Source organism: Pyricularia grisea, assembly GCF_004355905.1.
Source record: "Pyricularia grisea strain NI907 chromosome Unknown Pyricularia_grisea_NI907_Scaffold_4, whole genome shotgun sequence".
Classification (NCBI taxonomy): Eukaryota; Fungi; Ascomycota; class Sordariomycetes; order Magnaporthales; family Pyriculariaceae; genus Pyricularia; species Pyricularia grisea.
This window is the reverse complement of record NW_022156718.1, coordinates 1016225-1152350: the sequence shown is the minus strand read 5'-3', so window position 1 is coordinate 1152350 and position 136126 is coordinate 1016225. Positions and strand designations below refer to the sequence as shown.

The window sequence follows — 136126 nt, the reverse complement described above, 5'->3', positions numbered from 1 at the left end:
AAATGGGGTTATTTTGGTATTTTCGTTCTTTAAACTATTATAGGCGAATTATACTGTAGGTAACAATCGTACCCAATTATTTTGCTTATGGTTTATATAACACCTTAAATACTATTCTAATATCTAATTGGCTCGTTCTATTTATCCGTCTATCTGGGGATAAAACGCTGTTAATAGCTTATAATTTATTCCAAATTATTCCATTAGAAATTTCCAGAATTTTAATATAAAAAGCTTATCTCTATCCGTAACGATGTTTTCTGAAAATCCGTAATTATTAACAATTACTCGTAGGAATATATAGGCGATTTCCTCGGCGTTACTACTTTCTTTATATAGTAGGAAATAGGCGTATTTAATAAATTTATCCACTATAACTAATATACTGTTATACTTTATTTTTATAAATGGTTCTTCCGAAAATGGTAATTTAACGATAAAATCCATTGTAATAATCTGCCAGGCCTTACTGGGGGCTGGTAAAGGTTACAATAATCCGTAGGATTTATATCTTACGGACTTGCTCTTGGCACAAAATTCGCAATCCTTAATGGCTTTTCGTACTTTTTATCGTATTCCTTGGAAATTATAATATTATTTTAGCCGTTTCCATATCTTGGAAATTCCTTGGTATCCGTGGGCTTTATTTCCGTAAATCTTCCGTATTTTTTCTAGCGTAATTACCGTATTTGTTATTATTAAACTTCGGTACGCTGGTAAAAGGTTTCCGTTTTCGTCTATCGTAAGGATAACCCGTATTTCTTCTGGTATTATGTTTTCGTGGTCTGGTTTTCGGTTAAAAGCGTCGGCCTTGCCGTTTTTTGTTCCTTTTCGGTAAATAATCCTAAAATGAAATTTTAAAAGGAATTTTAACCATTTGATTTGTCGTTTATTTAATATTTTACTGGTAGTAAAATGGGTCAGGTTTTTATGGTCCGTATAAATTAACACTTCGTATTTAATTCCGGATAATTATGGTTTCCATTCTTCGAATACTCGAATAATAGCCATAAATTTTTTGTCGTAGATCTGGTAATTAAGTTTTAGTTTATATAATTTCTGGGAAAAAAAGGCGCAAGGGTACAATCTTCCTTTTTTATCTCGTTGGTTAAATTATCCTCCGATTGCGTAATCGGATACGTCGGTTTCGATTTCGAAAGGTTTCGTTAGGTCTGGTATTTTGAAAATCGGTTTTCGCGTTACTACGTTTTGTAACTGTTCGAAGGCCTATTATATTCGTTTTGTCCATTGGAATTCCAGGTCCTTTTTGGTTATATTGGTCAATAGGGTGGCAATCGCGCCGTATCCTTTAATAAATTTTTTATAAAAATTTACAAATCCGAAAAAGGCTCGAACGTCCTTTACGTTTTGTGGTTAAGGCCATTCTTTTACTGTTTGGATTTTCGATTTTTCCATCCTAATCTTTCCAAAAACGATGGTATATTTTAGGAAATTAACTTGTTTACTGTAAAAAATACACTTATCGGGCTCAACTAAAAGTTTGACGTTTTATAGCTTTTGTAAAATTGTATGGACGTATTTTTTATATTTTTCCAACGTTTTGGAAAAAATAAAGATATTGTCCAGGTAAATAACGACGAAAATATTTAGACATTCCCGGAAAACGTGGTTAATTATAGTCTGAAAGGTTACCGGGGCGTTGGTAAGGCCGAAGGGTATTATTAGGTATTCGTAATGTCCTCGCCTGGTGCGAAACGCGGTTTTCCATTCTTCGCCTTCCTTTATACGGATCAAATTATATACTCCTTTAAAGTCTAATATCGTAAACCATTTCGTTTGGTAAAACATATTTCGAAATTCTCCTATTAACGGGAGCGGGTAGCAATTTTTTATGGTAATATCGTTTAATTGTCTGTAATCCACGCATAATCGTAATTTTCCGTTTTTTTTTGGTACGAAAAGGATTGGGTATCCTACTGGTAACGTCGATAGTCTAATATACCCTTTTTTAAGATTTTTTGCGAAATATTCGTCTAATACCTCCATCTGTATTGGATTTAAACCGTATATCTTATAAAACTTCGGTTGGATTCCTTTTTTTAATGGTATCTCGTAATCGAATAGGCTATACTCGGGTAATCCTATTTCGAACTTTGGGCTAAATAGTCGGGTATAAATCTGGTATTTTTTTAGGATTTTGCCGTTTCCGGTCTGTCCGTCTGCGTTTGGTATTGTGCGATTAAATCGGTTTTAATCTGTAGATAGTCGTTTTTTTTCCGATATTAGCTCCGGGGTTGGTCGTCTTTCCTGTAAATACGCCATTTGTTTCGTTTAATTCCTCCGTACCCTACGCTTCCTGTATAAACCTTTCCAGGCTAAAGGTCGTTTAATAATTAGGTGCTCTTCCTATTGGATTTGGCCGATTATCCAATCTATCCTGGGATTGCTTTTCCTAAACCAAAAAATTTTTAAAATCATATTTTTGTCCCCTATTTCCGTAATATTCAAAATAATTCGTTTTTTTCGTCCGTAGCTTTCCATCCAAAAATATACGGTCTTTATTTCGATGGTACCGTTCCCGTATAAAACTGCCTTTTTTTCCACGGTTTACAATTGGTATAGTTCTTTCTTTTATTACCAAAATATCCGTCGTTCTTTCACGATTTTTGGGGATATGTAATTACCTTATGCTCCACTGTCGAGGAATGCTCGTATGGGTTTGCTATTAAATCGTATATTAAAAAATATATATTCGTATTCTGCTACCGTATTTTACGTAACGTTTAGGGTTCTTATTTCCGTTCCTTTTTTCGCCGTCCGATACCCTATACCGTCTGGCTATCCTAATTTTTTGATTTATTGGATTCGCGCTGTAAATCCTTAGTTTTCTTATTTCGGGGCGTATGGTTGCTTTTCATCTTAACCTGGTCAAATGGATATTTCGCGGGCACTGGTATCCTACGTACGTTCGTAAATGCCTATTTGTCTTTTATTTGCGGATCCCATACGATCTTAATTATGGATACAGGTACCTGGTATCGTTATTTTCGTTTATACCAATTTTGGGCTTTGGCTAGTATATGGACTTTACATATACTGCGAATATATTTGTACCATGGGAAATTGGGTTAATAGCAGCACGCCATAGGGTACTCGTCGCTAAATGTAAAAATAACCGCTGGTTTTTTTCGGAATTTAATTTTAATTTCCCAATTGGGCAATTCCTAAATTATATAAATTTCGTAAATTCCGGTTACTAATCGTCGTCGTGGGAAAAAGTTATAATAAATCTTTTTACTCAAATAAATTCCGCAATTGTCTCGGAAACACTCAGCCCAAAAAACGTAGGTATATTCCGGGTATACGGTACTTAATTTGGGGTAATTTCCAAATATCGGTACTACATATCCTATAAAATCCCGTTTTTACTGGACTAAGGTATAACCTGGGAATTATACTAATTAATCATCTCGGTATAAATCGATTTGTTTTTTTTCGTATTTATACGGGTCGTTGGCCCCTACTACACCATACATACTTGGGGTCACGTCTTTTTCATCGTTAAAATCTTCTTTTGTATCGTCATTCGATTTTTCGGTTGGTAATTAATTTATCATTCTAATACGGTAGGTCTATCCCAATAATTCCGCATCCGATTCTCCTAAAACGTCCGAATCTATAAACTCGGGTAATCTGGCGTTTTATCGGTATAAATTAATTGGTTACCTTATCCCAATAGGTACTCGATTTCCTACCGCTAGGGTTCGAATACCTCGGGGCTTTTGCGGGTACCAACCTGCGTCGATTTTAAAACTATTATAGGTCATACAATTATCGTTATAACAAATGGTCCAACTCATCATACTATATTAATTAGGCTATATTTAGTTGTAATTAATGGCATTAAATCCTCGTAGTTTCTCGGCTTTACCCCTAAAATCAATGGTAAATCCCGGGGTACTATTATATACCTCAGGACAATTTCGCGCAATATATCCTGGCTTATTACACTTAAAACACTTACCATTTTTGGGGTTTTTGCGAGGCTATCGGTACTAAATTGCGTTTAAATCCATAGGTCCGCTATATATGCCGTACGCGGTATTATATTGGCGAAACGGCTTGGGGTATTGGTATTTGCGTCCTATATTGGCTTATCGCAAGGCCGGGCCCCATACGCTACGTCCTTCGCGTCGCTCCAATTTCCGTTCGTACAATCGGTTGTCGATTTTAACTATTAATTCCATATACTTTACTAATATATCGGGTCGCTTTTTTTTAACCAATTCGTTTTTAACCTTTTTTTTAAATCCCGCATAAAAACGTGCCATTAGGGCCTCTTTACCCCATAATAACTTGGCGGTAATTTGTCGAAATTTACTGGTATATTTGAATACCGACTTAATTTGGGTAAGGCGCACCAACTTACGTTTAACCGTACGTTCCTCGTCTAAATTACCGAATACTCCCCTAAGGCATTCTTCGAAATTATCGTAATCGTCGAAAATGCGATTAATCTCAATTTTACGGTTCTTTTCTTTATTATAGTCCAAATAATTTCGCAAAATTAGCTCGAACCAGGCGAACGCGTCGCTTTTTAAAAACGAAGCTGCGTAAATAACCTTATTTGCATCGTTATCGAAATTGTCTTCGTTAAAATAAAAATATACCCGGGTTCCCGTAAAAAATCCCTGCAAGGTACCTGTGGTACCATCGTATAATAATGGTAAAAAGGTATTTAATATAATTCCTATTAGCTCGATTAGCTTATTCGGTCACTCGTTCCTAAAATTGTCGATTTTCGGCTTAAAACGTCGCGACCATTTGACGTAAAACGTTAGCGCTGGCCGGAACGTTGGTAGTAAAAGGGGTCTAAGGGGTGGTTTTGTTAAAAGATATTATTTCGGCGGTACTATTCGGTATACTTTAAGGCAAAGTATTAAACAGGAGCAATCAAAATATTACGATTAAAATATCGGGGTAACCTGTTCTTATAGTAAAATATAGTGGGTTAAAGCAATTAAGCGTTTAATTGGGTAATTGGGGTTCTCAATAACTGGGGGTAAAATTATAATCGTTTACAAATAAATATTAAGGTTAATTAAAGTTTAATTGCTGCTAAACAATCCTAAAATCGAATCTATTTACATGGTAATAAACGTAATTTATATAAACTATATTCCAAATATAATCTCTTTTAATTTGTTTAATTTATAATTCTCAACTAAGATTCTACAGATTATAAAAATCCATTCCCTTGGCCGTTACGTAAGGTTACGTGAGATTTCGTGGCCTTGCCTTTAGGTAATCGTTATTCTGCCGGTCGGTATTTTTTTTGGGCGAGTGTCGTTAGGAGGGGTGTGACCCCACCTGGCCTCTCTGGTACCGGCCCAACTATCTGGTCGTAACATAACCGCTATTATTTCGTACGCTAAAAATTGTTTTACAATAAAAAAAACGATAATTTCCGGTAAATATATACGCGTAATATATTTTAATAATATTTAATATATATTAGTAAAATCCGTAAAAAAAAGGTTCGGGGATTAATTTTTCGGAATATCCGGTTTTTTACCCAATCGAAAAAAGTATTCCGTATTTCGAAAATTTTCCAAATAATAGGTTTAAATTAATTTAAACGAATTAACCGATTATAAATTTGCAATTAAATATTGGCGTTTTATATTAAAAGGATAATAATACCGGTATAATAATTGTGGTATAAATTAAAACCGGCGTTTAAAATATTAATATTTAAAACGTAAACGTTAAAAATAAAATTTAATTCGGTAAAATCGGTAATTATTTTATTACGTTCGGTTTAAAATAAACCAAACCGGATGGTAATTACGCCGAAATTAATTTTTTCCAAAATAATAGCGATTAAATTAGAAAAATTAACAATAAAATTTAAAATTATAATAATCGTTATATAAAAAACCAAAATTGGGATTTGTAATAATTATTATAAATAAATAAAAAATAAAAAGGCGATTATAATTATTATTATAATAAAAATAATTTACGATTAAATTTATAAATTCGGCGTTATAATTAAAACGCGTTAACCCTTTTTTTTTTTATATAAATTTCCATTACGCGGGCGATAAAGGGAAATTCGTTTAATATAAAATAAACCATTTCGGCCCTGCTATAAAGGGGTAGACCAACGGCCCAATAATTATTGGGTTCCCAAATGGAGTTATTATTAAAATTAAAGGGTAAAGGTATAAGACCGTTATTTGTTCGTATTAAAAGGGTATTTATATAAGGGAAAGTTACATATATCCCCGTCGTTTTAACACGTTATATAATACGTATATTTAATACGAATCCGTTATATAGTTTTTTTGGGCGCCCTTTTTAATCGGGGCGGGTCGGCCCGGGTTTAAAATATCGCGTTCCGTAATCCGTATTGCCTTTTTTTTTATTTCGATATTATATTAACCGGTTTCGCCCAATTATTTGGGCTATTATTTTTATAATATTAGTTAGGACCGTGGTCCGTATTTTCCACCCGTTTTTTTTTCGTATGCTTTTCTTTTTTATAAACCTTTTTTATCCCTTTTTCGTTCCGTTTTTATTTTGTTTTTATTTCGTTTTTATTTTATTTTTAATCCGCGGTTATATTTGAACGCGTTTTGGGTTAATCCGGGGCGCGGATTTCCTTTTATCGCCCCGTTTACGGTTTAATAATAAGCAGGTTTTTTTATTTATCCGCCCGTTATTTATTTTTTTTTGTATTTTTTATTTATTATTATAATTGCGAATAAATTTTTTACCCTATTTATTTTTTCCGCGTTTTCGTTTTTTTTTCGGTTAATTTTTTTTTTACCATTTTCTTTTTTTTTAAATTACGATTTTTTATTTTCGCGTAATTTCGCCGTTACGTTTTGTTTTTCGCAATTTATTTTTTAATTCGTCGTTAATTTTTTTTTCGGTTTCGATTTTATTTTTACCCATTTTTGATACGTTTTTCGTTTATACTTATTATTATACCGCCGTTTATTTTTATCGCGTTATATTTATTATTAAATTAAATAATATAATAACCGGTATTTTTAAAAAAAAGGGTAAATTTTTTTAACGTTTTTTCGGTTTATCGGATAATTATAATAACCCTAATATTCCCGTAATAAATTCGTACCGGTATTTTTTTTCCGTTTATTTTTTTCCGTTAATATATTATATAAAAACCCCGTTACGTTATAAACGTAAATCGTTAAAAATAATTTTAATAACGAATTGTTTATTACGTTTAAATAATAATTTCCGCTTTATTTCCCATATATTAATACGGCGAAAATTATTGGTATTTTCGATTACGTCCCCCGTTTTAACGGTACGGTTTGTAATAAATACCGTAAAAATAAAAAATCGGTTTACGATTATAAAAAATCCCTATACGTTAAAAACCCGTTTTTCCGCCGTAAATTTTGTAAATTATAAAAAATTATATATTATAATTAATATATTACCGCCGTTATTATATTTTGCGAAAAAAAAGGAGGCCGTATTATAAAATTGGGCCGTCGCGTCCGTATAACGGACGAATTTTACGTCGTTTACGCGGCGTATTTAAAGGAATATTATCGTTTATATAATACCGAAAACGTAACCGTTTCGGGCGGTAACCGTAATAATAATAATATAATTATTATTTATAATAATAATAATAATAATAAAATTACGTAATAATTTATCCGTGGGTTTATTTAGGGTATAAATTATTTTAAAATAAATCCCGCTTTTTTTTAATTTTTATTCCGCCGCGTTAACGTATTAACGTTTAAAAACGTAATTAATAACGTTATTTTGAAATTTTTAAAATATACGCGCGTTACGCGCGTAAAATTATTACCGTTTAACGCGAAATTAACGTAATTATTTTTATTTTCGCCGTTATTTAATAATAAAATTAAACGCCGATTTTTATCCGGTAATTATAACCCGTTTTGCGTTCGTTAATTCGTTTCCGCGAATTTTTTTAACGTTACCGTTATATTAAAATTTCCAAATCCGTTAGGGGCGATTTTAGCCGTACCCCTTTCCGTCGCCCTAATACCGGCGCGTCCGATAATCTTCGTTATCGCGGTTTTTATAACCGATTTAACGTTTTCCGTAACCGTTTTACCGCGGTTTTTTTTTATTTTTGGCAAATTTCCGCCCCGGAAACGGGTTTTTTTTAAAACGATTTTTTGGATAATTTTAAATTCGATTCGCCCCCGAATTATTATTTAAACGACCGGAAATTGGACCAAAAAATAAACGAATATGGCCGTCGTTAATATATACCCGTAATAGGGTTTTTATAATAATTTAATTACCGGGTAAATAAATGGGCTTTTTTCCGTTCCGTAAATAAATAAATAAATGGAATTTATTTTTTTATTACGCCTTGTACGCCTTTATATTATCGCCAATTTTTAATAGGGGATTTTTCCCGGTTTTCGGACCAATATAATATATATTCGCCCCGCCAAAAGTTTAAAATTTTTTTTATTTTTTTTTAATATTTATATTATAAAACGTATAATCCGCGTAACTTTAATATTATAAATGTATTTTTAAATTTTTTGGCCTTTTATGGTAATTTATTGGGATTATTTACCCCCCGGACCGTTATTTATATATATATCGCCCTATTATATTTCGAATCGGTTAATAGTTTATACGTTTTTAAGATATTTTAGGGGTTTTTATATAAAACTATCGTAATTTATTTATTTAATTAATATTATACGGCCGTAACCTTTTTTTTTGCGGTTTTTTACGGATAAAATTTCCTTTATTTCCTATTTGTTTTTTTTAATTTTTTTTTTTATCCGCCGTTATTACCGGCCCCGGTTTAATATCGGTACGTAATTAAAAAAAAATGGGTCGGTAATTGCGTATTCGACCAATTTTACGTAAAAGGTCGGGTAAATACCCCCCGGTACGTTTAACGTAATTATTAATAACGTAAATACCGCGGTTATTATATATTTTTTATAAACGTAATCGAATTTGCGGTACGGGCGGTTATTACGGATATTGCGGAAATTAAAATATATTTCGTCGTTTATTTTAAATATTTTTATTGGGTATCGAAACGAATTCGTTTTAATTTTTTATTATTATTATATATATATTATAATAATTTGGGCGATATTTGTACCCTGGCGTAGGTATTTAATAAAATGGGTCGCGCGTTTTTTTGGGTTTGTGGAAAAGACGGGCGACGGGGGTTACCGGAACAGGGTAGCTTTAATGTTAAATTTTAATAATAATTTATTCGGGTTAATACCCGTAATTAAAAGATTTTTATTATTAAAGGCCAATTAGGCTATATTTAAATATTCGGGCCTATTCCTCTGGTCGAACGCTACGTAGGTTTATAAATAATATTATATTTTTTAATTTGTTCGTTTTATACCGTTATCGGTTTCGGGGTAATATATTATAAAAAGCAATTGTTGGATTTTTATTTGTTTATATAATTTCGTCCAAAATCCGTCCATTTAATTTAATTTTTTATTTAAAATAATTTGGTCGGAAAAGCCCCGGAATTGCTATTATACCGTTTTAAATTTAATTGCGCAATTTTTTATTTTTATTAAATATATAATTTTTAATTGTACGTATTTGGATAATTTGTCGGTTATAACTATTAAATACCGGGGGGCGGTTTTATCGTATCCGGATAAATCCGTTATAAAATTTATGGAAATTTGTTTCCAATATTTATCCGGCGTTGGTAAGGATTATAATAATTTTTATCGAAGGCGTTAAAAAGGTTTTAATTTTCGGTATATATCATAATTGCGGACGAATTGTTTTACGTATTTTACTATTCCGTTCCAATAATAATTTTTTACCAAAACGGCGAAAATATTATTCCGGTTTATATAATTTATAATGGGGGATTTATAGGTTTTTTGGAAAATAACGGTAATTAAAAATTTCCAATTTGGTAATTATAAATATCCCCGGTATAAAAATATATTTAACGCGTTAACCGCGTAATTTATAATTTGCGTTTTCGTTTCGGTTTTTAGGGAAAAACGTCGCGCGTCGTTATTAACCGTTTTTAAACGTACGTAATATATATAATTTTTCCGTAACGTTTTTTGTTAAAAGGCGGCCAAATACGGTTATAAAAACGGGGTAATGGGTAATATATTAGTTTGGATCCGGAAATTGGTTTGATTCGGTATTAATATTATTACCGGGTAAAAAGGGCGTAATACGGTAATTAATTTTAATTTATAATATTTATTTTATTTTTTTCTGGTAAACGCGTTGGAAATTATTATTAATTGCCTAAAACGGAAACGGAGGTAATAATGAAATTTGGCGAATATTTTTATTTACCGTATTTGTTTTTCGAATATTTTTTTTAATTTAAAAAAATATTCCAATATTTTATAATCCGTTAAAATTAAAAACGGTTAACGGATATTTTATAATTCCGTATTCCAAGTTTTTAAATATATTATTACCGTTAAAAATTTTTTATTATAAATCGTATAATTTATTTATATTAGAAATAATTTTGCCGAATAAAAGGTTATTAGTTTTTATAACCCGTTCGCTTTTTTTTTAGAATAAATAACCGTTTAAAACCGAGCCGGAATAATTTGTTTCGATTTTAATTTTTATTACGTCGTTTTATTAAACGAAAATTAAAGTTTGGAAAAAAACTTTTTTTAATTTTTCGAATATATTATTAATTTTTGGGATTTAACGGAAAAATATTTTTTTTTTTATTAACGATAATAATAATTTGGTTAAAACGGAATAATTTTGGATAAAATTTTGGTAAAAATTAGCGAATTTTAAAAATTTTCGTAGGTTTTTTAACCGGGTGGATATTTCCTATTTCCGTATCGTTCGAATTTTTTCCGGATCCGTTTAGGTTTTTTTTTTATTTTAATAATAAATTCCAAATATTTTACCTTTTTTACCGCGAATACGTTTTTTTTTAAATTTAAATTTAATCCGGTATCGTTTAATTTTTAAAAAATTAGGCGGATTTTCCGCCAATAGTCGTTTAAATATACCGACGTAAAATTACCCAAAATAGTTTTTAATACCCCGTTAACGTAATGTTAAAAGGTTACAAATACCCCGACTAGGTTAAAAGGGTATATTAATTATTCGAAAAACCCGAACCGTATTCGGAACGCCGTTAAATATTTATCGTTTTTTACTATTTTTATTTTATAAAAGGCGGCGCGTACGTCCATTTTTATAAATTATTTAATTTTTATTAGGGAACGGATGGTTTTTTTAATTAACGGTAACGGGTAACGGTTTTATATTATAATATTATTAAATATCCGGTAATTAACGCAAAAACGTTATTTTCCCGACGTTTTGCGGATTATTAATATTAATACCGCCGCCGAAAAAAAGTTTGTTCGGATTTAATTTTTATTTATTATATTTACCAATTATTTCCGTAATTTTAATAATTAGTTTTTAAATATATAATATAACCGTTTTTAAGGTAATACCGGGGTACGTTTTTGGTTATTTTTTCGTAATTGGATATAATAATTAAATTACCCTTTATATAAAAGGAATTTGGACGTTTTAATTTGGTCGAATAGGTTTTCGAAACCGGCCAATTTTTTAAATAATTTGGTCGGTCCGGAATTACCCGTAATAATAATATTTATTTTTAAAATTTGGGCTATTTTACGTAAAAAAATTATTATAAATTTTATTTGTCCGGGGGTATTCCGTTTTGCCTTTTTACAGGCCGTTAAAAATATATTGCCGATAATTACGGTAAATTTATTTTAAATCCGTTACGCCAATAATTTCCGGATCAATATTCCTTTTATTACCCCGATACGGAATTTATTATAATTAATTTCGAGAAAAATCCTTTTATATATTATTTAAAAAAGGCTTAATATTACGTTCCGGATTAAACCCGGAATAATATAAAATAATATCGGCGTTATTTATTTATTTATATCCATTTCGTATTTTGTAATTTTCCGTATTATTAAGGATGTACGACCTAATACGGTACCCAATTAACGCGGGGTAAATAACGGAAATTTATTAACCCGTAACCGAACCGCGGATTTTTCGTTTATTACCGCGTAATATTTGTAACCTAAATTTATTTATATATTAACGAATTGTAAATTATTTAAAAAAACGGGGATAAAAAAAAGTAAATTATTTATAATTTGGTAAATTTTTTTTTTACCGCCGTCGATTATTATTTTTACCGTTTTTACGGCTTTTATTTTTTTTATATTATCCGGTTTAAACCTTTAATTAAATTTTATATTAAAGGTTATTCGTTTTTTTGTTAAAAGTTTTTAAATAATATTACGGTAACCGTTATATTCGGGCGTAATACCGTTACGAATTTGCAATTTACTATTTGGTAAATGGCGTTTCCGTAACGGAAATACGTTTTTAATTCGCGCCGCCGTTAATATTTTTTCTGTAAAATTTAAAAAACGCGTTATTTTATTTCGTCCCCCGTTATTATTAAAGCCGGAAAACGTCCGTACCGGCGTTTATTTTTAGGTAAATTATACCTATTTATTTTTAAAACCTTAACGCCCGTTATTAAAATATTTCCGTCGTTTGTAAATTTTGGAATTATAATTATTTAAATACGGTATTGGTTATACCGTTTTTCCAAATTAAAAATTTCCAAATTTTGGGCCATTTGGCGATAAATTACTATTACGTTAAAATACGAATTATTTACGGTATTCCGTTTTACGTATATTTTTTTAATTTGGGCCAAAACCTTAAAACGTAAAAAATTTATCCGTATTTTATTCGATTAAAAAAACCCGCCCGCCGTTATTAAAATTTTTTCGAAAATTATAATAAATTGGGCGAAAAATTAATTTGGTTTTATTTTTAGCGATTCGGATTCGGCGAAAATTTGGGTACGTTTATAAAAATTACTATATATACGTTCCAAATATTTTAAAAAATTAACGTAATTATAGGTTTTATTTTTACCGCCGATTTTATAATAAAAACGGACGATTTTTTAAACGGTAAATTTTAAATTTGCCTAAAAATATTCGTATTAATTTCGGTAATTACCGATAAAATCCGCGTTTCGCCGTAATTTATATTTTATAACGTAACGTTAAACCGTAAATAACGTTAATAAATTATTATACGATAGGGGGTTCCGAAAGGGTTTCCGTCGAAACGGTAACGCGGTTTGGAAGGTTTCGGCCGCGGTTAACGCTATTGGAACGCCTAATTAAAAAAATTGGATTTTTTTTTGTAATTTGTTAATTATCCGTTATATTTTTTGGAAGGCAATTCCCGTTATTGGGGCGGTATTTTTAATTATTGGTAATAAATTTATAAATAATCGAAAAAAGGAAACGAATTTTAATAAATGTAAAAGGGTAAATTAACGGCCTAATAATTGTTAGGTTTTTAAATGGAATTATTATTAAAACTAAAGGGTAAAGGTATAAAACCGTTATTTATTCGTATTGGGAGGGTATTTATATAAGGGAGGGTTACGTGTGTTCCCGTCGTTTTAATACGTTATATAATACGTGTATTTAGTACGAATCCGTTATACCTGCCAAAAAAAAATAACGTTCGAAAATTAATACAAATTTTCGAATAAATCCAATTAAAGGGACCGTCGCCGTTATATTAAATTAAAACGTTAATAATAACCGATTCGAAACGGTTTTTTTTTTTTACAGGTTTTTTTTAAAATTTTATCGGATATTACGATATTTGGTTTTAAATTCCATATTTTTTAACGCCAAAATTTTGTTTAATTCGGCCAAATTTATATTCCGGATATTATTTTCGGTATAAATTATAAATTAAAAAAGGTAATTTATCGTTAAAAATTGTAATAATCGGATTAGCCCCATATTTAAAAAAAACGAAATTTTTCCCTTTAAATTCGCGCCATTTCCGTTTATATCGTTCCCAAATAAAGCGGTATTAATATTATTTATATTTTCGTTTACGAAAAAAGTGGAAATATTTTTTAAAATAATTTCCGTATTTATTATTATATTTTCAAATCGGTAGCCAAATTGTAATTTTTCCGTAATAATATAATAAGAAGGGATTTTTTCGCGGAAATAAATAATAATACCGTTCGGTAACGTTAATTTAATATTTATACCGCGATATATAATAAAAATACCGGTATAATAAATAATAAACGTCGATTTAACGTTAAACGTTATTATAAATATAATAAATTCCAAAATACGAAAATAAAAAAGCCATTATTTTTAACCTATCGATTCGAATTTTATTAACGAAGCTTTAATATTAAAATCAATATACAAAACGACGAAATAACTATTACCGTCCCAAATATACGTCGTTAAAAATATATTTTCCTAAAATAAACCTTTAAAACGGGCGAAAAAAATTTAAATTTTATTTTATATTAACGTACCGGGCCTAATAACGTTTTTAATTTTATTAATAGTCGGGGCTACGGTAATTAAATCCCAATTAATATAAAATACGAAATAAAATACGCGGTATATTATAAATTCCCGGTAACGGAAATATTGGGCCTTATTTCCGATTACCCGTTAAAATAAAATTTTAAAAAGAAAATATATAATTAAACGTCGGATTTATTTGGTATTTTCGCCAATAAAAAAATCGTTTTTACGGCCGTTTTTACATTAACGGAATTTAACGAAATTATCGAATTTAAATAAAATATTATTAAAAAATGGAATTATAATAATTATTACGAAAAAAAAATTTATTAGAAATTATTAACTACGTCGAAATTATCGTTAATTTTTTTAATATCGGCGGCGCGTAATTAAAAAATAATATTAATAATTTCGTTTATATATTATAAATTAAATATTTTATTTACGTTATAAATTTTATCCAATTATTTGGTTTCGCGGATAAAAAAAATCGAATAAAACGTAATAATTACGGTACCGGCGGATTTAAAATCGGATTTACTAATAACGAATTTCGTTAATATTTTATAAAATTGTAATTGGATTAAAATAATAGCCGCCCGCGCCGGATCGGTAACGCACGTTTTTACCAAACCGTAATAATATTTAACGTCGAAAATAGGGAAATTCGTTACGGCCTTTTTAAAGGTTTGCGAAACGAAATTAACGGGGACGATAATTAGGGTAGGAAAATAGCCGTTAAAATTTTAAATGGTTTTATTATATAAATAACGAAAATATTATATATAAATAACCGTAAAATAAATGGTCGTTTTACCTATATTTATTTTATTTGCAAATAACCAATTTTTAAAAACCGATTATTCGAATTTAAAAAAGGTATAAACGTTTGTAAATAAATAAAATTAATTCCCTAAAATTAAAAATTGTAATAATAATTATAAAAAAAAAAGAAAAAATAAAATTAAAAAAATTAATAATTGTAATTATAATTATAATTTTTATAAATAATATATAAAAAATTTATTAATAAATTAATAAAAAAGCTAATAACGACCGGAAAAGGTATTGGGAAAATTTTAATTCGACCAAAAATATTTATTTTTAATTTTTAGGTAATTAAAGCCTATTTTATTATTAACGTCCAACCCGTTAATAAAAAGGTCGTTTTTGGAAAATTGCAAATTTTAAACGGTAATTTAAATCGCGTCCGAATTAAATATCCGACCAAATTAGGGGTAATTTTTAATTAAAATGGAAAATTGGGTATAATAGGCTAATAATATTTTAAAAATCCTTACGCGGGCCTTTTCGAAAATTTCCTCGTTACCGCGGTTAATTTCGGCCAAACGATCGGCGATAATCGATTGGGTTTATATAAAATTGAAAAAATCGGCCTATTAATTATTATTAAAAAATTTAAAATAAAATTTAATAATATTAATTTTGGGTTTAATAACGATAGGATAATAAGAACGATTTTCGTAATATAAATTATTAATAATATTTTTAAACGTTAATAAATCCAACGGGTATATTTAAACCTGGTTCGCACGTTTTTTTTTTTTTTAACCGTCCAATTTCGGTAAATTTAAAACGGGACCAAATATTTATAACTAATATTATTATCGTCCTATTATAATAGGTATAATTTAGGGCCGATAAATTTATAACGTTAATAATTTGGTTTATTTGCGAACGAATATTTAAACGATATTGGGATTTTATTAAATGGAAATTATTTAAAATAATAATATTATTAGCGATTATTAAATGGTTAACCGCGGTAAATAGGGTAAATAATTATTCGATATTAAATTTAAATAAATTCCGGTAATTCCCGCCGAAATTATTGGGATTTTCTTTATTACCAACGATAATTTTACCCTACCGGTAAAATACGAAATAAAAAAAATAATAATAGGCTTTAAACCAATTATTAATATAAAAACCGCCGTATATATAAAATTTTAAATTTGCGGGTTTAAATTTTAAAATTCCGGATCGGAAATTAAAGCCAATTATTATTTTTCGCAAATAACATAATATTGTAACGAAAATAGTAAAAATTATAACCGGTTTAAATTTTTCCGCGAATATTTTTAAACCGGGGGCGTTAATATCGCCCTAACGTATAAAAAAGGAAATGGCGGGTAAATGTCGTTAAATGGCCAAATCGTTAAAAATAAATTTAATACCCCTATTACGGAATATATTTGGAATAAAAACCAAGGTTTTTTACCAAACGGGCATTTTATTATTTTTAATAAATTTGTCGGAATTACCGGTTTTAAAATAGGCCAAATAACCAAATACGTCCGCCACTAAATAAAAATTAATTAAAAAATGTAAATTATAATTATTATTATAAAAAAAAAAAGCTAAAAAATTTAAATTATAATAATAATTACAAAAATTTGAAAAATTAAAAAATTCAAATTATAATAATTATTATAATAAAAAAAAATTATAATTTATAAAATATAATAATTATTACAATTTCCAAAAAATATAAAAAAATTTTATTTAAAATATTTATATATTATATTAAAATATTAATTATTTCGTAATTAAAAACGATTATAATTTCGTTTATATTCGATAAATTATTATTAAAATAATATACCAAAATTTGGCCGTTAACGCGCGTTTTCGCCGCGGAAATTCCAACGTTCGATTAAATACGTTCGGATATTTGGGCGATCGGGATTTTTTAAATATTATAAAAAATATTATTTCCGGTTCCAAACCAAACCGGAAATTGGATATTATTATCGACGTTAAAATAATTAACGTAATCCAAATAAAAATAAATATAAATTATTTTAACGATATTAATATTTCCGGTTTTACGCTAAACCGTAATTGTTATCGCCGTCGGTATTATATTTTTTTCGATTTGGAATTTTTTCCAAAACGGGGCGGATAAATAATTTAATAAACCGGTATTTTTATACGACGGAAAATAATATTTCGGTTAAACGTAATTTACCGGTCCATTATCGGAATTACCGTCGGATTTGGAATATAATTTTATTATTTTCGTAAAAACGGTTTTAACGGGTAAAATAATATTATTGGATCGTTATTAGGATAACGGCGGTTTTTAACCAGTACCGTTCGCGTTAATAAAATCGGACGCGTTAATTAAATTAATACCGGAATTAATACCGTTTTCGTTAATAAAATCGGGCGCGTTAATTAAACCCGTACCGGAATTAATACCGTTTTCGGTAATAGGATTGGCCGGTTTATTAATGGTGGGATTAACCGGTATATTAATGGTGGAATTAGCCGGTTTATTATTAGTGGGATCGATTTATATTTTAATAATGGAATTAACCGGCTCGTTAATAATGGGATTAACCTATATATTAATAATATAATCGGCCGGTTTATTAATAATGGAATAATTAGCCGGTTTATTATTAATGGGTTCGATTTATATATTATTAGTTTATTAAAACGTATTGGAAAAGCCCGTACCGTTATCGTTAAAACTACCGGCCCTTTTATTAATAATATTATCGTTTTTAAAACTAGGGATAAAAGGTAAATTTAACGTTACGTTTATCGTATTAAAATAATTTTGTAATAAAACGCGGTTTTTACGCGTAATTTAAAATTTTATATTTATCCGGTAAATCGGTTCGTATTACCCCAAATTTTTTATATTTTAATTTAATATTTTCGTTCGGGCTATTTTTTACGGTATAATTATAAAACCGGTCGGTAAATCCGTATTTAAAAAATATGCCCGGATATAAATTATACGGGCGCGTTAATTTTTTTGCCCTTTTTACCGCTTTTTTTCGGAAATATCGCAATTTGCAATCGTAATTGTAACTATTATTACAATTTTTTGGGATTTAATGCAAAAATTATAATTATTATTATAATAAAATTAATTAAATTATTCCGGATTTAACCGAATAAAATTATAATTATATTACGTTTACGTTAGTAAAAACCTATTTTCGTTATAATAGGATTAATCCTTTAATAATTGGGTAAATACGGATAATTTTATCCAATTAAAATATATTTAAATAATATCTAATAATTTTAATTCGGCCAATATAAAATACTTTTACGATTATAATAATTATTACGTTTAACGACGAATTTAAATATTGGTCTAATCGTTATAATTTTAAATTAATAATTATAAAATCGAATTGGTAATAATTAGCAGATTAATGGTAAAAAAAAAAGAAAAAAATTGGAAAAAAAAAAAAAATATTTATAATTGTGGTAGGGTATAAAGCCCTTAATTATTTAAATAATATTTCCGGTAAAACGGTAAACCCGATTAAATTTAGGCGTAATAACCGTTATAATTTGTAAAAATAAAATTTTCCATTAATATAAAAATTTATTCCGAAAACGGGTTTTTTCCAATTAAATTTATTTACGGTCGCCTAAATATTTAAAACGTAAAATATTAAATTAACGTTATTTCGTTAAATAATTTTAATATTACCGTAATTTTTTTTGCGAACGGTAAATTTATTTACGACGGTTATAACGATACGGGCCGCGGTTACGTAAAATTTATATAATATTCTAATTATTCGTAATATCCGCCCAAAAAAAATAGGGCCGCGGTTACGTTAAACCCATATAATATTCCAAATTTTCGAAATATATGTTTAAAATCGAAACGATTGGACGGTTAATTTCGGCGGAAATAAAACCCAATTTATTTAATATAATATTAATAATATAGTAATATTTATTCGCGTAAGGGATTCCGTAACCGTACCTAATTTTTTTACCCCCGTAATAATAAAAACGGTAAAAAAATTATTTTTATCCAGAAAATTGGATTTTTTTAAATAATATATAAAAGGTTTAGCCTTTTTACCCCCGTAATAATAAAAACGGTAAATAAATTATTTTTACCCAAAACGTTAAGTTTTTTTATATAAAATGTAAAAAACGGATTATAAACGAAATACGGGATAATTTCGCGTTATTATAAAATTATATATATAAAATTTATATAATCGATTGGCCATTTTCCCGTAATTTTTATATTATTACAAATACCGTAACGATTATTATAATCGGGTTATATTTTATTTTTTTATTAAACCGTTAAAAAAATACCTTCGCCGTTATATAAAAATAACGTTTTAACGTTTTCGTATATATTTATATAAAAAATATAAAAAATATATATTAATTTTTATAAATATTTTTTCGTAATATTAATATTAAAAAAACCGCTGGAAAATTTTTAAAAATTCGCCGTATTACCCGTAAATATAATGGTAAATTAAATTATTAATAAAAAAAAATCGGGATTTTACACCCGTATTTTTACGAAATTATACTTAATTCGATAATTCCGTTATTAATTTCGTATTATTAACAAATTCGTATATAATTATAATATTTATCGTTTGGTCCGTTATCGTTTACGCCGTTTTTTTCCGTTTTAATTATTTAATTAATTGGCCGGTTGTAAAAATCCTATAATATTTATATTTCCGCGTTTTTTCGCCCGTTTTTATTAAATATAAAATTTGTAATTTTTTACATTATATTCGTAAATTTTAGGGAATTTAATTAAAAAATAATCGCCGTATTATTTAAATTATAAATATAATTATATAATTGGGAAATATTCCAGTAAATTTTTTTTCGTTTAAACCTTATTATAAAAATAAACGAATATTTTGGCGAAAATGCCGGTTTTTAATTATAATAATGCTAATTACGAAAATAAATCGTATAAACGTCGCGGGTTTGGAAATAACGTAATTATTATAAAATAAATACCCCATTTTTCCAATTATTAAAATATATAAACTTTTTTAAAAAAAATTTTAAATAATTTATACGGTTATTTTTTTATAGGCAAAATTAATAAAACCCTAATATTATATTGGTAAACGTTATAATAATTTTTAAAATAATTTATTATATCGGGTAATATTATTTTTTATATAAAATTTAAAATGGCGCGCCGAAAATAAAAAACGTTTGCAAAAACGTATATATTTGGTATTTATTATTTTAATTTTTTTTTATTAATTATATTTTATAACGATTAATAAAAAGAAATTTGTAATTTAAATATACCGAAAAGGCCGGTTTAGGGGGGTTTTACCGGTTATAAATTATTATTTTCGTTTAAATTTAATTTAAATATATTTTAAAAATTTATAAGGAAAAATTATATTTATAAATACGTCGAAAAATCCGATTATATAATTTATAAATTATTACCATTTTTTCGTAATACCGCGGGCGTTTTAATTGGTTTGGCGGTAAATTTTAACCTGGTTAATTTATATTTCGCGGTTAAACTTTGGGTATTAAAATATTAATAAAACGTAAAAAAATATACGGTTTTTTTAAAATTGGGCCCGCGTACGGTTTTTCCAAGCTTTTATTATAGGTCCGCGGGGTCGTTTAATATTAACGTTTTATATTATATTACGCATTTTATATTTTATATATTTATATTTATATTTAGGAATAAAATTGCAAATATAATTCGGGTTTTAAATTCCGGTTTAAAAAAATTTTTATAAATTTTGGTTTTATTAATTTTTAATATAAATAAATAATACCGAATAATAATATCGATAACGTTTCGTTTATTAAAACCCCGGGAAATAAGGTTTTTTATTAAGAATTGGCGTATTTAAATAATACGGTTTTTATTATTTATATATACGATAATTTTGGGAATTTAAAAGGCGGTTAATAAAATAATATCCGCGGTTAGGAAAAAAAAACGCCTATAATTATTGGCAAATAATTTACGTTCCAAACATTATATTATAATTTTTATATCGGGCCTATTAAAGGGAATACGGATAAATTATATTATTTTTTTATAATAAAATTAATCGAAAATATAAATTTTAACCTTTATTATAATAATTACGGTATATCCAAATATAGGTATAATTTTTGGTATAATTATACGAATTATACGTAATATAAAAAACGTTTTTTTAAAGTTTTTCCATTGTAAAATTATATAAAATTCGTTAATAATAAATAACGCGATACGTTAATAAAAAATAGAATTTCGTAAAAATTTAAAAAATCGGTAATTGGTAATTTGTTTTGGACCTAATAAAATATATATATATTCGTAAACAATATACGGATTTTAAAAATTATCGTATTATAAACGGTTAATTTTAATAATTGGCCCGGGGCATTTATATTTACGTTTATTATAAATTGGTCGATTAATTTGGGGTTGGCGGCGGAATACCGTTATATATTACGGAATTATTTTTTCCCTAATTTATTTAATAGGATTATTTGGATAATAATCGCGCTATTCCGAATAACGGATATGGTTTATAATATTAAATTTTTACCGTAACCCATTTTCGCGAATAATATAACGTTTATTATATAATAAAAAACGCGGTATATATAATTAATTTAATTGTAATAAAAGATTCGCGGGGGAATATTGGGTAATATTTATATATTTAAAAGGCGTATAACAATTAAAAAAATAAATTTATATTGGAATATTGGATTACCTAATATTTTGGTTTGTTTATATAATTCCGGAAAAATATTAATAATAGTTAAACCGTAATTCGAACCGGTGGCGAAATTGGGGTTATTTAAAATTACGTTAATTTGGTTTAAAAAAAAAGTATATACGGAAAAATATTTAGGTATAATATATATATAATTTCGTCGATATAACGAAAGGTTTGGGGGAATAATAATTTTTTTTTGGGGATTATACCGTAAATACGCTATTATATCGTTTTACAAATTAAAAATAATAAATCCCTTTATTTATTAATAAATATATTTATATATAAATATTAGTTTCGTTTTTACGATCTTTTATATATTAATTTTAAAGGGTTTTAAACGGTTAAGGCAAAATAGGGGGTTAATATCGATATTATTTAAGGTTTGGAAAAGGCCAACCTTTATTTGCGAATTAAAGGAAACCTATATTAAACTTTTAATTAAACGGGGGTATAGTAATTTTTTAAATTTTGGATAAAAGCCCTGCTAATTTTTATTTTTAACGATATATTTAATTATTTATATTATACGCCGTTGCGATATTATTACGGAGTAAAATTATTTAAAATACCGAAATTATTTCCATTTGCGACGAAAATAAACAAATTATCCTTAAATTTAAACCAAAATAATTTTTAATTAAATCTATAGGTATAAGCAAAACCACGAATTAAACCACGGTTTAATTAATGGAATTCGCGTTTAGGAATAAACCCTAAAATTAACGATAATCGACAAACTATCCTCAAATAATTTCAGGGTTTATCCCTAAACGCGAATTCCATTAATTAAGCTGTAGTTTAATTCGTGGCTTTGCTTGTACCTGTAAATCCAACCAAAAATTATTTTGGTTTAGGTTTAAGGATAATTTGTTTATTTTCGTCGCAAATAAAGGTAATTTCGCCAATTCGGCGACCGACATTCCGTTATAATTAATTAAATAAAAATCGTAAAAATAAACGGTTTGTACGTTGGATATAACAATTAACGAAATAATTAATAACGATTTAATTTATATTTTTAATCGTTATATTGGTCGAATTGGGATATGGGTGGCCTTAATTCGCAAATAAAGGTTGGGTTTTTAAAAAAAATTGGAATTTTTTAATTTTTTTTAATTATAATTTTATTTTTAAATATAATTTAAAAGTTTTTGCACGTGGGGGGTGGTATATACGTATATATTATATATATAAATTTTTATTAATATATTATATAATATAAAGTATTTAATATTCGAATAGGTAAAATATTAAATATTTTTAATATATTTTATAATTGAAACGGGTTTATAATTTTACCAATTTTAACGATATTAACACCAAAATTTCTACGATTAAATAACCGGTATAAACAAATGGCCGCGTTGAAATAATTTATAAATATTATTAAAATTACATATTTTATATATAAATTTAATAAAATTACATATTTTTACATTTTATTTTATATTTATTTTAATTTAAATAAAAAAATAAACGTTATTTTATTATTATATATAATTAAAATAAAAGTTTATTATATCGAATTTTCGTTTTATAAAACCTTTTATTTACAAATATATTAATTATTAAATATTTATATAAAATATTAAATTTAACGTATATTTATATAAATAATAAATTAACGAACGATAATTTGGAAAAATAAACTATATATAAGTGTTAATATAATTATAATTATTATTATATAAAAATAAAAGGTTTATATATATTATTATATATATATATATAAATTTTTAAATAAGGCGTTAAAAATAATAATATTATTATTTAATTTTATTTTTATTTGTATATAGTGTATATAAATATAAACTTTTTACTATTAAAAAGCCCCGACTTTAAGCTTTATACTGATATTTTTACTATATTTATACTATTTTTATTTAATTAAATATTCGTTAATAAAAAATACACAGTTAAAAAACTGTATCGCCGTTACGCATACAGTGCTTGCACAGTGCATATACTGTGCGATAACCTCCACTTGCGGCGATAATCGACAACATATCCTCAGACTAAAACGGGCGCGATCTTTTTGGCCAATTTGATTGGCCGAAAAGCCGTGTGGCTAAAAGGTACATGGAGCGCCCGGTCCACCCTGCAACGCAGGGGGGTCTAGTCTGAGCATTGAGACTAGTCCTCAAACTAGAACGGGCGCGATCTTTTCGGCCAATTTGATTGGTCGAAAAGCCGTGTGGCTGAAAGGTACATGGAGCGTCCGGTCCACCCTGCAACGCAGGGGGGTCTAGTCTGAGCATTGAGACTACCCTTGGGACGAACGAGGGCGGATGAAGCATAACAATCTTTAAAAGCTTGTTAGAAATAGATTGATACGACGAAGAACCTTTGAGTCGTGTTGCAAGTGCTGGCATCATCCATTGAACATGTACCACACTAAACAATACTACTATTTCTGTTTCGATCTCCTTACAATCAGCCCTATATGACTAACTTTGGACGTTGATGGCCATTTTTATTAGTAAAGACACACCACCTCGACTCGCAGTTATCCTTCCCACCATTTATTCAATCCCAGTTCTTGTACTCGACACTCCAATTGTCCTTGACAAGGCTTCCTTCAGAGGCAGGGTCAAGAAGTATCGCCCTGGCCTTTTCGTCGCCACGCATCTGCCACTGAAGATAGTTGATGGCTGCCTTGCCAAATTTACCACCATTGGTGGCCACATAAGTGCCACCGTGACCAGTGTCGAGGTTGGCCTTGTATGCCGGCAAGCCTGCGTTGAGTAGTTTGTAGTCTTTCTCGGACTGCAACAATCCAAGGGGGACAAGTCAGCTTTTCATCTTGCTCAGTCTTGGATGTGAGAGTCAGAGAATGGAAACGAAAAAGAAAAGAAAACAAAATGACACTAACCCCAGGATGGCCCATATCCTTTGGACCTCCAATGAACCACGCGACGGGGACTTTGATCTCCTGCAGGAGGTATCTCCTATTGTCCTGAAAGATGGCAATGTTGAACAACATGACCCGGTGGATGCGCGGGTCGTGATACGCCGTCGACATGGCCGACAGGCCGCCGCAGCTGTGCCCGGCCGTGATGATCTTGTCCCGATCGATCTTGGCATACTTGTCTGCTCCCCCTTTGAGCGCCCAGTCCACCGACGCCCGCAGGTCGCTGACGAGGCTCTGGCGTTGCTGCGCAACCGGTCCGTCAGCCGATATGACGTAGCCGTGGCTCGCAATCATGAGAAGCATGCTGCGGTACGTAGCGCCGCCGTCCATGGCGCAGCCGCCGTTGCCCCACGCGATGAAGGGCACCGAAACGTTGGCGGGCGGCGGCGTCGACAGCACGTACAGCGTGTGGCCAGGAAGCGAGGGGTCCGTAACCACCTTGGCCGGGTATGGGCCGTTGGCGGGGCCTGGGGCGCCGGCTCGGGGTACCTCGGTGCCTACGCCGCCGGGGAGGTTGAGGTTGGCCACGGCACTGCCGAGCTCGTTGAGCGGGATGCAGAATATGCCGCCGGATATGGTGTCGTCGCCCGTCGCGGGGAAGTAGCCTGGGCGTGGGGTGAATGGCGCCTGGCGAGATTCGAGCTTGGCGTTGGGGGAGGCGGTTGCGCTGCCTGCAATAGCGGCGGCGGCGGCGAGTATGCGCATGATGGAAGCCATTGCTGATACAAATATGGACAGACGGACGCAGTTGCTGGCTGGTGGCAGTTGGGGACCTGCCTTGGGTTGAACTCCATTTGTCAAGGGGACATGCCCGTCCTATTTATCACAGTCTTGGCCTCGAGATGGGTTTTCCTTGATATTCAATCATCCTTCATGGGCTCAGGGTACGGTTCCTCCGTGAATATTGAAGCCGGCACTCTTGGTCGGCATTGCATCAAGATCCGGTTGCCATTTTGGGATCGGGATGGGCGGTATCCCAAGGCACCATTTATGGGAATTTTATCATCAATGGCCGGGATAATCAGTACGGGTGTAATCTGGGAGTTGAAATAGCCGTGAGAGCTTTGATAGGTAGATGACCCTGGGTGGAAATATCAAAAGAAAATCTATTATTCTCTTTGGCTCGCCCTCATTACAGTAGATCAGATTGAAATCTCATCGTGCGTCTCTTGATTAACAAAGGGCTTGATTGTCATTGGTCGATCTTAGCCTATATAGTACTAGTAGCAACACATTTGGTCAGGATGTACCGCCGGCAGAGTGGGATGGCAGTTGAGTGCCGAGATCGGTGGGGTTTGAAGCGTTACAATGATGGACTTAGATAACCTGGTCTTATTTCATATACGAACTCGCCCAAATTGTCGTTTGTCATGAGTCTGTATAAGGTGTTTTGTGTCTACCCGGTGTTCAATCCTCTCAACTGAATTCTATAGATAACTAGGTTGGTTAATTAGCTCTATCTAGAACCCATGAGTACGGCTCACCGCCTTGAAAGAGCTTAGCTCATTTCACACCTTTAGCTTCGGCTGACTTTTTTGACCAACGACTTGCACTGTTCTGAAACAATCCCAGCTTTGCTTTCTCATGACTTGCCGATCGATTTCTTGCTTCCATGGTGAGGTGTTGAGCAGCTGCTGTCACAAAGATCGATTCGCCAAGCGTTTTGCTACCATCAACCAACACCACGCAAACGACAAACCTCAAGGGCCCTCACGATGGCATTTGATACAACGCTGTCAAAGCCAGTGCTTTGATGGAAGGTGGACTTGAAATTCAATTTCAAGCTTGCAAGTTGGCTCGCATCTCAACACCAACCAACCAACAAGTAATTCGCAAGCTGCAACCTTCCCCTCATTTTCCTCATGCTTTAGGATGAACAGTCACCTCAGCTAAGCAAGCTCCAACCCCACCTTCCAACCTGCGTCAAGCCCGTTTACGTTATCAAACACCATCGAAGCTCTCTCATCACTCCGCAGCCCAGCTTCTGCAATCCATCCAAGCCACCTGCCCATCTCTTCCCTGATCAGCACCGACGTCAGCCATTTTGAATCTTTATTTTCCTTTGTTTCTCTCGCGCCCCGCCCTGCCCCCGGCCACACCCGTCTCACTTTCACTCATTCACACAACTAGCTCAGTCACCGCGAGAGTGCACTCACTTTGCCGTAAAACTACCACAGCGACCCGCTCCCAGCCCCAAACCAGAAGCCATGGCAACCACCGAACACTGTGTTTTTTGCTTCGAGGCTCTCACGGCGCACTTTGAAGACCGCGAACCCCTCCCGCTCGCCAAGGTCGAAAAGTCGTGGGCCGCATACCTGGCCGCCTCCAACACCGCCGCAACCAAGCAGCCCCCCGCTGTGCGCCGCGTCGCGGATCTCTCCGCAGACCACTCTTCGGGTTCCTCGGCCGCCAGCAGCACCACGTCTCTGGCCGTGGACACGGCGGCCACCACGCCCGCCGGCCCCAGCGAGCTCTCGCTGACCTCGTCCTCGGCCGCCTCGGCGCCGCCGAAAGAATCCCCACTGTTTGTGACGTTGAACACGCTGCACCCGCGGCGCGGGTCCCAGCTGCGCGGATGCATTGGCACGTTCGAGCCGCAGCCGCTCGAGGAGGGCTTGGCGTCGTACGCGCTGACGTCGGCGCTTCACGACACGCGCTTCGACCCCGTGCGGGCTGCCGAGCTGCCCTCGCTCGAGGTCGCCGTCACGCTGCTGACTGACTTTGAGGACGCCGAAGACGCCGACGACTGGGTCCTCGGAACCCACGGCCTGCGCATCAGCTTCTACAACGCCGGCCGCCGCTACGGCGCAACCTACCTCCCAGACGTCGCCCCCGAGCAGGGCTGGACCAAGGAGGAGACCATCGTCAGCCTCATGCGCAAGGCCGGCTGGATGGGCCGCAAGGACAAATGGCGCGACGTCGACCTCAAGGTCGTCAGGTACCAGGGCAGGAAGGTCAGCTTGGAGTACACCGCCTACAAGGCCTGGAGGGACTGGGCGGATGAGAACCCCTCGGCGGCAACTGTTGCGTGAGTATCTCTGGCGATTTTTGTTGTCAAAGTTCTGCTTGTTCTGGGCTGGGAGCTGTTTGTGATATTTTATGGGCGCGCTGTAATTTGGGTTTCGATTTCGTTTTTATTTTCTTTTCTTTTCTTTCTCTACTGGTTTGGTTATCAGACATTAGGGAGTAGTGGAGTTCACGGTTTAATGGGCTAGACCATCTAGACAGAGCTGTTATTTCTGACGAAAGTAGCTTGGTCAGTTATAGGTGAGTATTTTTGTGAATTTGACTCGTACGAAATCTGTGCTGCGATCGAAATAGAACAAGTCTAGGATTTTTATACGTTGCCATCTAAAGTCTAATCCAGCAATGAGATTTGATTTGCACACCATCACAGCTTGCCAACGTCTCGATAGTAGGTACTGATCATGTCCAGAGACTTTGATTGACGCCATGCTGAACAAAACGCCCAGCCGTACAAACACGTGAAGTATTGCTCTTCTGGCTCCATGTACATTTGTGTATACCGACCATGCCGACTTTGAGAATAAATAAAGTAAAAAGAATTCAGCCCAAACCCCAAAACGCCCGACGTGGTAATAGTCCCGAGAATCTTATCAGATAGGAGTATTAGATGAAAAGACAAGAAAAAAAATAGACAAGAGACAAGAGACCACAGCAAATGAATCATGCTGAAAACATAACGGGGAAAAGAAAAAGTCGTCAAGCAAAGAACGCTCGCTGCACATGTAGAGACGACGAGTGCGAAATATGCACTATGAAGTCTGGATATCCTTTTGCCAAAAAAAAAAAAAAAACGCGACAAAGTGACCCGATCGCCAAGATCGGGTGAAAAATAAAAATAAAATAGAAAAGCCATGTGTCGTGATTCTCATCTCAGAGGGTCTCTCGGAGCCCGCCCATGTTGTTCCCCCCTGGGTCACCAACATCTCAACATCCTCCAAAATCCCTTGCCGCGCGCCCCAATCCTGGTGCCGTTGATATTGGGGCCTCTAACCCCGGGGCCCCGATGACCATGCCGCTCCTCTGCTATCGACTTCTCCGTGTCGCGCGACGGCAGCGGGCTCAGGGGCTTCGTCATGCCACGCTTGTCCATCCTGCCGCCGTCGTGATCCATGACGCCCATCTCGGCCAGGCGGCGGCTCTCGACAACGCGGCGAACGATGAGCGCAAAAGTCTCCTCAATGTTGACCTCGAGCCGGGCCGACGTCTCCATGAAGCCGCAGCCGCGGCGGCGCGCCCACTCGAGGCCCTGCGCCGCCGGCACCTGCCTGCTCTCCTGCAGATCGCACTTGTTGCCCGCCACGATCTTGACCGGCGGCACCGTCTTGGCGCCGCTCATGCCCATGCCTCCTGGCGAGCCGGGTAAGCTGATGCCGTCGTAGGCCAGGCTGCTGGGGCTGACGCCGGCGCGGGCGGCCCGCGCGGCGTTGTCTATCCTCGTCTCGGCCTCCATGTCGATCAGGTCGTTAAAGTAGCCGAGCGCATCGAGCGAGTCGACGGATGTGATGTCGTAGACCATGAGGAAGGCATCGGCGCCAAGGTTGCTGCTTGCCCACATGCCGCGGTACTCCTCCTGTCCCGCCGTGTCCGTGAGGGACAGGTGGTACGTGACGCCGTCTATGCGGCGCGTCACGCTGTAGCTGTCCTCTATCGTGGGGTCATATTCCGAGGTCCATTGGGAGCGGACTAGACGCAGCGTTATCGATGATTTGCCGCAGCCGCCGTCGCCGCATATGGTTATTGATATCGGAATCGGGGGCTGGTCGGTGGATGACATGGAGCGTGGATTTCGTTGTCGGGGCATCTTGCGAGGAGGGTTGTTGTTTTGGGTGTGGGTGTTTTTTTTTTTTTTCTTCTCCTTTTTTCTACCGTCTTCCTCCTGCAAGTGAGCCGCTACGTTGCCCCGACCGTACGTCTTCGCGTGCCCGTCCTACGCCTCCTGTTCGTGCTCCTCGTCGATCGGTTCGCACTCGGGAGTTTCAAAAGAAGGCGTTTGGGAGAGATGAAGACCACGCGTAGATAGGGTCTTGCTGGATTGTTATGGCAAAGAATTTCACGTCGGTATATGCCTTCTTTCTGCTAGGGCCAAGTGTGTTGCTCTGGTTTCAATATTCGATCACCCCGATATGCGTATGCGCCTCGACTTCGGGGCGAAAAATAATGGGCAAAAGACGCGTCGTCCGATGATGGTGTGCTTAATAGTGCGGAGGCTTATCGTGTTCGCGCAGTTTGGATGTTTTGATCGTGATGGTTGCTATATTTGGTGTCAAGTTGGAGAAGTTGCGCTGTGGGATAGTGTCTACGTTGTAGATTCCCAATTGCTTTTCCTTGGCTTCGGGATTTGATGAATGCGCCGAGCTATTAATATCAACCAGCTGCCGATTTTTTTTCCCTCTCTATTCCTTACCCCTTCCCCTCGTTGTCGGGTTTTGGTGCCTGTCCGTGCAGCTTTTAGGGTCAAAGGCCGCGCCGTTGGGCAGGCACACGCGCAAGAACAAGTTTATTTATTGGGGAGGCTAAAAGCCCAAGTACGTAGACGGGGCGGGGTTGTTCGCTAAGCTAGCCGTCAGTGGTGTCGGATTCGCGGCAAATCAAAGTGACAGAACAGCCCATCAAGCTAGGTTGATTCCCTGGTCTCCAAAGATATGACAATTACTACCGAGTAGTTAAAAAAAAAAAAAGGACCTAACGGCAAAATATCGGTATCGGTAATGGATTGCTTGATTGGTTGGTCGACTGACGTCCACAGGTCTGATCTAGAAACTCGGAAGATAGGCCTGGTGCCGTGTGTGTGTGGGTTCAAATATCAGAATGACTTGGTTGAAAATGTAACTCGGGCGTCATAAACGATTTTCAAGGTCCGCCTATGTGGGCAACGAGGGAGACTATGGAATCTCGGAACTCAGTACGGAACAGGGGGTATCCAGCTGTTTCTGGGGGTATTCCAGGGCGGGCTGAGAATTGAAGTGGATGTCGGAAACCTCACTTAGTGGCAGGGGTTGGGATGTGCTGAGAATGGAAGCTTTTTTAATGGGTGCCTATCGAGTTTTGACACCAGGCAGGGGGATCAACCAACCGGGAATTTTGACCCCCTACATATGTTACTTTTCCATCTGATTGCAATATAGCAGTAATTGGATCAAGATCCTGCCGTTGACTTTAGCAGACTAGATAAAGTAAATATCTACTATAGTAGGTAAGGTACCTTATTTTTACTTCTTTTTCTCACATTCGTGACTCATGACCGAACTTGACAAACCATGGTCTGGACACATTCAACGTCTGCACCTACCGTAGACGCCCAAGCTGCATCCAGCTTAGCTCCTCATGCATCAATTCACCCCTCGTCGGTCGCTCAACAAGGGAGATGCCTACCACGGTGCTTTCTTAGGATGGAGCCCATTTTTGACCCGGCGCAAAAAAAAAAAAAAAAAAAAAAAAAAGCATTCAATATTTAAATCATCTTAGCTACATGTTTCGCACCAGAACAACTTATTAATTGGTGAGCATTCACATTGGCCGAGTACGGACTCATTCGAATTTCGGAACCTTGCCCGGAGATAGGAATGCTCGTTCGTTGACCACCTATAGAGGCTGTCTTATATTTTTATCTGCTAGGGTCTCCCATGAATCAATCACACAACACACACACACACACAAAGCGAGAGAGAAGAAATGAAATCAAAAGAAATCAATTGAGGCAGATTGCATTTGTCAGTCCAAGCAACAAGAACCACAGGCTTACAGCACACGCAGTTTGTACTTTTATTTTTATTTCTGTTTAATTGCAGAAAGAAAAACTACCCCCAATTGAGGCAGGCCACTGAGACCAACCCATACTGAGGGGGGAAATGAGATATGTTACAGACATACTACGTAATAAAGTAGCTTCAATTTCATCAGCCAAGCCGCTGACGTCCAAGTTTGTTATTTATGGCGTACGGTAATACAGCGTGCGTATTTTGTCCATTCTACATCAAGGGCGTCCAGACTACTGTAGGAAACGAAAATATGGCAATGTGTCAGGGTGCAGAATTATATTGGGTTTGTTGAAGAAATTGGCCGATTAACATTTGCAGTAGGTATGCAGGTAGGTGGTGGTGTTTATGGCCTGGATTGTTAGTTTTGTCCCAACGTCTTTTCGATCAGATGCGGTACGTACCTTGTCCAAGCCAAATTTTTACGAAGTAAGGCGCGCATCGACCAACAAACAGACCAACCGTCCTCCACCTTGCCCTGTGTACTCGGCTGTCGCGCCCGTGGATGGATGTTCCTATACAGAGTTCTGTTTTAGTGGATTCGCATAGTGCAATTTGTACACCTAATCATCACTCATTTACTTCCGAGCACTCAAATAGAGTACGGGCGGGTACTTGGACCGAATAACGTTGCATTGCGCGGCAGCCCCCTAAATCAACGACTGCACATTGCATGCATGCGAAACCGGCGTTGCCTGACGGGAAATTAAGACTAGAATTGCGTGACTCAAGTAGTGCGCCATCGCCAAAATTCTATCGATATTTGAACTGATAATAACCCAACGTTCGACACTGAAAATCTTTCAAATATTGCAGCCCATGTCTAGTAAGTATGTCAAGCTGATATATTACTTACTCCTCAATCGTCGGCGAGCCAGCGACGGCGGCTCCTGGCCAGATCAGTAAGTGTCGCTGCCGCCGTCCTGGCACACAGGAAGGCATCCATCCCTAGGAGACCGAATCCTAGACCGGAGCGATCGGATGATTTCAATTGGAATGGATCTGTCGCCTCTGCAGCACGCAATCCATTTTTTGAATCCGCGGGGACACGACGGAAAAAAAAAGTTTTCTGGGTCTGCACTAGATCTAATCCATGCCAACGCGAGTTTTTTTCTGTCATATTCGTGTTTTTTTCTTTCTTTTCTCACGTCACTTCTTATTCTATCTGGCCTTTTTATGCTTTGTTACATAGATTTTATCCTTTAGAATTTGGGGGTTTTATATTGGTCGCCAACGATCGCCGATAGACTGATTTAGTCACAAAGGGTTATATTTGCTTTGCGCATGCGAATCGATACTTGTGCTGTGTAATCATGACGCAAAAGGTTCTTCCCGTCGTCAACAGGGCTGAAGAGGTTGCTACAGTAAGTATGTCTCACTCAGTCCGACTAATTGGGACGGTCAAAAGCCCCCGGACAAGAGAATTGCATACAGATATTGCCGTCTGGGCTTCGGATTTGTAGATGGGTCCAGGGGTAGAAGACCACTAAGCAGCCACCCATCTACCCAAGACTACTACTCCATCCTTGCTTTCATTAACAAATTCCGGTCGTAAACCATCAAGGCTTGCTTCAAAAAAGCCCATCTGGCTAACATGGATAACTCACACTCGATAGCTCATTGATGCTGTCAAGTCACTGATAGTACCATTCATCAGGGCCGCCGATGAAGCTGCCGCGTTAAAGGTCGATGGCGGAGCCGCCTTAGTGGCCACGGGCTCTGCGCGAAACTCACTAGTGGAGTCACTTGAGCCCAAAGACCTCGTATCACGCCTTGCATTCTCACTTCCGGAGAAGGAGGGGCATGGAAGGGAAGGCCTGCTGGACATAATCCATCAGATCCTGAGGTACAGCGTTAACACTTGGGATCAGGGCTTCCTGGACAAGCTATATGCCAGTACCAATGCCGTGAGCTGCAGGCCCCTCCCAAGAGCTTCCGCCCCTATTGATAGCTGTCAAATTGACTGATAATTATCTTGACAGGTTGGTGTGGTCTCCGAACTGCTCTTGTCAGTTCTCAACACCAATGTAAGTGTCCCCACAGCTCACAATCTTAGATTGAGCAATATCATGTGCTTACCTTACTCTTCGACTAGCTCCATGTATTCCAAGTCTCGCCTGCGCTTACTATCATTGAAAAAACCACGGCGCGTACCTTTGCAGCGCTCTTTGGGCTCAACGGACCCAACGTCGGTGGTGTGACAATCTCTGGCGGGAGCGCCTCAAACATGACCTCGATTATCATTGCACGGAACACGCTGTTCCCAGACAGCAAGGTTCAGGGCAACGGCAACCATAGGTTTGTACTGTTCACAAGCGCACACGGCCACTATTCGGTCGAGAAGGCAGCCCAGGCGTGCGGGATGGGGTCGTCAAACGTTGCAGCCGTCGCAGTCGACGAGCAAGGGCGTATGATACCCTCAGCGCTGCGAGATGAGATCACCAAGGCCAAGTCCGAGGGGAAAACCCCGCTGTATGTCAACGCCACCGCCGGAACCACCGTCCTGGGATCCTTTGACCCGTTCGAGGAGATCTCGGCAATCTGCAAGGAGTTCGGCTTGTGGATGCACGTAGACGGCAGCTGGGGCGGGTCCGTAGCCTTTTCAGCCCGGCAGAGGCGGGACAAGCTCGCCGGAGTGCATCTAGCCGACTCCATTACGGTCAACCCGCACAAGATGCTGAACGTACCAGTCACCTGCTCGTTCCTCCTGGGGCCCGACATGCGTGTGTTCCACCGGGCAAACACGCTCCCCGCGGGCTACCTCTTCCACAACGGTGCCTGCGGCGACGGGCAAGACCCGGACAAGCCGGCCGAGTTCTGGGACCTCGCCGACCTGACGCTGCAGTGCGGGCGCAGGGGCGACAGCCTCAAGCTGGCGCTGTCGTGGATATATCACGGCGCCGCGGGGCTTGAGCGCCAGGTCGACGGGGCGTTCGAGGTGGCGACGCACCTGGCCACGCTGGTCGAGCGCCACCCGGACCTTGAGCTGCTTTCGACCAACCCGCCGCCGTGCCTGCAGGTGTGCTTCTACTACACGCCCGGAGGGGTCGGTGCGGCATCGGTCGGCGCGGCAGAGAACACGCGGCGGACGAGGGCGATGGCGAAGCTGTTGATCAACAGAGGATTCATGGTCGATTACGCTCCCGGCGAGCACGGCAGCTTCTTCAGGGTTGTAGTAAACTGTCAGACGTTGAAGGGCACTGTGGAGGGGCTGGTCAGGGGCATCGAAGCCGTTGGCCAGGAGGTGGTGGTCTAAGTAGCCAGGGACCACTTGGCTATAGCCTTATCGAAATGCTGATTGGTACATGAAAAGGGCGGGAATTTAGGAAGGAGATGTATATCGATCGAATGAAGATGGGGGTTGTTGGTTAAACTCTTTATTTTCTTTTGTGATACTGGCGTTGACTTGAAAGTTATAGATCGATCACGTCCCGGTTTCCGGAATGGAAAAAGAAACAAACAAATGCAATGAAAAGAAATCTTCACCGCACATCAACTGAAGCTGCCCACTTGATAGGTTAAGACATCAGAGTTAAAAATTTGATCAATATTTGGTGGTGCTCCACCAATTCATGCCAATATGAAAAGTACCTACCTAGCTACCCGGACGAGGCTCCCACACACACACACACAACACTGCTGCTCGATGCCCAGCAACCATTCGCCTCTCCAAGTGGAGATTCTGATTGTTTTGAATTGGTGGAATATTTGCTCAGTCGGCTATCAATCTTTCGATCGCTACAAGGTCTTTGAAACAATACGAGGGGAAATGCATTCCTATTGACCCCCATTCCCTAGAAACTATACGAGATTTTTAAGTAATGCAGAATGAAATGCATGCAAAATGTGCTTCTTCAACCAAAAGTGCCACACCTTACCCTGTCCTCAGTCTTGGCACCAGAAAGACTTGGATAAGAATCAAGTCCTGATCCCTACTGTCTTTGCCTTGGGAGGGTTTCATTTGCCAATGTGACTAAATAAACACGACTTCCCGTCCTGCGATGCCTGCCTTTTTGGGAAGAGGCGCTCTCACGGGTGTGCGTTTCCTGCCTTCCCGTCCTTCATGTCGCTTTCCCCAAAGAACCCTTACGGCGTTTTCTTGCCGATCTAATCTCGCGTTCGACTGGGTTTAGGATCCACACTCCCTAAAAATTGACCGGGGGGCTGTCTCTGACGACGAGAATGAATTGAAGGGGTAAGTAGGTAAGAAAGAAAAAAAAGAAGAAAAAAAAAAAAAAAGAGAATAAAATGACTGCCATCCCGCTTTTCAGTGTGCACCATGGCGGCAGCAAATTTTTGTTGGATGGCAACTCGTGGTCAGTCACTCGTTCCTGACCCTAGTACACCACCAACTCGACGACCATCATCATGGTTGTTTGGTCGCCTCTTCTGTCCCTCGTGAGCCTGACGCTCTCGGTGGTCCTGAGTACTGCTGCTGCCCAGGACCCGACCAAGGGTGCGACCGTGCCTGCTTCGACTCCTCTTGTCGAGGATATACCCAATGCCTACATTGTGGAGTTCGCAGACGGCTACAACATCGACTCCCTCCTCGCCGATCTTAAGGGTAACGCAATCGACACGGTGAAACGCAAGGATCTCAAGTACAAACTTTTTAATGGTGCTTCGTTCGACATCAAAGGCAACTCCAAAGAAGAGGTCGAGAGGGCTGTCGAGAGGATTTCCGGTCATTCCAAGGTCAAGAAGATTTGGCCTGTCCGCAAGGTCACGCTTCCAGATGACAAGTTCACTTCGATAGGCTTCGGGTCCAAAGGCTCTTTCGATGTGCTCCAAGATGGAGCTGTCCTGAAGCGTCAGTCCAAGGCCAACAATACTTACAACCTGCACATGCAGACCCAGGTCGACAGGCTGCATGCTGAGGGCTTCACCGGCAAGGGTATCAAGATCGCCCTGATCGACAGCGGCGTCGACTACAAGCATCCGCTCCTAGGTGGCTGCTTTGGTAAAGGATGCAAGGTCTCTTTCGGTTACGACATCATTGGCGATGACATGAGCCAGCCCGGCAAATTTCCCGACGACGACCCTATGGACTGCGCAGGCCATGGCACCCACGTGGCTGGCATCGTGGGCGCGAACCCTAGCGAGCTTGGCTTTGTCGGTGTAGCTCCCGACGCCGAACTGGGCGCCTATAAAGCGCTCAACTGCATCGGCTACAGCACCAACGAGATGCTCATCTCGGCTTTCAACATGGCTTACGAGGCTGGGGCCGACATTATCAGCTCGTCCACCGGTATCGAGGGAGGCTGGGCTGACGATGCCTGGTCTTCGGCCGTTTCTCGCATTGTAGATGCCGGAGTACCTGTTGTCATTGCCGCCGGAAACTCGGGAGAGCAAGGACTCTGGCGTCCCAGCAGCCCATCGGCCGGTCGTGGTGTTACTTCTGTTGCCTCGACCGACAACACTGAATTTACTTTCCTGTTCCTGGCCGGCACGTACAAGCTCGACGATGGAGACCCGGCCAAGTTCCCGTGGATCGCTGGTGAGCCAGCACTCGGCAACATCAGCCTTCCTCTTCGCCTCCTCACGAACACGTCGGGGGCTGCAGTGGATGCATGTCAGCCTCTTGCCGAAGGTGTTACGCTGTCTGCCAATACTGTTTATCTCGTTGCTGAGACTGGTGCCTGCAGACACCAATCCCAGATCGATAACATGGCTGACAAGGGTGCAAAGAATGTTATTATTTACGCGCGCACCGATCGGTAAGTGCATCAAGAGCCTCTTTGCTTTTTTTTCCCTTTTTCCGGAAGTACTGCAGCTGACATTATAAAACAAACATAGGCCTGTCAAGCAATCATACCTGTCAGGTCCCAAAGCCAACTTCGGTGTAACGACCCAGACTCAGGGGAAAGCTTGGGTCAACGCACTGCAGTCCGGATCAAACATAACCGTTACCACCTTGGAGCCGGTCCACTCTCCCGGCCTGGCAGAGCATACTCCTAACACAGCCACAGGAGGCTATACCTCTTATTGGAGCTCTTGGGGCCCGGACTGGGAGCTATTCGTTACACCCAACGTGGCTGCTCCAGGCGGCGAGATCGTGTCTACCTATCCTCTTTCCCTCGGGAGCTACGCAGTCGCATCGGGAACTTCAATGGCGTGCCCGTTTGCTGCCGGAGCTCTCGCTCTCATCGCGCAAAAGAGGAAGGTCAAGGATTCAGGGGCGCTCCGGTCGTTACTTGCTAGTACCTCGAAGCAACTCGTGCACCACGACGGCCAGAAAGCAGACCCGCAGAACCGTCTTCACTCGGTCCTCCAGGGCGGCGCCGGTCTGCTCCAAGTGTTTGATGCGTCGGAGGCAAAAGGTCTTCTCAGCACCGCCTTCATCTCCTTCAATGACACGGAACACTATAAGGATGTCACCTTCTCACTCAAAAACACGGGCAAGAGAGAAGCGACGTATGAGCTTGGCCACCGCCCTGCCGCGACCGTCTACGCTCTCGACAATCATGACCCTGGTTACCCACAGGCCTTCCCCGTCGAACTTGCCCCCGCCGCCGCCGTAGCTGAGCTCTCCTTTTCCAAAAAAGTTGTCAGAGTCCCCGCCGGCCGTTCAGTCTCCATTACTGTCAAGGCCACGCCTCCGACAGCAAACATCGACCTATCCCGTCAGCCCTTCTATAGCGGTTTCATCACCCTTAACGGCACCAACGGTGACGCCCTTGTTCTGCAGTACCAGGGCCTGGCAGGAGCCGCGCTGCGCAAGGCCCCAATCATCGCTGAGGGATTAAACGACCTGAACATTCCCAGATCGTACATCGCCACCACTACCAACCGCTTCCCGTATCCGATCAACAACGACACCGTCTTCCGCATTCCGCGGCCTGCCATCCCCCCTGTAGCAAACGACAGCATCGGGTTCCCACAGGCCCGCGTTTCCCATGGACTGGGCACCAGGAGAATGGAGTTCCGCGTCGTGCCGCTTGAGCATGGCGGCGCCATTCAGACTGAGGATTGGCACGGCCTCAAAACCCTTCCAACGGAGATTTACGGCGCCCCCTACGAGCTTATCCCGCGCGGCTCGACGTGGCGGACGTTTGAAGGCCTTATGGCGGACGGCGCCACGGCGCCCGAGGGCAAGTACAAGATCGCCGTGGCTGCCTTGCGGCTGTTTGGTGACTGGAATAAGGAAGAGGATTGGCATGTCATGGAGCTCGAGCCCAGCTTCACGATCCGGTATACTTGATCTGTGGCAGCTAACCTGGCTAATTGCTAATGCAAAGAATTTTTTTGGGTATAACCTGCAACCGACCTAACTCATCATGCCCCTTAGATGCGGCGATACAGACGCTGCAATTTCTCTCGGTTCTGCCCTTCCCGTCCCTGACATGTTTTCCATGTTCGATTACTGAACCAATTCCTTCCTGTGAATGAACTAGAGACAAGATATTTGCAATGAAATTAGAACGATGAAAGACAGCGTAGCCCAGCAGTCGGTGATCGCAGATCGGCGATCTGGGAAACCAAAATATCAAGCCAAGCACGCCAGATCGGAACGTAAAACCGGGTAGCCAGTTTTGTTCTCTATCTGTCGGTTCATCATCAATGAACCCCAGCGGGTATAACCCCTTTCTGGGCGAAACAGACAATCCGGCCCGCGGCTGCCATGCCACGTCCCTGCACGCGCGTGCAATGGGCTGGCTTTATTTTTTCGTGTCGGTGAAGACCGTGATTCTACGATCGTTCTGCCGCGATGTACGTCCAGATCGCGCTTTGATGCATGAATTTCGCATAAACGCCCTAATTCTTTATTTTCCCCTACCGCATCTGTTCCCGAAAATACTTTTAGCTTCGATGGGAAAAAAGAATAAGGATGAACCACCCCCCCTAGCGAACGCGACGTCCGTCATGGCGTCCGTCGTCCCCAGGTGATGTCATGGCGCCTCGCGCCGTCACAGCCTTACAGCCTTGGCAGGTGTTGTGTCTTTTCTGTTTTCTCTTTGAGCTAGACGCCTTGCTAAAATAGAGGTGGGCGGTGCAAGCTTGGCAGCTAGTTTCCCCGGACTATGACTAGAGCACTAGGAGAAAATCAAAAGCGGTTGGAAAGCTCATAGCTACCTAGCTTTCGTACAGCAAATCCTCGCGATGTTGGGCCAGGCTTGGCAGCTGCAAGCTACAAATAATACCCTCCCATGGGGTGATTATCCTATAGACAGTCAGGCACACGAAAAGAAAACACGTTTAAACTCAGCAACCCACCCCTATTTACAGAAATGGTACAACGTGGGGTGGGATCGGACCGTTGCTTGTCCCAAAGACGGGGTGATATGCTCGGCAATAACCGAATGGAATCTAAAACCATCAAAGTTTACACGCATGGTTGAAGGGGGGGGGATATTGGCAGGATAGAAAAAAAGGTGTACCAAGAAGTCTTACTACGGATGAGGCACAGTTTGACCCTAGCTGCAGGCTATTGAAATCAAGCTGGCATGGTCGTTCACAAATTACCTCAAGCCTCAAAAGCCTCCTGATGCAAAAACAAAAAAAAAAAAAAAACTTCAACTTGGCAAAAAACTCGGCAACCAAACAGCCTATAAAGTAGTCGAATCCGGCATGCCAGTAAAGAGCATATGAGCAATTTCCCCGTGTTATCTTCTAAATCATGGTATCCATTTTGTTCTATCTGGTTCTAGACTCTACCACGACTATCAGATGCAGCAAGGTCGTCTCACCAACAATTAAAAAAAACAGTGGGCTCTCTTCCAAGTTGAAGGGATTTTAAAACAAAACAGAAGCGGTGTGTTTGCAGAATACGATCGAGAGAAGACAAAAAGGCATTTAATCCGATCTAATTGAATGGGAATACCGGTAGTCTCGGTGTATCGGCCCAAACAAATCCTGATCAATCAATAGGTAGGAGGGGGGAGGGCTTTGTTGAGTTGCCCCGTAGAGTGGGCGGGCTTTTGTGTCTCTTCTGGCTGAAAACAGAGATAAATGCGAGAGGGGGAGGAGTAAAAAGACCCTTTGAGAGAGAAAAAAAAAGGAGGCGAACGCTTTCACAAGGGGCCCAGCAAAATATAAATCTGCAAATCGAAGATTCATAAGGGGATCGAAAGGCTTACCGTGCGCTAGCGGCCCCAGTTTCAGTGAGATCTTTTGACAGCTCAGCTCAGTTGGGGGGCACAGGGCATTAATCCGCCCGGGGGTTGGTGGTCTTTTGAAACCAGCGCTACAGTGTTTTGGTGAGTAGTACGCATAGCGTTATGTGGTTGGGTGGAAAATGAGATGGCCCTTTGTGCTGTGTGGAAATTCAGAAGCAAGGGTGAAGAGAGGAGAGGGGGAAATAATAGGCAACATCAGATGGCATGCATGCATGTGGTTCTATTTTTTTCTGCTGCTTCGAACCAGGTTTTTTTTTTGTTCTCATGTGGACTAGACCTAACAAGCTAGAAACTAGAACTAGTTCAGGTAGAATCGCGATGATGGCTCATCTTTCTGCCGCCATTGGAGAGAGTCAAGTCTAGGAAAAAGAAACCGCTGCAAACGGGGACAAAAAAAGGAAACGAACTTACAGTAGGTTGTAAATTGAAACGGCCATGTCCGACTGGGGAATCTGTTTCCCTTGAGGCTCCTCTTTTTGTTAGTGAGATCGAGATCGGTTTTTATAAAAAGAACGCGTTCATTCGCTTGCATGTTCTTATACACACACTATTTCCGACCGGTGGCGAGAGACGCACTGCCACGGGTGCCTGACGGGGAATTAGGTACGGGTAGACTTGCAAACGAAAAAGACACCCCGGAGCTTGTGGCCGTGTGGAGGATCCCCAATTGAAATATCAAAGGGGGCGAGGAAAGCCTCATGGGGGAAAAAAAAAAAGAAATAAACTAAAGGAGACGTGCCGACAATCTGCCGGGTATGATTTGCGATCGTTTTTGAGTTCCGATGAAGAGAGATCTGCAATACCGCGCGTTCGGTTGCATTCACTTGTCACTCAATTGCCATGTTCGGTTGAGGAAATTATTTATTCCTCGGGTCAGTCATCTTTTCTGCTTATTAACTATGGCAATGAACCAAACTCCGAGCACAATACATTAGAGGGGCGACAAGGCGAATAATATATTTCAATACTCACCTATCAACTGCCTGAGAACGACAAGGTAGTATTCCTCTGACATTTTGACTTGCCATATCTTGGGGTGTGTCTAGAAGCGGGGGTCGCATCTAGATTCCATCGAGTCCGCCGGGATGTTTTGGTTTCGTTAAGATGACAACCTGAATAAACTGAGGTACATTGTCTGTTGTCTGTTGTCTGTACCTTATTCCTTATTGCTGAGTCCGTCCTCATCCGACATCAAGCATGATAAGGATACGCGCCCATTTCAAAAGTAGCTACAGTATCTCCCCTAAATGATGAAGCTAAGTACAGTAGACTTGGAGAAGCACTGCCTCTTTCTTTCCCTTAACCCATTTTATGTGATCGATCGTCGATCTGAGTATCCCGCCGTACTGGGACCGAAAATTATGCGCCGTCAAAACGTGGTCATGCATTCGTTTCGCGCCCATCAGCGCTGTTTCTCATGCGGTCTGGTTTCACTGGGGGGGGGGGGGGGGGGGGGGGGGGGGGGGGGGGGGTTGAAACTTGCGGTTGGAAGTCTCTAGGTAGTTTTGCGTTTTGCTTGGCTGTACAGTTTTCTTTGGTGTTCTTTTCCTTTGTCTCCCCTTTTTCTTGCAAAATTACGTCTGTTTAGAGATGCGCCCGGCAGGGAGGGGGGTTATGACGAAATGTTTAATTTATGTTATTTGCGGATAGGGCAGGGTATGGTGTTTTGTGAAATTTCTCATCCTTACACCATAGTTGACAACATGGGATTATAGGGATTGTCCGACCCCGCCTTTCACTGTGCCGTGCATCTATCAGCATGCATGCCTTTGCCCTGGATCCCTAGGGTGGGTAGCCCGTCTTCTTGGGCCTTCTTGGTCTGGTTTCCATTGGACGGACCCCGTAGTAAGAAAAGTAATGCTGTAGTAATCAGAATCCATCCTCGCCTCCCTTGATCGATCGTGATTGCGATTGTAGCGTTGAGCCGTCGAGCCGTTACTAGATGTTTTTTTTTTTTTTCTTTCTTTCCTTCTCAACGAATTCTTTCCTTTCTCCAGAAATGGCACCTAAAATAATAGTGGCTCCCTCCCCCACGGTATGACGTTGTAGGGAAGCCGGGAGCGAATCCCAGCGCACGGCCTTGTGGCTGGTGACCTCAGCCAGTGAGTGCTTTGATGATTGGCTGTCAAGATGACAGGCTTGCCTGTCAAGCCTGCTTGGCAATTCGGGATGCGGCTGGGTGGGACTTTACTGGAGTGCAACTCAACCTTTGGCATCGCGATTTTCAATTGATCTGCCAAGCAGAAAAGCTCTTGCCGGAAAGTTTGCTCCGGATAGTACTGAGCTTCTGGCCTGTGAAATGCGGACCTTGTCTGGTTGCCAAGTGCACCCCCATATCACCGTTTGAGCAGTCACAGATAGTCAACACATCTACTGTAAAAGTGCGGGACTTGATAAAATTTTACCACGAGGTAATTGTGGCGTCGTAGCAACTGTGATGCCATTGTGACGTTTGATGTGCCGCAAGCCTGCCCCAGATCGCATTGTTTACCCGACTGGGGCTCCATTAAGGGTGATCGTTTGAGAAGTGCTTTTTGCAGTCATTCACCAGCCGACCTTGAAGTTTGCTGCGCCCAGCTGAGTGTTTGGATAGGTTACACCTAATACCACCTACATATGTAGAGTACTATACGCATACGGCAAGCGATGCCCACAATTTTTTTTCAATTCACACAAAGGGCTGAACCAAAGACCAAGGCAAAACCTGCCCGACGACTGACCTGCATTTGGTTGAAAGAAATGCCTCTCTGTACCATGTTGTCCAAGCAATACAACAATTTTCTCTATCCATAACGCTCCCATTTGTGGCTTGTCGATGCCCACGAGACCAGTTGCTGTGGGTGCACAGCCTAGGTATGCAGCTTGTCAGCCTGTACCAAGCATGGAGTACATGGGGAAAAAGAAAAGAAAAATGGTAGCAAGGCAGGTGGGCTCCGCGGTGAAGCTAATGCAACCGCTGATTGGAGATGCCCCTCAATTCAAGCCACACCGGTAAACGGGAAACCCATCACAACATACGCGGGCAGGCAACCTGTTCGGATCCGATTTGCTTTCCACACCGGATGGCACCGAACTAGCCAAGGAAGAAAGCCAGTCTAGACCTGGCCGGGAGACTTGCTTGTGGGTGCTAAGAGCGAAGTTATCCCGCCGAAGCGAAGTTTCCATATGCCGCACACCTCGTCTTGTCCACAAACTTTTTGCCGTAGTAGGCATACAGCATCCCTAGGTACCTAACTTATCCAGAGAATTTAACTCAATAGGGATAAAAATTGTCTCGCAGCCCAACTTTGTTGACATTGGAATGAATTTTAGACCCTTCACTTACCGATGTAACGCCGGGCTTTACAGCCACAGGCTGACTCGAATTGATTGTTTGTTTGCACGGGTAACTGCCTAACTACGAAACCTACTACCAGTATCTACTTTATGGAGTAACTACTTATTATTACCTACTTAGTAGAATCAGAGTATCGTGAGACTATGTTAGTCAGCCAATTAGGCTTTTTCTGCACTCAGGGGGAAAAAAAGGATAACTATCGCTCGACCCCAAAAACGGTGGAGGGGATTGTTTGCTTGGTGCAAACCCAAAGTGAAGCAAAACTCACCCCACGCGAAGAAGATTGGACCATGAAAAAGCATCTAATGCGAGAGTCGGCTGTTTAAGCAAGGGCCGTAGGCTCCAGACCAACCAGCCCTCGACCAGTCTACGATTATTCTTTTCTTTCCCCTCCTTTTTGACCAACATGCACCCGATAAAAAAACAAACTCAGACAGCATGAAAATAAGGGGGCCATGTTAAAGAGCCGGTCTGTACAAAGAATCAAGACTTGATTTGAACCGGTGGCTTAATAGTGTGTCTTACGGGCCTGAAATGGTGAAGCATTTGCCAGGATGAACATGGAACTTCAAGAATTCCCCCAAGGCTTGCGTAATTACGATCGATACGATACGATACGATGAACAACACCGGCTCCGTGCCATTTTCTGGAGGTTTTGTCAAAGCGTCGTCAACGTGAGATCACCTAGGAGTAAATCATTTTTCTTAGCAAGTGGCAGATAGCACAAACCGTTCCCCTTGGCTCTGGCAGGTCAAAAGTGGGTCCAGCCGCATGTGAGAGAAGTTGAGCCTTATTCCCGCTGCTCCTTTGTACTCCACTTAACAAATACCTATTAACAGTAAGGTACGTACTGCTAGAACCTACCGCGCTAAAAGAAAAGAAAAAGAAAAAAGGTGAGGGTAGAGTTCCGAACAAGGAATGAGCCCCGCAGACGCGCCAGGCACAACCATAGAGGGGAAAGCTCCTAGCTTACAGTCCGAACCAGACAGGGATGTAGGTACATTGACCAGCACTTCCGTCATAACAGCTAACAGCTTGATCGAGATCGATCGGCGACACACACGCCACGGGGGGTTTACCTTTTGATTCCACACACTTTTGCGGAAGCATTCCTCTTGACTTTTTTTTTTTCCCTACCTACCTACTGACCGTAGCCATTTTATTTCTCCATGCACATGTGCTTTTATTTTATTTTTGCCTTAGAAGGACCCGCCAAATGAACTCATTAGCTGCCTTGTTCTAATTAATAATCTTTTTGTACTCATTTACTTTGGCTTGTCAAGCTTGGCAACAAGTTCTGGGAGAAGTCCTTCGGCCTTCTTTGATCATCCCGTGTTCCGCCCCGGGGGGTGGACCAATCGGGCACCAAGAGCCAACACACACCTCTCTGTAACTTGACTGCCTGCACCTGCCCTTTGCTACCGAAGCCCGGGCACTTTGCTCCTAAAAGGACAAGGGTCTGCCGAGCCATCCCAACTTGTTTATAATGATCCCCTTCCCCATCCCTTCACCATGTTTGCTTTGTGCTTGGGTCAGTACTTGACATGACCTTTTCGTCATAATCAACAACCCTTACTGTTTCAAATCAAGATAATTATCACACCTGGATCACTCGAATATCAACCCTCGTTGTATCCCGTCCAGTGGTAGCTGTGTACCTGAGCTTTGGTCAACTACCACTTAAGCTTTGAGCATTATCGACGCCATATCCCCGACAGCTTATCCCACCGAACGGCTCTTGTATTTACGGTTGAGACTTGCCGCGTACTACCAAAGTTACTCCTGGCCCTTTTCCTCGTTGGGACGCCACCCAGTCACCCATCTAAACAACTGCCTGGAAAGGGGAGGGTTACTAAAAGACCTGGATACCTACCTTTGTTCCTAGCACAATAGCCAGCTACTTTTTAGGACGCGTTACCACTTTGTTCAGCTTCTTACGCCGTTTCTTCCAAGCTTTCGTTGACCAGTCTGTATTCGCTGTTTGCACATTCGTCACAACCAAACAACACGGCTGTGGCCGCAGCCTCAGAATATTGCTTTTGCAGACACTCCTCTGACGTTTGAACGCAAGAGAAGCTGGGAACCGAATACCCGGTTTTCAACTGACGATCTTTGATCAACCTACTGGATCCAAATCATTTGTTACATATTGCTTTCGCACATTCAATATGCCTCGCAGATACCCCGAGACTTCGGGCTCGAAGAAGCCCATGAAGGCAAGTTTGCACTCCCTTAAACCAAATCCATGATCATTGATCAAGCTCTTCTTTGCAACTAGCTTTGTATTAGGGGGCTTGCATTCTTCAAATTACAGTCAATTAACAACCACTTTTAGACCGAGCGATCCCATGAAGAGAACCAAGAGCGGGCGTATATCGCCGCCTCCAGACGATCAGACCGAAGCCTCGAAGCTCGCGTTGCATCCGCACGCCTTGCTTCCGAGATACACAAGAAACGTACAGGAAAGGGATTCAAGATCACAGAGGAGATCGTCTCCAAGGAGGAGATGTACGAGGAGGAGGAGGATGATATTCCCATGAGCATCCGCGCCAGCTTGGGTTCTCTTCACACTAGCTCAGCACATTTCAATGCCCGGATGGACGCCTACGTTGCGAAGCACATGGGCATGGCACAGATGGCAAGGGAGCTCGAGATTGGCCAACAGTTTGAGCAACACTTCCCCGGCTTCAGCAGCATGAACTCTAGGGCGCGGATGATGCAGCAGCAGCAGCATATGCAACAACAAGCTCAATACCACCAAGGTGGTCAGTCTCAACAGCAGATGATGCCTCAAACTACTCGACACCTCTCTTTCGCACAGCATGATATGCCAAGCCGCGACTTCTCCCAGTCGCCCACTTCAACTTCTGATGCTCACTCCCAGTTCCAGTCACCAGTGGCACGGACCACGACTCTGAGCGAGGCTTCTTGTAGTCCACAGGCAGCTTATGTGCGCCGTCACACTGTCGCTGCTGACGGCATGGATAACTCCACGGACTTGGATAGCATGAGGATGATGGGCTGTCAGCGGCACAACTCAAACGAAACCGTTTCCACGCCCGCCTTGACGACAGCCTCGGGAGGAGAGTCGCCACAGGCCCATCTGCAAACGCCCGAAATGAACGTTGCCAACCCCTATATGACAACGGATAGCCTTCGTCCCATGGTCCCAACAGCACCTATAGTCAATGGTAACTCGGTCTTCACTTCCCAGCTTCCTGCCAATGTAGAGCAGATGCTTTCAGGTCCTTGGGTAGACTACAACATGACGTACCGTCAGTCATCAGTCGAGGCATCAAACTCGCCTTTGACAGCACACCATGGGGACCAAGACATGGACCAGCTACCGGAGTGGCTTCAGACGGGCCCGGATCAGAAGACGCACCATAGCTACTTCAACACCACGAGTGCGGAGGCTCATGGCTGTTCCGACGCTTTTGCAAGCCCGATTGGTGTGAACCACATGTTCCAAGGGGATGGAACCTTTGGTGTCACCGATGGACTCGGCGAGGAAGTCAACTACAGCCTCGAAGATATGGACATGGACCAGTACTTCAACTTTGAGTCGTTCAATACGATACCGACGCAGCCTCAGTCCTGAGAGATGGACCACCGTTTGAGCAAAGCATCGGTAGTACAGTCTTTCTGACCTCTCGCTACTAATAAATTCACCCATGCTTCGGGGTCAAGTCAGCACAATGTACATCTACGACATCAAAATTCTTTTTTCTCCTGCTTTTTTTTCTGAATGCAAGGTTCAAGAAATCAGCTGTTTCACTACACTACCACTATTCCCATAAAAAGGTTTTGGGGAAATTGGTTCATCGAAGAACAACCTGAGACCACACGACACTCAATTTCCCGAGTCCGACAGTTGGGAGAGTTTGGCGGCTTAATACGCCCGATTCCGAACTGTCAAAATAAACTTGATCAAGTCGGGCGCTCTAACTTTGAGCGCGGCTGAGTGTGGTCATTGAGTTTTAGGTCACTCAATATTGACAATGGTCTCATTTCGTCACCCAGTTTAGGATTGACAATTGAGCATTCGTCCCAATTCTTTTTACATAACGGACGAAATATGGAAGGAAAATGCAAGGGATATAAGGGCATACACGGCATCGAGTATTTTGGCTCGAGATCATGAGAGTTACGCAAGGAGTTTAGGGCGCACGCATACATGAGGATTTGCATTTGAAGGGATCAGAAGAAATCTCCTTGTAGATGCACGGGAGGGACTAGTTTTCCTGATCATCCTCTTTCTTGAGTTTTTTGTTGTTTCTTAGCAGGCCACGGACCATGTTCAGTGTGCTTTTCTGCTTTTGTACTATTAAGGCCTTTGAGCCTTCAAGGGACTTAAACCAGATACCCCCCTCCATTAAGGAGAAAGAAAAGTTGACCGCCCCAAGGGTTAATAAAATCAAGGGTTAGCTTCAAATATATACAACTTCCATTTAATTTGAGAGTCGACATCTGCATAAATCTAGCCCTATGACTTGTGTTGTATCAAGTTGGTAATGTTTGTACTCATCTTAGGTATGGCACCAGTTGGATAATGAGAGTGTGTTGGATAGAGATGATGTACCAAGTACGTAATTGAAAGAGCGTGAAGTACTCTTATCATACATTCCTTATGCGTTGAAGCTGTACAAGCTAAGATAGCCATTCAGAAACTTCAGGGTCGGAGATCACCTTCTTTGTCCTTCAGGGGCTGGCTGACATCCATACCAGCATCTACCACAAAAGGTCACATAACATATAGGTGCACGCACGCAGCTAATCTGTAGGCTTGTTAAAAACGACGTGTCCCATTTTGTGAGTATTTAACACCTGGTTAGTCTGTCAGGCTATTTAAAAAGGATGACAAGGAAGGACGGCCAAGCCAACAGTCAAGTGGAAAAAAGGGCAAATACACTGATGAAACTTGGAATCCCCCAGTTTACTGTACTGCATCTTGCCCCCATGAAACCTTTCAACAAGGAATTTCGACGGCTCAAAACGAAATTGGGTACCAAAATGACGTGTGGTGGGCCGATTTGGGATTGATGTCCCTGCCTTCGGACGGGCCGGAGCCTTTGTCCAGCGAGGGGTATCTACCTCAAGCTATCGACAGAATAAAGACTATAAACACTACGTCCAAGGCCTGCATTATTTATAAACATGTCTGCTAGGTTCTAGAAACATTTGGGGGAGCAATATGTGACAGTTTGCCAATGCACACCCTAACAAAAAAAAAAAAAAAAAAAAAAAAAAAAAAAACAATCCCCTGACAAACCAAGGTTTGACCTGTCATATATAGGCCTGGCGTAACCTGACGAAAAGTCTTTTTTGTTCCCTTTTCTCGTGAAACACAAAATCATTGAGGCAAGGAGACAAGAAATAATATGAAAGGTGCTTTTTCGAGATGCGAATCTTGCACCCTATCATTCCTTTACGCACAAAGCGACATAGGCAGAACTACAATAAAAATCCATCCTGGGGAAGCCCGCCTCCGATGCATGTATACATTTTGACAAAGGGATAGCCATGAGCCCGGAGGGCCATTATCATTTTCTGATAATGATTGCCCTCCCCAAACAACACCGACAAAAAAAAAAAAAAAAAGTCGAGTTGTCACCAAATCTCATCTTGGCATAGGGCCATACTGCAAGAGAGGCGGTCCCTTTTTTGTGCCTCTTAATCACGGCGATTCCGATAATTGTTTCCCAGAACAATGACAGGCAGTAGCAGCTTGCGGGAGCTGATGATAATGCCCGTTCTTGCTGGAAAGCTCTCTTCACCCCTTCCCAGGTGGCCAGTAGCCAGGCTGTACTTTGAGATATATAAGTGTCTTCAAACTGTTCCCCAGTCTGGCTTTCTGTCTTTGGTGAATACAAATGCTCCTCCTCACATCTACCTACCTCATCATATCATCCGATAGCCTCACATCTGGTTACCTCGTCATCACCCATGACAGCCTTGTTTTTTTTTTAATACTCCCCAAACATTTGCAGCACTACCTACGCCTCTGAACACATCCCAGAGCATTTTTACCCTACCTCACATCAAACCTTCCTTTTTCGCCAAATAGTATCATACAAACCCAAAATAACAGCCATGCCTCGAAGCGGCTACGACATGGGTAAACACTCCAGCGAGAGTGGCGCACGCAGCGCCGGGACCGGGACGTCGTCCGGCTCTCAGAAGCACAAGCAGTCGAGCGGTGTGAAAAGCGGGGGGAAGAGCGAGGGTTCAAGGGGAAAGGGCCACGGTGTAAGTGTTGAGATTCCTTCATCAAACGCTAGATCCTCCTTTGCAATCAGAAAGGCAAAAAAAAAAAAAAAGGTTTGCTGACGGGAGATGTTCATCAAACAATCCAGAGCTCAGAGTCGAGACAGTCCAGCCATGGCTACTACTCATGAATAACACCCCTCATGGGGAAGCTATGCAAGAAACAGCAGTGGTACTTCTATCATCTGATGGCACCTGTTGTTAGGACTAGCATCAGGGTATGGTTTACATGACTTACCAAGCTAGCAACAGACCAAAACAGAGCGGCAGTGGGACCAATGAGGCTTTCCGCTCAAATGAACAATGTTGATTCATGGGACATAGATATATGGGTGTTTCAATGGAGATGGGGCATTTAGATCTGATCTTATAGACTGGCGTTAATGGTGTGGCGATACCCTAGAAACAAAATTTCCATCAATGTACCATCTTGACGTGACAAAATGATAAAAATAAATCAAACTCCGCAGCATCCGGATTGAGTACCTGGTTACGTTTATTTAACGACTCTGGGGTATCTACAGAAGCCAATAACCTGTTATGGCATCTAGGCTGATATTCGCTCATCCACCTCCTGCTTTTTCCTTTTCTTGTCCTTGTCCTTGCCATCTCTGTCTGTAAATTGACGACCCTTGTGACCTTTTCCCTCTTTATCCCCTTTTTGTCCCGAACGATCTTCCTTGACTCTCGGCTGCGGCGTCTTTGCCCACCTTGCCTCCTCAGGCTCGACCTCCTTAGCCCATCGTATCCACTCGGCCCGCTTACGCACCCACAGCTCGCCCTTCCACGCCGCCCATACTTTCCTGCCCTGTGGGGTGCTGCGTAGGCTCGCGTCGTCTGCGGTCAGCAGTTCGACGATGCTCTGCTTGATGAAGAAGGGAAGGGCGAATCCTTCTGCTTTGGAGGGAATCAGGGCGATGGCGTTAATCACAAAGGATCCGGTGAATGAATGTGCCAGCTCCATGGCGTGCGGCTTGAGTGCCGTTACCAGCATCTTGTGGTAGATGGGATTCGAGGACGGGGCGGATAGGGCTGCTGTCAAGAATTTGGCTGTAGCGGTTGATGATGTCGCCAGGTGCAGCAGCTTTTCTTGGTCAAGAAACATGAGGGAGCCCTGTACAGCCTGTGCCGGTTTCCCACCGACTTGTATCATGGTTGTTGCTAGTTTGGTGCCGTTGCGGATGAGATCATCCTTCTTCTTTGGTGGATCTGCAAGAGGTTCCATCTCTTGAGAAACGACCGGTTTATCCTTCCTATCCTTCTTCTCCTTTTTGTCCTTCTTGTCCTTCTTATCCTTCTTATCTTTCTTGTCGCTTTGATCTTTTTCCACCTTTTTGACCTTGTCTTTCGTTTCTTCCTTGTTGGTCTCATCATCCTCAAGATAACACAGAGTGCGGACGAGTGAGCCACCCAATGCGCTGCAAGCCTCTGTTACAGCCTTGAGCAGAGCATCTGCCGATGTAGACGCTTCACGGGCATGGCAGCGCTCAAACAACAAGGTCAAGATATTGAAGCGACCTTTGGACACTAGCATTTCCACTTTGGGTATCGTCTTTTGCACGGCGTCCGCAAGGTCCTCTCGACTGAGCCTGACCAAGGCCTTCATTGCCACATATGTCGCCGTCTCGTTGCGGAGGAGTGTCTCGAACCGAGGGCCAATAATGTGACTCCACAGGCCTTTAAATATCTTGCCTGGGCAATGGCTTACAAGCGTTTCGAGCAGGCGTGATCCTATTGAGTCGTAAATTGTGCCACTGACAAACCTGGCCGCCTCCGAGTTCTCATCGCTCAAGGTGGACGGTGCACCCGGAAGTAAGCGCTCAAGCAAGGTTTGTGGACCACCCGCATCCTCCTTGGGCTTTTCTTCAGCCGTCTCCAACTTTGCCTCCTCCGCTTCCTGAGCTTTTGACTTGCGTTTGCTGTTGGCTTTGGTGTTGAGCGCAATGTCGAGCTCGAGGAGCAGCTGCAGGATTGGGTTGCCAGTAGGGTGCTTGACCATCACGGCGAGCATGGTCGGGTCTAGTGCGACCAAGACGTCGGATATGATCTTGCGGACTGCCATATCAAAGCATGCCGGAACAGCTCTAGGTTGGTCACCAGTTTCTTCTGTTGCTGTCCAGCCGTCTGGTAAAGCAATCTGCTCCTTTCTCTTGCTCTGAAGTAGGCTTTTGGTTGCCACCTGACTTAGTGGCCTACCGGAAAGGACAGTGAGGAGCACTCGGAGGGTATGTGAGCCGAAGGTGTCAGTCATCAACACTGTCAAATGCTCTTCGAGCTCGTCCAAGACCAACAAGAACAGCTCCTCCATGGTCAACAAGGGCTGCTTCTCTGCACCATCCCCCGCGCCCTCCTCTTGTGCATCCTTGTCGTTGCCCTCGACCTCTCCAGTCAGCTCCCGAGTGATCACCGGAGCCGACTGCAAGAACAGTTGCTCACAGCAGTGACTGCCGAACCTGTGAGTGACGAGTGTCGGGAAATGGTTCGCAAAGGCATCGAACAGGCCTTTCTTCTGCCTGGTGTTTGACAGCAGGATCAGCCGCTCCATCAACCTCGAGCACGACTGGCTACAGGCGAGCTTAAGCTCTTTGCCCTTGGCTACCTCGAATATTGTGGCGAGGAGCTCGTCGCGGTCCACATTCGGATCGTCGTCCTCGAGGGCATTGTCTAGTCGCTTGAACTCTTCCTGTTCGTCTTCGGTGAGCATGCCAAAGTACTCGCGCGTCTCTGGCGGGCCTACGAAGCCGGTGTCTTCATCGAGTGGTATGAAGTCATCGTGGATAATGTTTAATTCAGCGGGTTGCTGCTCGGTGCTGTGCTTGACTTCCTCTGCGGCCTCGTTTTCGCGTTCGGCTGCCAATCTCCTCCTCTTGCGCCCATGGTGACCTCTGTGCTGTTCGCTCTTTCGTTTGCCCATTGCTTCAATCGGAATGAGCCGTGGCTCTTTTCAAGAAGCTAAGTGTATTAAAGTGTTTGTTTGGCACTGCGCGAAGCGAAGTAGGTAGGTAGGTAGGCACCTCGTTCCCGCGGTGGGCAGGACTTTCGCGGATGGAAGAGGGAGCTCGAGACTTTTCTCGGTGTTATCTTATCAGCAACTTTTTTTTCGAACTGCAGCTGCAAAAAAAAGTTGGGGTAGGAGCGGGGCATCTTGGTCGCCTTGCATCCATCATTGGATTAGTCAGCACACATATTATACCGGAAATCCACTCTCTACTAACGCAACCAACCTAATGAACAACTTCGGACCACCCAAGTATGAATCTAGCCACAGACTGTTGCAATGCTTAGATGATCATACCCTAGGTTCACTCGCCGCAAACTCCTTCCTCTTTGTTTATTTCTGTCACAATCGTTGTGAATATAAACAAACTTGACAAAAACTTACATACATGTGTTTCCCACGATTGAGGTTAACTGAAAGGAGAACACCAGGGAATGCACCATTTCTGTCTTGAGATCTAGCAGCAGTCGAGATTGTCGTTTTATTACATGAACAAACCTATCCGTCAACCAGACGAATAATCATGTCTTCATTTTCCTTTGTAAATCCCGAATAGGCCAAGAGCCCAATATAGGGCCTCACCAAGGTTGAGCCAGGTCTCTGCGATTCTCTTCAAGATATCATCCGCCGAAGTCTTATATAGCCCCCCAATAACCGATATGAATCCCAGCCGGCCTACCATTTGGGGGGGGGGAACTACGTCGATTCCGGAGTAGACGCGTTGTTGCTGGAATCAAGGTCCGGCACAACAACGAGGTCGACCCAGAGCTCCAGTGCCTCTATAACCTCTGCTGATTTGATGTCGACCATTCTGCCCTTGAGGTCGTATAGGTTGTCATCGAGCAGATCTAAAGTCGACTCATGCAACTTCTTCGCACGGCTAATGTAGTCCTCCAGTGTGTCTTTTTGCTCGACCTGATCCCGCAGCAGCTGCTCCTGCAGTGCCATCTTTGACCGACGGACGCATCTCCTCTCCGGCGTCCACTCTCCTGACGCCGCCTCTCCTTGCTCCTGCAGCCTCGCTAGGCCATCGCAGCTGGGACGCTCCACGAACTCGGCACTGGCGCGCACCCCGTATCTGATAGCGATTCCATCCGCCCTGATCCGGAGCTGCGCCTGGACCTGCTTGTCATTCACGGAAGCGCAGAGGGCCCGCTGTTCGGAAATCACCATTGCGCACGTCTTGACCGCCTGGTTCAGCATCTTGATGTACCCGGACGCATAAGTCACCGCGTCTCTGCGCCCCATACACCGCGACCTCCACAGCCCGTCCCCGATGTTTGGTGCACGCATGGCCGCCGCCTCGGCGCGCATGTCCCGGATCGCAGACGCCGTCTCCCGCGACTTCCTGTGGTCGAGGAGGCCCAGATCGCGCTCCAGAGCGATCAACTCGGCCTGCAGGGCGTCGACGGCGGCGCCGTAGCGCTCGACGTCTAGGTTGTGGTCCGTGGTGGCCGCTCGCTGGGATGCGAGGTGGGCGGCGCTCGAGCCGGGCGTGGACGCCGGAGCGAGGAACAGCGCATCGTATCGCGCGCAGATGGTCTTGAATGCTGCGTTTCTGTCGACGCAGCGGTCTTGGAATTTCTGGATCGACTCGAGGAAGCTCCGGACCTCGGCGAGGACTTGCTCGCTTGTGGCGAGGCGGCGGTTGAAGATCGCAAGCCAGGCTGTCTGCTCCATGGAGGGGAATCAGTAAGATGGGATCAGTTATTTGTTCATTAAATGCGGTTCTTGGCGTTGATCGGGATGATTTCCTTTACCTCGTCGTCTGTCATTGGGTGAGATGGTGCTTGATGATAATAATTCGGATGTGCAGGTCTGTTGTATGTTGGTTTCATAAGGTCTGGCGAAGATTCTGAAATCGATTTTGGTCATGGCTCATTTTCAAGTGAGTGAGTTCTGAGTTTGTATTTGAACACATTTGTTTGCTGCCAGGCAAGAATGCCAAACTCCAATGCTTTTCTTGCCTCGCATAGCATGATATCAAGGTACCTAACCGACCCGCACGCTGCCATTCACAACATGGACAATACTATCGAGAGTAACACCCTGCCACTGCAATGGCGGGACCAGGGAGAATAAGCTCTAGGTTAAAAGAAAAGAAACCATTATTTAATCAGAACTGCAGCTAAGTACATGAGAACAAAGTCAACCCACATCGAGCAGATGTCTAACAAAACTCCAGGACTATAAAGAATCTCATCAGAGAGACATTCAAATAAGGAAAATGCCCGCAAAAACAAACCAACACCAAAAAACGCCGCTTCCAATATGATATACCTTGCCTAGGTACCTTACCTTATCCTAAAATCCAAGCCCAGGTATAAAAAAACATAGACACGACTTTCAACACCCTCATCCCATCTTTTGGTTTCTGCATTATACCGAATCGGTGACCGGAGCCACTTCCTCTTCTTTTAGCTGCTTGGGTTCACTGACGCGGCTGGAGACCTTGCGCTTGACCCTCCTCCTGAGGGCCCACCAGTCCTGGTCGTAGGCCGGCGGCATGGCGCGCGTGCACTCGACGAGATTGTTGATATTGTAGACGCCCAGCATGCTCAGACGGACGTATTCTCTCGCGTACTCGGCGTTCCACGCCCGCTGCTCGACTCCCATGCGCGCAAAGTCCACAAACCTCGGGCCCGTCCGCGGGTCCAACGACAGGCTGACGTCGCTCTGGAACGTAAAGACGTCTGGGTCGCCGCCGGGAAACGCCAGGGTGTCGCGGTAAAACTGCGTGTCCCAGTATCCCGGCGAGCTGTCCTGTGCATCGCCCTCGCGTTCCCGGTTGACGAACCGCTGGTTACTTGTTGTGTGCGCCCCCAGAAGCGCCGCGAGCCCGTTGGGCATGATGGTCTTGTTGACAAAAAGCTCAATGTTAAATTCGGCACTAGCATCGACGGGCGGGAGAAGTCCCTCAGGGGCGGGCACGCGCGAATCGATACGGCCGACAAAGGACCGGATGCGTGGACCCTGGGGGCAGGACACAGCTGCTACGGTGGCGCCAAATTGGATCAGGTCCGCCATACCGACTCCGTATTCATTGTAATAATCGTACCACTCTTGCATTTGGTCGACAATTTCGGCCAAGCCGCGATTATCCTTCCGAGCCATCTCCTCGGGGGCCAGCACGATGGAACCGTCCGCCCCTCCAATTGGCGCCGTGCCTTTTGACCAACCGGCGGCGTCATGGAAACCTAGACGAACGGCCGCCTGGGCGGCTTTTGTACAGCTGCCATCTCTCGCCGTGAACATGTCGTACATGTCGTAGCCGACGTACCACCAGATGCAGCAGACGTCGGCCCTGCACGCAGGAGTGCCCATGTCTGGGACCGAGTCGATGGAAGGATAGATGTCGGTGCCTTCGGCGGGCTCGTTTGGCGCACGGATTAAGATATTGCGAACGGACCTGCCCACAACTGTAAGTCCAGCATCGGGGATGTCGACAAGGTCGCCGATGACCTCGGTTGAGTCAAGAGGTGAAGGTGCCAGTATGGGGCCGCTGGTGATTAGATCGCGGTCGTGTCTCATCGTTGTGTTGATGGAGCCTTGGGCTTTTATTTGTGCGATCAACTCGTTCATCCGCCCCATGCCTGGGTAGGCGAGCACCAAGCTGCCGCCTGCTGAAGCGGCTACGCAAGCCTTTGTCACCAACGAGCCGCGCATTATGGTGTTGCTCTTATGGCTGCTGTTCTTTGATACTTTCTGGAGTATCGAGAGGGTATATGATAGTAAGACGAAAAAGAGGGTATACGCAGGAGGACAAAAGCATACGCAGTCAGGACTGGGAAGAAGAAAAGGAAAAAGGTTGATAGAAGATTAACAAGTAAAAGAAGAAAGAAAATAGAGTCCAGAAAGAGCTGAGAACTTTAGGCAATGACGTTTGCCAGCAAGCTTAAATCTTTTCACACTCCGGAGTGATAATGGCGACTACCCTATGGCAAATAGGACTCCGGGGGAAAGCTTGTGTAGTCCGAAAGAGCCAGAACCGTGATAAGAATCGAAGAGGAAATCCCAATCTCTTAAGGTAATGGGCCGCAGGGTCCAAGCTCAGACACTCTTGTTGTAGCTTTGAGGCGATGTTGCGAGGCTGGAGAGAGACTGGATACAGTTGCGAACACAGTATCCTTTGCTTGCTCGGTGTCGGGAAGACCGCATTCCTCTGGAGTTCGGGAAGGGCCCTTCCGTACAGCGGCTGACCCAACACTGGATCGAGCTGGTTCTGACATCCTTCTTGCTGTTGTGAGCCATCCTGATGGCTATCGGATGGTCGGTCAGCCAGATGGACATGTTGAATTACTTTCCAAGTAGAAGAACTACATCAATCTATGCTTGCCTGTCAGTTGCTTACGAGATTGATGGTTGAGAATATGCTTAAGACTCTGTGTAGCGTGGTAAGTGATGTGATAATCACCACCCACGTCAGCGATAATGGGTTGGCAGCTGAAAAAAGGTCTTCTTTGCTTTGTAAGAGCCCATTTCCCCTGACGTCGTTCAACAATTGCAAGAGGCAACAGTCGAATATGCACTCCTTGCACACTTGATCACATCAAAACTTGGACATGGCCTGTTCGTCTCGTCCGATCGCGACCAACTGCCGTTCCTGAGCTTCGGGCCGGCATCTATGCAAAAATCAGCAATTTTGTGCCTGGTCCACGGACGAGTCTGATGCATGATGCAAGGAACAGGACGAATTTTGAAGTATAGTTGGGTAGTGGAAAGGCCTAGGTCTTGTTCCTGTGCAACGGTCGTCCGATGTAACCTTTGAACTGTGTCGGCCTGCGCTCAGTAATCACCGGAGTTTATCATGGACTTGAATGTATGATGATAGCCTGTTTGACTGTTTTATTCTTGCAATTGCTGATTGTAATTTAGGTGAGCCTGGTCTAATATCCTTGTTGGGTGCCTTGAAAGTCTAATCTAAGGGAAATAATCTTGGGCAAAATCACAGGAACGAGAAAGATTCCTGTCGTCTGTTGATTTGGAAAAGTCATAAATAGCACGCAAAGGACGGAGTCCCATGAATCAGAATAGAAACATGAGTACCCCGAAGCCTCGCATACCAGTTCAATTCATCACAACGACTTCTGGATGCGATTCAGGGAAAATTTGACATACTTCTTGGGATGACAGAAACTGGTGAAATTATTGCCACGTTGGCCCTTATCGATGGTACAAAATTGTGGCCTAGAAATTAGAGAACATTCTCTTTCTTTATCTGAAGGCTTTGGCGCTGACAGGAGGCAAAACCGTATCAATAAGGGGTAAGGCAGCTGCCATGCATCGTTGCTGATGTCTCTCGATTTCCTTGGGCTAGGAATACGTGGCGCCAGCATGATGTTTGACATTGATTAGCTCATACCCATTGATCAGTTTGGAGATTGATAAGAGAGCTGGCCAGGGATAGCGTCAAGTGCAGTACTTTGGCAATCTTGGAGGATAGAGTAAGTTTATTGCAATGTAGTTAGGTCATCGACCAAAGTGTGATTGGATCCCCAAACGGGGCCGCTTGGAGATCTCGCCGAGGTAGGTCGCTAGGTGAAGAAGAACGCTTCATTTTTTGAAGAAAGCCTATGCATCTGGTAAAGTAATACATGCTCCGTGGCTAATTGTAGTTCTCGCATCGGGTGAGCGGTTCTAGATTGCATCTTGTCCGAGAGTAAATCAATTTTAACGAATGCCAAAAGCTCGCCGTTGGTGAAATGCAGCAAAGAAGCAGGGAAAACGGAGTTTAAACCTGGACAAGCTGCAAAAGAAGAGAGAAAATTGAGCCCATGGGATCCGTTGAGCGAAAGAGGCAGTTTCGTACCTAGGCAGAGTGAAGAGAGCAGGAGCAAGACAGGGTGTGGAAAGCGAGATGGGCGGCAGTGGAGCCGGTGATGGAGAGTTGAGGAAGCCGCAAGCGAAGTAAGTTCTCAACTCCTCAACTTGATTTTCAAGAGTTCTTTTTTTGGTTATGCCGAACTTTTGTCGATCTGTTCCACTCGCAAGAAATGTCACCTCCTCTCCTTCCAGGTGCCATGGAAGTAACGGACGTCGGTGACGTAGCCGCGCCGATCAGGAATAATCCGGTCTACCATGGCACTTATCATTCCCTGAACAAGGCTGAAACTTAGGTATCCAAGAAGGCTCCTTTGACCGCAAACGTCTCTAAGTTCAAGATCGGCTTTTTTGTCCCATTCCTTCCTCGTGTACTGAATCATCGTCTTCTCTACAACAAGCTCTTGTTGACTAAGGTACCTAGCTCTGGCTACTCTTGCTGAGGATTGCCTCATATTTGTTGCAATTCCTCTCATCAATGGAAATAATTTTTGGCATCAGCTATAAAGCAGACAGGCTCGTTTCTCTTAATTAACGCGAAAGAAACCCGATGCAGTGGCTGAAGAGAAGGCCGGTGGACGTAGATGTCAACCTGACCGGCAAATCTTAAGAAACAATGGATAAGGGGAAAAGAAGTAAGGTAGTCATATGGAGCATAAGAGCACCTTCAATGGCTTTCAAATACCACCGAATAAGCTTTGTGTTTTGGTTAGCCATGGTATAGCTGCACTCTTGCCAACACCAGTGGCGATGGCCTCAGTTTCCCCCCTCTTCCAGATACACAAGCATGGTGTATGACGCATGACGCACCCTTTACAAATTTCTGAGTTCCCCTGATTCCTTCTGGACACCCCTATTCTGGGCGGCGATATCTCATCCGACCATCTCGATGGTGTCGACATCATCAAAACTTGTTCAGGACATGGCACCCGTTGTAATACAAAGCATGTAGACGGGATTTTCTCCGCACAACCCTTGTTGGTAACCGGCAATACGGTTATGCTGCAAGGCCGGCATTAAAGCTGAGTTTAAATAAGCCCTGGATAGCACTCCGTAGATAAGCCCGGACACATGTGATGAACGTTTACCCAGTGTTATCAAGGGGTAGTGTTTACTACCGGATAATGCACCGGGGCCCAAAAACGGAGCAGACCCATCTACTACATAGTACATACTGCGTAACTCCGCCACGGATTTACTAGTCAGTTTGGCGCTTGTCAAAATCTTACTTCAGCCTTTTTGAGAAGGCCATTTGGGGACTGGAATGCCATGACTGCCAAATCGAGAAAGTTTAAAGACGCAAAGAGCTGGGGGTACGCAGTTGATACCACGAAATTTGGTGCGATGTGTACCTTGACTACCTGAACCCAGCATTAATGGTGGGCAATATTTTCAAAACTTCCCGCGCGATTAAGTTTATTCTCATCCTTACATGCTCCATAGTAAGTTTCCGGTCTCCCTCATTGTTCAGACGATATTTGTGCTTCGTGGTATGCTTTTTTAACTGAGGCCGAGCATGGGAATTTGAATAAAAGGCAGACCAAGATGAAGAAACCAAGTACATTTCATTGTGTTTTCCGATGTAGCAAAATGGGCATCGATGTAAAAGCCCATAGGATTAATGGGAGGCGGTCGAGTTATGTAGGGGACTTTTTGCATCCTATGTTTCTTTTGATAGGTACCTAAACCTAGATACCTCCTTACCTTACTCAATGCTGCTACAAGGGGTACGTACCTAGGTACATACTATGTACATAAGCCTATGCGCATTCACCTAGGTGAGTACATAGATACCTCTGTTCAACTGAGCTAAGAAACGCTGTTTGAACAAAAGTCTTTTGCCTCCCACTTCACCTAGTAATGATATACCCTCTGTCAGAAATCATGGTGGACCCCCCTCATAAGTCAAACAATGCACCGTATTGACATTCATGTACTTGCTTACGATCTCCGATTTCTCAGTAATACTATGGGCAACCACAACCCAATACTGAGTCATTTGTAATTGATTGGGATGATATCACAGCAAAACCTTAATTATAGAGAGATGACTTCACAAGGCACTCACTCCCCCACACATGACTGAGTTGGTTGGTATTGTTTTCAGTAATGCTAAGGGTTTACAGTCCCTTACCTTTCTCAGTTAAGAAGAACAATCAAGTCAGTGTGTGCGGCGCTTCGCCGGAATCAGTTTAACTTGCTGGCCCGAAATCCCGAGCCCTAGCATATACAAATAAAAATATAAAATGAAAGTCATCTGATGTCTATCGAGATCCATGCTCATGTTTGGCACCGCACGTGTGAAACGGAACTTGGGCTTTGCGCCGATCGGATCCCATTCCCTGCAGCTGCAAAAGAAAAAAAAAACTGCCAAAGCTGCTCTCGGATTTTCCAGTAGCAAGTCCCTTTAAGAGAGAGTCTTGATCCTGGTCAGTACCTGCCTCGAGTTAGGGTATTTTGTGTTTTCGCCAAGCTATCTTGGCAACTTTGGTCGAGACAATGGGAAAAACAAACACCCATTTACGACATGACATTGTATCGCTTACAAATGACCAAGACTGTATACAGTGAGAAGAAGACAAGCACTTCGACGTTGTTTGCCACGACGACCGGAAGCTTGACTCGGAAAGAGAATAAACAAAGGGATCTACCCCTGACCCAAATCCAAATGCGATCTTCTTTACGGACCCTAGGTCTACGTCATTACGGGCCACCACAACGAGTGAGAAAATAAAACCCCAACCGCATCACAAGTGCCAGGCGGGCTTTGGGAGACGACCATCTTTGGGGCTGCTTCCGGCGACGACTCCTCCAGGACCCGACCGGCACCGCCGCCTGCGCCTCGAGCGATGGCTCCCTCGACAGCTACTGCGACCTCGTGGGCAACCGCGGCTGGTGGATCACTACTGACAAGGCGAGGAGGAGGGAAATATGAACAACCCTTCGCGACGAAGCCCATCAGCGTCGTCATCGCCTTGACTTCATGTTGCATTCTCGCCTGCTTCACCAGTAGGACCCCCTAGTTTTCTCCTATTGGCCCTCCTACCCGAGCTGGAGGTTTCTTGGTAGTTGTCTGGACAATAGCTGAAGACTTTTGATTTTTTGCAGTGAACAAAGCTCGTGTTGTGAGAAGCTGGCTGAGATTGCCATATATACAATGGTGTGAGTGCTCAGAAAATAAATGATCCTCAAATATTTATTTATATATTGAGAACCTGATTAAATATTCTAACCACCATTCATAGTGGTTCTGGCAATCTACTTCATGTCATTCTCCTTCGTGTTTGGTTCCTCCATATTGCAGTTTGGATTCGGCTCAGAGCTCAACTACGCGACGTGCTCGACGACGACGTTTCTCTGTCTCGGCGCATATGTGGCGACCAAAGTGGTAAGCAAAGGTGGATTTATCATATTTTAATTGATACAATCGACGGAGAACTGTTTTTACTGATATACGCCAACAGTTTATATACCTGTTTCTGGTCGATCGAGTGGTACGTTACGAAATCCCCCCGGGGAGTGTGGACTCGCATTTTCACATGGGTTGTCTTGGATTCTGACACTCTATTAGCACATTGTTCGAGATTCGAGTAAAGCCCGTCTTCGATCCAAGCTTTACCTACTTAACTCTTTCGGCATGATGGGTATGTTGATTCCATGCAAAGAAACGTTTTTGGAGTATGGGAAACTCATAGTTGCCGTCACAGGGATATATATCATCATTGTGATCCTAAATTTTATATTGTATGTCAAGCAAGTCTCTATAAGGATCACTGATACTGAAAGCACCTGGATCTCGACTAATCTCATCATTTTATCCTTTTTTCTTCTCTCGCTGCAGCCGCATTACGGATTACGACAGGGGCATGTGCATCATTGGCATGAAACAACCCGTCATAATACCCCTGATCGCATTCGACGCCGTTGTCAACGTTTACCTTACCCTTCTCTTCCTCATCCCATTATTAAGTGAGTTGACTTGAATGAAGTTCACACCTTTTCTTTTGCGAAGCCAGGATTGGGGGTGCTGACAGGGCTCGCTGCTTTCAACAACGCCAGAACTCTACTCGGTCAAGCTCACCTTTGCCAAACCCTTGACACTCCAGCTGAACTCCCTAAGCATGCCGAACACAGCTCCAAATATTAGGCTTCAAAAGCTGGCAATGAGAACCTTTATCGGCTCCTGCTGCACACTTGCGAGCAGCGTCACGTATGTAGACCCTTAACCTTCCGTCCGCAGCAGAGCCACAGTGACTAACATGTATACTCCGCCGAGAGCAGAAACCTTACCTTCCTGATGGTGTTGAACGGTGAGGTTTCATGGTTATGTCTGATGTGCTGCAACAGTGACAGTAAGTCCCTGCTGTTTGTCTGCAATACTACCCATCTGAAGAAGAGGAAGAAAAAAAAAAAACAGGCAGGCTGACCCTCTTCTGCCTTCCCGACAGTCCTCTTCTCGGCGATCATAATACAATGGGTGACGGCAAACGACCACGCCGCATCCAGAAAAGTAGAAAAGAGGCCGAGGCCGAGGGCGGATCCTACGTCCTTCGTGACGGGCTTCTCGGACGAAACGGCCGTGGCGTTCCTCGGCAGGGTGCAGGCCAAGTTGCCGCACTTGGAGGATGGAAGATATACTAGATCAGAGATTGCGAGGTCGGATGTTGTGAGGCCAGATGAAGGAAAACGGCGAAATTCTATATCGTGATATTTTTTTTTTTTTGGTTTTCGTTTTGTTTTGAGGGAAAGAAAAATTAGCAGCTGCTGGGCATTGGCGTCGGCGTACTATGGTATAAATGGTTGGGAAGGCTATCTCTGGATAGAAAGCGGGTTTAAGAAATAAAAAGGGACAGGATTCCAACGAAGATCACGAAAAGATTAGTTAATGTATATAATTACATGTTTGAAAAGGTTGCGACATGTTTTGTGAGGCCTTTTTTTCAGGGTCGGTATCCGTTCAGGAGTTCGTGTTGTCTTTGGTCAATAAAGGTGAGGAAAGTGGGTATCACGTGATCGATGTATGAAACAAGACACAGGCTTTCTGATAGAAGCCAGAATGAAACATTTGCTTTTGTAGACCGAAAGATGATAGAGCAGTGGGTCATTCTTTAATGTTGATCGCGATGTCGTCGTCAGCACGTTGAAGGAAATTGGTGATCTTGAGCCGAAGAGAGAGACATAATATAATTTGCCAACAAGGTACTTTGATAATTCAATACATACTTTACCTACAGCAATAGGTTCAATTTGCGATGACACACGACCCTGTCTTGCCCGTACCTGGATCCGATAAGGAACAGAGCGACGCTAAACTCTATATAGCAAGTCCACGCGGGCAGCCAATTGCCGGAACCCCTGTCTCACCGAGAGCCGATTGTGGCAAACCAACCAACCTCAAGTGTCTCTGTTTGATATCGCTCCTAGTGATACTACTGTAACTTGCGGTAGATACTACGTATTATAAGGCCGGACTTTACGTAGCACTGCCAATGTACTGAATCTTCTTTTGTTGGAGTCAAGGTGGGCGGCATAGTGGAGTTGCCTACCATCCACGCACCTATTTTGATCAAACGACAGGCCATTTTTCATTCAGCTCGCCTGTCTGCCTGTTCTGTTCCTTTTGTGCGGTGATAGAAAAGACATCAAGATACTGAAAAAAGGGTGCCTCGAAGAAACCCCCGGTTTTTTTTCCCTCTCTCCCTATCAGAAATTGTACGTAATGAGTATGGGGTAGACTATTTGGGGAAGAGGGGGTAATGGATAGAAATGAAGATGAGGCGCTCTTCTCCGCAAACACATTTGAGAATTGCGAGTCATTTGTTACCAAAAACTGATTTGAACGCGGCCGCAGCTTCGCGAATAAAAAAAGAGCATGCATGAACAAAAGGTATAGGATGCAAGTGATTGTTGAAAGGTGGGACAGGGAGAAGAAGAGCCAAAAAAAGACAAACAGAATTCTTTCGCGTGTATAATACGATTAGCTTTTAACAACCGGGATTTTTATCGATGGGCCGATGCCAGGATTTTTTTCTCCGCCCAGAAAGATAACACAAAAAAAAAAAAAGCGCACCTGAGGCTCTGCTAGACTGGTGGTCTTTATCGGACGGTCCCCATAACGCCGCTTTTTTTTTTTTTTTTTTGACTGGTGGTCTTTATCGGACGGTCCCCATAACGCCGCTTTTTTTTTTTTTTTTTTTTTTTTTTTTTTTTTTTTTTTGGCTCAATTGACGAATTGACTGCCAATTACCTCTGGATCGTGTGTACCTAGTAATCGTTCATCTGTTCTAAGGTATGTACTTGCTAAGCAATTAATGTACTGGCATGCCCAGATATCTAATAAACGGCCCCCCGGTTTTCGGTGACATGGTCCACGTCTCCGCATGCCCCGCCCCTCGTCCATGGCCACAACAGATTGCCCAATGGTAAGTCGACAATGAATCTTTTGTTATCCATCTCACTCACAAACTGGTTACTATCGTGGGTTCCATTTTGATACCCACAGTAAAGCACTTTCACTTCTCCTTGAATGGTATGGGAGGGTAGACCCCTCCTCGGGACCTCCGTCAACTAGTATGCATAGAGGCATACCTCAAACGGACTTTGTGAGTTAGGGTCAACCCCGATCTGTCAGCCTATACATACAAGGGGCCCTAGGGACTCGAGACGCGATGGAAAGGAAATTGATTCTTGACGTGGTTGTTGGGCTCCAGATATTTCCGGCTTGGCAAAGGGCGATTGTGTGTGTCGGGAACCCTTTTTAAAAGTGTTGGTCACCTCCTCCCCCCGGACACCTTCTGGCTCTTCTTCTGCTTTTCCTGTCTCCTTAGAATAGTTTAATCTATTCCCAAGTCCTGAGTCAAGCACCCATATCTGGCCATAGACTCTTGCCCGCCTCTTCTTCAAACCCGACAACATGGCTGCTGTCGACGAGAAGAGCGTCGGCCTCGGCCGCTCACCGAGCGACAGCGACATGGCCGATGGTCAGGTCATCGGTGTCGATCGCGATGCTGATGTCGTGGCCAAGTATGGAGAGACTCATCGTGGTCTCAGCCCTCGCCACGTGCAGCTCATGGCCATTGGAGGCTCTATCGGCACTGGACTTTGTGAGTACTTGGTCTAAAAAAAAGAAAAACCCGCCCGCAAAAACACCACCACAACGTTTGTGAGGAGAAAAACAAAAATGCTAATCGTAGTGATTCCTCCCATGATCCAGGGGTTGGTATCGGTGGAGTGCTCTCGAAAGCAGGCCCTCTCTCGCTCCTTCTTGGCTACGCCTTCTGGGGTCTCCTCTACATCTGGCCTCTCAACCTGTGCGTTGCCGAGATGTGCGCCTACCTGCCCGTCCGCGGTACAATCTTTGAGCTCGCCCGCCGCTTCGTCGACCCTGCCCTCGGCTTCGCCATGGGTTGGACCTACTTCTTCGCCGGCGTGATGCTGGTCTGTACCGAATACTCCGCCGTCGCCACCATCATGCAGTACTGGAACCAGGACATCAACCCCGCCGTCTGGATCGCCATGGCAATGGTCTTGTGCATCATGCTCAACGTCGTGGCTGTCAAGTGGTACGGCGAGAGCGAGTTCATTATGGCTTCAACAAAGATCCTGTTGCTGTTCGGCCTCATCATCCTCACGATCATCACCATGGCCGGTGGGAACCCGCAGCACGACGCCTACGGCTTTAGAAACTGGGGCGACGGCAACTACATACATTCGTACCTGGCCCCTGGAGATGCTGGGAGATTCCTCGGCTGGTGGAAGGTCGTCATCTATGCTGCTTTCACAATTGCCGGTCCGGATATGATCGCCCTGGCCGCGGGCGAGATTGTGAACCCCAGGCGCACCATCCCCCGTGTAGCCAGGCTCATCTTCTACCGTCTTGTCGGATTCTACTTCATCGGTGTCCTCTGCGTTGGCATCATCTGCAGCTCCAGGGATCCTAGACTCATGGGGGCATTGGCCAGCGGCGCTTCTGGCGCTGCTGCCAGTCCTTGGGTCATTGGAATCGAGAACCTTGGCATCCGTGTGCTTCCTCACATCATCAACGCCGCTATTATGCTTTCCGGATGGTTAGTTGGTTTCTCTTCCTGCCCTCCATATTGCCCCCTTCCCTCTGTACTTGGGTGTGTCATTGTCTATAATTACTTCTCTACTAACACATAGTCCATCTCTAGGTCTTGCGGTAACGCCTACCTCTATGCTGCCTCGCGCACGCTCTACGGCTTGGCGCGCGACAACCAGGCACCCAAGTTCCTGCTCTACTGCACCAAGCAGGGTGTGCCGCTGTACTGTGTGTTGACCGTGTCGGTCATCTCATGCATCACGTTCCTCGTCTCGTCCAACTCGGCCGTCGAGGTCTTCTTCTGGTTCGTCGACCTGACGACGACGGCGCTCATCATGACCTACACCATGATGGTGATCACCTTCCTCGGCTTCTACCGCGCCCGCAACGCCCAGGGGCTGGACCCGCAGACGCTGCCGTACCTCGCCCCCTTCGCCCCTTACTCGGCCTACCTGGCCCTGTTCCTCGGCTGCGTCGCCATCTTGTTCGTCGGCTTCGATTCGTTTGGACCTTTTGACGTGCGCTCGTTCATCACGTCATACTTTGGCCTCGCGTTCGGCGTCTTCATGTACGTCTTTTGGAAGGTCTTCAAGAGGACCAAGGCGGTCGACCCCATGGAGGCGGATCTCTACTCGGGCAAGAAGGAGGTCGACGAGGAGTGCAGGCACTGGGAAGAGGGTGGAATCGAGGAGGTGGAGAGGGCAAGGTTGGCCCAGATGAGTTTTGCGAGAAGGTGCTGGGAAAGGCTGTGGTAGAAGAAAGATGTCTTTTTTTGTTTGGGCGACTAAGAGAGGCAGACGTTACATTTCTTTCACTTGCGCCTTTTCTTTTTTTTTTTTTTTTTAACGTTTTAAAGTAATTTATATTGCAGACATGACTCCACAGATCTCGATGAAAAAAAAGCCTCTGAATTTTCTTGTTAGACATAACTGTAAAGAATCCTCAAAACAGCCTCGTGAACCCCAGCCTCGATATGGGTAGGTCCAATATCCGTCGCGATCACCTCCCCAAGCCGGTCGATCCAGCCGGTGCCGGCCCTATCGATCCACACCACCTTGACGCCGTTGGCCCTAGCACCGACGACATCGAACGGGTTCGCCGTGACGAGCCACACATCATCGACGCCGACCGCACCACCGTCGCCGCCGCCGCCGTCGGTCCTGCTCGCCGTGGCCTCGGCGACGAGGTGATCGTAGACGGCGCTGGCGGGCTTGAAGGCGCCGACGGCCTCGACGCTGAGCGGCGGCTTCTCAAAGACGGACTGGTAGCGCGACAGGGTGGGCGAGCTGGCGATGCTCGCGCTCACGGCGGCCGCGGTGCCGTTGCTGAAGATGAAGCACCGCACGTCGCGGCCGCCCTCGCGCCGCTCCGACTCGAGCTGCCGCAGGCCCTGCTCCACGTCGCCGTAGACCGAGAGCGCGTCGTAGCTGCGCTGCAGCGCGGCCACGGCTTCTGTGCTCAGGGGCACCCCGGCCTCGGCCGCCGCGTGCTTCAGGGCTGCTTCCGTGATGTCGGCAAAGGGACGGTATATTCCTGGAAAGAAAAAAAACAAGGGTGTTGGTGGATATGGCTTTGTGGTTGGGGGTTTCTTTTTTTATTACTGCCGCTTGTGGGGGGTGGCTTCTTATTTTTTCTTTATTTGTTGGAACTAACCCATTGCTGTGATCCTCCAGCTGTATTCGAGCTGGTATCTCCGCCAGAGGCTCGTAATCTGCTTGGCCTTGGTTTCATCACCGCACATCTCAGCCACCTGGTCCAAGATGGCATCTGTCGACAGGAGAGTGCCGTACAGATCAAAGGCTATGCTTATATTTGGATTCGGCATTGTGTTTATTTGTTGATGTGTTTGGTGGGGGGTTTTTGTTTCTCTCTCTCTCTCTTCTTTTGTCGTTAGGTGAATATCTTTTGATCGGTAAAAGTGCAGAAGAAACAGTACCTGCATACAAGATTGACCTATCAGTGTAAGCCAAGGTATCTAGAGTTATCGTCAAGAGCTTGTGCAGAATGGGCTAACGTCTAATCTAGAACTAGGCTTTTTCAAGTTGCGTGTGACAGCGGGGTAGAAACAAGAGGCCTGCCATAGAGTTTAATTAACTCCCTACCTTACCTTATTCAATCTCATCGCGACGCGACTTCCGATGATGTCATTTTAGCTAGAGAAAGATCACTGGTCAATATCTCCGTCTTGTAAATTCCTAAACATACAAGTGTTCTCCAACTAACTGGTCAAAGTCACAATTACCTCATACTGTCGTTTACGAGTTGGATTGCTCCAGGCTTGGTTGTTGGCATACACTGTAGGGAGTAGCATTACATGCTAAAGCAGTAGAACAAATGGAGGATGAAACCGACTCAACCGCAAATCACAACATCGACATCTTTCGCGATTGTGTCTCTGCCGTTCTAGTAGAGCGGCTTTCTCAGAGAGCCGAGTCAAAAACAAAAAAGAAAAGATCCTCCAAGCGCAACTCTCGTAGAAAATCCACCACTCACCAGCTCTCAGATCCCGAGGTCGTTGCCGGTGCGGGGTCCGCCGAGACCGTCGTCACCACCACGGCTCCGCAACCAGAACCGCAAAACGACGATGCTGAGGAGCTCTCCGAGTTCATCGGATACGTCGCCGACACCACATTCGACCTGCTACCCCGAGAGCTGCGGCTCCTGACCCACCGCAGCTGGACCGAGGACCCCTCCCTGGCCGACCGGTACAGCCTGCCCCTGACCGGGCCCAGCCTGACCGCCGTGCTGCCCGCCGTGGTCGACCCGGACGTCTCCACCGCGTTGTCGGCCTACGGCGACCCGGAGGACCTACTCGCGCCGGTGGTGACGGCGTACATCACGACGGCGACGGCCGCGCCGGTCAAGGTGACACGCGGGCAGGCGGACGAGTGCGAGCTGTGCGGTCGCGACTGGATCCATCTGACGTACCATCACCTCATCCCGCGCATGGTGCACGACAAGGTCCTCAGGAGGGGCTGGCACCGCGAGGACGAGCTGCAGAACGTCGCCTGGCTGTGCAGGGCCTGCCACAACACGGTCCATAGGTTCGCGTCCCATGAGGACCTCGCCAGGCACTACTACACTGTCGAATTGCTGCTGGAGCAGGATGAGATTGCCGCCTTTGCGCAGTGGGTTGGAAGATTGAGATGGAAGGGAAGGTAGGATGGCGGGAGTCTAGCTAAAGTCTAGTTCAGCAATATAATTCTTGTCATAAGTGTGTGTGTTTGGTCTTCAAGAAATGGGAACGCTGTAACACTGGCCTTGCCATTAGCCCCTTTATCTTTTCATGATGAGATCCACATGATTTGAGCCGTTTACAGCATGTCTTATAAAGCGCAGAGGTGTCTTCATTCCATCACCCCCGAAGAACATTCGCCATAGAATAAAAGCAGTAGCAACTCTCATTCCTGAATCCAGCGGGGACTTGTCAATTTAAGGCTCGGTACAGTTCTATCCGCCATTTATTTCACCACTATTTGACACCATTGTCCCTGGTAAGAGTCTAGCCCTTGCTTCTTTATTCCGCCTCAAGAAGAGCCTTCAGTGCCGCGACCGCGATTTCCAGGACCTCGGGCCGCCTCGTCTTCTTGGCACACTCCGTGAGGACCGTCGCCCCATTTTCGGCCTTGATCTTTTCCCGTGACAGTTGACCAGTCTCACCTTCCGTCGCCGCCATATTGAGCAACACAAAAGCGCCACGTTGCCTCAGATCCTCGCTGCTGCCCTCCCCACACATCCCTAGCAGTATTTGTATGCCACGCTCGCCCCGTGCAAGTATCGCCCGCACGACAGCCTCGTGCGCCGACAGGTTGGCCAGTGTCCCACCGGCTGCGTTACGTGTGCCTTCGTCCTCGGCATCACACAATGCTAGTAGAATGTGGACCCTGGTACTGGCCTGGGGAGACCCATCTGCAAAAGGGGCGGCGCCCTCTGGGCATTGAGCCAGGTTGCAAATGAGCTCTGTGGCCGCACGCTGCACTTTTGAGTTTGAGCTCAAGACCTGCTCCTCGAGGTCGGGAAATACTGCACGCACAATTGCGCGCCGAGTGTCTTGGTCTTCTGTTGATGCGAGATTGGTGAGTGCCATGAGTGCTTCAAAGGTTGGGAGTAAATCCCGCGTCTCAGTCGAATCGTCGGGTGGTACGATTGAGGCCAAGGGTCGAATGGCTGCACTTATTGGTGTTGGGCGAGTACCACCAAACACGTGGGCTGGGTTTGTTGATATCAGGATTCGTGCGAGGGCCTGAGCTGCGGTGCGTCGAGCAGCAACAGTTGACGCATCGTTAGCGGCCGAGAGTGCGGTCCAGGCAGCGATGAGAAGACGGACAGCTCCCTGCTGGGCCAGTTGACCCCGGAGTTTAGGCGTAACTGATATGGAGTAGATGATTTGTACAATGAGTGATAATGATGCTACTGACCCGTCCTTGCTGTGCGAGACTAGGATGGGGACGATGCCGGCCTCGAAAACGCGCATACACCTGGCGTTGACATGGTCGTCATTGTTCAAAGGATCCTGCTTTAGCTTTCCGGCTGCATTCGCATAAGCCTTAAGTTGTGTCATGCGCTTCTGCTCTTCTGATTGAGGAGGCTCGTAGCGGGTGAGGTTGACGACAATGCTCAGTGCTCCATAGGTTAGAGATGATCGAGGTGGAGCATTTTTGAGCGTCTCGACAAGTGACTTCAAGAAAACCTTATCCTCCGACAATGATTCTTTTACTTTGGGCTGGAGAGACGCGTAGGCAAGTCCCTCGATGGCGCTCTGCCGACCATGTTCTGGGTCTTCGAGGAGGACTTTTGTAAACTTCTTGCTGAGGTCTTCGACACTTGTGGTTGCCAAGCCCACCCGTTCCTCGGGTAATTCGGTGGTGGACTCTGGCGGTTGTGTTGCCTTCATGCCTAGTAGTCAGATCAATCTATGCTCGGGTGTAAAAAAAAAAATAAAAAAAAAAGCAACAAAATGGAAGTAGAGTGGCAGACGCTTACCTTCAATTTGGTAAGAATTACAGCAGCGAGATTTTGCACCTGCTCCGAGTGTTTCCTCATCGAAATCGATCCGGCTTGGTGCACGTCAGGCTCAGTTGTGATGGTACACTTAGCAATCTCTTCCGGATCCTGGTCCACAATCTCCTCAAGCCACTCGGCGCAGTATTTTTGCACGGCGGCACGGCATTCCGAGTTCATGCATGCTGCGTTGAGCATCTCGAGACATGCCGTCTCAACCTTCCTGCTCTTCCACTTCCGCCTCATAAGCGGACCCAGGCTGGCCAGGAAACCTTCGCTGAGGAACAAGTCCTTGATGAGATCTGGCACGATGGGGAACAGGGCCGATGCAACGCAAAATGCAACAATGTAGTCGTCGTAAGTGCCGCGCTTCACCCGATCGTAATAGAACTCGGAAAGCTTCTTGTTGCCGTCATCGCCAGCTGCTTTGAGATAGGCTGATGTGGTTAAAAGCCCAAAACCTCGAACCGCTTCCGGCTGCCTCATGTCTAGATAACCTAGAAGAGTATCAACACAGTCGCTGTCGATGGCGTCGCAGATGGACGGCTTCCCACTCTTGACGTCGTTAATGTCGTCGTTGAGCAATTTTGTGAGTTGGTTCAAGTCCTTGCATGTCTCCTCATCCTCTTGGCCCCCTTCCATCAGCCGAGCCATGAGAATCAATACCTGGTCCTCTTTGCTTGGCTCAGCAGAGGAGCCTTTCGTTGCAGCTCCGGGGGATGCCATATTGGGTTTGTGGATACAGCAGTTAGTTGCTGGAAAAATTTCAAGACCAATAGTTCATACGAGTACAGTTTGATCCAGTCGGTTTATGAATCAGATCATGGGATAAAGTAGGTAGGTAGCATGCAAAAGGTACTCTGCCTGTCGTTTTATGATACTTGACGAGAAAGTGAAAAGTGGAGATTCTAGCAATTTCTCAACAACCCAAATAAGGCAGTTGAGGTAACGATATATCGAGCCTGGGTCGTGCAAGTTTAGGTGATAGCGGTAGGTAGGCCTGATATTAGGGTGGTCATGGGATGGGACGGACGACTAGGTCCCCTCATCGCTTCTAACTCTTGCATGGAAAGCTTCAGCCCTCATAGGCTAGCACGTTGAAGTCACAGCAAACTTCAACAAGCCCCGCCATGACATAGTTGTCTCCACTCCCGCGCGAGAGATAGACAGCCAAGATAAGATGCTAAAAAACGGATCTGTACACGTGACCTGGCGTTTGCGTCCTTAATCCCTGCAGCGAGCTTTGTACCGAATGCAGAAGTCACCCCAGATAAGACAAGATTCATCCCGCGTCATCAATTGCAAAGAGAGGAATTGAAGCGAAGCCCCAAAAGAAAATAAACCAAAAATCCGAGCCGAAACGAACTGACGATAACTCCCCCGATCCACTCATTTCTTCGGCGGCCTTCAATGGGATCGACCTCACGCATTCCCATCCCATAAAAGGGCCTCCCAACGCTCTTAATGTTCCGACCTCTGGCTTGGCACCAGAGCGAACATGAATGCCGTCGATGCCTCGGATCACTACGAGATCCACTCGGGTGAGGACACGCCGTCGCTCCTCGTCGTCGTCATTGACACAAACCCGCGCGCCTGGGCATTGCTGCGTGATGTGCTGCCAATATCAAAGGCCATAGCCAACATCCTCGTCTTCATCAACGCCCACCTCGCTCTCAGCAGTTCCCATTCCGTAGCCGTCATAGCGGCCCACACCCACCGCGCAGTCTGGCTCTATCCGTCGCCACCGAAACCACCTACCCACGATGCCCGCGACGTCGAAATGACGGATGCCGATGCCGGCAAGGATAAGAAACCTACGACTTCATCAGCCAACAAGCTGCCTCAGTTCGCTCAGATCGAATCCACCCTCCTTTCCTCGCTCCACGACCTGATCCAAAATACTACCAAGGCGGAGCTGGCCTCGACCACGACGACCCTCATCTCGGGCGGCCTGTCCTTGGCACTCGCACACATCAACAAGACCAAGGAGCTAGCCATGGCCACCGGCATTGACGCCACCAGAGCCGAGCCTGCAGCACCGGGTGTGTCGGCCTCGACGGCTGGCGCAGGCGTCAGCGGCGGCGGCGGCTCCGCGGCCCGGACCGTTCTGCACTCGCGCATCCTGACCGTGTCCGTATCCGACTCGAGCGCCGATCAGTACATCCCGACCATGAACGCCGTGTTCGCCGCGTCGAGCGCCGGCGTGCCGCTCGACGTGCTCGCCCTGCGCGGCGCCGCCCCCTTCCTGCAGCAGGGCGCCTTCATCACGGGCGGCACCTACATGGCCGCCAAGGAGCCGCGCGGCATCCTCGCATACCTCATGACGGGTTTTGCCAGCACCAGCGGCGTCGGCAGCCAGGGTCTGCTCGTCAGCCCAGGGTCCGAGTCGGTCGATTTCCGCGCCGCCTGCTTCTGCCACCGCAGGGCCGTCGACACGGGTTACGTCTGCAGCGTCTGCCTGAGCATCTTTTGCGAGGTCCCACCCGGCGCAGAGTGTCTGACCTGCGGATCCAAGCTCGCCCTCGGGGCCTATGGCCACAAGCCTGCCGTCGTGCCGCGCGTGCGCAAGAAGAAGAAGAGGAAGGTTGGCGTCAACGGGGACAGTAGAGAGGGAACCGGTACTCCACGACCTACTTGATTGATTATCAGGGGGACGTCTTGGCCCAAAAAAAGTTTTGAGCCGTCTGGGGAACGCGGAGGGGGGTTTTGTGTCTAAGTGTCAGACTGATACATTTCTTAGAGGCATTCTGCCAAGGGTTCATTCGGGAGAAAAAGAATCATCTAGATCGAGGTCTGCAACAATTGCAACTTGGGGTTGCTTCTTATATCAAGGAGTTGGATGGGGTGGGCACCTTTGGGTTCTTTGGCTTTTTTTTTCATAGAGAAATAACATTATTAGGGGCCGTGCCGTCGGTTACTACTATCTATACATGAACGATGGCATCATTTCCAAATATATTGGAGACCTTGGCAATGAATGCCTGTGGATAAAATCCTCATGATAATCGAGACATTAGATAAGTTCCAGTGGCATGAATATAAGCACATTTTCTATGATGTTACTCCCCAAGGCTAACCGATCAATGTAGACTATCTAATGCTTTGTACACATACCCCGTATGTAGACATTCCAATCTTCTAAAAACTCAAACGCAGGTGACTGGACGCGATCAAAAAAAAGCTAGACAGCAGGCTGCTACCCAACTCAACGCAGGTTATGGATGGCTAGAGACAAGACAAGAGCTTATGGTCTCCCTAGTGATCCAGTGATGTGCTGATTGTGATATGAAGAACAAGAAAAAAAAATGCCTTTCTAATATGCTGTGACGTAACGCAGGAGTGAAATTATCCTAGAACCCAGGATTTAAAAGACGACCTTGAGCAAATGCTAGATGTACGGTGCGTTTGTATAATCGCATCTGGGAGATCCAACACTCAGGTGGTCGTCTGTGACTATAAGCTTAGTCCTTGCCGGCAAGGCAGTATTAGCCAGTCGATACTGGTCATATTTCATGATCAGATCGAAATCTTGAGACCACCAGCCACGGGTCTATGCCGACCGTGTCTAGTCTCGGGGACGCGAGACATGGTACAGCGAGGTTCTTTCTCAGTCGAAGCAAAGGATGCAACAGCAAAAGATTCTGTGTTGTGTCCAAAAGTGAAATAGTAGCCCCTAGATGTCTTCTTGACAGCCATGATGCCGATGGCGGGCCGTGACTCCTGGTTCCGGACGCCCGGATGAGCCATGAAATCGTGGTCTATGAAAGACGTAAGAATCTTAGCCTCGCTGTCCAGCGGCACATCGGAGCCATCTCTGCCTCGCACTGTAGAGAGATACAGTCGCTCGGCACACTTGTATGCCGCCATCGAAGTCGCCATGTGCTCGCCCGTCCCGGATGTTACGGCCGCGACGGTCGTGCCCGATTTGTCACCCTCGTCTGCCGGAATCACCGCCGTGCCGATACCAACCAGTGCCGCTGGGCCGACACGCCCGCGGTGCTTCATGCCGATGCCTCCGGATGAGGAGGCGGCTGCGATACGACCTTGGTAGTCAATGGCGATGACACCGACCGTGTCGTATATCTCGTCCTCGGGTTTCATATCCTGGGAAGCTTGTGCCCTATCAAGCTGATCTCCAGTTGTATGGGAAGTTCGAGTCGGCGTCACTGGGGTGTTCAAAGATGAAGTGACCAGGGTTGGTTCCATGACACGGATTCGCTTGGCGGGAGGGGATCCAGTGCTCACGCTGCAAACTTGCGCGCCCTGAGTTTCAGGTGTCATTGACTGTCGTTGACGAGTTGGAACAGCGGCCTCAGTACGGTTGTTGCTTGTGGATGAGGCACCGATCCCATTTCGAGGGGAGTCGGGTTGACCTTCGTTGAAAGTACCTGTTAACAAGGCAGCGCTATGATCAAAACGTCCAGGCATGTGCATGCCAGAAGGTGCTGAGTGGCGTGGGCTGCCCGTTGCCTTTCTCAGTTCCTCGGTCCATTTTTCCCAACGATCTCTTGCGTTGATAGTGACCATCTCCTCATTATCAACGACCTTTATGCCATGCTCCTTGGCGTATTGTCGAGCACCCTCACCAACAAGGAGTATGGGTGAGATCCGCCTGAGTGCCAACACTTTGTATGATTCGATGAGGATTTTTTCGGCGAGCATGACAGGATACCGAACGTCTGAAAAATAGGCAGGTCAGTATATGCAAAATCCAATTCAGACCCAGAGATGCACAAAAAATGACTGGGAGAGGACTCTTACGGGAACATGCGCCAACGGCACCACTCCGACCGTTGTGGTCCACCACTGTAGCATCGCATTCCACTGTGCCGTCAAGACATAAATTGCTGCCAACACCTGCATTTGTGATCGTGTTGTCCTCGAGGCATTTGGTAGCCTCAACGACGGCATCAACAGCAGAGCCGCCAGCGTTCATCTTGGCCATTCCGAGTTGTGCAGCTCTGTACTCTGGGTTAGCTGATTCACAAGCAACGGAGGTTTTAGAAGTCTATGAACATACCGACGGCATGCTTCCAGATGATATTCCTCGTTTGTATGGCTGTGGAATCCGGCGCCGGCATGGACGAACATAGCTGCGACAGGCTTAGGCTTGCTGCGCAACCTGTCCATTACCATGTCGCCGCCAAAATCATCTCCAGAACAACATCCATCGTAATAGCCCGAGACAAACATGCCATTTCCCGGGACAGTTCCATCGTCGTCAAATGTCTCTTCCAGTACATGTCCGTGACTGTGACCGTCAGCTCCCTCCGCCACCCGATACTTGGGTTCCACTGGGCCAGCAGCCGACTCGTCGCTGAACAGACTGTCGCCGGAGCTTGGCTCATTATCCTCTTTCATGATTGATAGGTCGTGTAATGTAACTAGCTTAGCTGTGGCCCAGGCACACGGCATAGTCAATCGCCGGAAAAGTAGAAGGTCTTATTCTTTCAGGCTGGGGGTGTGCTTGAACTGATAAGGCGAATAACGAATGAGGTTTTTAATCGAGCTGAGCGTCAGACATAAGCAGAGGTGGGCGGTGTTCCTGAGGTGTAGGTGATCATTAGGATGGAAACTCCCGCTGCTGTTTGCCAAGTAATAGATATCACCGACCAAGCTTGTAGTCAAAAAACAAAGAGTGGCCTGCCTAGAATCGAGCAAACGAGCAAACAAGTCGGGAATAGAATACTTTGTGTAAAGAATGAATGTTAAGCCAATGTTACGATCTTCACTGGAGCGAAGATCGGCGCAGAACCGGTCTCCGTCAGCACCCACAGAGCAAAAGTGACGGGATGGAGTTGAACGGTTTGTATGGGTCTAGGCGAGAGAAATGGACCAGCAGGTTCTCAAAAGAAACTGAGACGGCAGTTTCGATTGAAGAATGAAAGTCCAGAACAAAGAATTGCGCTGAGACTTCATCAAAGTGGAGGGAGCACCGGCTCTGGGGGGAGAGGTGCGACCGATAAGTTCTTGCAGATGAGCGCGGCAGCTTCAGATATGAGCAATGAGGTCGAGGATAGGACAGAGCTTCCGTCGTTAACCGCAGTTCAGACACAAGAGATGGAGAATCGTACTATGACAGGAGAATCAAACTTGTTATGGAAATGAAATTGATAAGCATTAAGTATATACCTTTTGAGTGAGTAGAGCGACCTATAACAGGTCTGAAAGAATCAATCCATCTCACCATGGGCTTGCTTATTTTCTCCTTGAATCACAATGAGGACTAAAACCCGATTTGGCCAAAAAGTGACCCAAATGTGGGAGACCTATGGGGATTCCATCAATGCGTTCATCATCATTCCCGGCCCATTGTACCTCTTTCTAGTAGGCGGATCTAGATTGGTGATTTGGGATTAAGTACATCTGTTATGTGGGCGAGCTGCGTTGGGTGGTACCTTGTGTTCCTGAGAAAAGGAGTCGTTTTGATTTGCATGGCATATTCAGGAGTGCAGTACCCAGTTTGCTGCTGCTACAGAGAGAAGCTCTAAATTGTGCGCCACATTTCTTAGCTGTTTTGTGGCTTGCTTGGCCAACAGATGCGGGGCAATGACGAAGCTGAGCCACCCACTTCCAGGCACGTAATCCGGCCCACCTACCAAGCAAGCCAACCGTTGCAGCATCATCCACCGAGCAGCCCATCCCAACTGCTCTCGAGCGTCTCGCGATAACTCAAAGCGCAGCCTCTATACTTCACCTAGAGGCTATAGCGCGACTGTTTCAGCTTTGCAGTAAAACCGAGCCCGAGGCTCACAACCGCCAAAATGGCCAACCAGACTCCCGCCGTTGTCATGGACAAGTGAGTTAGATGGAACTCGAACTGCCCAACCTACCAGCAACCGACCCCTCTCCTCGAGCTGCCTGCCTAGCCAAGCTTCACCTTTGCTCTCGCCAGCTACAATCTCAGTCGCTGGCCCTCGGAACCTGCCCATTAGCTGACATTAAATCTGTATTCAAGCGGTACGGGTTTTTCAAAACTAGGTATGTTCTGAATGATCCAAATGGCACCGCTTCGCCGAGTGGAACCTCGGAAGTAATCCCAGTCGCCGTGCTGACGCAACAAAATCTCCCAGGTTTCGCCGGCAATGATTCACCTTCGTTTGTCTTTCCCACGGCTATCGCGACAAAGTCAGCCGGAGGAGCATCTGGTGGCACTGGTTCCGGTCGGCCAGCTGTTGCCAACAAGCCTAGCTTCCTCACTGGCGGTGCTGGTCCTGGCGGCCACCTCTCGGGCAAACGAGGCACCGAAGATCTCGATTTCTTCATTGGCGACGAGGCCCTTGCTGCCTCATCCGGACCCGGTAACTAATATCTCGCGCTCGTAGCACAATGCCTGAACCGCGTCATTTAAATATGCGCTGACGTATTTTGCGGTTGACCACGCAGGTTATGGACTCCATTACCCAATCCGACATGGACAAATAGAGAACTGGGTACGTTGAGCAATACGGGTTGAGCTACGGTTTTGTCGCAACATTTGCTGATGATTTATAATTGCAGGACCACATGGAACGCTTCTGGTCAAACTCCATCTTCAAGTACCTACGCGTAGAACCTGAGGATCACTTCTTCTTGCTCACTGAGCCGGTACGAGCATGGCCTTGAAATATCTTGCATGAGCTGTTTAAGTGATTCTAATTCGACCAATCGCAAATTCAGCCTTTGAACCCTCCAGAGAACCGCGAGAATACGGCCGAAATCTTCTTCGAGTCCTTTAACTGCGCAGGACTTTATATTGCGGTGCAAGCCGTTTTGGCCCTCGCCGCCTCGTGGACGTCGTCAAAGGTCCACGACCGCTCTCTTACTGGCACTGTCATCGATTCAGGAGACGGTGTTACGCACGTCATCCCCGTTGCAGAGGGTTATGTCATCGGCTCTTCGATCAAGTCGATCCCCATCGCTGGACGCGACATCACCTACTTTGTCCAGTCGCTGCTTCGTGACCGAGGCGAGCCAGACTCGTCCCTCAAAACCGCCCAGGAGATCAAGGAGGAGTACTGTTACGTGTGCCCTGACATTGTCAAGGAGTTCACCAAGTTCGACCGTGACCGAAGCCGGTTTGCCCGTCATGTCGTGAGCCAGCCAGGCGGCAGGGAAGTTTCGGTCGACGTAGGATACGAGCGTTTCCTCGCCCCCGAGATATTCTTCAACCCCGAAATTTACAGCTCGGATTTCTTGACGCCGCTGCCAGTGGTTGTGGACGGAGTGATCCAGTCGTCGCCCATTGATGTCCGCAGGGGGCTGTACAAGAACATTGTTTTGTCGGGTGGTAGCACTCTGTACAAGGACTTTGGTCGCAGATTACAGCGTGATATCAAGCAGCTGGTGGACGCACGGATTCGTGCAAGCGAGATGCGCAGCGGTGGTGCCAAGAGTGGTGGACTTGAAGTCCAGGTTATCACACACAAAAGGCAACGCCACGGACCCTGGTTCGGTGGTAGCTTGCTGGGACAGACGCCCGAATTCAGGTCGTATTGCCATACTAAGGCTGAGGTATGTTATGCTGCAATCCCTCAAAAAGAAAAAGTTCTGAGACTCGTTTGCTAACTTGCGGCGACCATTCTTTAGTACCAAGAATATGGGCCTGGAATCGTACGAAGGTTTGCTCTGCTGGGCGGCCCAGGAGGATCGTAAAGGACTGTTAGTCTTTATTGAGCTTGAAGCTACGATTGAACAGAAGGTCGGAGAGGGGTTACGATATCAGTACGATGTTAAAAATCAACAAAGCGGCAGTGATGTTACTCGAGTCTTTGCTGCAAAATTGAAACGTATATCAGGAACAAACCGATGGAGATGGCATGTTGAAGCTATGAAATCAACGGACTTGGAACTTCAGGAGATACCACTATCGCTGCATGGGCGACTATATTGGCTCCGGTATCGGCATCGTGGACTTTCTGAAGACGTCTATATCCAAGAAAAGATGTGTACATAAATCAGTTCTTACCGTGTTGATTAAAACGGACGCTCGAAACGTCCATTTCCAAAATTGCTACCCTGCCTTGATATAGTTCCCCGCACTTCCCCACATTCTTCTGAACGATAATAGTCGAGTTGAATTGGATCCGGAGCATCAGGCATTCATTCATTTCCATTTAGACTAATCCCTTTCATCCGGGCCAGGATGGGGTGAGCAGAGACGTTAAACGATAATGCATGTATGTATGGCCTGACTGACGTTCCACCTGCCTGCCCAGCCTGCGGCTCATGTATCCGCCCGCTAAACGAAGAATACGACTGTAGCTGGTAAAGGGCCAGGGTCAATTTGCGGAGAAATTTCCGCATCTTCATGCCTTTACAGCTTAGCTGAACTAACTGCATTTCCCTTGGCCCGTCGAGGCAACGCTGTGATGTGTAGTCTCGACGGTGATTTTTTTTTTTTTTCTTTTAGAGTCGGTATGCCCTTTTCAATTTCCCGAAGTCCGAATGGATTAGTTTAGACCTCTTATCTATTACTGATTTTCTTTTTTACGTTTGGTTTGCCGAATGGACGAATACTCATACCCGCCGTCCCAACAGAATATATACTTCAAAGTCTTACCCCATTTGTACTAGAACTACCAAGAATAATCCTCATCCACGAGTTCGAGCCCGTCTCGGGAAAGCGCAGCAGGGTTTAAACTGGATGAACTTGCCTGTCTAGCCTAAGAAACCGCCCACCCTCATCCCATCTTCTTCTTGTGCTTGCAGCCACCAAAAACGCGCGATTCACATGTGTTCATCTCTTGGTCCGGTGCTCAAACGATGCATACTACAAGGAAATATTGTGGAGAAGAGTGCGGGGGGCTCGCTGCTTTCCGTGACAATCGGGGAAGCTTGTTAACTTTGTATGCTGTACAGGGGAGTAGAGGGTTCATCCACTTGAAATCGGTCCTTTCCGCTTATAACAAGAAATGCTGGTTCAAGTGACACAATTCCAACAAACTTGAGCCCTCGTCAAGCCGATGCTTTTCCCCCCGCATCTTTATTGAAGTGTGGAGCCCAAAAAAAAACTGCGCCTTGGGTAGATGTGTGCTTCCCTTGGTCCAGAATATGCGGAGTAGAAAGGCTGCTTGTGCGGGTTTGAAAGAGGGAAGCTTTGAGGGATCTTCATGCTTTCTTGTCCCCCTTTGAACTACATCAGACGATGTCTTGCTCGGCACTTCGGTGCGAGCGTCGGCTAGATGCTCATAAAATATTTCTCATTTCCCCAAGAGCAAAAAAAAAAGAGCGATTCGCCATTCCCTTTGCTTATATTTTCTTACAAACAAAAACACGGTTCCTTCCTATAGTGGTTATCTACAAAGTATATATTCAAACCTCCAACCTCGTCTGACCACTTCCCAGCAGAGGAGGTTTTGCCATCATCTCATCTCCCTATAGCTTTTTATCATCCCTCCCTCTCTCTGCTCATATTTCTCTATCTCTCTTTTTATTTCTCACCACCACTCGCTGCCACATTCTTCACCCCGACCCTAAACTACTTCTGAACATCCCGAGACAAGATGCCGGAAATCCCAACAGAACAGTGGGCGCAAGTTATTGAGAAGACTGGCGGGCGTAAGTCAACCTCGCGGTGTCCAGGATGAAGTTGCACAAATGGTTTTTGCCCAGGGCTCCCATGTGGCTACATCGCACTGGTGTGATTTTCGAAGCTTACCACCTTGTACAAACCCTTTCCAGCCTCCGTCTACAAGAAAATCCCCGTGTCCAAGCCCGGTCCCGATGAGGTCCTCGTCAACATCAAGTACTCCGGCGTGTGCCACACGGACCTGCACGCCATGAACGGTGACTGGCCGATCCCGACCAGGATCCCGTTCGTGGGCGGGCACGAGGGCGCCGGCGTCGTGGTGGCACGCGGCGAGCTGGTCAACGACGTCGAGATTGGGGACCACGTCGGCATCAAGTGGATCAACGGCAGCTGCCAAAACTGCGACTTTTGCCGGTCGGCCAACGAGATGCTCTGCCCCAAGGCCACGCTGTCGGGCTACACGGTCGACGGCTCGTTTCAGCAGTACGCCATCGCCAAGGCCACCCTCGTCGCCCGCCTTCCCAAGGAGGTCAGCCTCGAGGCCATCGCCCCGGTCCTGTGCGCGGGCATCACCGTCTACAAGGGCCTCAAGGAGACGGGAGCGCGCGCGGGCCAGTTCGTCGCCGTCGTGGGCGCCGGCGGCGGCCTGGGCTCCATGGCGCTGCAGTACGCCCGCGCCATGGGCCTGCGCGTCATCGCCATCGACTCGGGCGATGAGAAGCGCAAGACGTGCCTCGAGGACCTCGGCGCCGCCGCCTTTGTCGACTTTGCCACCTCGGCCGACGTCGTGGCCGACGTGCGCAAGGCCACCCCCGACGGCCTCGGTCCCCACGCCGCCTTGCTGCTGGCCGTGACGTCGCGGCCGTTCCAGCAGGCCGCCGAGTACATTCGGCCCAAGGGCACCGTGGTGTGCATCGGTCTGCCTTCCGGCGCCAAGATTCAGGCCGACGTTCTTGATATGGTGGTGCGCTTAATCACCATCAAGGGCAGCTACGTCGGCAACCGACAGGACACGGCCGAGGCTGTGGACTTTTTCGCGCGCGGGTTGATCAAGGCGCCGTATAAGACTGTGGGGCTTAGTGAGTTGGGCAAGGTTTTTGAGCTGTTGGAGCAGGGCAAGGTCGTCGGGAGGTATGTGCTGGATACGAGCAAGTGATTCATTTTGTATGAGTGGGTGTTATGGGATTTTATCATCGGTGCATAAGGACCAGGTCGGTTACAGGACTGGTGTCTCGGCGTAAGATGAAAGAAGTCGGCGAATATGTTAGGGCCAGCCGGCTAGGACTTGGTAGGCTTGAGTGGGTTTCGGTGAGAATTGGGAGCTGCATCGAGTATTATTTGCACGGAAAGTGGTTGACTTGCTTTGTTCTCTTCTTTTTGTGATATGAACAAGTCTGAAAACGAGTACAAGATATTCCTTCCGGGATCGAATTTATGCTTCACTTCGAAGCAAATGATAGAAGATGCAGATGAGCATTTGATGAAGAGTCTAGTAAAGAAATAGGAAATTGATATTAACACACAGGCCGTTCGTGCCAAGCAGCCTAGACCAGCTCTGGCTATGAGGCTACTGTCATTTAAGTAGACATTGGAGCGTCAACACCGTCGTCCACCCTAGTCAGCACCGCCACGCCCTCGACATGGCTTGTTTGGGGGAACAAATCAAAACCACGGACGCTTTCGATCTTATACCGAGCACCACCGACAGGAGCCGGTTGACCATCAACATAGCCGCGGACCAAGATGCCAACATCCCGAGCCTGGGTATGTACATTGCAGCTGACATAGACCAACCTCTGCGGTTTGAAGACAAGCAGCTGGGTCAGGAATGATATATCGCAACCTTTTCGTGGAGGGTCGATAACCACGGCTGTCTCGTCCGGATTGAAACCTTTGAGCTTCTGGAACAGCTTCGGTGCGTCGGCTTCAATAAACTCGCACTTTCCGTCAGGGTAGTCGTTCAGCTTAGCATTCAGGCCTGCTCTCTGAATAGCCTGGCCATCAATGTCGATGCCGATGGTACGGCCGTTGACCTGGTCGGACATGAACAGAGGAGCGCACGTGATTGAAAACAGACCTGAGCCACAGTAGGCGTCGATAAGATTGACAATGGAAGGCTTTCCCTCGCTATTGTCGTATGAGATGGCATTCTCGCGGACATAGTTGGTGAGGGAGGGCAGGATCGAGTTGTTGTTTTGAAAGAACGAGGAGGCCTTGTTCTTGAACACGAAGTTGTCGACATATTCGGTTGCCAACTGACTGCCTTCGCTGACACATGACTTGATGTCGACGTAATCATCCGTTTCGACCCTGACCTGATCATCACCAATTGATGTTGGTATTGGCACCTCGGAAACTTCCTTCTTGTAGAACCTCTCAGTGCTCTCACGGAGTAGAATGGTTGCGCCGTTAGAATAGGTGTCGAATTTGGAGGCTACAATCGCGCGTTCCCGCTTCATGCCTTTGTTGACAACCTCAGTGCCGATAGGACAGTCTTCAATGTCAAGCACAGTCTTCCTACCCTTCAGCATAAAGCCGATGGGTGGAACTTCTTGGTGTCGAACTGGTGGGCCATGTTTTCTCCTGGCACCCGGCGGCATGCCAAAATGAGGCGTGAGCTTGGTGCGGTAGCCGTATTGTAGAGGGCTACCTATAGTCTCCCCGGCAGCTGGGATGAGCTCAGGAGGCAGATCTGAAAAGTTTTTGAACGCCTTCTCAACGACTTTGCGTTTGTGGGCGAGTTGATCTTCGTAAGACATTGGCTGAAATTGACATCCAGCGCAGCGTGAGAAATGGGGGCAGATGACCCTCTTGTCGTCGCGTTGCGGTGACGGCGTCACAATCGATACAAGGTCGACCGCGCTGTGCGTCTTTTCGTGACGGAAAACCTTGACTTTGGCGACATCGCCCGGCACTACAAATGACAGCACGTATATCTGGTTCGAGCCTTCTTGGACAGCCAGCCCATCACCAGTGGACGACAGCTCCAAAACCTTGACTTCAATCTCAGTGCCAGGTTCTGGAAGCGCAGGCGCCTTGGCGCCCTCGGCATTCTGACTCTCAGTGACTGTCTCTGCTGCGCCTGGCGCTGCTTGTTCACCGTCTCTGGCGACATCACCCAGTGTCAACCTGGCCATCAAGTCCTTAAGATCATGTGCTAGGACATCGTCATGCGTGCCCTCAACCACGGTAAGCAAGCCTTTCCGCCTGAGCTTGGCCCTTTCTCTCTTTGACAAGTTGAACTGGGCCACGCCCTCTGGTACTGGGGACGGCTCCTTCCGCTTCCTATTCCAGCGTTGTGATTGTTGCTGTTGTTGCTGGTGTTTCTGTGGTTTCCGTTGTTGCTTTCCTCCATTTTTGGGCCCATTTTGCTTGTCTACTTCTGTAGTAAGCTTCTTCCAGGCGTCTGGTGGATTACTGTCGTTCCCGCCTTCGACGGGAACCGACTTGGGTGATGAAGCCATCCTGTAGATGGAAGCAGTTTGGGTGAAACGCTCGCGGTTAGTGAAGATTCTGCTTTGAGGTAATTTCCACTTGCAAGATCTGCCTGCGTGACGGAGTAACAGGCTTGACATTGGCAATAATCAGAGAAAGGTGGGGTGCAGGTTTGAAAATGGCAACCTGCAGCCTATTTTTGCAGCTTTCAATCGACACCGGATTTTTTTTTTTTCTCTCTGCTCGATTATTTAAGGGCACATGCAAAGCCAAACCTGCATGTACCTCCTTCAGTTGGCTTGGAGCGAAAAAAAAGATGAAGTGACCCCTGCCCTGTCCTGCAGGACAGCTCCGACAGCAAACCAATCATATCTCTTGAATTATCTAGCTTCGTTGATGGGTTTGATTGGCTCAAGAGTCAAGATCCTACAGTACATTGGGCAGTGCGAATTCACTCGTACCCAATATTCGACGATCCTCCAAGCCCTTGCCATCTGATGGAAGGCTGAGAATTCTAGAACATTATCTATTGCATTGGAATTGGAATTTCTTGGCTCTGTGAGAATTTAAACTTAATACAAAGGTATGTACGTGGGTTTCTCATTGCAAAACCGATAGCTATTCGCAAACATATAAACCACAAAGACAACCTTCTTAGGAACTTTATCTAGCTTAATCCATGCTCAAATGTCTCACACTGTGCACTCATTACTAGGACATGCCACGCAATAGATAGAGTGGTCATGAGGTGGATTATGGATGCCCTTCCAGCCTCCGGATCGGCGCGGCTTGGAAATCATGAGCCGCGATATCAACAGGGTAGCATGGGCAGGTAGGTACCTTATCTGTCTGTTTGTCACTGGATGTCAGGTCTCAATCAACCACTTTTGAATACGCGCTCGACAACTCCAGTGAATCGTTCTGGTTTCCCGTCATTCCCAGTACCGTAGTCTTCTCTACGTAATCCCACTGGAGCATATTCGCAATTTGGGTTTTCAGCTCGGTACACCGTTCCGAGCCGTTGATATGGCACCCACAACGGGTGAGGCACCCGCGCATATCGTAAACATTGGTCCCGGCATGGATATTGACACATACAATGTATTCAGCATCTGCCTTTCGGGCCCAATTGCCAATGGCGCTTCTTTTGTTGTCAAGCTCTCAGCTTCAGCTGTCTTCTGCATTCAGCCTCCAAGTACCTCTCGTCGGTTCCAGCCATGCCGGGTCTAGAGGTGCAGTGGCAAGCGAGAGCAAGATATGCTCCCAAATAGGCATCGACCTAATTTCTCAAGGTGTACGTATGCGTGTTCCTTAGCCAAGCGCACGGTAGCTGATCTTTTTCTATGGCTTCAGGGGAACGCCGCAGATGCCATGGTCGGCACTAATCTCTGTGTTGGTGTCACTGGCATGTATCACAGCGGCATCGGCGGCGGCGGGTTCATGCTTGTTCGCGGCCCCGATGGCGAGTACGAGGTCGTCGATTACAGGGAAACCGCACCGGCTGCCGCCTTCGAGGATATGTACCGTGGAAATGTCAACGGTAGCATCCACGGTGGTCTCGCCGTTGGTGTTCCCGGTGAGCTGAGAGGTCTTGAGTATCTACACAGCAAATACGGGGTGGGTATCGGACTTCTACCGAGATAACCTGGACAAATATTTCGAGGCTGACTTGGACCAGTCCCTTCCATGGAGATCTGTCGTCATGCCAGCAGTAAAGGTCGCTCGCAACGGCTTTCCCGGTAAGCGACCAATTTACAGAGACCAATCGTCCATGACTGAAGACTGACATCTGTCTTCTAGTGACCGAGGATCTTGTCCGCTACATGAAAGCTGCGACAGCAGGCTCACCGAATTTCCTCGTGGAGGACCCAGCTTGGTCTCAAGAATTCGCGCCAAATGGTTAGTTGGTCACCATATATATATACTCTTCTCGACAGGTCATGGAAACTTAACTAAATGCAAGAACAGGGACTCTGATTGGGCTCGGGGATATCATCAAGAGGGGGCGTCTTGCCAGGTAAGCCCTTGGTCATTTCCCTCAATATCTGATTTCGATAGACTAACCAAGGCTCACTCGTTAAGCACACTCGAGAAGATTGCACATCACGGTGCAAACGTCTTTTATGAAGGCGATATTGGTAAGAATTTACCCCTTCTTCCTAACCACAGCAGCCTCATTGCTTACGAGTTTCACAGCAAAATCCATGATCGATATTATCCAGGCCAACAACGGCACTATGACACTAGAAGACCTGAAGAATTACAGAGTCTCCAGACCACAGCCCGTGAGCGTAAACTTCAGGGGCTACAAGCTCTGGTCGGCACCGTCACCGTCGAGCGGTGCCGTCTGCCTCTCTATCATGAAGACTTTAGAGCAGTACCCATCCGATGAGCTAACGCCGACTCCGGAAAACATCAACCTCACTACCCACCGTCTCGACGAAGCCCTGCGCTTCGGCTATGGCGGGCGCACCTCCCTCGGCGACCCAGCGTTCGTCCCGCACATTGACGAGCTCGAGTCGCGCCTCCTGTCCGAAAAATCCGCAGCGGCCCGACGCGCCCGGATCCTCGACAATACCACACAACCAGTGGAGGCCTACGACCCCAACACCGAGGACAGCGGCAGCAGCGACGGCAAGCACTTCTACGCCAACCCGGGCCACGGAACCTCACACATCGTCACGGCCGACGGCACCGGCATGACTATCACCAGCACGACGACCATCAACCTGCTCTTCGGCTCGCTGCTCATCACACCCGACACGGGCATCATCCTTAACAACGAGATGAACGACTTTAGCATCCCCGGCGTCCGCAACGAGTTTGGCTTCGAGCCGTCAGTGCCAAACTACATCCGCCCGGGGAAGCGGCCCCTGTCGTCCATCACGCCTCTGATCGCCGAGCGCGCCGCCGACGGCTCCCTCGCCCTCAGCGTCGGCGCCGCCGGCGGCTCGCGCATCCTGAGCTCCACGTGCCAGGTGGCGTGGCGCGTGCTCGAGCAGGGCATGGGCGTCAAGGAAGCCGTCGCCGAGCCGCGCATCCATGATCAGCTCATGCCGAACGAAAGCTGGTTCGAGTGGGCGTTTGACAACTCCACAGTGGCTGGCTTGACGGCCAGGGGTCACAACGTCTCCTGGGTCCCGCCCATATACTCTGCCGTTCAGGCCGTGCAGATGCTTGAGGATGGGACTTTGGTTGCTGCGAGGGAGATAAGGCAGAAGAACAGCGGTGGACTGAGCATATAATGGCTATATGAGCTTTTGAATGTTTCGTTTTCTTGAGATGGACTGAGGCTGTCCGCAGAATGTGGACGGTCGAGAGACTATCTCACCAAGGACATTACAGTCACAATTGTAGAGGGCGTCTAGGACATGTATGTCAAGAACTGTGTGCCCATCTGATAGATTTCACTTATATTTGATAAGTAGATTGCAAAAACCCTTCATTAGCAGAAAGGATGACTGGTATAATCGCATAATAACCTATCGGTACGCAAGAAACAAAGTCTTTCTTCTGAACACAACGCCCCATGTGGCCTGCTTCCTTGGCTGGCCTTACAGTGACTATACAACAATGCTTACAAACGACTTTTTAGTAGTTATTAATCAACGTACGTTTGCATGGCAAAGCAAGATTTGAGCGAACATGTCCAATCAGGAAAGAAAAAAAAGAAAGAAAAAAACAGAAAACAGTTGAACTTCTCTATAATCTAGACTTGTGAAAAAGGGTATCTGTGTCTTGTTGCTTTATTTGTAAATCCCTAGCACAAAAGCCATGAATAACTCGTGCCAAAGCTCATATGAAATGGTTAGGCATGTTAATTAGAAAAAAAAAAAAAAGAAAAAAAAAAGAAAACAGGAGGAATACATGAGATAGCACCCAAATCTCAACATAGTGCAACCAGCTTCTCCATTTGGTCAACCCACTTCTTAGCAAACTCTTCTTCGGTAAATCTTTTTGCAGACTTGCGGGCGCGTTGCCTTATTGCAATAGGGTTAGGATGCGATAGAGCCTTGCGGAAGCCCTCAGCGAACTCTGTGGACGTTGTAGCATGAAAACCTGTAAGAGTTAGAGTTAGTACAGATTATCAATATGTGGCTTAAAAGCCAAAGGCCGACCCTAGAAGCAAAACGTACCTGTAGGCTCTCCGTCGATCTCGGTAACAATGTCTAATTTGGGTCCGCCACTGTCATGCACAACAGAAATGAGTCCGGCAGCCTGATACTCGACAACACCGATACCAAAGTGCTCATTCCACATGCCGTTGACTCCGACAGATGCCTTCCGAAGCCACTCGAGGATTCGGGGCCAAGGAGCGTCAAGATGGAACTCGACCCGGTCCTTGATGTGTAACTCGTTGACCAACAAGCGCAGCTGATACACACGCTTGGAGTCGCTGTCGTCCCGCACACTGCCAATGAGAACCAAGGTAGCACCATTGGCGACATCCGAACCGCTCTTGACGAACTCAGCAAACGCCTGTATAATGAGCTGATGGTTCTTCTCAGGCCTGAACTGTGCAATATACACCAGTGCCTTCTCGCGTCTGCTCTCACTGTCTACGGATACCTCTACTTCTTGCTCGAGCTCGCGGACAGCCACGGGTGGATAAACCACCGCGACAGCGTTGTTGGGACGGCCATTTCTCCTCTTGTTACGGAGTGGTCCCCAAAGCTTCTGTACGTGGTTTTGAGTCCAGGTCGAGTTGGTCATCACAACGTCAATCGTAGCACCCATCCGACAGTATATTTTCGCAAATAGCTCCCAGTACAACTTCTTTACCCTACCACGGGTTCCAACGCCCTGGCCAGCATTGACTCCTTGAGAACCTACGGCGGACTGAGGATTCAAAGAATCGAGCATATCGGTCGAGATGGTCGGGTAATGAACGTAAGCGCCCGTGGGCATGGTACGGAAGAGCCACCTGCAAAGACCCAGGGCAAACGCGTAACCCATGGTGTCAACGAAGATGTCTGGCGCAAGCAGAGAGAAGGCATCCCACGCCATGATTATCGAGCCAAATGACTGCCCGGCGAGGGTAAAGTGAGGCCAGGTTGATGCGAGAACCCAATGCCTGGTCGAGAGATACAGGAACTGTACTGTCGGTGGGTGGAGGATGATATTAAATCGGCTCTGAGAGATATTAGATTCGCTCTGGTCAGCAAATCGAACCTTAGACCGTCCAAAGCTATGCTTCAGGGCTTACACACCTCGACCCTAGAAAGTATGGCCTCCTTGTTGACCTCGTGATCGCCAGTGTAGACTATACACTTGGCTTTCGGCCACTTCTGCTGCGTGGCTCGAATGGCGGCCCACAGGACTCGTTCACCACCACCTCCAGCATTGCTTCATGGTCGAGAAAGGTCAGCAATCCACCCATGTTTGTTTAGGAGCACCAATGTAGGGATACCCACCAGAAAGGGTGAAAGAATCCTACGATTCCATCCCATTCTTGCGCGCCCTTACCGCCATTGTCGGCGCTTCCCGCAGGCGTTTCAATACTCTCCCAGTCCTGGTCCGGAACGGATTTCTTCCTCTCCTGTCCACGCTCCACGAATCGACGCTCGTCCTCGTTCATGATCTCGAGCAGCTGAGCTCGACGGCCTTCAGTTTTACGCTTGAGGTACCAGCCCAAAGCCGATCCTATTGCCTGCCAAAACCATGGCACCAGAAAGAAGTAGAGCAAAGGCATCGCGGCTATGGTCGTCAAGGTGGCGTAAAGAGAGGAACTGCCTTGGGAGTCCTGGCAGCTAGAATCTGATGACGGTGGGAAGGTCGAGCCCGAGGCGCACTTGTCGCTGTCTCCAAGGCCGTCCATAGTTGGCTGACTTGGTGTAAACTTAGTCGGACAGGCTTTGCGATTGTCCAGAGGCTCGGTGGTCGTGAGTAAGGTAAAAGGGTGGAAGGCGACCCCGCGGGTGGGGGAAGTGAACAGCAACTGAACTGAACTGAACTGAACTGAACTGAACTGAACTGAACTGGATGCTCTGAACGAATGATTAGAATGGGAGAAAAGTCAAGTAGGCAGGATAATCTTCTTCGGCTCAGCCAAGAATCGGAAAGATGGGCATGCCGGTTGACGTCGAGGCCCGCAGAAGCTCCAGGCCAGCTTGCTCTTTGAAGAGTGGAAAGAGACAAAGTGGTCTGCTGCTCAAGGCGCTTGCACCGTATCACACGAGGTGCGGCCAGGTTCCAGTGTCCACGTAGCTTTGGTGGATAACGCTGTCTCGGTAGCTGAACCATCATCTACCCCACTTTACACGATGCCAGTGCTACCTTACCTACAGGGCTAGGCTAGGTAGGTATACAGTACGAGTAGGCCAAGCCCGCAGCGAGAGCGAGCCAAGACCCACTGGTGGAAGCACCCTTAATGCAAGCCAAATATTAATTACCCGTTTGTCGCGTTCAGGCTGGCACGGTCCATTGAATTGAGTTCCACGTGGAGTCGTAAGGTGAAATAATTCGAAGCTCAGAACTAAATGTACCACTCGAAGCCTCACCTGTCATGTGCCGCAACCATAGCCACACTCATTGACCATATGAGCTCAAGACAGCCATTTGGTTGTCTCATGGGCTCTTGAATTGTGATAACGATGCTACGGGGACAATTTCCCCGCCAGTTCAAAGGCACATTGCCACATTCTTTCAATCGAGCCTGGCCACACCTCAGCCCACTGCACTCAACAAGAGTGGTCACGCCTAGGGTCGGGCATACGCTGGGCTCATTTACACCAAAAAGAACCTTTGTCGAAACTGCAGTTACGCAGACTCAAGAGTTCATCACTGCACTTCATTTCATCACCGGGACACCATGGTACATCACCATCGCCCTGGTGGCCTTTGGCGTCAATCTCACTCGCCTCCCGTTTTTCATACACGCGAGACGCATCTCCCAGCGGCGCTCTGAGCTCCAGCCGCTGGTTCATGCATGGTACGCTCGCTTGGTCAAGTCGACACCTTCGACACCGGGGAAGTCGACGACGCAGCTTGACAAGGAAATCAGAAAGAAGCTTGTTAAGAGGCTGAACAAGATCTACCGCGACCTTGGCGTGCAGACATGGAAGCTGAACGGTAGCGCGTTCACACTTCCAATATGGCTTGGCGTCATGGAGTCATTCAGAAGACTGTGTGGTGGTCCCACAGGATTGTTGGGGGCCTTGTTTTTCAAGGACAAGGTAACTGGTTCGACTGCCATCGCCGCGCAATCTTCGGCTCCGGGCTCGCTGTCCAATGCTGCTTCCACTGCAGTAGACCCTGTATCTGCAGCCAGTATAAGTACGGTAGCGGACGTCGCCGTCCCGGCTGCTACGACACTAGAACCGACCCTGGCAACGGGAGGGCTTCTCTGGTTTCCTGATCTGCTAGTCGCCGATCCTTACTATATTTTGCCATGGCTTCTCTCCTTTGCCATCGCAGCAAACATCGGGCTCGTTCCTACGAGTGTAAAAGCAGCCCGGGAGCTACTCGGGGGAGAGCCAGTACCAGGTGTCTACACCGGAATCATCCCCAAGCAACGATTACGGCGCATATTGCTCATTTGTTCGGTAGCCATTGCCCCTGCTACTATGGACCTCCCGGCGGCTTTACATCTGTACTGGATCTGCTCCTCAATCATATCCAACCTGTTCACGTTCATAATTCGTCGGCACTTGCCAGTACCAGCGCCCTCCCAATCAGGTCCCTGCAAGGGTCATAACCAGGTTGTGCTGATGCCACGGCCGGAGAAAGAGATCACGAGGCGTGGAAGTGTATTTGACTGAAACGCACTGTTCAAAGATAGCTAGGTAGAGAAAGCTAGGTAGATATGTAAACCGACTAAGAAGGTGTATAATAACAAAGAGAATAATGACAGAAGACTCCACGAACGCCAGCTGATGGATGAGATTATACAGTGACGCTGCAGTGTCATGAGAAAAATAGCATTCTGGTGCACTGAAGTGTCCGTGGCGGCCATAAATATAACAAATGAGCACAGCTCCGCAACCACTCGATCCTCATCCAAGGAAAATTGCAAGCAAAACAATCGTCAGAATAACCGACAGAATCAGGAGCAAGCAGCACGCCTTGCTCCGGGCATTCTTTTGATACCTCGCGGCGCTGCGCAGCTCATAGTCAGCACCCCTGGTGTCTGTCCTCACATTCTCGACATTGTCGACTATGGTGTCGAGCTGCTCGCCCTGTTCCGATACGATCTGTGCAACTTGTGAGAACAAAACGTTGAGATCGTTGACGCCTTGCTCGATGTTACGTATTTCTTCTTCGCGCTCGATGATAAGAGCTTCCTGGAAATCCACCTCGTCCTGGGGTGCAAGCCTGAGGACTTCCTGTTGCTGTTGTTGTTCGAGATATTGCCCGTCCTCCCCGGTGCTCCGAGCGCCGCCCTCTTCGTCTGTCACTGCTTTTGCGGCGCTCACGGATGCTCTTTGTTTCTCCAAGGCCTTTCTTTGAAGGCTCTGGAACTCTTGTAGAGAGGCTTGCACTTCGCGGGAAGCCTTTTGTTGTGTGTACTTTTGGGTGGGCTGCAAAACGATTCGAGTCAGTAACTGACAAGCCAATATCACCCTACTACCAAAGCTTCATACCGTAACGTCTTCCCATGATTGGAGTTTCTTGACGGCCTCTCCAAGTTGCCTGAATATTTCTCTCGACTCCTCCAGCAAGTCGTGAACCCTTTCCCTGACACGCGCTGTATCTCGCCTTGTACCCAGGTGGCTAATCTCTGTGCTGAGTCTTGAAATGTTGCCGTTTACTTTAAATAGCTTGTTGTTTATGTCTTGCGAAACACGCTGGAAGTCGGGGTCGTCGACATATCCGCGGCCGTTATCTCCCCGTCGCTGCTGAGCTTCCAGGGAGGATAGCTGATCGAAAGACATTGTGACAAATCAAAGAAGTATGCGCAATCTGATCAGAGACTGCCAGATGTTAATCAAACCACAAGTTCCAAAGAAGGATATATTGATGATGGGTGTGTCGTCGGGATCATTGATGCCTGCCTGTCCGTGACGCCCAGTCTGCACGCTGCACGGTCGGCTAGTGTGGCTGAGATTGCGTCAACTGTGCGGGGCTGACCAATCATGAGAGATTTCATGTGTCCACTTTTAGTGATTGCTCTCGCCAGCAAGTAATACAAGCTCCATTCCTCGATTAAGCCGTACTAGGTACCGGCTACTTTTGTCGGTACAGCTCATATCTTTCTTTCTCCCTCCAGATTCAAAGTGAAAAACAGCCTTGCGCGTGAAGTAAAACAGCACGCCCTTGAATGCTTGTCCATTTTCAGCCTAGTAGTCTCAATTCCTCAATGCGACTCAATACAAATTCGCCATCTAGCAAGCCAAGCTAGCCAGCGCATACCTGTCGGTGCTTGATTAACATGTGTCTGTGGAAATATGTGGGTCAGGTTTTACCTGCTGACGAACGAAATGCACTCTGCGCGATAGCAATGCTCTCGCTTATCGTGGCGGCGCGACCTCCACTAATTGCGGGTTTCCAGCGCGACCAAGCTCCCAAATCTTTTTTATTTACATGACAGCTCAACCCAATATCCTATCACCACATTATCACGAGACCACGAAGCATGCGCCGTCAGGATGGCGCCGCCCACGGTCAGACGGGCTCCTTATAAGGACTTCCTTCAGCCTGCATTTCATAGACGGTTTTCGTCAACAGCAACGGTCATTCTCGCCATCGCGTACTTTGAGTCTGTGCTCCTGGCGAAATGGAACTCATGTAAGTACCTAGTGCGCTGGAAGGTTGCGTGCCTAGCATTTTCGAAAGTGTGCAGGACAACAAGAATTTACTGACGCGAGGTTTTCTCCGCAATACCTAGACCTCTGGACATGGTTTCCCGTAGGACCTGCCGGTATTCGGACTTCCTTCATTTTTCTCTGCGGTTTGTTTGTTCTCATTCTGAGGATAGCTCAATACCACGTGGGGATCCGAATCTCGAACTCGGGACTTGAGACCGTCCAGCAACATGCTCTCAAGATTCAAACATTGGAGGCTGTCGTTTCTTACGTCCTATCGAGCTGGCTCTTCAGCCAAACCTACCTTGGAGCGGTTCCGTCCTCGGCCAACCTCGACTGGATCACGTACTTCAACGGGGATCGTCCTCGCTTGAACGAGAAACCGATATTTTTCACCGTTCACTTTATCATTCTCGGCATCTACCAGGCGGCTTCGCACATCTACTATGATCAAGACCGCCTGACACTCGGCGTTGCCAAGCCTCGCAAGGATGGAAAGACCCCCGCTGTGGACACAGGGAGCCAGTTGAAGAAGTTTGGAGAGCAGTTACCAGCGATATTCAGGGACTCTCTCTCTATATCACTCATTACTGTCGTTCTGAGCGCTGTCCTCTACCCCATCTTCTTGCGGTCCATGGTCTGGGGGCTTGCTCTTTCCATGTTCCGCCCTTTTTACAGCATTACCCATGTCAACCTGGTCCCGCCAACACTGCCTTTCACCTTGTGGCTGCTTCTTCGCTGTATTTTTTCCACTTTCATGCTATCTTTCATCTGGCTTTCGGGCAACACGGCCTTCTCAATACTTCTCACCCGTGAACCAATCAAGAATGCAAAGCCTCTCACATCAGACTCCAAAGATCCCAACGGAAGTCTACTGAACGGCCTGAAGAGCAAAAAGCTTCCCGTTAAAGTAAGTTTACTGATATACGCTGTGCCAAAGATATTCTGCTAACCATGGAAAAAAATCCCAGTGTTTCGCGATGTGGGAGCTCGGACTCATTGCATGTGATTACGATGTCAGGCGTAAAGCAATCTATGAAGATATTGACCGCAAGGATGGGCCGGTGTGGGCGCAAATCTTCAGGGTCTGTCTTGAGGTCATCAAGGAGATGGAGACGAACATTGACAACTACGGCAAGGCGCCTACGCCTGCACCCGCAACTGAGGAAAGTTTGAATGCGGTCCTCGACGCAAGGTTCTCTGAAGAAGCCCAGCGGGGCGGCATTCATGCACCGAAAAACGACTCTATTGAGATCAAGTCATCGAAAAATCCTTTCCGGGCCGAGGTGGAAAAGTATGTCGACAAGCTAGCAAGGGACCCCAGCAGGGCATCTCGCCTTGACGACGTAGGAAAGGCTGCTGGAGAGGCTAAACAGAAACTTCTCGAGATGAGGGACCAGCTAGCAGTCTCCGACGACCCTCAATACCCATTTCAGCAATACATTCGCAACATACTCAGCTCGCCTGTCGGCTGGCCACTCCGGCAGGACTTTAGCAGAAGACTGACCGCAGCTGTTTTTGGTGGTCCCTACGGCGAACCTAGCTTGTTCGTCAACGCCACAGTGGCGCTCAGTCAGTTGGCTGTTCGCAGTCTCCAAGAGGACAAATACGGAAATGTTCAGCGCGACGTTGCGACCATCATCCGAAGTCTTACATCTGTCACGCAGAAGTTGGACACGTTCAAAAACAGTCTGCCATTCCATTGGACAGATGTTCAGAAGCATAGGTTTTGCCCTGAAGTAGAAATTGTGCTAGAGGCACTTAGAGATGGCCTCTCGGAACTGGTTCTGAACTTTGAACCATACAGGCGGGATTTAAGGCTTAGCCTGACGGACATGCGCCTGGCCCGTGAGGCGATAGGGGTTGCAGAGACGGGAATCGAGCCTACGCCCAAAGCGAAACGGGCAGCCAAGCCGCCCGCTCCCGAAATGCAAGAACTGAGGTAGGAGCAGGAGGATCTTGAGTGCCTGACTGCATGGATGGCGTAATGATGGAGTTGATTTAGATACAAAAAGCAGATCATTTTCAAAACTAGCATCAATCAAACGTGACGGATATTTTCGAGATGTTCTTGCCTTGTTGATGACATGTTATTATCATCTCAAGTCAGCAGATCAATCTCACCGGTCTTCGTACTGATGATTCAGCAAAGTTGATTGATGCCTGCTGGGTGGTATTAGCATGTGGAACTGTGACCCACGTGCATTTTACCGAACCAAGAACGAAATATGAACTCATTAATCTGCAGAAGCATGTGGGGCCCGGCCCATCCTCTCCCTAGCGCGACGCCGCCGGCACAACGGGCTTGAGAAGAGAATAAACAAGGTGCTGTGCCCACACGCACCTTTGCGGCCGAGCCAACGCAGCTTGCCAACCACCGTTACCTCCTCAACGTCCGCGCTCATCACTTGCGTCTTGAACCGCACCGCTAAAGCACCCGCCACGACAAAACTCCCGACGACAAAGCGACATCGTACCAAAAAAGTTCCGGTCCATGCCTTCAATGTGCCTGCTTACATAGCCATGCTGACTCCAAGTGCGCCCACGCTCTTTTTATTTATCGCGGTGTTGGGCACACGGCCAGAGGCCAATTGCAGACGACAATCATCAAATTACACCGACATTGATATAACCAGCGCAGAACAAAGATAATAAGGGTCCTTGGGGCGACATGCGTCTTGCACCACGATGCTGTCAGCAACACGCGTGTTCCGCATCGTGTACAAAACCTTTTACCTCCTCCTCTACATCCTCCTGCTTATCCTTCTACTCGGCTCACCGGCGGACATCATCTACCAGTCGCTATGGGTGGAACCCAAACACGAATACTTTGTCATTGTGCTATCGGCAGGATACTTTGTCACGGTTTTGATCGTCTCGTTTGTCTACTCGATGCGACTATGGATCAACCGAGGAGTCTTGGCTGCCATCCCGAGGTCGAGAATTCCGATCGATAAAGGCGATGTGCCGTCATCCGTTCGCAAGGAGATCGTCTCTGGGTTAAGTCGGAGTGCTTCGACTGCCTTTGATGCAAGGCCGCGGGTTCTTCCACCTTCGTTGTCGACCCCGTTTGGGACTCATGGCGGTCAATACGGAAGGGGACAAAACGAATCATCTACAGGAGTTACGTCGGACGGGGGTCGGTCAGGGACCCCTCAAGAAAAGCAGAAGAAGCGATTCAAATTTCCGACGTTGAAGAAGACATCGACAGTCGGGACTGATGTGGGAGTCAGCTTTCCCCCGCCGAAACCGGTCTGGGGCGAGATCGAGCACAATGGCTGGGGTTCGCCGCTTTCACCAGACTTTCCTACGCTGGAGTACGCCACAGTTATCTCGGAGCTGGCAAATCTCATCGAAGCCAAGGCGATCACCTTGGCGCCGGAGGTTCCTCGGTCCGCCGTTGCTTATGAGCCGAGCATGGGGCTGGAAGGGCAACACCCAGGACATGCGCATAGTCCAGGAATGCCGGACCCAGAGGCAGTGGCGCTCCTGCAGCGGGGCAGCTTGGGTATGCGTGACTATCTCGCCAGCCTCGCTGAGCTAGGGGTCCTGCCTCCATCTCAAACAGCGGCCGAGTTTCTCGTCGCATACGAGCATGCGCGCTTCTCGACGCGGCCGCTATCAGCACGTCGCTTTCGCGAACTAATGCAACTATTTGCGGAACTCTTACGCTCGATGGTGCCAATCGACCCGATGTTGCTGTACGTAAATGGACACGATGGACGCGACCAAGACGACAATTCAGAGCACCGCATTGGCAGAGACAGTGATGGCGGAGGTGCAGGGCGATCGAGCGATATGGATATAGACGATGACGCACCCGCGGCCACGGCCACACCGAGCACCTTTGGAATTCCTAGTCACTCTAATGGCAACAGTGGGATGCGGGCGCACGGCGCTTCTACTCCCCGCAGCTCAAGTCCATCTATGTCGATGCGGACAGAAAGCTCAGCAACTACGGGCTCATCTGGGTCAAGCAGCAGTAACGCGTCCCAAATCAGACATAGACACCGGCGCCGCCGACAGCTAAGGCATCCTCACGCTGTTAACGCGGGGGTACGCGCATCCTCATGGCAGTACAGGACGGCTCCTACCACCCCCAAGGACCTAAGAATGGCGCCTGGGAAGTCACCCTCGGCGAGGACAATGGCCACCGCCGCTGCACTTGAGGCGGCTTTCTCGTCGCTACCATCATCTTCATCATCATCACCACGATTAGCAGCATCTCCAGATGCACTGTTCAGAAGCGATTCTCGGAACAGCATTGCCAGCTTCGCGCAGAGCAGGCATCCCTACCCAGTTAGTCATGCTTCATCCGGGAGCTTAAGGTCACTAGCTTCCGGTGGGTCGGTTGTTGTGAGGCTTCGGAACCGGTAGTATTATAGTCCCTTGGCTCAGGGCATCTCAGTGAATGGTTGACTGAAACCCATACTCTGATGTCCTCATCAATCCTCCAGACCCTTTGAAACCCTTTTATTATTTACGTGGGAGTTCCCGTACGTGATTTGCCTAAATTTATACGATACCAGGGCCCATGCCACTGTTCAACGAGAGCGAGTGCAGCACAGCAGATTATTGCTGAGGCTATTATGCTCTCTACTGAGAGACAGACACATATACTTTCTTTTCTTCACGACGCTACGTTTGTATACCAAGTACTTTGTTTTCCTTTTTTTTCAGCTGGGTCATACAGGTCTATCTTGGGTCACCGGCGATCAGGAGTGTTAGGATATTAGTAATTGCATAATTCTAATCTTGGTCAACATATAAGCATGGAAACATGACTTGAAAGAATGAAACGCGTTATCATCTTTAACCATATCATAGAAATAATTTGCCAACGCGACAAGAAACGAATAGATGATCAAAGTCGATGTGTCAATTAGTTTGAGCACAAAGAAATAAAAATGACGAAGAAGAAAAACTGAAGCAAATGAGAGGGCGGGAGAAACCGAACAGATCCTAGCCGCCCGATCACAAGGCTAGGAAATCGGTGGCTTGATGCAAGGAGTAACGATCACGTGATCTCGCGCCATCATGGCCTGCGATCCAAGCGTCCAAGCGCGATGTTAGATCTGGAAGCACCCCACCCATCAATCTAATCCAGACGCGCCTTGATATTCGCCACCCACGCCTCAACTACAAATCCAGGGGGGGATCGCATTTGCCACCATCATGACAAAATCTAGACCATGGCGCGCCATGTGATACAAGACTCTGATGATGAAGGCAGTGATCTCAGTCCTGTCAAAAGCCCGGTGGCACCAGGGTCAGCTCAAGATGCCCTGGGTAAATCTGTAGATCGACCTGACGCGTCACCCGCACCATCTCGGAGCGGCTCTACAGACCCATCTTTCTTTCAAAGAATCTACGATGAGCATAATCAGAACGGAAGCACAGAGCCCTTGAGGCAACGCCAGGGAGATAACGATCCAGGGCTTAATCCTGGCCTTGTTGACACTACCCCGAACACTCGTTCTTCAATTACCGACCCCACCATGGCAAAAGTAGCTCGCAGTAAAACAGCCCATGTGGCAAACGCCGAACAAAGCTCTGCTTGGACGCAGGTTACCACTCCGGGGAGGCCGGGTCGCGAGTCGGAAATTGACGTCGACATCTGGGACATTCCCATCAGCCCAGAGGCCATTGTACCAGAGCGCAAAAGTGCACGGAAGGCTGCTCCAGCTTCGGTTACCAAAGTGTACGGCAAGCGAAGGAAGATCTCTCACCAATCGGTTGATTTTGAAGACAGCAGATATGCTGATCCGGAACCTCATTCATCAGCAACACCAGTCGACAAGCGAGCGGGGCATGATGACCAGACCTTCTTGATCGGGGCAACAACTATGAACAGCCTTGTATCAGTGAATATTCCAACAACTATGAACCAAGTTGGATCTACAACCATGTCGGCCTTGAAGAGACCTACAACAGGCGTTGGGAAATACGCCTCACGTCAAGTACAGGATTCTTCGACAGAAGCCCTTAGTCCGGACAGTGTAAACTTGATCACTGTTCCCGTCAGCGACGATAGGAGCCACCCAACTCCCGTCAATGCTAAGCGCACTCGAGGTCATTCCAGCGGCCTGGTGACCGAAACGCAGCTTGCAGATACACAGAATGATACTCGAATTGAGGTCAATTTGTCCCAAGGTTTGAGCTCCAGTGACAAGCAAGCATATCGGATTTTCAACCTATCTGGAGATTCGGATTCAGCGGAGGCTATGGATAGCTCATCGCTGGCGCTTCCAGTGACTACAAAAGGCGGAAAAGACTCAAGTAGATCCAGTGGCGATGCCACAGAAGCTGCGGCGACACCGAGCGCATATGCGGGCTCTTCAGCTCGCCGGACAGCCGAAAACAGCGACTTACCTTCCACTGAAATCCCAATGCCTCCTCCATCTACGTCGAGTAACCGAGGACGGAAGAGGAAGTCAACCGCAATAGTAAGTTTGAGGCCTTTCTCTCATGCTGCGCAATTATACTTACTAACACACAATCAGCCAACATCATCACCGGACATTATCTCAGGCACTGCCACAAGATCCGCTAAAAAACGGAAATTTAGAGGCGCTGATGACAATGAGCTTGGAGCACATGACGACACAACTAGTCACAGTCCATCCGCTCTGCGTTCTTCGCGCCCGAGGTCATCAGCTCTTGAATCTCTTCCTGATACGCAACCACCTCCTGGGGGCTTTCAGCTGCCACAGCTGCAAGAGAATCCTGCTCCCGTCGTCAATGCTACAAACCCACCTGCAAGACAAGAGGATGTACCTATGCAAGAAACCGGGCGGAGCGTGAATCCTATTTTAATCTCTTCTGGTCAAGAGGCACCACCGGAAGAGCCTATAGTTGCACAGGAACCTTCGGTACAGACGCAGAAGAAAAGGGGCCGCAAGAAAAAGGAGATACTAAAGCCTTCAGAATCTTCCACTCTACCTGCCGAGACTGAACCAGCAGTCGGTAATGGAGATACGCCCTTCTTCCAGAAGGAGGATACTCCAATACTGCAGACCGCTGAGACACTCGATGCAAAGCCCAAAAGGAAAAGAGGGAGACCCAAAAAGTCTGCAGCTAAAGTTGATGATACGTCAACTAATACTCCAGTTGCCACATTAGAGAACAATCCTCTTGGGGTTGAAGGATTTGCTGACGACACTCCTCGTTCACATGTCAACATCAATGGCAGAAGTAGAAACACGGGCGACGATTCCAAGGACCGCCAGAAGAAGGAGTCGAGCGAACCCGATGCGCAAGAGGACCTGGGCACAAGTGACGGATGTTCCCTACAAAAAAGTGGGCGCAAGGAAAAGCTACCTGCAATTGAAGCCGCACATGCGAATATACAGACGAACAAAACCGAGGAGGAGATCAAGGACGAAAAGCTTGTGAAGCCATTGGTCTCAGCCGAGCCAATCAAAAAGGAGGCAGCCAGCTGCAGTGGAATTGGAAGTCATGTTGGCAAGGCTACTTACAGGGTGGGATTGAGTAAGAGATCACGGATTGCGCCTTTGCTCAAGTCATTGCGCAAGTGAAAGCAGGTTTTACATTACTCGTCCAAGACCGTGAAACGTGGAAACGTGGCTGCAGGCAAACTCACTCCACGTTGGGGGTGATGATTGTTTTGTGTCCATTTCGTCTCGCGTCCTCCCGGTCTCCACCTATTTGCTCCCCTTACCCATGAACGATGGTATTCTTAATATCCATAACTAAGATTATGGTTTTCTACAACCTTTGCGACCACCTTGACTGAATCGGGTCGTACCATTGACCTCATTTTGATTTATTATTCTTTTTAATCACAAGCCACACGGGTACTTGCTGAGAGACATTGTCACAGGTCCCCATAGTGCTGAGCCAACCTGGCCCACTTGTCGCATTCGACCTTGGCCTTTCGCGACACTGACCTATGTTCTTATTCATGTTCTACCATTCATTCAGTTTTATCCTTGTCAGTTTCGTTATGGGCCTCGCGTGGGTGCCCAGAGTTTCTCGGCTAGCATTCACGGAGGAACCAGTCAGCGATCTGCATTTTCGGTAACGATTTCTTCTCATGATGAGCATTACATCATTACGCCCTTAGGTTGTCTCTCAGCTCTGACAGGAACACAAGTACAACTACTACTATAACTGGGTCCGAGCCAGCACAATATCTGCTTGTACTCTATTATAGGTAGTCATCGTGGGGGCCAACCCGCAATGGGGCAGCACATTGCATCACCAAAATCATGTAGATTCAGTTACGGATTGAGCATAGCGTGGGCCACAATTCTTTTTTGTCCCAACTTTGAATCTCCGTTTCCGCTTTGCCGACTCCCCCTCCCATTCCTCTATCTTCTTGGGCGACTGCTATGTGTTCTCACCCCACGGTGCTCATTTTCAGGTTGTGCTTGACTCTTGCGGCTTGCCCTACCTGGTTAGCTCTGCGGCACATCCTATCCTGACTTTTGATTGATTATACGCATTAGCAGAAGTGTAATAATCTCTCTTTTTATTACTACTACACTCCACCTTCGACGCGCTCGGGTTCGTTTTTGGTCTCTACCGATATATCGTGATCTATACCCGGTCTAGTTTGTCCTGGTCTTTTCACGCGTAACCACTGCCCCTCTCTTGGCTTCGGCTTGACGGACGCGTCTGTCTACGTCATCCGTTGACCGACTTTTTTTTTTCTTCTGTTTCTTTTTTTCTTTTTCTTTCATTTTATTCGGATGTTATAAGTCACTGCTGTCGCCTCCATGAGCGATGCCATTGTCCGTGTACGACGCCGATGAGGAGGCTGTTTCGCCATCCTCGGCTTACCGGACCAACACCGTGACTCATAGCGATTCTCAGCGATACTTGAGCACTCGAGGTGAAGACATTGGTGTATGCAACCATCCTACCGCGCCATGTTGCCGCCATAAATTCTCATTTCGTCTTCTATTCCACGAGCTGACAGCGAGCCATGTCAGTTCCGCTTCCAAGACACCGTCTTGAACTCTCTGTCCTCGGACGGTGGTTTCTACCTCCCCGAGGGCACGCCCAAGCTCTCCCTGTCAGACCTTACGAAATGGAAGGATCTCTCGTTTCGCGATGTCGCCCTGGCAATCTTTTCAATCTTTATTTCTCCGGTTGAGATACCCGCCGAGCACCTCGGCCAGATCGTCGACGCCAGCTTGGCGGGTCTTCCGAATGCGTCGTTTGCGCCCGTGACCAGAGTTGACCAACATCATGGGCTATACCTGGCGGAGCTTTACCACGGCCCGGGAGGTCTTCATGACGGATTCGGACTGAAGGCCTTGGGTGTGTTCTTGGATTATTTTCTCGAAAAGGAAAACATGAGCCTAGCAGGCCAAGGTGAGTAGAACACAGTAGCAAAGGAGCAGGGAGAAGGGAGAAGAAAAAGCTCTGCTGCCCTAGCCCGCCCGGGTTTGTCTAAAGGCGTGTCTTAGCGTTTGTTCCTAGTGGCTCACCAAGTGTATCTAGAAAAACATCATGTTACTGTCATTGATGGGCTGGCTGGAGACGTTGGCTTTGCGGCTGGACAGGCGTTTCGGGGAAGACGAAACGTCTCGTTTGTGTCGCTTCAGCCGTCAACTGAGACGCCGTCTACGGGTACCTCTGAAAGCCCAGATATTTCGGGGACCAATGTGCATGTCATTGGCATGAAGAGTGCCTCAAGTCAAGATACCAAGGTATGCAACACTTCTCTCATTTGCACTATATAGATCTTTTTCCTGACATCATATACACCTGAACAGCAAATTGCTAGGCAGTTGGCTCGAGAGAGCAAAACAGGTTCCGTGCAAGATCTTGAAACGCTGCTGTGCGGAAGCTGGCCTCGGACGCTCGCGGGAATAGCGTCATACTTTTATGTTTATTTTCAAATAGCAAGAAAGGTACCTTCGTTAAAGTTTGGGAGGGACAAGGTCAGTTTCGGCATACCTACGACCGACTGGGACATAATAGCAGCATTCGTTGCCCGAAGGATGGGCTTGCCTGTGGAAAGAATTATAGTTGCAACTTCGCAACCCGACGGTCCTCTGGACAGGCTCTGGGCGACTGGGCGGTACGAGTCGGAGTCGCAAGCCGGCAACAACAACAGCGCACCGGCGATGATGACGACGACAGCGACTTGGAAAAGCGAACATCTAGAGAACAACGACGAGGCCTCCTTGTCCCTGGGTCAGCACGCCGTCCAGACGGAGCCCGAGTTCCTCGTAAGTGGCCACGTCGAGCGGCTGTTCTGGTTCCTCGCGTACGACTTTGTCACCATGGCCGGGCACGACATCATGGACGCCGAGTGGGACCGGCGGCAGGCCGGCGGGGAGATACAGACGTGGCTGCGCAAGCTGCGCTCCAAGGGCGGCTTCGGCCCCGTCTATCAGGACGTACTAGAGAGCGGCCGGCGCTGCTTCGGATGCGAGCGCACTGGCCGCCCGCAGGTCCAAGGCACCGTCGCCGAGGTGTACCAGGGCTGCGGCGGGTTGGTCGTCGACCTCGGGGCCGCGGCGGCCATCAAGGCGTCTATAAAATCCATCAAGACCGAGAAGATGGCCGGGTCCCGTTCCCAGGCCACGGTCCACGTCGTTCTGGGGCTGGGGGATCCGGCCCTCAAAGTCGAGGATCTCGAGGAGGCTCTGGGCGGTCTCGCTAGGACGCAAGGCGTCTCGACGTGTTTGCAAAAGGTGCTGAACAGGAGTCGGGAGCTGGACGAGATGCGGGCCGCGGGGCGGATAGACATGCATATCATGGCTGAAAGCATGGATGAGGTGAAGGCGGCGGTTGAGACGATCACTTGGGCGGCTGTCGAACGGACTGAGTAATGGCTCTTTGGTTTTTACGGACCGGAGAACTGACTTGTCGCCCACTCACATCCAAGGTATAGTACACAGCGACTTCTGCTGCCGCTGGACGTGGTAGACATGTCCCAATTTCCCCTGATCCATTGGATGAGCGGGTAATCAAAGCATTGTGTGTCCGCCAGGCAGATCTTGCTGTTTGTTGCAAGCAGGCAACCAATAGTTAACCAAGGTACGATTGACATCAAACAGATTACCAAAGCAACTTGCTCTCAATCATGACACTGTGTATCTATCTAGAAGTGAATTACATCACCAGCCAGCAGGCGTCAGGTTTGTCTTTGCGGCAAACACGCTTCCATGACGACGTTTGACTGCTGCTATTGGTCGGAGGCCTCTCTGTTACAGACGATTGCATGTTTGTTTGCGCGCGGGGAACCGTGTCTTTCATTTCTTTGAAATTAAAACGGGGTAATTGTCTGTCAAACAGTCGAGGGGGAACCAACAGAAAGCAAATATGACAAACAATCAACTGGTGGCAACGACTCTGGGGAAAGGTCTATAAAAGGCGACGTTGTAGACGCCTTGGATGGCATTCGTTCTCTCTTCTCACCACAACACATCTACACACCAACCGAAATACATACCAATCAGTATCAACCAATACCACTCATCTCATCAATTCCAATCAATCTTTTGATCAACCACCACAATGTCGGGCAACTCGAACCAAATGAGCAAGAACGATGCTTCTCGCATCCAGTCCTCTTCGGTAAGCAACTTCTAGGCATGACCAAGGGGGATCGTTGTTCTCCAATGAATGGATCTGACAAACTCTCAACCGTTCTATAGGACAAGACCTTCAACCAGACGGGCAACAATGACGGCGGCTTCGCCAGCCGTGCTCAGTCGGCAGCCGACAAGAACACCAACGCTTCGGCGGCAGCTTCTGGCGGCAACAACCAAGGCCAAGGCCAAGGCCTGGGTCAGGGTCAGAAGTAGAGTCTACGCAGTCACCTGCCGAGATTCCCTACAACTCGACCTAGTTCTGAGATGATACTGGAGGAATTTGGCGGTGTTTTTCTTTTCATGACTTGGCCAAAGGATATCAGTGTTGTGAGGGTTTTGGGGTGGACATGAAAAACGGAAAGGGCGCGATCGGGTTTCTTTTCTGTGATAGACTGTTTCCTCCCATTTTCATCTCAACCTGAAAACGAGGTTGTCTTCTCTGGTATGGGAATCTCGCTTACAAGGACTTGACAGTCGTATCTAGTTCACTTGGCAAGCCATCCATCAATTTTAAAGAGTCGTCACTCACATCTTTATAGAACGTTGCCGTTTACTCAAGTGTACTGACTCCGCATCCTACTGGCGCTGGCCCAGACTTTCGGGATGCTAGTACAACGACATTGCCGGTCGTTGGGTTTTAGTGCGGTCCCGCGCGGTGCGGCGGGCGTCATCCCTTGCATGCGCCCTTTTGGCACATGAAAAAGTTGCGGTCAAAAGCGCACCTCGACGTCATTTTGCCCAGCCCTGTCGTGCCACCCTCCCTTGGACGGGTGATGGGGTCAGCTCAGTACGGTTTTTAGTAGGCCTTCGCTTTCGTTTAAAACAGACACTCTAGAACTAGGTCTGGTTATTGAAATTTGCGCGATTCCCGAATGAGATGATGATTTTGCCCGGTTTGGAACAAAGACTATTACCTGGCGATGAACAAATGATAAAAAGAATAAAAATAAAAATGGTCAACTTGATGATATTAGACCTGGTCAATAATAGGTGGGCTTGGGACGCGTGACCATCAAGATCGACGACATAAGCGATGATCTCCGCCTCAAAGTGGGTGTCGCAAGGGGTACAGCGATTTAATGTCAGCACAGAAACATCCTTTTCACTTCTTTACTACCTGGTATGGTACTTCTTTCTATGAAGGGCTGCAAATGGATGCAACAAGGCAGCTTTGATTTGGGCAAGTACAACTGACCTGCGATGGCGGGGTAGGTAAGGCAGGTAGGTAGGTAGAGGTATAGTGGTATTGGTGGGTAGGGTGACCAGATAGATAAGGCAAGTACAATAAGTAAGTACCAAGGTAGGTAGCTACCTAGCTATCTACAGGTGGTACCCTCCTAGTTTTCTTAGATCTTGAGCTCGAAGCTTCTGATTGGCAGCTTATGCGAAACTCGCAGAATTGCAGGTTGTCCATTGGCCAAAAGCGTTCTTTACCTGGTAAGCTTGCAGGTTGCCTCAAGCTACTTGTCACCACCTTTTTCAGCTTGCCCTCTTCATGAACCCTCAATGACGGACCTCTTTGACTGGCACAGTCTGGACCGCGGACGGTCGGCATCAGCGCGCCAAGGACATATACGCCATAATGCTACACTACGACTTGCAGCAAGATCGCATGCGTTGGGACAGAGCTTCCATAGCGCCGGTCACATGCGGCCGACGTAAGTAGAGGGCAGCTCGCCGCTTGCTCTCGCTCCTTTTTGAAAGCTCTTGTTCATTATGTCGCGCATACTTCTCTTTCTAGCTAGGTTGAACCAACCTGCGCTGCTTGGCATAGTTGTTATCTTCTTAGATACTCTTTGCCATTTTGCTGGCTGATCAAATCCCAATCCGCTCTTGGTGGATATTTCTGCCCCGTACTTCACAGTTCGATTGCCTTGGTCTTCCATCGGCTAGACCAATATGGCACTTTCATTGAGCTTGTGCGCCCTAGCGGTCGGTGTCTTGGCGCAGTCGACATCCTCGGAAGAGATCGTATGGTCCTCAGTCGCCTACATCTACCACGGCGAACGGCAGCCTCTTGTTGCCCTCGGCAGTCCGGTTCTCACACCGCTTGGAGCCCAGCAAATGTTGGCCCAAGGTGCTTACTTCCGCGCCCGATACTTGAGCAGTGGAACATCTGACAGCACCGGGAGTCCACACCGTATATCGAGTCTCGATGCAGATTCTCTGGATTCCACCAAGATTAGCGTAGTTTCCAGTGACGATGCCTACGTTTCCTCGAGTGCCATCGCCTTCATGCAAGGACTGTATCCTCCTGTCACGGGAACCATGGCCGGCATTGCGGGAGGTGCTGCGGTCGCAAGGCTTGCCAACAATTCTGTTGTCGAATTCCCACTCAATGGTTATCAGTACCCTAGAGTACAAGCTTCGTCAATGTTGAGTTCTGAATCGGTCTGGTAAGCTTCTCTCGGGAAATTGTACGATCATGTCTGGAAGTCAGCACTACTGGGGCTACTAACTTTACTTCTTTCCATCTTCAGGACCCAGGGCTACCAGGATTGTCCCTCCAAAACTCACTCAGAACTGGATATTGTCAGGAATACAGAAATGAAGAAGCTCAGAGAAGACTCGCAGTCTCTCTTCAACAAGTTTCGGGAAAGTTTGTTAGAATCCTCGGGCCTGTTCAAGAGCGGCTCAGATTTAGCATACGACTATTTCGGTAATGCTTACGATGTTTACGACTTTGTCCGATACAATTATACCCACGACAATGTCACGCAGACCATCATCCCGCGGGCAGATATTGACAGCCTCGAGAAATATGCCGCTCGACAGCAACAACAGCTCCACGGCAACCTAACTGTAAGCGGTACAGAGCCAAACGACCAGATTCGCGCCATCGGCGGCAAGACAATCGCCACAAGGATTTCCTCGCAAATCAGGGCATCCAGCAATGATTCGATCTCGATGCATTCAAGCCTTCAAAGAAGCAAGCTTACCTTGATCTTTGGCTCTCACGAACCCCTTATATCATTGTTTTCACTCACTGGGCTCGTTAACGGTAACAGCAAACAAGTCTTTGAGGCTCTCCCCAACCCCGGGGCAGCAATAGTTTTTGAAACTTTCACAGCTGGAGGCAGTGCACCTCAGGATGGCCAACAACCTCAACAAGAAGACCTTTTGGTGCGCTTCTTGTATCGCAACGGCTCGGAAGATAGCGCACCATTCGTGGCATATCCTCTTTTTGGTAGGAGCAATGCCGAATGGCGGATGAGATATACCGACTTCATGGAGGCGATGGACCGGATAGCCATGCCGACGTGGCAGCTGTGGTGTGCTGCTTGTGGTCATGGGGCAACATTTTGCCCTGGCAATAAGGCTGCTACATCCGGACTTGACGGCGTGAGTGTATCAGTAACATCAAGTGGAAATATGAGCCTGGCAGTAGCAGGGGTTATTGGTGCCGTTTCCGCCCTAGCCCTCATGGCGATTTTGACAGTCATGGTAGCCCTTCTTGGCGGTCTTAGGCTCAGTCGCAGAAATCAGACGCAAGCACATGGCCCAGGTGGCTTTTTTACATCCGGTGGCTTCCGGGGCGAGGAGAAGAGAGAAAACGACCGTGACGTACAGGTTACCCAAGGCGGCATCCGGCACGAACGTTCCGGTAGTTGGGAGCTACGCAGCGCGGGTCCCCAAAATAATCAACAAGTTGCGCGTGGTGTTAGTCCTCGGCCCGGACTCTCCGTGCTGCGGCAACAAGGGGAGAGCCAGATATCGGGAAAACGAGGCGGTGATGTACCGCCACTGGAAGATGAGACCAGCAGCATATTTGGTGCATCACCCGTGGAACCAAGGTCTGCCATCTGAGCATAGTCTGCTTCTGTATCTCGCCATGGATGCGAACGGTCATCGTGTCGATCTTTGAGATGGCAATAATGGTTCAATTCGTCGGCCTATATATGTGTCATCTTTTGTTCAGATTCATTCTCCCAATATTCACGGCTGGTCTTGCATCTCTTCAACGCTTGTCCGGTCTGATCTACAGTCATTTTGCATCACCCCTGTTCGATTATTGCTGTCTGGGATATGGCCATCAGTACTAGTCTAATTCCAGAGATACGGGTAAAGGTTTTTGGAAAGTTGGACTTGAGTGTACCTGGGTGATGCTGCCAGCATGTGATATTACCTGGTAAAAGTTTATGTTCATCGAATGGCACTTTATCTTTGGCTATTTGTTCAACGGCGGCAGGCTGACTGTGTTTTAAGTCATTCAATTGGTTGCTCAACCTGATACCGATCCCTTGGGGAGATCATGGCATTGATTAATAGGCAAACAAGAAACGGAGGGTTTTGCGCATGAGGAATCTCGATGCGACCAGCGGTTGGCAGCTCATTCCGGAGTATTCTTGATGACATATACTTTGAGTTGACTTACATCCATAGGTGTGCTCGTCAGAAATTTTACTCGGATGGGACATATTTGGAAACACTCAAAGGTATCACGATTGAAACTGAAAATCGAACCAACTGACTCGCAAAGTGAAATCTTCAACAAACTGACCTTGGTTTTTTTCTTTACTAGATTAGTTCCTATAGTCCATTTGCACCATCATTAATAATACCCACCAAGTCAAGTCCCGAACCGCACGTGGCATAGTTATGCAAGAAGCTCTGTCAGAGACGACGATAAAGCCTTCGAGAAAAAAAAAAAAGCTTCGTTCCATGGAAGAAAGCGGAAAAGCATTCTGGACCATGAAATGTGCAACCCCGGGACCCCGTGATCACGACTCGGAACAGTGCGTCGACAAAAGGTTTCCATGAACGGTTCTCAACAGAGATTGATTGGAGTATGTTGAACCGAACTTGGAGGTAAATCCAGCAAGCTACCTACGGAGTAGTTAGAAGACGTGGGTTTTGGATTTCAGTCTCGTGTGCAAGGCGTCTGATGTTGACGACCTGCAAGAGCCCAGACCAACGGGGTTAAAAAAAAAAAAGCCCACACCGGTTTATTCCTTGTCTATTCTACAGTAATAACGAATGAAAAAAAGCAAATCGCCTATTCGGGGAATACGCACACGGGCCGCATCATCGACAAGCCTAACGGTCAGAAAACCCGATAAGACTTCGGGAAGTGGGTTGGTTCGGGGCGGGTGGCAAGCAAGCCTCTCATGTTTGTCGCACTTTTGTTTGTTGTTCCGTCAGCTGTGAGCCATAGATAGCCCCGTACATACATGCCTACCTAACACTAGTCGCACAAACTGATGGTCATTGCAATCCGGAGGCTCCATTTTATTTTCTTCACCTTGGTTCTCTGATGGCTTTTTTTCTTTTGACAGCGAAGAAAACGATCGGCTTTTGTTTCCAGGTTGAGTATGTACCGGCCGGTAAGTACGGGGGCGTCTTAGTTACTAGTTACAGTCTAGACTAGTTCTAGTTCTGGACTAGATCCAGACTACAGCGTAGTATTCTAGATCGGTTTTGTAGCCCCCCCTTTCCAAGCACTTCCCACTTGGTAGTCTCAATGGTGGATTTTCTTTCTCGGTGCGTGGCATCAAACCACAGCGTTTGACATTTTTCTCCATCTAGGACAATACTCTATAACTGTTGGCGGGTTCTTCGCGCTCTCTCGCGTGCGTGGGCCCGTGACCTTGCGGGCGCGTTGCAAGGGCAGCTGAAACTTTTTGTGTATTGTTTTACGCGCCTGTTCGGAGCGTGCCGGGTGATCTGTTTGCCCTTTGTTGTCGAACAACACACCGGCTCGAAGGTAGTTTTTTTTTCTTCTTATTCTTTGCTTCTTCTACTGTATCCACCCCTCTTTCTCTCTTTTTATCTTTCTTTCTTTATTCTCTGGGTAATATCATATCTCCCCCCCCCCTTTTTTTTTTTTTTTTTTTTTTTTTTTTTTTTTTTTTTTTTTTCAAAGAAACAGCATCTTGACACGAAGTCGTCCCTCTGTTTCTCATGACTGTATTTTCTGGATGAAGGTTCCTACTCAGTGGTTGAGATCTGACCGGGGTAAATCCTTACCAGTGGTACATTACCAACGCTCCCACAATGCGCCAAGAAATATGTCTTTGTCGGGTCGTTCTGTTGCGAGGCATGGGATACCTACCCAAGGAGCAAATTGATTTTCACTTCCCGGAAGTTTTTCCGGTCGCGCTGCCTCATGAAGTTATGAATAGGTATTTCGTGTTCGACATAGTTAAAAAAAAAAAAAGAAAGAAAGAAAAGCCCTTCAGAGCTGGGCAATACGTCATTTGGAGACAATACTGGGTTCACAGTAGCCTGCATCAAAAAAGGTAGAGATGGAGCTAAAACAAAACCACCGGCGGCGTTCACCTCTTGAGCCCAAAGTTGCGCAATGGCATAAATGTACTATATACTCTGTAATGCTATTTCACTGGCAGCATTTCGGTCATGCCATTGAAAAAGACATCGGCCGAAAGGTGGATAAGTTAAGGAGCAGCCTGGAATAGATAAAAAAAGGTGGGGTTTCATTTTTGTTGTTGCTGTTGGACTATTACTGTATTTGGTTGGGCGAGAGAGATTCTGTGGGACTTGGCGCGGCATTGACTCGACTGACATCCAATGGGTACGTGTCCCATAATTAGCACTACTCATAGTATACTACGTAAGCAGCATGGTAAGGTGCAGCAACAGCTGTAGGGACACAAACCTGTGCAGTAAACAACAGCACATACGTATACATAGTAGAGTTATGTTATATCGAAAGCGTGATATAAGTTGGTCCCTCCAAATCCCCACAGCCGATTTACCATTTGCGCCCAAGCATTGGTCAAGTCACATCACAATTCTTCTAATGATAGATGCTTGGCCTACGATGATCGTAGAGCTTCGGTGTGTTTTTTTGGTTGTGTACGATACAAAAAAAAAGGAGAATGCAATGTAAGTGGGTTTTGTGATTCGCCCTTGTTTTCTCTAGACTAGAAGATGGCTCCTGTTGTTAGTTCTCTTCTAAATAAATATACTATCGTGCAAAAAAGCTTGACATGTATAATCCATTAGGCTAATTTTTCTTCCGGCTGTTTCCAATGAGCTTGACATATAGTATACTAGTAAAAAAGATAAAAGACAAAAAAGAAAGAAAAAAAAAAAAAAAAAAAAAAGCTTCCCGACGGGCCGTTGGAGAATTTGAGCCGTGTCATTCATTTGTTGAAGTTGTTTCTCTCCTCCACCCAAACACTTTACTTGCATGCAGTACATTACCTTACCTACCTACCTACCTACTTTACCTAAGGTTATAGTAACCGGTACTTGTTACAGGACCCAGACCCGTAGTTCAAAAGCATAATCCCAGCTGTCATCCGGGATCGCCCCTGACATGGAAACCCCCGCATAGACCCCAGAGTGGGATGATGTCTTGGCGCTGAAACCCTCCACTCGCAGCTTTGCTCCTTGAGATCCACTACTGTCGTCTTTCACCTACCGCCACCCTAGCTTTTTTTTGTTTTTGGCCCATGCTTTGCTGCATGCAGCTTGCAGCATGTTTGCTAACGTTTACTTCTCTTTTTCTTTCTGTGACGTCGCCCACATTCCTTCCCCTTGGTAAGGAGGTATCAGATAGTGAAACGTTGATCAGCAAAAAAAAAAAAAAAAAAAAAAAAAAAAAAAAAAAAAAAAAAAAAAAAAAAAAAAAAAAAGCCGACTTGCCTAGCAACCCGCGTGTGAATTTTTCCCCGACGTGGACACGAACCAGTGGTTAGCTTAGAGGAGCTGACAGTCGTCGGGTCGGCGGTCCTTTTTATCGCATTTTCCGTAGGCACAATGAAGACGTAAAAGGAGATAAGCTACTGCACATCAAAGGTGCGTTCTCCCCCAAGCATATCCCTGACAAATGACCCAACTTTAGCAACCCTACCCGCATACGTGGTGGCATTGGCTGCCGCCGGCTTTAACCCTCGCTCGCTTTTTAGAGAGAACTAAAAAAAAGAACTTTTTTTTTCTATTTTATCTTTGTTACTTTTATCTACCAATAGTATTTCCCGACCCTCTCGTGGTGCCCACCTTCCAGAAAATTGTAGCGCCAAGACCTGCTATTAACAAACAGAATGGTACAGTACAAAACCCACCCACTTACCACTACTACGACGTACGTATACAACCTAGGTTTTTTTTTTGGGGGTCAACCAACAGGGGAACATTCGTCGATCATAGATAGATCTTCTGGTTTTGAAGGGCAACAAGAGCTTCCTATGGTTTGGCATCGGAGGGTCCTACGCTAGTTACGTCGTAGTCGGTCCGCATGGGGCGCGTTGGGTGACACCGTACCAATAGTAAACTTTTTCTTTCTTTCTTTCTTTCTTTGCTCTAATCCCACCCAGAAGACATGCAGTCATGACAACAACTATTCTCTTTCCTAGACCTCTGTACCATGAAGTATGCTCTTTCCTTCTCGTTTCTCCACGGAACGCATTGCTGTAATTTAAATTTTCTTTTTTTGTTTCTCAAAGAAAAAGGAGTTCATTTACCATGTGGGAACGAACAAGGAAGAAGCTCCGATTTGGTAGGTCAACAACTGACTTGTGTATGCAAATCAGAGAGAGAGAGAGAGAAAAAAAACAAAGCGCCAACATGTACCATGCAAGTTTTCTGACTATCCATCCCCCCCCGAATAATAGTGGCCCTATCGGCTTGCGGGGGAGAACGCACATCTTCGTTCGCGAGTTGAAGAAATGAGAACCAGTTACCAGAGTCGGGGTTTACGTACTCATCCCCGCCACCAAGCGGGACCCCTGTTCTGCATGATAGTGAAACAGCAACAAACGTCTTCTTTGAGTGAAGCCGTTTTGGTCGGGGAGGCCATGAACTTTTTGCCGATGACCTGACTGGGGGCGGAGGAGGTCGCGTCCCCGCTCGCTTTTTACCACGCACAGGGAACAGGGACGGCCCCAATGCCTAGGACCAGGTATCCCGGCCTGATCTAGTGAGACGAAGGAGCAAAAAAAGAGGCAAGTCTTAGAGAGGTAGAGATGGAGTCTGTACTTCTCCCGCGCTTCCACACCCTAAGCTGCTTGTCCTCGGATGAGTATATATCATGGTCTCCTGACCTCTGTTCAACTTTTTCCCAGGAGCTTATTCCATCCCACTCATCATCCCAGTTTTCTTAGATAAAACAACCAAACCAACCTTTTTTTTTTCGCCTCGTTTTCTTTTTTGTTTCCTTCGATTCTTTTATATACCGCCGGCCCGGTTTTTATCTACTGTTACCTTTTATCAAACCTCTTTTTTTTCGTTTCATTCAAGCTTTCCTCATCCCAAAACGACAACAGAAAACAAAACAGTCAAAATGAAGTTGATCAGCATCGTCCTCCTCGCCATTGCCGGCACCACCGCTGCACAGCCCGACATGTCTGATATGTCCGGCATGGATATGTCCGGCGGCATGGGCGGCGGCGGCATGGGCGGCGACAAGAAGGACGGCAAGGGGGGCATCATGGCCACGTGCAACAAGATGTTCAAGCTTGAGGGCCTTGAGAAGATCGCCGCCAACGAGACGCTCCTGAACAAGATCACCAGGAACAATGCGACCAGGGCCGACGCCATCAAGGACAAGGCCAAGAAGGCCGAGACCGAGCTCAAGACTTACCAGAGCAACTCGACCCTGGTGACCGAGTGCGGCAAGATCGCCGCCGAACGCATGGAGAAGCAGCAGTGCAATGAGATGCACCGCCTGGAGCAACTGGAGAAGATCGCTGGCAACGACACCCTTCTGAACGAGGTGACCAAGAACAACGCCACCAGGGCCGACGATCTCAAGAAGAAGGCCGAGGAGCGCAAGGCCACCCTTGAGACCCTGCAGAAGAACACCACCCTGACCGCCTTCTGCGCCGGGGAGACGGACAAGATGACCTGCATCCAGATGAAGGGTATGGAGATGATGGTCTCAAAAGCCAGCAACCAGACCTTCCTCGATGCCAAGTTCAAGAACAACCAGACCAAGATCGATGACTTCAAGAAGAAGGCTACCAAGATCGACGAGAAGCTCAAGTCCCTCCAGTCCAACTCGACCCTCATGGACGTTTGCAACAAGATGAAGGACTCCAAGGGAAGCGGTAAGTTATTTTCATCCTTTTATCCAACAAGATACATGGTATTTCTCTTATTCCCCCACCCATGCACAGTTTTGCTGACTTGCTTCTTTTTGTTCGCATTTACAGATGGCACCACCAACGGCGGCCGCACCAGCAGCCCCTCCAACGGAGGTGCCTCCATCCAGCCCTTCGGTGTTTCCACCTCAATCGTGGCTCTGTTCGCCGCCGGTCTTCTCCTCTTGTAAAGCAGATGATGACAACAACCACAGGAACGGGTATGGCTTATTTGCGGATATGGGACTGGATGTTGTTGAGTGGGTCTTTTGGAGGGCACACACAAAAGAGGGGCCCCTCTATACTCTTATCGGGATAGCTTTGTTGTCTTTTTTGTTGTAGATACACGTTTTGGGATGTGAAATATTTTTTTTTGAGGCGTTTCATGATCGTTTTCGCTTTCGTGCTTGCTGTTCTCTTGTGAATGCAGATCCAATATGTGCCGATGTAACAAAAAGACCCAAGACCTGATGGTTGTGTTTTTCGGATATTCGGTAGTAGCCGTTCTGGGGATGAAGAGATAGACTCAACAACAGACGATTATTGTAGCGAACATTCTGCCACTCCTTGGTCTCTAGCTAAATGGTTTTTTTTAGTCCTGTCAGTCACACTGATTTGATGCCTTCAACAAGATGTCTACTGTATCCAGAGCGATCGACGGGTTTGCACTGAATCAAGCTTGGGCTCTCAAAGTTTGCTTTTCTTGCTTCGCAAAGTGCGACTACTCTGGAAGTATGATTGATTAACCTCTTTCGAGTATTGAGCTTAAAGTCGGAGATCCGGCCCTGCTTGAACCTTACAGCAACAATGGCAGAATAGTTGCACACACACAAAAACATGACAACCTATCGCAGCTTATTACTTCGCGAGAGAATCATTCAATCTCTTCAATGACTGCTCGCCTTGTCGTTTGGTTGGTGCTGACCTGGATATTTCCCAAACCAATCTCAAGTCCAGCCAGTCGGATGGCGTTATCACTTGGATTAATTGCTCCGGTGTCCGCGGGGAGGAGTGATCTCATCCTCCAATTCTCAAGGCTCTGTACCACATCCCGGGCATGTTGTTGGACCAAGCCATCATTGTCGGTGCTAGCCACATACTCCAGGATCCGTGTTATATCCGCACGACTTTCGTCCGTCAGCCCGAACCCAAGATGTCTCTTGTGCTCTTTGGCTTGATCCAGCGCTCGAACAAAACTCAGCACGATGAGGACTGCCGAACGTCGAAGTATGCCCTTTTCAGCTTCCGTCTCCAGCGCCAAGACTTGCATGCTCAGATCAACTGCAGATGACACCAAATCTGGACCTATCCCGGCTATGTTTGTCTCGATTCCAATAGCCAAAATGGACAGCGCGGAGCCTCGAATGCGAACGTCTTCCGCGCCCCTCTTGCTACTCCAGCCTTCTACAATACTGTTGAGAATAGCGTTGTCTGCACGTTGTCGCTCCGACAGCTCTGCGGTATCTCTCTCGTCAGGTTCGTCATCCAGCTCACCCCTTTCAGCTTTCATCTTGCGGAGTCTCTCTTCTCTGGCCTGCTTTGCCTCGGTCTTTGGCCGGCGCCCTCGCCGACCGGCCAGCATCAGTAGAGCATGGCAGACCTGTTGCGCCGTGTCGCCAGCAAAGGTCTCGCCCAGTCGCTCAACCACTTGCATGAGTGCCTCTCCAAAACGGAGCCGCGTGTCGACAGCCGCCATCTCGCTTGCATCTACGTATCGGTCGATAAGTTCGCGTGTGACAGATTTTGGATGCCTGTTGGCTAGCTCTATGTACATCTTGATGACCCTTAGGTTTATGTACTCATCACTTTCCACCAGCAGTGACGACATGAGTACGAGAACCGCCGGGATGTCCAAAATGGTGCTGTTTGCCGAGATGAGACCGTGGATTAGGTTGAGCCCCTCGACCCTGACGGGTGCCGGGGAATCAGGTTGCGTAATGTACGATACAGCAAGTGCATATGTCTTTCGCTCTTCAAGCTGTCGATCTGTCTGGCTGGGCTGCATCTCAGAGGGTTCGTCAAATTCAGCACGGTACTTCAAGTATCGCGCTATATTGGCTGCCGTTGTTGAGCTTTCTCCAATCGCCATCTTGCTCAATCTATCCAACGAGCTTTCAATGGATTCAATGAGCTCCTGGTCTACCTTGCGCTGCTGGAAGTTTGGTGTTGTAGCAATTAGATTCAGCAGACTCAAAGCAACTGAGAGGACTTCCTCATCATGACTAAGTTTGGCCTTGTCAGACAGCAGATCATCTACCAGCTTCAGTATGTGTCCCGGTTGACTGGCTAGCTTGTCCTGAAGCTTAAGCATCATTTCCTGCAACACCTGGCCTCGAAGGAGGCCCTGGAGCGGATCATCGTTGGTCTTCTCCTCAGCTTTGACGAGAATTGCTGGCTGCTGCGGATCAGGATTCGATTTGGCCCATTTGTTGAAAAGGTCCAGAAAAATCGAGGATATTACCTCGTCGGTAAATGCTGACGAGATTAAAGCAACAAGCTGCTGGGCCTTGCCCTCTGCCTGTTCAAGGTTTATCTTGCCAACTGCCAATGATTCGGCGTCAAACTGGCGGGGAACAATGAGTTGGAGCGTACCATCCTCTTGGCTATCGTAAATCCACAGCAGCCGGTCCCTCTCGCGCTCACCATTGTACAAAAGGTTGTCGATGATGCAAGCGATAGGGTCAAGCGAGCTGGCGACGTTCAAGTAGATAGTCAGGAGGTTCTTGGCTGGACGACGGTAGTCCTCCTCGTATTTGTCACCGTCAGTTGCCCTAGCCACAATGGCCCAAAGGGCTAGTAACAAAGGCTGGATCAATCTTCTCGAAAGGCCAGGATTAGGGTGATGCACTACTAAATGTTGGAGGCGGCGTAAAGCTGTGGATAGGTCCGATGGAGAAACCAGCACTGAAGGCTTGCTGAGGTCCACCACGCCGCTTTCCAGTGCTGAGCTTTGCATTGAAGATACTTGGTGGGCCCCGGGCTTAATGGTCTTTTGTAGAGGCTCGACGAAGCTGCGCCAGCCAGGCGTTCCTGAGTGATTGTTAATCTGATTTTTCCCACACAGTATTCAGTTTACATATGATATCAAATGCCTACCTGGAGCACCAAATTGCCTGCGGCCAAGGATGCCAAAGCCGATGACATACGCAGCGACCTTTGTAAGGTCAAGTCCATCTCGACCATCAAGAATGTCCAGTAGCTGAGGAGCTATGCCGGAAAACCAACTCTCAGGATCAATCGAGGATGGAGGTATGGAGAGCAGCCGAGAGGCCAAAGCCATGGCCTCGGGCGATATTTTTGTAGGGCCCCTTGCTGCGCCATCGGGCTTCTTTTCAAGCGAGCTGCTGCCGTTCAATGGATGCACAGCAAAAATGAACTCAAGAGTGGCCCGAACTCCATATCTCCTCAAAGGCACAGCGGCCAGTAAACGCATGAACTCTAGACGGAGCCATTCCGGGACCCGGCCAGGGCGTACCAAAGTATTTAGAGCCGGGACAATAGCAACAGTGCTTGAACTTTAACGGCAGATACAGACAGTCAGACCAGACTTTGTGATGTATGATGATCATCTCATATGACCTACTTTTCAATGAATTTGTTGAGCTGCAGCTTGGCATCCTCTTTTGAAGTGGCTGTCAGAGCAGGATCATAGGCCTTTGTGCCAAGATCCACTAGAGACTCGACGAGTTCATCAAATGATGACTTTTCGGGTGCCATCTTGGCTCATTTGTGCAAAGTTGGTGGGTAGGGAATTTCAAAGCAATGGCAGCGGGACTGGGTTGAAAAAAAAAAAAACTCTGTTTATGTTTCCTAAGATGGTTGTTGATGGAGTAAAATACCAAAGAAAACTCCTTGTGTTTTGATCCATGGATTTTAGAGGCGAAAGTGAGTGAGTGACAAACAAACAGCCTGACAGGAAACGGAAGGCACAATTGTGATGACCAATCAATCGCCTGCAGAGGTTCCATGCCTACCTAGGTACCTACCTAGGTAGGTTTGACCAGGGTTGCGGGGGCAATCCTGGTTTCTGGTCAAAATCGATGTCTAGACACGTGATATCGTGTGTGTTATGTAAGCTCAATTCACGCGTTCTCTTTAAACTGTGACGTATTTCTAGGCTCTTCTCAAATCCCGCACACATCGTGGCGCGTTTTCTCCTGCCACTCGATACTCACTCCTAAACACCAACGCATCATCTCCTGGAAATTTCAGCTCTGCAATGCTTAGCATCTTGCCCGAATCCGTTGCGACTTGCATACCATCCACGGCACCTTATCATCGAAACGCAGCCAGGTTGTTGAACAGTTCGGCACCCAAGCTATTTATCCATGACGCGAAACGCGGTTGTTCCTGGTCACAATTCAATCAGATCTTCGAATGCTCTCTCGGCTACCTTGCCACCCTCTGCACCTCGCCTCCCCCACAGTCTACCGTCTCCTATTGTTCCGTCAGGAATGTGCTCCTTCGTGGGGCCCTCTTGCCTTGGGCTCGGCACCAACTGTCGCAGTAAACGTCGCATCTTCGTGCCTGTATCAGGCGTCTACGATGTACTGCTGCGTGTGGCTCTTTTACTGTGACAATCGGCCTCGTCCGACCGGCCCTCGCATCAAGGGAATGGGATTCGGAACTTAACCCTAAGTTCTATCGTGGTTCACAAGTCTTGCACCTCACGAGTCGGTTCACGCCCGCCTTCTACGCTACAGCCCATACCTGCAGACGTTTCCCAAGGCCGCTGAAAAGTGGTCGCTGAAGCTGAGTGGGTCCGGCGACAGCCGAAGGGCATCAGGGAGAACGTCTAGGCACCTTTTCGGTGGGCAACTGGCGCTGCTATGAGTCTGTTTGGTAAGAACCTCTGGTCTGAGGGTCACTCGTCAGCTTCGTCACCTAGAGTTGAGTACTCTGGTCGTCAATGGACTGCCCTTGGTCAAGATTGAAGACAACTTGGTTCGGATGAGGACATGTCCAGTCACGAGCAGATGTGAGAGGGTTACACCTCGCACTGGAAGAAACGGCGATGTTGTGCCGCCTCTGTTGAGGTGACCTATTACATCGGCCGCGGCTGCACTGGGAAGGATGCAATAGAGGCTCTTACACGATCAGTCTCCTGAACATTTCACAAAATCGTCATTGATTCATCCTGCCGGAATCACCTGGGCTGAAGCCTCGGCTTCAAGCTACTTGTGAGCAGGAATCATTTGGCAAATACACGGAAATGTTCGCTGGAACTGATATCACGCTGCCACGTTTGTCACATCCTCGGTACCCGGTTTGCGCGCAGTTTCTTCCCAGACTCTTCATTGTACATTCAACCTGATCTGACATCCGTCAACTCATTCTCCAGGGCTGCATGTGGCTAGACATCTGTATAGTCCACATTGTACCAATTTCTGAATTGGAGTCTAGACCAGTTGCATTAACCTTGCGCAGTGGGCTCGGTCCCAATACGCATAGGACGCCACAACCGCAGCCGATTCCTTTGGGATGAAAGTTGCGCCCCCCTCGGGAGTTTTTGTGGATGTTTTTTGCCCTTTGTCAAGCCGCTACGTCTTGGCGAAAAAAGAAAAACTAGTCCTTGTTGGCAGTGCATATACCATACCTTTACGGAGAGAGCAGACGTGTGTGACGATCTCGGGCCTCTTCGACTAAAGCGACATGAGTGGGGTTCTTCGACTTGGTTGCGTGATCTGGTAGCCCCAATGTGGAGGTTCAGGTTACATCGGGCCTGCGGCAAGTTGCGGGTGCGAAGTCTAGCCGGGAGATTTTGACGATGCGAAGGTTGCATGACCTGGACTTGGCTGCCGCGAAGACTGCCCTACATATCCAAACAAAAAACCTAAACTGACCAGAAGCAAAATTTTCCGGGACCCATCTTGAGTTGGAGTCAAAGTCTTGTACTTGTCCGGAAGGCTGACGGTCTAACCAGGTGTTCGGATCTAGGTCTCAGTTTAGTGACTAGCTGCAGGCTTATGCAGACGGGAGACATGGGTGCGTCAGTTGATAGGCGACCCAGGTTGTCCTCTCTCCAGAAATGGCGAGGGGACAGCCCCCTAGTTTTCCTGGGGATAAGTGCCCTCCACCCCATCTATCGCGGCTAAATACACTTTTTAACTTGTCCTGACGCTAACCATATGGATTACAACTACCTCAAAATGCCTAGGTTCTTCGGATATCGGCTCGTTATCCGGTTCAATTCATTCAAGACCGGCGAATTAAAAGCGTCTTGGGTAAGTCTGTGGTTTCTTTGAACTGTTATCGCTGTTGTTTGTCGTCGAGGGGTCATTGTGAACGCGGGGAAGATGTATTGTTTATAGCAAATATATCAGCCTTGAGAACACTTTCGTCACAATCTGGACAGCTTATTTCTGGATTGCTAGGCAGGAATTGATTTGCTAGCTATTCAGGAGCCAAATATAACCTTATCTGTGGTTACTCCTTTCTAGATGAATTAAAAAGACAACTTTGGAAATTTTGGGTATGGTAGCTTGTGGTGGAGGCTCCAGCTAAACAAGCACACCAACCCCCGTAGAGTATTACTTTGTAAGGAGGGTTCAAGGATACAACCGCCAGTAGAATTAAACGGTTTGTAATGATATGCCCACCTCACTCAAAAAGGTTAATAAATGGCAAAATTGTAATTGGAAGACCGCGGCTGACCTTGACAGCGCGACAGCAGGGACAAGAAGCACTTGCCATACTCATTTCGAGTCTCGAGCCCTGGTCCCTAAATAGGAGGAAATCTCATTCCCAACCCTCCAAAAATCACTACTTTGTTTTACTTTTGGTTCTCTTGCTTTGTCTTAGCCTATAGGTAAGCGCGCAGAGGCGAGGTGTAAACAACGAACGTTGATAAAACCACCTCCTCTTGGTGGACTAGTTCATTATATCTGTCACCTAATCTCTACCTATGCGCACGCCGAAAACAATCTTTCCGCTTATTAAATAACATTACCGCCATTAGCATTCCACTTTGCTTTTACAACCAGCCTAGAATGAAAATCATAATTGCCGCTCTTCCCCTCTTCTCACTTTGGTCCTGGGCAGCAAAATGACCTCTCTGTGCAAAGATATTGGAGTCAAAGATATCCAGAGTGGTTTAATCTGCTCTATAGCTGGCGATAGTCTTTTGGGTAGAGTAGGTTTGAAGTTTTGCGGTTATTCCTTGTATACAGGGGCTTTTCTGTCAGCAAAAGAAAAAGAAAAAAAAAAGGGAGAAGGAAAAAAAAAAGAAGGCAATTCTAAAATGATTGGTAAAGAGATGCTGTCTCCACCAGTCTGTTGCTACAATCAAGGCCGTTTTCATTGCTGCGTGCAGCGACAAATCGGGTACGGTCAAGGCTGCCAGCCAGGCTTGCGCCCAAGGGGATACAAAAAGCCGGTGGGCAAGGTCAGATGACTGTATGAAGTGCGTTATTCCATGTAAATGAGGTTACTCATGCCGTACATGTGCGAAAACCAATAATGCCAGGTAGACCACAGAGAGCGGATCTCCTTTGACGGACTTCTATTGAGAAGGTTAGTGCCGGTAAAGCCGGGCTCGAGATAACTCGAACCCGGTATACCATTTTGGGACTAGATAGAACTAGGTCTAGACTAGTTCTACTTCCAGACTGGATAGTTCCAGGTACCTAATTATCCTACTAGGTACCTACACTGACTAGTCTAGGTATTATGGATAAGGTATTCCAAGGTATCACATGTTCGTATGTAGGTATGATGATCATTCACCCCCGGTGCGTGAACCCCTGTGAGTTTGAGATCCATATTTCGACAGTTAGATGTGGTCCCAAATGCATTTTCAATGTAAGCGCTTCATGCTGCCAAGGAAACAACTGCCGACATGTAACGGTCTTCTTTATCACTGAACCGCTGTGCCCACTTGTCAGATGGGGGTAGCTCGCTCTTTCTTCTTCTTCTTCTTCTTTTTCGCCACATCCCCACGTGCGAGAGAGAAAAAAAGACACCATTATCTCTTATACATTCTTTTGCCTGATCCAGAACTTGTATTTGGACAAAGCGCCGGGAAAGAAACCCGATCTATTACAAATTAAATCTTCCCCGCCCCTCCTTGATTATCGTGATATGTATACTTTGCATGCCTGTTGTGTTCCGTGTACCGTTTTGTCGTAAGTGTAAGTCTTTTTTTTTTTTTCGGGGGGTTTCTTTTTGCTTTTGCTCTATACATCGTCTCCGCAGTTTTTTTTCTTCTTATTTCCTCGGCGATTGCTTTTGCTTGCGTTTGTCTGTCTCGTTTATCTTGCGGCCCGCAACCTAGTTTGCCATGGGAATAACCGACACGTTCGAAACTGCATTAGCACGACTGAAACGTTTCCTTTTTGTTTTTGTTTTTCTTTAGCGGAGAATAATGGCTCGCTTGGGTGCTTACCGTGCACTCTTGACAGTACCTGTTCTCGACGTAGTTGTAATTATAGCAAGGGTCATTGTTGTCAAAGTAGTTCTTGCAGTTGTACTGCCAGAACTGTCCTGGAGGCGGTCCGGAGCTCATAGTTTCTGGTTCAAGTGAAGAGGTGTTTTAATTCTTTTTTTTTTTCTTCCTCAACAGAAAGGGGGTTGAGAACTGAGGAGTGACCCGGCAAGATTACAAGTACTTGATGAGAACGACTCCGAGACAAGGCAACTTGGGTTGAAGATGAGATTTTCCTGGTATCCAGGAATTCAGGCTCGAAGAGAGAGAAAGAGAGGAGTCATGGGATGGATCGTTAGTTAGCGGCAGTATCAGAGGAGCCAGTCTTACATATTTATAAACATGACCCCAGCTTTACAATGTATCCATCCTTCATACGGCAGTTTCCGTGTAATATTGATGCATGTAGACGTTTCGGGAATACCGTTTGATGAAGGAGTGAGAGGTATGCCGCCCCAAGAGCCAGCTTGGCACGGAGCAGTGCATCGTTCTCCCCGCTCCATTGTTCCCTCTCAAAAACGCAGTCCTGGTTTACCTTTGGATTCGTATACTTGGTACTAACAGTGTAAAAGAGAGGAGCCAGCGTTTGTTGGATGCTTGTGCTCTCTAACTTTTGACAGGACTTTGTTTTTGTTTTGGCTCCAGATCGATGGCCGTAGACACGGACTGGGAGGTTTGAATGTGAAGATGGCGACATGGTAATCGTGAATCACGCCAGAATTCGAACGAGAATGTCAGTTTCGGCGTCAACTTCACTGGCCAGCTGATCCGGCTAAAAAAGGCTACAGACATGTTAGGTAAAGGGCGGCATGCTTCATCCTCTGCCAAGTATACCATCGTTCAAACAAGATGAGTAGTCTCGGCTTTAAGTGATCTGTATAATCCGGATGTTACTCACACCGTCCAAGCTAGATTGCCACTTTTTTTTCTTGTTATCTCAGCAAGGAAATAGACACTGCTCCATAATCCCTCAAAGAAGCAGAAAATAACAAGCTGCTGATACTTAAGCATCACTTTGGAGCAATACGGTGATGAAGTCCTGCCACACTCCACTGGCCGGCCCTTCCGAAGAGCAAATCTATATTAGGTATACAAGTCCGTGCCACTCTTGAGCCGTCCCATGCATACCAAGGTTAGGGTACGAAGTCGGTAACTAATACGTCCTTCGTACGAACTACATACCAAGAAGAGAGTGAGAGCTTTTGTAAAGTGCTAAAACCACCGCGAATTTCCCCGAAGGTAAGCATGGGTAAACCATGGAAGGCTTTTTGGGGAGGTATTCAATTTCAATTTTTTTTGTTTAAAAAAAAAAAAAGAAATACCTTTCTCCCAATTAAAAGTTTCCCTCCCACCTAACTGGGTTTTTTAGTCTCCATGGTTTGCCGTATTTTGTTTGACGCATTCCCAAGCGGCAAAGAATGGGCCACGGGAAAGTCAGCCAAATACGAAATTTGTCGCCGAGAAAGTTCTAGCTAAGGATGCTACCTATCTTGGGAAAAGGGATCCAGTTAATACCCGCAAACCTGGGCCCTGGGACCGAAATCCCCTTGGCGGACCCATGCAGCTGAGGGTTCTTTGTTCTGTTTTTTTTTTTTTTCTTTTTTTTTTTTTTCTCCCGGTTATCTTCCCACCCAACTAAGTCACAAGTTGCCTTACCTGCTTCGCAAGCGAGTTAGTCGGTGTGCCGAGCCATGCAAAACCACCTGTCTTGCTGCACAATACTCACTGACGGATGTGTGGGAAGACTGCGAAACAATACACAAAGAAGTAAAAAAATAAATTGAAATAGAAAACTCTACATTCTAATAGGCTGGACATGCATATTCGGGGCCAGGCCCGATTCCCGGTGTCCCGCGCCCTGCCATCTTGCAGACACCAAATGAATTCGAGACCATCCATGATCAACAACAGAGAGGGTCGGCGATCTAAAACATGCCATCTCTCCCCCTCTCAGAAACCATGTACTGTCTGTCGTTCAGATCGTGATCCAGTGAACCAAAAAAAAAAAAAAATCCCCTTTAGGGGCAATAAGGCAACCACCTCGCATGCAAAGACACGTCAACAATCGTCCCTTTTGTGTTCCTTTTGCCGCCCTTTCCCCCCTCATCCCGCGTCTCGAGCCAACAATATCGGTTATTATCCGTTTTCCCAATCATTTTACTTTTTTATTTTTTATTTTTTGCTCATTGTGAAGATCATTTCTGGGGGGTCGCACCCATTTAAAAGAGAAAGGAGATAAATAGAAAAAGAAATATCAAGAAAAAAAAAAAAGAGGTTCCAGGCCTTCCCAAGTGTTCTGCAAGTCGCCCAAAAGGGAATGCGTATTGTATATTACCCAAAAGCGGGCTGTATTAAACGGGGACGGACGATCTGTTGCTCCTTGTGGCTAGGTCGGTATTACACAGGGCACACATCTGATGGAGCCTAGTTGCGGAGATGTTGCAACCACACACAAAATTGTAACCCATCGGTTGACCTTTCAAAAGTTAGAACCATGGTTTTGTTTATACCTGACCCAGGCAATCCCGAAGTCTCCATGCTGACCAAGATATTGTACATACCGTACTTTGAACCCGCGCGGGCTTTTCCTTATGCCGGGGGTGGAAAGGGGGTACCTTAACCGAGATTTGTAACAAGATCAACCTTCATCTGGGTCTCCCGTCGCAATACGCTATTCTCGGCCGAGTGCTGCCAAAGCACTTTAAAAGTGGATGCTCGCTCACTTACCCAGATATATGTTGGAACAGCACAAGCAGTTAGTCACCATTTCAGACCCATCATCGTCATCCTCCAAGGAAGTTCATGATCCAAAATAAGAAATGAATCAGCGTGCTGCATAAGGCATCGCTGGGCAGTACGAAATAGTAAGCTGTTGTGGCATGTTTTCCATGGTCCGATTTGCATATCTGGGCGACTAAGCGAGACCGAAGACCTGTTTGTTTCCCAACATAGTTAGTATGGAATGGAATCTTTTGTGACCCGGTAGGCTTGCGAACATAGGTACCATACATACGTAGACACAGCCACACACATACACAGACCTACCTTGCCTACCTACACACACACACACACACACACACACACACACACACACATGCATATTGCATACCCTACCTATCCCGTATATAGTCCTTGAGTCCGTGCGGATGTGTCGTCCGGTAGCGAACCGAGCCCCTTAGAAACCCGCTCTGCACGTCAGATAATAGCCAAGATGTTAGCAAACGACTAGCGGTAAACAAAGCCGAGCCCCTTCGGTTCTACTGTAATTGTGCTCACTGCTTTGCGAAAAAAAAAAGAAAGAAAGCCATGTGTGAAAATGAAACAAATCCGACCAAGGAGCAAGGGCTGATGCGCTGGGCGGCTCGGTTCCGATTGCTCACTTGGCAGCTATCATTTGGCCTCCGATGTTACCCACTCATTTGCGCGGATAATATGCCCTTGGAAGGGAAAAATAAATAATAAAATAAATAACAAAATAAAAAAGGCGGGGATGGTTTAGACACGGGAAGTCCTCTCAAGTAGTCATTTAAAACACTACGTGGGATGGGGCGAATCAGACAATCCATTTCCCATCGAGATGCCCAGAAAGATATCGATGGCCAAAGCCACGTGTCTGTCAGCAAATGCACAGCTGCAACCTCCTTGAAGAAAAAAAATAAGTCGAGGACGCCACTGATACAACACAGTATATATCTCTTGAGTTTATCTTGTTCAGCGTGGCTTTTGTTATGTGGACAGCCCATTCTTTCAGGGCACCTACTGAATATCTGCAAAAGGCCCTTTGTTTGCATATTCGGGGGAAAAAATAGCACAAACAAGTAGAGTGAGTCCCGGTCCTAAGATGGTACCTGGGCTCAGACTTTCTCCTTCGATGAATGTTATGGGTAATAACCTTAAATAGCTATAACTGCTTTTTGTATTGGTCTGTTGAAAACAAGTCAGGGACTGAGGCTGGGGCAAAAACCTGGGGATCCAATCGCTATCAGTTGTTAACTTCCACATGCACGTTGCAACGCAGATAAGTGATGGGTTATGCGGTAAGCAGCATGTGACAGGCTGCGGTGGCCCACGCAGGCTGAACCACTGGTCAAAATTTTCAGGGAAAACATGCACCAAGCAGCAATTCATAGAAATACTGAACCATGGGGACGACAAATTAGTTTCGATTCTACAAACATTTGCAGGGGATATCTTTATCGGACAAATCAGCTTGGCCATGGGAAGATACACTTGGTTTCCAACTCAACCTAGTCCCGCTTATCGGTCTACAGCAAGGGTTCTGGAGCAAGACTTCGTTATTCCTCAGCCAGTTTTCTCCGTCCAGCTGCCAAGCTTGAATGCGAACAGCCAGGCATATTACTAACGTCTGGAAGATGCACCCTGGGCTCCTCTTGACGCCTCTCGCCTCTTCATCTTCTCCACAACAGATTTCAAAGCCCTCTTCGCCTGGTCATCCTCGAAGTTGTCCAAGTCATAATAGTTTGGCGCGATGTCGATGAGCCACTCAGGCCGAATGCCAGTAACCGTGCGAATGTATTGCTTCGATGTGAGAACAAACTCATGGTAGAGCACCCACTCGTAGTCGGTCGTGAGAACAGAGCTTGGGTGTAGCATGACATTTTGGTTGTCCTTGATGGTGTGGTAGACCTTTCCACTGGTTTCACGTAGAGCGACCTGCATGAAGAAACCAGCGACAAGGCAGCGGCGGATGTTGGTGTAGTAGTTCTTGTCCGTGAACGGTGTGCTCACAAGTTCCAGGTCCTGGCGCTCCATGATGCCCTTTAGCTGCGCGCGAACGTTGTCTGCACTGCTCAAGTGCCTGTAGGATAGGAAGTGCTCATGGCACCACTTCTTCATATCTGTGCCCTTGGCCATTTCGCTCTTGAAGGCATGGTAGGCATTGAGGAGCGTCAAATGATCTCCTTCCATGTGCTTGAAGTGCTCCTTCATCTCATCAGCACGCTTGCGGTTGTTGGCTGGCCTCATGAAGACCTGGGGAACCGACAAAAGCGAGGTGACAGACAGCATCTCGTTGGAGCAATAAAACTCGGGAGATGAGACTAGCATGACTGCCAGCGCCGGGTCCAGGGGATATTCCGAGGCCATGTGACCAAGATCAGTGAGATCACCATCGTCGTTCAGGCAAGAAAGATAATTGAGCTCTTCTAGCGCCCTCATCATTGTCTCGGGGGCTGGAGGATCCATAAAGTCAAAGTGCACCAAGTCATCGACACCCAGCTTCTTCAGTTCCAAAATGGTATTGCTCAGGTTGGACCGCAGGATTTCTGGATATGTCTGCTCAATCAGCTCCTTCTTGAAGGCTGCTTCCGTGTACAGACGGAAACATTTTCCAGGGCGCGTACGACCAGCACGACCGGCTCGCTGCTGTGCCGATGCCCTTGAGATAGGCGTGACCAGCAGCGACTCGACTCGAATGCGCGCATTGTAGATCTTTTGCTTGCTGAAGCCAGGGTCGACGACGTAAACGATTCCATCAATAGTCAAACTGGTCTCTGCAATATTTGTGGCAACGATACACTTGCGACCAGGCCTGCCACCCTTCTTGAGTGGCGCTGGTGCTGCATTGAATATCTTTTGTTGCTGCTGTGGGGGCAGGGTACCATACAGAGGATAAACTTCCATTGGCCCACAGTCTGCATCCCGTATTAACTCGTCGACTTCCAGGCGCACCTTGCGGCAGACGTCCTCGATTTCTTCCTCTCCAGTCAAGAATAGGAGGATATCACCTTCGGCCTCGGTGGCATGGATTTGCAGCACCGTCCTGACCGAAGCCTCGATGTAGTCGCGCTCCGCCTCGGCCGTATAGAATATCTCAACAGGATGCGTCCGACCCGGAACAGCCAGGATGGGAGCTTCAAAGAAGTAGCGCTGGAATTTGGCAGCGTCAAGAGTAGCAGACATGATGATGATCTTAAGATCGCTGCGCCTGAGCGATAGCTGCTTCAAGAGAGCCATCAGGATGTCTGTGGCCAAGGTCCTCTCGTGGGCTTCGTCGATTATGATGCAGCTGTATCGAGTCATGTTTGGGTCGTGGATCGTTTCTCGGAGGAGTTGACCGTCGGTCATGTACTTGAGTATGGTGCTTGGAGTCGTCTTGTTCTCGAAACGAATGCTATAACCGACCTCTTGCCCAAGCTCGACGTCAAGCTCATCCGCGACACGCTGAGCTACTGACATTGCGGCAACTCGCCTAGGCTGGGTGCAAGCAACCATCTTTTTGTTCAGGTGAGGCAGCTCGTCGTAAAGGACATATTGGGGTATTTGCGTCGTCTTTCCCGATCCAGTCTCACCGACGAAGACCATGATCTGCGTCTTGTGGTAGACATCAAGAAATTCTTGCCGATGCTGGTGAACGGGGAGATTGCGACGCGTCTTCAGGATTTTGAAATACTGCTGGCTGTGCGAGCCGCCAGTGAAAGCATTCGTATCGGCATCTTCGAGCTTCTCGGCTTGCTTGGCCGTGGTCTCGTGTCGGGTCAGGCCTTTGACCAGCGATGCGAGGGACCCAGACCGGCCGTCGCCATCTCCGTCACCGTTTCCGTTCATGTGAGCCAGGTAAGGGTTGTAGCCGTCACTCGTCGCGTCGGATCCCTTAAACCTCTTGTTCTGGGGAGAGTCTGATTCGTCTGCACTTGGTCGCTTATTGGCACCGTTGAAATCCCCCTTCTTTTCAGCCATTATGACCAACTGAAATGCAGATGAATGCGATTTCGATTATAGCTTTTTTATGCTCGAGAATCGCGCGCTAAGCCTGCCTAATGTTGCGGCCAGTGACGGCGATTTCCGTCGTTGTTGCCTCTGAGGCAGACGTTTCGCAAAGCGGCAAAAAGCAAAAAGTTTTGACCGCCTGAGGCAGGGCGACCATTCAAACTGACGGTAGATAAGCCCGATAAGGCCCCACCAGTGATGATGATGCGGGGATGCTTGATGAAAGGAATTGTTTCAGTTTCTTTTGACAGCCCGCCCAGGCAAGATGTTTTTTGCAATGATATATTTGATCGAAGCTTGCTTGCATGAAGACCTATCTAGCAACATAAGGTAGGCAACCGTCTGACTTTGGTGTCTTTGACTTGCATGTACTTGCTTCCTTACCTACCTACCTACCTAGGTACCAATGTACCCACCCGTAAGTATTTGTGCGATAGAATGAGGAATTCAAGAGTGGAGCATCCAAATAGTTCCTTCCCTACCGGTACATGCTCCTCGAGTTTGATTGTTAGTCGAAATCATGTTATGATGATTGCCAGATTGATTGTGAAGTAACTGCAGCCAACGCTTAAAAGTTCTGACCCTCGTCGCCAAACTGGATCGACACATGTAGAATACCTGCCTAGGTTGCTACTCAACTCATAGTATCCTAACCAAGTAGCTGCAAATCCTTTAATTCGGAATTTGCGATTCTCAAGTGAGATGAACCATTATTGTAACCCAACCGCCTGCGTGATTGATTGTCGATCGCGGGGTAAATAAAACAGGGCTCCTGCCCTGACAATTGTAGACCCTGAATTTCTCTCTTGGCTGCTTCTCCCCGCTGTCTCCGGTCTGCACAGACGGCTGCATGCACAATTCAAGGGCCCGCGCTGCCATCAATGCCACTGCAACTACCCGTTCTTTCAGGTACAGACAGCACCTAACCCACTAAGCGACTTTCAGGCTTTGACTGGCCTGAGATCCATCAACACTACTGTGTAGAGTTGTGCTAAAAACGGTTCCTTGATCCAAAAGCTCAGCAACGGGGAGAATTTTAATCACGACCAATTTTTATATTCTAGATTTAATACAATGTCCTCTCCCGACATGAATGCAGACTATGAAGCTTTCGATAGTGGCCGGCCTGGCTTTGTCATAGGAAACCACGATTCCTCCAGGTGGGATGCTCTAACTGACAATCACCATTCCCATGTTCTCGCTTCCGGTGTAAGTGATTACCTAGTGCCCAATACTTTTCAAGTTTTGTATAGGTATATTTTCTGTTTATTCCTCGAAACACTCTAACGTGGAACTCTTTTGCCTCTAGTTCAACTTTGTCACAGCTCCCGTGACCAACGGCCATTTCCGTCAACGGGTTGTGGACTTGTATAACTCTCACGTGAAAGAGACTCAAGAGTTTGGCCTCACTGATGCCGAAAAGTCCAACCCATCACTTCCTGGTCCCATCATCTCGACCTTGACGGATGATGATACGTCACTTTTCCCCTCATCCTTTGTCTCTGCAGTCATTGCGTACTCCAGCCCATGGATAGATCTGTGCTCCGAGGACCCTTTGGTCGCGGATTTGTCGCGCCAGGCCCTCAACCTCGAAGTCGCATATGCCAACTTCTGCGGCGTTCGTAGTATCGTCATCCCTGGCCCCCGGAGAGATGACGATGCCAAAGGCGTTGCACAGTACGCCCGGGCTATCCAAGAGGCATTCTTGATCGCAACCAGGCTCAACTTCATCATCCACATCCCCATGTATCGGGAGCCAAACCTCGAGGAGACAGAGATGCTTCTTTCTGAAGCTGTTGGTCGGCAGAGCAAACCTGCAGAGAAGAAGGAAATTGATCTTTTTGGTGCCTGGGACACTTGGCACACCATCAGATCTGTCTGTGATTACAGTGTCAGATTGTTTGTGGGTGAGTGATGGTATACCTACACGTTCACATGACGGATGGCGGAGCTGTAATTGACAAATCCTCCCCTATAGCTTTGAGGATTCCCAAGAGGCTTCCAGAGAAGGAGCTACAAACACGATGGTTTGCGGAGCCATTGCATTACTTGACACTCGGGCCGAACACTTTCGAAAAGAACAGGGCCGGTCATCCTTCTCTCAGTAAAAATCATCAAGAGATGATCAACATGTACATGAGGTTGAAGGCCTACCCCTGGTTCTTGGTTTACGACCTTGGGCCAACCAAAGAAGAGCTCGCCCGGGCTGAGCAAGCGGGATCAGAGTTCCCGACTTTGGCTGAGGCAGCTAATGGTGACAGCCGTATAGCTAGCAACCCTGAAGCTGCATACCTCAGGCATTTGGAACGTCAGCAGCCCCCTTATGGGAAACTGGAATCGCCAGCTCTCATCAGCTTCCAGGACTGGCTGCAGTCGCCTCTGCAGCCGCTCTCTGATAACCTGGAATCATCCACGTACGAGATGTTTGAGGGTGACCCGGTCAAGTATGACCAGTATGAGAAGGCCATCACTGAGGCAATGGCCGAGTGGAAGCTTCTCAAGAAGCCGACATCAGGCGTCAACAAGGAGACTCAAGAACCAGAACTCGTCGTAACAGTTGCAGGCGCAGGACGTGGTCCTTTGGTTACCCGCGTTCTCCGGGCGAGCGCTGCCACAGGTTTCCCCGTACAGCTGTGGGCACTGGAGAAGAACCAAAACGCCTATGTCTACCTGCTGAGGCAAAATGAGAGGGTGTGGGGTGGGAAAGTCCGTGTGATCAAGACGGACATGCGTGAATGGGACGGCATCGTCCCATTAGGCCAAAAGGTAACTGCCGAAAACCCGGCCGGTTCCGTTGATATCCTCGTCACCGAACTACTGGGATCTTTTGGAGACAACGAACTGTCCCCTGAGTGCCTCGATGGTATCCAACGCCATCTGGCCAAACCACATGGAATCTCGATCCCGCATTCGTACACGGCGCATCTCAGCCCCATTGCGCACCCGAAACTTCACGCAGAGATCTCTGGCCGATTCGTCACGGACCCCAACTCCTACAACACGCCCTGGGTTGTCCGACTCTTTGCCATTGACTTCCTCGCTAGCCGCGGCGTCCCCGGAAAGCCGCGGTTCCAGCAAGCCTGGGAGTTTGTGCACCCCGTTCGCCTTTCTTTTGCCGAGAAGTGGGCGGCCGAACACGGTCCCCATAGGAGGCCGATCCGTGGAGGCGGCGGCGCCATGAACCTGTCATCAGGGCTGAACGAGCACAACGCACGACACTGTCACTTGACCTTCGTTTGCGGCCGGCGAGGCGTGATGCACGGCCTGGCTGGGTATTTCGAGTCGACTCTGTATGCGTCACAGGTTCAGGGGAAGGAAAAGGAGCTGGTCGAGATCAGCATTCTGCCGGAGCAGATCGACCGGAAGAGCAAGGATATGATCTCTTGGTTCCCAATCTACTTCCCTCTAAATGTGAGTAGTTTTGACCCTTACTTGGTGGATTTAATTTAACCCCAGACCCTGT

General features: G+C 46.4%; 38 protein-coding genes across 38 annotated transcripts in view; 22 read left to right on the top strand and 16 right to left on the bottom strand.

Annotated features, from left to right (window-relative positions):
• Positions 1-24295: 24295 nt before the first annotated feature.
• On the bottom strand, positions 24296-25854 carry PgNI_07078 (uncharacterized protein). Its single transcript, XM_031127095.1, has 2 exons — positions 24783-25854; positions 24296-24676 (listed from the first exon to the last, which is right to left on the bottom strand). The coding sequence occupies exons 1-2, from the start codon at positions 25536-25538 to the stop codon at positions 24437-24439; spliced, it is 996 nt and encodes a 331-aa protein (XP_030981081.1). The 5' UTR covers positions 25539-25854; the 3' UTR covers positions 24296-24436.
• Positions 25855-27028: 1174 nt separating this feature from the next.
• PgNI_07077 (uncharacterized protein) lies at positions 27029-27853 on the top strand (the record flags this gene model as incomplete). The annotated part of the gene is made up of 1 exon (XM_031127094.1): positions 27029-27853. The coding sequence occupies one exon, from the start codon at positions 27029-27031 to the stop codon at positions 27851-27853; it is 825 nt and encodes a 274-aa protein (XP_030981076.1).
• A 908-nt stretch (positions 27854-28761) lies between these two features.
• PgNI_07076 (uncharacterized protein) lies at positions 28762-29649 on the bottom strand (the record flags this gene model as incomplete). The annotated part of the gene is made up of 1 exon (XM_031127093.1): positions 28762-29649. The coding sequence occupies one exon, from the start codon at positions 29647-29649 to the stop codon at positions 28762-28764; it is 888 nt and encodes a 295-aa protein (XP_030981478.1).
• A 2700-nt stretch (positions 29650-32349) lies between these two features.
• On the top strand, positions 32350-34859 carry PgNI_07075 (uncharacterized protein; the record flags this gene model as incomplete). Its single annotated transcript, XM_031127092.1, has 4 exons — positions 32350-32967; positions 33220-33510; positions 33586-33630; positions 33699-34859. Exons 1-4 carry the CDS (start codon positions 32917-32919, stop codon positions 34857-34859), a joined length of 1548 nt encoding a protein of 515 aa, XP_030980571.1. The 5' UTR covers positions 32350-32916.
• Positions 34860-35971: 1112 nt separating this feature from the next.
• On the top strand, positions 35972-38804 carry PgNI_07074 (uncharacterized protein; the record flags this gene model as incomplete). Its single annotated transcript, XM_031127091.1, has 2 exons — positions 35972-37320; positions 37400-38804. 2 exons carry the CDS (start codon positions 35972-35974, stop codon positions 38802-38804), a joined length of 2754 nt encoding a protein of 917 aa, XP_030981077.1.
• A 1170-nt stretch (positions 38805-39974) lies between these two features.
• On the top strand, positions 39975-40300 carry PgNI_07073 (uncharacterized protein; the record flags this gene model as incomplete). Its single annotated transcript, XM_031127090.1, has 2 exons — positions 39975-40156; positions 40252-40300. Coding segments are annotated over 2 exons (231 nt in total), but the record flags the coding sequence as incomplete, so codon positions are not given.
• A 2425-nt stretch (positions 40301-42725) lies between these two features.
• PgNI_07072 (uncharacterized protein) lies at positions 42726-43163 on the bottom strand (the record flags this gene model as incomplete). The annotated part of the gene is made up of 2 exons (XM_031127089.1): positions 42726-43031; positions 43125-43163. The coding sequence occupies 2 exons, from the start codon at positions 43161-43163 to the stop codon at positions 42726-42728; spliced, it is 345 nt and encodes a 114-aa protein (XP_030981079.1).
• A 3062-nt stretch (positions 43164-46225) lies between these two features.
• PgNI_07071 (uncharacterized protein) lies at positions 46226-47658 on the top strand (the record flags this gene model as incomplete). The annotated part of the gene is made up of 2 exons (XM_031127088.1): positions 46226-46277; positions 46412-47658. The coding sequence occupies 2 exons, from the start codon at positions 46226-46228 to the stop codon at positions 47656-47658; spliced, it is 1299 nt and encodes a 432-aa protein (XP_030980582.1).
• Positions 47659-50150: 2492 nt separating this feature from the next.
• PgNI_07070 (uncharacterized protein) lies at positions 50151-50455 on the top strand (the record flags this gene model as incomplete). The annotated part of the gene is made up of 2 exons (XM_031127087.1): positions 50151-50306; positions 50414-50455. 2 exons carry the CDS (start codon positions 50151-50153, stop codon positions 50453-50455), a joined length of 198 nt encoding a protein of 65 aa, XP_030980583.1.
• A 416-nt stretch (positions 50456-50871) lies between these two features.
• Positions 50872-53238, bottom strand: PgNI_07069 (uncharacterized protein; the record flags this gene model as incomplete). Its single annotated transcript, XM_031127086.1, has 1 exon — positions 50872-53238. One exon carries the CDS (start codon positions 53236-53238, stop codon positions 50872-50874), a length of 2367 nt encoding a protein of 788 aa, XP_030980947.1.
• Positions 53239-54018: 780 nt separating this feature from the next.
• On the bottom strand, positions 54019-57612 carry PgNI_07068 (uncharacterized protein; the record flags this gene model as incomplete). Its single annotated transcript, XM_031127085.1, has 4 exons — positions 54019-54993; positions 55330-55377; positions 55708-57027; positions 57379-57612. 4 exons carry the CDS (start codon positions 57610-57612, stop codon positions 54019-54021), a joined length of 2577 nt encoding a protein of 858 aa, XP_030980946.1.
• Positions 57613-61991: 4379 nt separating this feature from the next.
• PgNI_07067 (uncharacterized protein) lies at positions 61992-63850 on the top strand (the record flags this gene model as incomplete). The annotated part of the gene is made up of 9 exons (XM_031127084.1): positions 61992-62151; positions 62388-62530; positions 62607-62636; positions 62714-62786; positions 62850-62886; positions 62984-63111; positions 63202-63352; positions 63424-63494; positions 63591-63850. The coding sequence occupies 9 exons, from the start codon at positions 61992-61994 to the stop codon at positions 63848-63850; spliced, it is 1053 nt and encodes a 350-aa protein (XP_030980945.1).
• Positions 63522-64063, bottom strand: PgNI_07066 (uncharacterized protein; the record flags this gene model as incomplete). Its single annotated transcript, XM_031127083.1, has 3 exons — positions 63522-63529; positions 63570-63779; positions 64042-64063. The coding sequence occupies 3 exons, from the start codon at positions 64061-64063 to the stop codon at positions 63522-63524; spliced, it is 240 nt and encodes a 79-aa protein (XP_030980944.1).
• Positions 64064-65940: 1877 nt separating this feature from the next.
• PgNI_07065 (uncharacterized protein) lies at positions 65941-68074 on the top strand. Its single transcript, XM_031127082.1, has 3 exons — positions 65941-66245; positions 66356-67208; positions 67314-68074. The coding sequence occupies exons 1-3, from the start codon at positions 66056-66058 to the stop codon at positions 67954-67956; spliced, it is 1686 nt and encodes a 561-aa protein (XP_030980968.1). The 5' UTR covers positions 65941-66055; the 3' UTR covers positions 67957-68074.
• Positions 68075-68120: 46 nt separating this feature from the next.
• On the bottom strand, positions 68121-69026 carry PgNI_07064 (uncharacterized protein; the record flags this gene model as incomplete). The annotated part of the gene is made up of 2 exons (XM_031127081.1): positions 68121-68734; positions 68855-69026. 2 exons carry the CDS (start codon positions 69024-69026, stop codon positions 68121-68123), a joined length of 786 nt encoding a protein of 261 aa, XP_030981228.1.
• A 155-nt stretch (positions 69027-69181) lies between these two features.
• Positions 69182-69623, bottom strand: PgNI_07063 (uncharacterized protein; the record flags this gene model as incomplete). The annotated part of the gene is made up of 2 exons (XM_031127080.1): positions 69182-69299; positions 69496-69623. A coding segment is annotated over one exon (105 nt), but the record flags the coding sequence as incomplete, so codon positions are not given.
• On the top strand, positions 69536-70363 carry PgNI_07062 (uncharacterized protein; the record flags this gene model as incomplete). The annotated part of the gene is made up of 1 exon (XM_031127079.1): positions 69536-70363. The coding sequence occupies one exon, from the start codon at positions 69536-69538 to the stop codon at positions 70361-70363; it is 828 nt and encodes a 275-aa protein (XP_030980942.1).
• A 251-nt stretch (positions 70364-70614) lies between these two features.
• On the bottom strand, positions 70615-73267 carry PgNI_07061 (uncharacterized protein). The gene is made up of 2 exons (XM_031127078.1): positions 72185-73267; positions 70615-72089 (listed from the first exon to the last, which is right to left on the bottom strand). Exons 1-2 carry the CDS (start codon positions 72926-72928, stop codon positions 70719-70721), a joined length of 2115 nt encoding a protein of 704 aa, XP_030980941.1. The 5' UTR covers positions 72929-73267; the 3' UTR covers positions 70615-70718.
• A 433-nt stretch (positions 73268-73700) lies between these two features.
• On the top strand, positions 73701-74840 carry PgNI_07060 (uncharacterized protein; the record flags this gene model as incomplete). Its single annotated transcript, XM_031127077.1, has 1 exon — positions 73701-74840. The coding sequence occupies one exon, from the start codon at positions 73701-73703 to the stop codon at positions 74838-74840; it is 1140 nt and encodes a 379-aa protein (XP_030980940.1).
• Positions 74841-75718: 878 nt separating this feature from the next.
• PgNI_07059 (uncharacterized protein) lies at positions 75719-77617 on the bottom strand (the record flags this gene model as incomplete). Its single annotated transcript, XM_031127076.1, has 3 exons — positions 75719-76881; positions 76964-77163; positions 77223-77617. The coding sequence occupies 3 exons, from the start codon at positions 77615-77617 to the stop codon at positions 75719-75721; spliced, it is 1758 nt and encodes a 585-aa protein (XP_030980789.1).
• Positions 77618-78839: 1222 nt separating this feature from the next.
• PgNI_07058 (uncharacterized protein) lies at positions 78840-81180 on the top strand. The gene is made up of 7 exons (XM_031127075.1): positions 78840-79001; positions 79161-79183; positions 79276-79503; positions 79589-79635; positions 79703-79789; positions 79862-80695; positions 80771-81180. Exons 1-7 carry the CDS (start codon positions 78967-78969, stop codon positions 80834-80836), a joined length of 1320 nt encoding a protein of 439 aa, XP_030980790.1. The 5' UTR covers positions 78840-78966; the 3' UTR covers positions 80837-81180.
• A 423-nt stretch (positions 81181-81603) lies between these two features.
• PgNI_07057 (uncharacterized protein) lies at positions 81604-86114 on the top strand. Its single transcript, XM_031127074.1, has 2 exons — positions 81604-82741; positions 82865-86114. The coding sequence occupies exons 1-2, from the start codon at positions 82687-82689 to the stop codon at positions 83866-83868; spliced, it is 1059 nt and encodes a 352-aa protein (XP_030981686.1). The 5' UTR covers positions 81604-82686; the 3' UTR covers positions 83869-86114.
• PgNI_07056 (uncharacterized protein) lies at positions 84290-86176 on the bottom strand (the record flags this gene model as incomplete). Its single annotated transcript, XM_031127073.1, has 1 exon — positions 84290-86176. The coding sequence occupies one exon, from the start codon at positions 86174-86176 to the stop codon at positions 84290-84292; it is 1887 nt and encodes a 628-aa protein (XP_030980826.1).
• A 1070-nt stretch (positions 86177-87246) lies between these two features.
• Positions 87247-89392, top strand: PgNI_07055 (uncharacterized protein; the record flags this gene model as incomplete). The annotated part of the gene is made up of 7 exons (XM_031127072.1): positions 87247-87441; positions 87501-87764; positions 87826-87886; positions 87948-88046; positions 88116-88164; positions 88230-88285; positions 88344-89392. The coding sequence occupies 7 exons, from the start codon at positions 87247-87249 to the stop codon at positions 89390-89392; spliced, it is 1773 nt and encodes a 590-aa protein (XP_030981672.1).
• A 537-nt stretch (positions 89393-89929) lies between these two features.
• PgNI_07054 (uncharacterized protein) lies at positions 89930-92130 on the bottom strand. Its single transcript, XM_031127071.1, has 4 exons — positions 91562-92130; positions 91358-91493; positions 90284-91280; positions 89930-90206 (listed from the first exon to the last, which is right to left on the bottom strand). Exons 1-4 carry the CDS (start codon positions 91963-91965, stop codon positions 90034-90036), a joined length of 1710 nt encoding a protein of 569 aa, XP_030980824.1. The 5' UTR covers positions 91966-92130; the 3' UTR covers positions 89930-90033.
• A 534-nt stretch (positions 92131-92664) lies between these two features.
• On the bottom strand, positions 92665-95126 carry PgNI_07052 (uncharacterized protein). The gene is made up of 2 exons (XM_031127069.1): positions 94730-95126; positions 92665-94666 (listed from the first exon to the last, which is right to left on the bottom strand). The coding sequence occupies exons 1-2, from the start codon at positions 95018-95020 to the stop codon at positions 94142-94144; spliced, it is 816 nt and encodes a 271-aa protein (XP_030980657.1). The 5' UTR covers positions 95021-95126; the 3' UTR covers positions 92665-94141.
• Positions 92741-93907, top strand: PgNI_07053 (uncharacterized protein; the record flags this gene model as incomplete). Its single annotated transcript, XM_031127070.1, has 1 exon — positions 92741-93907. One exon carries the CDS (start codon positions 92741-92743, stop codon positions 93905-93907), a length of 1167 nt encoding a protein of 388 aa, XP_030980652.1.
• A 558-nt stretch (positions 95127-95684) lies between the features above and the next one.
• Positions 95685-97956, top strand: PgNI_07051 (uncharacterized protein). Its single transcript, XM_031127068.1, has 3 exons — positions 95685-95873; positions 95974-96800; positions 96862-97956. Exons 1-3 carry the CDS (start codon positions 95735-95737, stop codon positions 97834-97836), a joined length of 1941 nt encoding a protein of 646 aa, XP_030980649.1. The 5' UTR covers positions 95685-95734; the 3' UTR covers positions 97837-97956.
• Positions 97957-98578: 622 nt separating this feature from the next.
• On the top strand, positions 98579-100267 carry PgNI_07050 (uncharacterized protein; the record flags this gene model as incomplete). The annotated part of the gene is made up of 1 exon (XM_031127067.1): positions 98579-100267. The coding sequence occupies one exon, from the start codon at positions 98579-98581 to the stop codon at positions 100265-100267; it is 1689 nt and encodes a 562-aa protein (XP_030981703.1).
• An 815-nt stretch (positions 100268-101082) lies between these two features.
• On the top strand, positions 101083-103582 carry PgNI_07049 (uncharacterized protein; the record flags this gene model as incomplete). The annotated part of the gene is made up of 2 exons (XM_031127066.1): positions 101083-102336; positions 102394-103582. The coding sequence occupies 2 exons, from the start codon at positions 101083-101085 to the stop codon at positions 103426-103428; spliced, it is 2289 nt and encodes a 762-aa protein (XP_030981376.1). The 3' UTR covers positions 103429-103582.
• Positions 103583-104611: 1029 nt separating this feature from the next.
• PgNI_07048 (uncharacterized protein) lies at positions 104612-106701 on the top strand (the record flags this gene model as incomplete). Its single annotated transcript, XM_031127065.1, has 4 exons — positions 104612-104761; positions 104848-105232; positions 105362-105570; positions 105604-106701. Exons 1-4 carry the CDS (start codon positions 104639-104641, stop codon positions 106699-106701), a joined length of 1815 nt encoding a protein of 604 aa, XP_030981375.1. The 5' UTR covers positions 104612-104638.
• Positions 106702-107389: 688 nt separating this feature from the next.
• On the top strand, positions 107390-107679 carry PgNI_07047 (uncharacterized protein; the record flags this gene model as incomplete). The annotated part of the gene is made up of 2 exons (XM_031127064.1): positions 107390-107449; positions 107530-107679. 2 exons carry the CDS (start codon positions 107390-107392, stop codon positions 107677-107679), a joined length of 210 nt encoding a protein of 69 aa, XP_030981302.1.
• A 1686-nt stretch (positions 107680-109365) lies between these two features.
• On the top strand, positions 109366-111273 carry PgNI_07046 (uncharacterized protein; the record flags this gene model as incomplete). Its single annotated transcript, XM_031127063.1, has 2 exons — positions 109366-109862; positions 109947-111273. The coding sequence occupies 2 exons, from the start codon at positions 109366-109368 to the stop codon at positions 111271-111273; spliced, it is 1824 nt and encodes a 607-aa protein (XP_030980658.1).
• A 5083-nt stretch (positions 111274-116356) lies between these two features.
• Positions 116357-117894, top strand: PgNI_07045 (uncharacterized protein). Its single transcript, XM_031127062.1, has 2 exons — positions 116357-117479; positions 117585-117894. The coding sequence occupies exons 1-2, from the start codon at positions 116714-116716 to the stop codon at positions 117701-117703; spliced, it is 885 nt and encodes a 294-aa protein (XP_030981013.1). The 5' UTR covers positions 116357-116713; the 3' UTR covers positions 117704-117894.
• Positions 117895-118210: 316 nt separating this feature from the next.
• On the bottom strand, positions 118211-121229 carry PgNI_07044 (uncharacterized protein; the record flags this gene model as incomplete). Its single annotated transcript, XM_031127061.1, has 3 exons — positions 118211-120542; positions 120609-121027; positions 121096-121229. 3 exons carry the CDS (start codon positions 121227-121229, stop codon positions 118387-118389), a joined length of 2709 nt encoding a protein of 902 aa, XP_030980660.1. The 3' UTR covers positions 118211-118386.
• Positions 121230-125717: 4488 nt separating this feature from the next.
• On the bottom strand, positions 125718-126015 carry PgNI_07043 (uncharacterized protein; the record flags this gene model as incomplete). Its single annotated transcript, XM_031127060.1, has 2 exons — positions 125718-125780; positions 125896-126015. The coding sequence occupies 2 exons, from the start codon at positions 126013-126015 to the stop codon at positions 125718-125720; spliced, it is 183 nt and encodes a 60-aa protein (XP_030981312.1).
• Positions 126016-130293: 4278 nt separating this feature from the next.
• On the bottom strand, positions 130294-132633 carry PgNI_07042 (uncharacterized protein; the record flags this gene model as incomplete). Its single annotated transcript, XM_031127059.1, has 1 exon — positions 130294-132633. One exon carries the CDS (start codon positions 132631-132633, stop codon positions 130294-130296), a length of 2340 nt encoding a protein of 779 aa, XP_030981309.1.
• An 859-nt stretch (positions 132634-133492) lies between these two features.
• Positions 133493-136126, top strand: part of PgNI_07040 (uncharacterized protein) — a 3858-nt gene continuing 1224 nt past the window's right edge. Inside the window, exons 1-3 of the mRNA XM_031127057.1 lie at positions 133493-133872; positions 133973-134570; positions 134642-136074. Coding sequence (XP_030981315.1) covers positions 133738-133872; positions 133973-134570; positions 134642-136074 — 2166 coding nt within the window. The 5' untranslated portion in view covers positions 133493-133737. The remainder of the gene's footprint in view (positions 133873-133972; positions 134571-134641; positions 136075-136126) is intronic.

Bases quoted from the DNA above. Each gene is read 5' to 3' on its own strand.
- PgNI_07078 (XM_031127095.1), bottom strand. From the start codon at position 25,538: ATGGCTTCCATCATGCGCATACTCGCCGCCGCCGCCGCTATTGCAGGC. The intron at 24,677-24,782 runs GTTAGTGTCATT...GGATTGTTGCAG, and splicing joins AGGATATGGGCCATCCTGGG to TCCGAGAAAGACTACAAACT.
- PgNI_07065 (XM_031127082.1), top strand. From the start codon at position 66,056: ATGGCTGCTGTCGACGAGAAGAGCGTCGGCCTCGGCCGCTCACCGAGC. The intron at 66,246-66,355 runs GTGAGTACTTGG...CCCATGATCCAG, and splicing joins CTCTATCGGCACTGGACTTT to GGGTTGGTATCGGTGGAGTG. The intron at 67,209-67,313 runs GTTAGTTGGTTT...GTCCATCTCTAG, and splicing joins GCTATTATGCTTTCCGGATG to GTCTTGCGGTAACGCCTACC.
- PgNI_07061 (XM_031127078.1), bottom strand. From the start codon at position 72,928: ATGGCATCCCCCGGAGCTGCAACGAAAGGCTCCTCTGCTGAGCCAAGC. The intron at 72,090-72,184 runs GTAAGCGTCTGC...CTAGGCATGAAG, and splicing joins TAATTCTTACCAAATTGAAG to GCAACACAACCGCCAGAGTC.
- PgNI_07058 (XM_031127075.1), top strand. From the start codon at position 78,967: ATGGCCAACCAGACTCCCGCCGTTGTCATGGACAA. The intron at 79,636-79,702 runs GTACGTTGAGCA...TTATAATTGCAG, and splicing joins ATGGACAAATAGAGAACTGG to GACCACATGGAACGCTTCTG. The intron at 79,790-79,861 runs GTACGAGCATGG...TCGCAAATTCAG, and splicing joins TCTTCTTGCTCACTGAGCCG to CCTTTGAACCCTCCAGAGAA.
- PgNI_07057 (XM_031127074.1), top strand. From the start codon at position 82,687: ATGCCGGAAATCCCAACAGAACAGTGGGCGCAAGTTATTGAGAAGACT. The intron at 82,742-82,864 runs GTAAGTCAACCT...AACCCTTTCCAG, and splicing joins TATTGAGAAGACTGGCGGGC to CCTCCGTCTACAAGAAAATC.
- PgNI_07054 (XM_031127071.1), bottom strand. From the start codon at position 91,965: ATGGACGGCCTTGGAGACAGCGACAAGTGCGCCTCGGGCTCGACCTTC. The intron at 91,494-91,561 runs GTGGGTATCCCT...TCGACCATGAAG, and splicing joins GGATTCTTTCACCCTTTCTG to CAATGCTGGAGGTGGTGGTG. The intron at 91,281-91,357 runs GTGTGTAAGCCC...AATATCTCTCAG, and splicing joins CCATACTTTCTAGGGTCGAG to AGCCGATTTAATATCATCCT.
- PgNI_07052 (XM_031127069.1), bottom strand. From the start codon at position 95,020: ATGTCTTTCGATCAGCTATCCTCCCTGGAAGCTCAGCAGCGACGGGGA. The intron at 94,667-94,729 runs GTATGAAGCTTT...ATCGTTTTGCAG, and splicing joins AATCATGGGAAGACGTTACG to CCCACCCAAAAGTACACACA.
- PgNI_07051 (XM_031127068.1), top strand. From the start codon at position 95,735: ATGGCGCCGCCCACGGTCAGACGGGCTCCTTATAAGGACTTCCTTCAG. The intron at 95,874-95,973 runs GTAAGTACCTAG...CGCAATACCTAG, and splicing joins CCTGGCGAAATGGAACTCAT to ACCTCTGGACATGGTTTCCC. The intron at 96,801-96,861 runs GTAAGTTTACTG...AAAAAATCCCAG, and splicing joins GCAAAAAGCTTCCCGTTAAA to TGTTTCGCGATGTGGGAGCT.
- PgNI_07045 (XM_031127062.1), top strand. From the start codon at position 116,714: ATGAAGTTGATCAGCATCGTCCTCCTCGCCATTGCCGGCACCACCGCT. The intron at 117,480-117,584 runs GTAAGTTATTTT...TCGCATTTACAG, and splicing joins GAAGGACTCCAAGGGAAGCG to ATGGCACCACCAACGGCGGC.